The 136,846-nt window shown below is 35.3% G+C and overlaps 2 protein-coding genes and 1 pseudogene across 2 annotated transcripts in view; 2 read left to right on the forward strand and 1 right to left on the reverse strand.

The window, feature by feature from the left end:
- The window catches only part of SLC2A13 (solute carrier family 2 member 13), a 426,062-nt gene extending 424,649 nt beyond the window's left edge, over positions 1-1,413 (forward strand). The window contains exon 10 of the mRNA XM_065887651.1: positions 1,001-1,413. Coding sequence (XP_065743723.1) covers positions 1,001-1,227 — 227 coding nt within the window. The 3' untranslated portion in view covers positions 1,228-1,413. The remainder of the gene's footprint in view (positions 1-1,000) is intronic.
- Positions 1,414-50,271: 48,858 nt separating this feature from the next.
- REDIC1 (regulator of DNA class I crossover intermediates 1) lies at positions 50,272-121,678 on the reverse strand. The gene is given in 14 exon segments (XM_065888107.1): positions 50,272-50,505; positions 50,507-50,679; positions 50,682-50,727; positions 53,862-53,944; positions 59,827-59,890; positions 87,878-87,938; positions 89,359-89,428; positions 89,710-90,218; positions 105,239-105,349; positions 107,573-107,778; positions 111,990-112,038; positions 112,447-112,579; positions 116,870-117,008; positions 121,646-121,678. Coding segments are annotated over 13 exon segments (1,845 nt in total). The 5' UTR covers positions 116,976-117,008; positions 121,646-121,678.
- On the forward strand, positions 80,215-80,724 carry LOC136131170 (large ribosomal subunit protein eL20 pseudogene; annotated as a pseudogene).
- Positions 121,679-136,846: the final 15,168 nt, after the last annotated feature.

The raw sequence follows: 136,846 nt of genomic DNA on the forward strand, positions 1-136,846 counted from the left end.
TGACGTCTAGTATAGCCCTTTATTTCAGATCTGCTACCCAGTGAGTTCCATCTGGCAGTCAACAAGAGAACATTCATTCTCTAAACACTCCAATGTGTCTGCACTGTACTAGGAACCCAAAGACAAGCCATAGACTCTGTCATTGAGGAGACCACTTTTGCTGGTCTCCTCCTCAAGCGTCTCATAACCATCTTTCCTATACCAGTCCTGATTTGGGTTGTAAAACTTAACAGAATTATAATTTAAACCATAAATTTAAATAGGAGCTGAGAAATGATTTTACTTAATGAGGAAACTGAGGTCCAGGGAGGAGGTTAAATGACTGTCTAGAAGCCACATAGCAAGACTTAAGCCAGATCTTCCAACTCCCAATCTGATATCCTTTCTCCTGCCATTTGTCTTTTAAGACCAGAGATATCCAGGAATGGTGAGAGGTGGTCATCTTTGGATTGTGATTGAAGGTAGATCCAACAGGGTTTTCTAACAGAGTGGGTATTGGGTGGGAGAGTAGGAGAAAACTCAAAGTTGACTTCCAGACTTTGGGCATTGACCCATGAATTCAGCAATATCGTCATTGAATGTGGTTCTGGAAATACAAGACAAATGAGAAGGAAATTTCTCCCTCAAAGTACCTCAAGTCTAGCAGACAAGACAGACAAATATATTTACCTAATTATAATACTTCTTGGTTGTTATATACCACTTTGCCTCAGCAGAGTTTTGTGAAAACACAATTAACTCTAACCAGGGAAGTGAGGAAAGACTTCAAAGCAGAAGTTATATCTGAGCCTGGTCTGTCATTCTTCTTGAGTGTGATTACACGACTTGAGTTTAGAAAGATAAATTGCATTATATTCACAGCATTAGAACAATTAGAATAAACGAGGCTGGAAGCAATTTTTTGGTTCCAGCTCAGACCACAGTCATGCATGATTGACCCGTTAAAATCAAGTACCCTTTCCAATGTAAACCTATACATATATATTATTTCCCATTGCAGGAGCCTTCTTCCTCTATGCTGGATTCGCTGCTGTGGGTCTCCTTTTCATCTACGGCTGTCTTCCTGAGACCAAAGGGAAAAAATTAGAGGAAATTGAATCACTCTTTGACAACAGGCTATGTACATGTGGTGCTTCAGATTCTGATGAAGGGAGATATATTGAATATATTCGGGTGAAGGGAAGTAACTATCATCTTTCTGACAATGATGCTTCTGATGTGGAATAATTGTCAGCTGCTGATATATTTAGTAATTTAAACAAACTTGGGAGAGAAGAAGAGCAATTGGTGACCTCACTGCCCTGCTTTTAATCTGGTTCTTTCCACAGTCTAGTTTTGAATGACTTCATATTCTAGAATATTTGATTCCAAGGAAGATACAATCACAATGACATTTTTTTTCACAAGCAGAGATGTAAAAAAAAAATCTACAGAGATTTTAAACTAATAGTTTTTGAGCAAATGTGTATAATTCCTTCCTGAGATAGTTTAAAATGAATATTATACCCAGTGACTTCCGTGATAATCCTTTTTTCCTAAGACTATATATAATTATTAGTGGCAATTGAGTCAGTGCTAATCTAGCCAAATCATATATGTGTGATATACTTACAGCAGAGGATTCTAAAGTATGGTCCAAGGGTATTTTCTGTCAAAGCATGGCCTGTTGGCCCTAAATTCTCTTAAGGACACGGAGCTTACCTGTGATCAGCTATTAGAAAGTAAACTCCATTTAAGCTTTCATCAACAAATTCAGAAGTGCATCCTACAGGGGCATAGCTGTCCTTATATCCTTTGGATCCCACATTTTGGTTTGTCTCTCCAATTCATATCTGGAAAGTTCTTCAGAAGCTGACTCTGTATAGGATCATTTGAACATTATGAAAAGCAGGGCTTTTAGGGTTTATTTTCCTACATATTTTTTGCATCAGTGAGAAGTATACATTTGCACAGATTAGCTAGCAAGTTTTGATAAGTATATTTTATTGCTAGAAAGTAAGAAAGAAAAGATTTTTATGGACCTTAAAGATTTTTAACCCTGAGTTAGTCACTTAGGTCTGCAACTGTAAACACAAAATAGCACTAGATCTTCAACTGTGTTTCAGGGTCAGTTTTTGTTCATGCCAAAATCACCAGATATTCACCATGCCTTCACTCATCCACTCTGGAGTTCTAGTATTTGTGCCTTCATTTGTGTGATATAAATAACTTCTAGCAGACTAATTTTCCCCTTCTTTTAAATAGTTTCTGAAACAAGAAAGGAAGGAAGAAAATCAGTGGCAGAAATAATCCTGCTGTTACTGATGTTTGTTTAATTAAGTAGTGGGACTTCTATTTTTCTTAACTTTTTATTAACTCTTCCTAAGGGAATTGTCACATTTTGTTACTTACGGTACTCGTCTTTTTTTTTCCTTTTAATTCTGAGAGCATAAACTAATTTTTATTTTGCACACCCTTTCTCATTTTACCTGACATTCTATATTAAAAGATACATAGATTTGTCTGTGGGTTTTTCCTTTGTCTCATGCTTGGCTTGGATTTTTTTCCTCCTTGTCTAAAAATTGGGATTTTCTACTGGAACAGATTAATGGTTCTCATGTAATATGCCTTTAAGAGATGTTGACTTACTACATTTCTACAATATCTTTTCAAAGTGTTCATTGGTTTTTATGCTCATTCATCAGTGAACTCCAATTTTCACTCGTATGTTAAGAACTATATAGTATGTACAAACTCACAAGATTACTTGCTAGTTCCAGTGGAAATACGAATGACTCTTCTGTGGTCAGTTAAGAGTGCGTACATTTGATGCATTTTAAAATAGCCCTAAGTATCTAATAAGGTACTTTTTGGAGTGAAAAAGTGGCTCTCTAAATTCAGTATGTTTCTGCCAGTCTCCAAGATGGTTTGGTCTCTCTTGCTTGTTCTTATCACAATGATCACAGCTGAGAATGTAGCCAAGGAGGTTCATTCTCTAAACCTAAAAATCCTTCAGTCAAAAAACAGTTTTCTCCCTTTGATAATTTCATGTAACTAAAAAAAATTAGAGAGCTTCTTTCCTTGAATTAGGCACTTTGGCAATTGATTTCTAAGGGGATATTAATTTTGATTTTCCCCAGAAAAGCAGATGTGCTTTGATAGAGAAAGTTATTATTCTATCAATATTTCTTATCCCATAAGAAATTTATATTTCACACAGGTAGAGTGAAGCAGAAAATGAACTATTGTGTGGTAAAATATATCAGAATATAATGTGGAGAAAAAGTATTTAGACCCATAAAATGATCTATTTAGAAGTTTGTTTTCCTGATTTATCCAAATAATTGCCTCAATTCTTCTCTTTATTGTATACATAGCCTTAACTATATGTTTATACTCAGCTGAGCTGAATGCACAGTAACTTTATTAAAGGAGCACCTGGGCTCATTATTTCCTAAAGTAGAACATAGCCTGTTCTCCTTGACATAAGCAAATGGTGTTTTCAACTTTATATCCATAAATGCACATAATAACAGGGAAAAATAGCCACAGTTCTTTTCCTCTATTCTCCTCAATTCCTTCTATAAGGGACTACTTGTTATTTATATAGTGATAAAGATAACATTCCGTATCTTTGAAGTATAAGAGAGGCACAGTATAAGAATTATTTATAATTTTTTAATAACTACTTGAAAAGGAACCTTATACAATTAGGGTATTATTTTTAGATTCAGTGAACATTTATAGTATATTAAAAATTAAATGTTTGAATTTTGCAGGTTTTTTAGTATTATGCACCTTTTAAGTTATCAAGCATCTTTGGCTACCGCTATCAACTTGAAAACATTCCATTTGAAATATCATCAAATATATATTTTGTAGGACAATTTATATATGGTATGATTTGACCTACCATATTAAAACACATTAAGCATCATGATTTTAGCTGAAATTATATGTTTCCTTCTAAACATGCTGCAAATTTAATAGAGGTATATTGTGATTTAGGAAAATATAGGGAAGACAGTCATAACCCCTACTGAGGCTTAGCTGGATGGCTGGTGAGATCTGCACTAGACTTAAGAGAATGTAACGTTTCATCTGCATCTGAACACATAGGGCTAAATGTGATGTCAAATTTTAAAGATTTGGTATTAATATTTTTCTTAAATATAAAAGTTCTTATAATTTTGATTGTTTCACCTTAGTCAATAATTGCCCAAAACATGATTTTTAATGTATATGTAAAAGATCTAAATTAAAACTAGATTTAAAGGGTAATATTTCCATTTGAAATTTTGTTCCCAGTCATATGCAGTAGTTAGTTCCCAGATGGAAAATGCTATGAGAGTAATGCTATCAAGTGCTTTTCATATTTTTATTTTACCACTGAACCATTTTAATATAAAAGAGTCTAAATATTATTTCTTAAGTTATTCACTCTAAAATAGGAAATCTGTTAAAGCAGAGAATTTAGAAATTGTTTACTATAATTTCAAAATCAGTTATATAGAGGAAGAATTAATAGGAAAAATATAAGTTGACAACTTATCCTTTTCCTTTTATATCAGAAAGTAAAACTGAAATGTACTATAATAATCCATAGATCTTGGGGGGAGAATATTCTAGAAAATACTCTTCACATGTTATCTAAGAAAGTCTCACTAGTCTCATTAGTTTAATGACACTAATATATTTTATAAATACTGTAATACAGTAAGGGGAGTGGGAAAATTGTTTTGACTTTATTTTATCAGCACAGTAATTAAGAACAATAAAATAAGATGTTTTGTTATAATCAGAATTTTCTACTATTCTCTTAGTTATAATATTTCAAATTATACTAAGTACCTAACAACTGACATTTATACAGTTGTTGTATCATGTTTTAAGTTGCCAAATTCCGACATTTTCAGTAACTACGAATAAAAGAATGACATACCATGCTGGAAGCAGAGAATTCGTAATATGTGCTTTATACCAAAATGTATCGAATTGTGGGTAAAATTTACAGCTCATGTGTAGCTTCTGCCTGTTAAGAGACTCAGAACTGTTCTCTGCATTAGTTTTAACATCCTATTTTCTGTCACTTTCTATCTATTTTCTTAGCCTCATGTACAGTAATGTTAAGCTAATTTGATGAAGTGATTCAGGTTGTAGCAATGTATCAGTTTTCAGTTCTTCTGGGTGAGCAATATTGCTGCTATTTTCTAGAAATAGCAATCATTTTAAAATGCCAAACAGCTTACTGCTACCAACTTTCTTAAACATCATCTCTTAGAGAAGGAGATTTTCATGTGCCAATAATCATCAGAGAGGTATTTTGTAAGTGTTAATGATGTTCAGAAGTACATGAAAGAATTTTATCTCATAATTTGCTTGTGAGTGTAAAACAATGTAATTCTTATAAATTTTTACTTTGTATGTATAAAACACAGTCTGTTGCACTTGAGTGATTTGGTCTATGGAATGTTAAATATCTACCTTCATTTAGCAGTAATATTCATGTTTTGATTTTAGACAGTTAAGTTCATGCATTTAATTTTATCATATCTATATAAATGGGAAAAAGAAATATAGCTTACAAGTACTAAAAATTAAAAACCACCAATATTTTGTCAAGTTTTAAAATTTTAGCAAATTTAACATTATTCCGTCTCATTTGAAGGTTAAAAAAATGATACTTATCTCTAGCCAAAGTTGAAATTTATATTCTACATGTCCAAACTGGTTCCTAGCTGCTTTTGGACTATATCTCACTTGATGTTATAGTATCTTTTATTTGTAATAAATGTTCAAATTTCTATTTAAAAGCTCTATTGTACATCTAGATTAAATGAAAACACAGGTTTATGCTTTTAAAATATGTTTTCAAAAGTATATTTTAATTTCTGAGAATGCATGTTATATAGTGTTTAATACTCCACATGTCTTAGCAAATCCAATATATTTATTCCTACATATGACACATGGAATATCTCTTAAAAATTATGAATACGTATCATTTCCTTCAAAGTCATTGTAGCCTATAGTTGTATCAAAAGTATTGTATATTTTATGGAGATTTAGTGATGTATATGTAAATGTTTTTTAAGTTATTTTATTGAAGTTCAATCTTTACATAAAATTTAAATCTTTTTTTAAAAAAGTGTCAGTGCCAGAACTGTAAATGAAAATAGTCAAATAAAAGTTAAGACAATTCACTACTCATTTGTCTCCCTTGTAGTTTTGTATTTTATCCAATTCTTTTCCTTGGATTTTAGGATCTAGGTTACAAAGTAAAAGCATCTACAAAGATTACCTACCTCTATATATTTATGCAATGCTACTCATTTTAATGATATTTTACCTCTTTTTGACCATGGTTAAACTTAACTACCTTTAAAACTATTTTATAATACCTAAAAATTATTGCAAGGAGTTATTCTAAATAGTAAATATAAAACTTTGAAATGAAGTACTCAGAAATCCTTGAAATATTGTTTCTTATTGTTGTCAGAACTAGATGTTGACATGAACCATTGTGTCAGATTGACAAAAATTGTTTATTGTTGTTGCTTTGTAAATGAAAACAAAATACCTGCTGGATGACCAGTTGACAGTTCTTTTGGAATTCTGCTGCTCTTCATTGCCATTCTGCCCCAACTGTAGCTTTTATTAGTAAGCATTATATTATTGTTTGATCTGGGCAGCCATCAGACTTATCTCCATAGTTAGGGTGTGCCATCCTGAGCCCAACTATAGAACTAGTCTGAGGAGATCCTCTGAAGACCCTAGATCCACTTTCACTCAAAGGCTTACAATGGAGTTGCATCTTAAGCAAGGATTCTGATGTCAGCAGGTAAGGCAAAAATCCTACAGTCAAAATGACCCTTGAAAATCCCATAAGTTATGTATAAAGTGTCCACTCGTCCGAATACCTGAATAGTGCAGTTCATATCTGTATCAGTGGTCAGAAAAGTCTTCATTTAATTGTCTAATCTTGTGGGGTAAATGTTGTCATCCTTTTGTGGATACTAAAACTTAAATTCAGAACATTTTGGTGATTTGCCCAAGATCACACACTAGGAAGTGTTTACAAAATTTTTCTCTGCAGTGACTACACCACACTTTCTCTCTTGGTCCTCATTTGGAATGTCTTCTTGTCAGATCCAGGCAGAAAGATTAAAAAATAGACATCATGTTATTGCTGTATTATAACTTAAAGGGTGTGAAGAAAAAGAATCAGATACCTCATTTTAACCTGGACTATAGACACAAATCTTGAAAACCTTTAATTTGGGGATTCTTTTCCAAATATGAAGCAGTATACAAATGGTTTCCAACTTAAAGTGGTACAACTTAATTTTTCAACTATAAGATAATGTGAAAGTGATTCATATTTAGTAGAAGCTGTACTTCGAATTTTTAATTTTTATCTTTTCCTAGGCTAGCCACATGTGGTATGATAGTCTCTCTTGTGATGCTGGGCAGGGCAGCAGCCACAGCTCCCAGTCAGGCACGCTGTCACCAGGGTAAACAACTGATAAGCTTATAACAATCCCATACCCACACAACCATTCTGTTTTCACTTTCAAAACAGTATTCAATAAATTACATGAAATACTCAACATTTTATTGTAATACAGGCTTTGCGTTAAATGATTTTGCCCAACTGCAGGTTAATGTAAGTATTCTGAGCACATTTGAGGTAAGCTGGGCTAAGGTATGATTTCAGTAGGTTAGTATTAAGTGTATTTTCAATTTAGGATTGGTTTGTCAGGATGTAACCCCATCAGAATGAGGAAGATCTGTATAGTACATTATTTAAGAGGTCAGACTGATACAAATTATCTAGGTTTGGATCCCAGCGTTTCCACTTACTGCTTGGTAACCTAAATCACTGAGTTACTCTTTGCCTCACCTTCTTATATATGAAATGGAGATATTACTATCTACCTCATATAAGTGTTGCGGCAGGGAGGGGTAACATTGGTTAGTCGTGTAAAGCACTTAGAGGAATGGCAAATAGTAAGTGCTGGATAACTGTTGGCTGTTCTTAGTATCATCGTCCATATGCTATCCCTGATGCTAAGGTCATGATGTGCATAGGGACAGGAGCACATGGGTTTCTTTGACACGTCAGGCGGGCTGTGTGAGTGCGACAGCCAGGCTCTCTGCTGACCAGAATGGTTTGAGCTGATCTCGCTGACTATCCTGATACTCCTCTTCCTTTCTCCACCTCTTTTCCATTAGTATCCTCCTGAATGGCACAGCAGATAAGAACACAACCTTCTCATTTTCTCCTGATTAACAGGATGTAATATATAATTTCTATGATCTCCCAGCCATGAAAAAAATAATTTTAAAAAACCCCTCAGTTAATTATCATTTAAATTCTTTTCAGCATTTAAAAAATAATTTTGAAATCCTCTCTGAATGACAACTGACATTAACCCTTTTACCAATAGGCTATATTGAAATTAAGCTCATATTATTATAGATGCTATGAATTCAACATGAAACATTGAAGGTATTTTTTACCTCCAGTATTTCATGCACTTTTCCACTACACTTACAAAACTTAATTTCAGATGACCACCATGCATGGTAAGTAAATTTTTTACATGAAAGAAAATATTGGCATGCTTTACTTTTATCAAATAGATATTAAACTCACAAGACAGATCTGATAGAGCAGTGTTTCTCAAAGTGTTGTCCCCAGACTAGTAGCGCTAGCATCACCTGTGAGTTTATTACAAATGCAAATCTGTGGACTTTACCCGACCTACTGAATCAGAATCTCTGGAATTGTAGCCCAGGAAGCTTTTTTTTAAATATAATTGACATATATAACACTGTGTAAGTTTAAGGTATACCAAGTATTGATTTGATACATTTATATATTGCAATAGAAGCACCACCATAGAGTTAGCTAATACTTCTATCATATCACATAACATTTCTTTTTTGTGGTGAGAACAATTAAGATCTAGTCTCTTAGCAGCTTTGAAGTTTATAAATACAATATTGTCTATAAAGCTCATCAGGCCTTATTTGTCCACTAATTCCAAGTTTGTACCCTTAATCATCTCCCCAATTCCTCTAACCCCCAGCCTCTAGTAACCACTATTCTACTCTCTGTTTTTACAAGTTCAGCTCTTTTAGATCAGGAAACTGTAATTTAACAAACTCTCCAGGTGATTCTTAAGCACATGATTGTGTGAGAACCATTGCATTAGAATTTTGAAATCATCACTTTCTTTCAAATGGTAATAAGCTCATCTACTGAATATTGAACTAATTGAGCGGATTTATCTTCAAGTTACTTAGGAATTCATAAAGCTAAGTCACTGACACTTCAGGGGTGTTGCACATGGTTTTACCTTTGCCTGGTATGCTCATCACCCTATTTGTGCGTCTAATTCTTTTTTGTTATTCAAATATCAGCTCAAAATCATCTCTGAGGCCTACCTTGATTATACAACTTAATTACTCCCTTCCTCTCCATGACATTATCAGGTAACCTTGTTTTATTTTCTTCCGAGTGTTTATCACTATTTGAGAATTATTTTTCTTATTTCTTGTCTGTTTCTCCCACTAGAATATATACTGCATGACAGCAGGGAACTTGTATTATTTAACCACTGACTCTCCAGCACCTCATACAATGCCTAGCATATAATATGTGCTCAATAAATATTTGAAGAATAAATGGATGCATGCATCACAGGAGCTCCTGTGGTCCACAAAGGAACAGTGGAAGCTTTTTCTGGGCTAAAAAATGATGAAAATGACACCATGGCACCAGGCCAATATCAACAAGCATGGTTTGAAAATGAACCTCTGTATAGGAAAGCTGTTTTAATCAAACAGCAAATTCCATGTGGTATATGAATGCATGTGTTTTCACATAAACACATTTGGATGATAAATTTTGTTTTTTATGATTCCTGTTAAAAGAAAGGGAAATCTGTTTATAATAACAAAATTATTAAGTATTAGGATAGCAAGCTTGGGGTGGAATTTGCATGTTTTATAATAAATTAATCTGCTTCTATGTTTTCTTTATAGACAACAACTCATATGACAGATATTTTGTATACATCATTTTATTCTATCCTAACAAAAACCCTATACAAAAAAGACTGTTATTACCACAATTTTATGAATGAGGAAATAATTGAGTCACAGGAAGTAACATAATATGTTCAGTAGCATAACTTGTAGAGTCTGAATTTAGACCCAGGTCAGTTTCTGTCACTTTTAACCACTTCCCTTTATTGTTGTTGTTGTTTTTTACAATGAGTTTTATCATGGAAAAATTGATACCTGCCTCTACCTGAAAATTTTTGTACTATTTTCTTCGCAGGGTCTCTGGTTATGGATTTAGGAACTAAAACATAACTACTGAATAAAACTGACAGTATAATTTAGAGTCAAATGTGAAAGGATTAGCATTTAGTTAAAGTCAAAAATGATCAGTAATTTCTGAAAACATGCCCAAATTTACATTTATGAATTAACCCTGAGAATCCTAATAAGTTTCCTTGCTCTAAACTGTTCTCTGTCTGAAATGAATATAGCTACTCCAGCTTCTTTTAATTAGTGTTAGCTTGGTATTTCTTTCTCCATCCCTTTACTTTTTTTTTTCTTTTTTTTTTTTTTGCGGTACGCGGGCCTCTCACTGTTGTGGCCTCTCCCGTTGTGGAGCACAGGCTCCAGACGCGCAGGCCCAGTGGCCATGGCTCACAGGCCCAGCCGCTCTGCGGCATGTGGGATCTTCCCGGACCGGGGCATGAACCCATGTCCCCTGCATCAGCAGGCGGACTCTCAACCACTGCGCCACCAGGGAAGCCCCATCCCTTTACTTTTAATCTATACGTGTCTTTATATTTAGAGTGGGTTTCTTGAAGGCAACATATTGTTGGGTCCTGTTTTCTGATCCACTGTGACAATCCACTTTTGTGTGTGTGTGTGTGTGGTACGCAGGCCTCTCACTGTTGTGGCCTCTCCCGTTGTGGAGCACAGGCTCTGGACGCACAGGCTCAGTGGCCATGGCTCACAGGCCTACCCACTCTGCAGCATGTGGGATCTTCCCAGACCGGGGCATGAACCTGTGTCCCCTGCATCGGCAGGCGGACTCTCAACCACTGCGCCACCAAGGAAGCCCAGCAATCCACTTTTTAATTGGAGTATTTAGACCATTGACATTTAAAGTGATGTAATATCTATCATATTTGTAACTCTTTTCTATTTGTTGCCTTTGTTCTGTGTTCCTATTTTTTCTACTTTTTCTGCCCTTTGTGGTTTTAATTAAACATATTATATGATCCCATTCCTCTTTGTTCTTAGCGTATCAATTATAATTTTTTCCTCACTTTTTTAAAGTGGTTGCCCTAGAGTTTGTAATATGCATGTGCAACTAATATAAGTCCATTTCAAATAACACTATACTCCTTCACGGGTAGAATAAGTACCATATAATAACAAAATATTCCTAATTTCTCATTTCTTTTCCTTTTATTTCTGCTCTCATTCATTTCACTTGTACATAAGTTATACATTGAATGCTGTGTTGTTATTATTTTGAATAAACTATTTGTTCAATCAATTATGAATAAGAAATAAAAGTTTTTAATTTACCTTCACTCATTCTTTTTGTTGTTGCCAGGTTTCTGACCTACATAATTTTCTTTTTTTTTTCTTTTTTTTTTTTGTGGTACGTGGGCCTCTCACTGCTGTGGCCTCTCCTGTTGCAGAGCACAGGCTCCGGATGCACAGGCCCAGCAGCCACAGCTCATGGGCCCGCCACTCCGAGGCACATGGGATCCTCCCAGCCCGGGGCACAAACCCGCATCCCCTGTGTCGGCAGGCGGACTCTCAACCACTGTGCCACCAGGGAAGCCCATTTTCTTTCTCTCTGAAGAACTTTTTTTAACATTTCTTGCAAGTCAGGTTTTATGGCAACAAATTCTCTCAATTTTCATCTGAGAAGATCTATTTCTTCTTCACTTTTGTAGGATAATTTTACAGGATCCAGAATTAAAGGTTGATGTTTTGTTTTGTTTTTTTTCTCCCAACACTTTAAATATTTCACTCCACTCTCTTCCTACTTACCTGGTTTCTGAGAAATCAGGTGTAATTTTAATGTTTCTCCTCCGTAAGTAAGGTGTTTTTTTCCTCTGGCTTCCTTCAAGATTTTTTTCTTTATTTTTGATTTTCTGCAGTATGAATATGACATGCCTAAGTGTAGGTTTTTTGACATTTATCTGAGCTTCCTAGATCATTGATCTGTTATCCGACATAAATTTGAGGAAATTCTCAGTCATTATTGCTTCAAATATTTCTTCTCTTTCTTCTCCTTCTGATATTTCCATTACATGTATGTTACACCTTTTGGAATTGTCCCACAATTCTTGGATATTCTGTTCAATTTTTTAAGTCATTTTTTCTCTTTAATTTTAGTTTTGAAAGTTCCTGTTGACATATTCTCAAGTTCAGGGATTCTTTTCTGAGCTGTTTCCAGTCTATTAATGAACCCATCAAAGTCAGTCTTCATTTCTGTCAAAATGTTTTTGATCTTTAGTGTTTCTTTTATTGAAAGAATAGATTCTTTCTTAGAACTCTCACCTCTCTGCTTACATTACCCCTCTGCTCTTGCATATTGTCTACTTTTTCCATTAGAGTCTTTAGCAAATTAATCATAGTTACAACAAATTCTCAGTTTGATAATTTCAACATCATTGGCATATCTGAATCTGATTCTGATGCTGTTCTGTCTCTTCAAACTGTGTTTTTTGCCTTTTAGTATGCCTTGTAATTTTTTCTTGAAAGCTGGACTTGACATACTGGATAAAAGGAACTCCAATAAATAGGCCTTTAGTGATACAGATATAGGGTGTGGGTGGAGGAGAAGTGTTCTATAGTCCTGTGATTAAGTCTCAGTATTTTAGTGAGCCTGTGTCCCTGGGCTATGAACTTCACAAGTTCTCATTTGTTTTTTGTTTTTTTTCCTAAGGTGGAACAAGATGACTATAGGGAACTAGAGATGGGTATTTCCCTTCCTCCAGGTCAATTAGATTCTGATAAAGCTCCAGTAGGTTAGGCTGTAGTAACTGAGTTTCTCTTGACCTTGTTAAGAACAGAATGCTCTGGCCTATTTCAAAATGCTTCCTTTTTCTTCCTCCTGCCAGAAGCCTGAGAGATTTTCCCCAATCTCCACTGTCAGAACCTGGTAGAGCTCTTAGAAGTAAAGCTCAAAAAAGTGTATGGAAGCCTCAGTATGACTGTGACATCCTGGAATTTTTAACTCTCACACTTCCACACTGAGCTTCCATCAATTACAATTTAGTTTTCTCACCTTGACACTGCTTCCCATAGAGGTTTCTGCTCTTGACTTTTTGCTTAAGTAAGTTGTGATTCTCTGTGTCCTCCTGTCTCCAGTTTAGGAGGCAGCAATTTGCCCTGTGACCTCACTTCTCATATGGAAGAGTTGTTGATTTTCAGTTTGTTCAGCTTTTTATTTATTAGGGTGGTATAACTCCCAAGCTCCTTACATGCCAGACCAGAAACTAATAAGCTTCCTCGGCTCTATAATATACAATTAGGATTACTCCAGCTGAGGTAGACACAATACCTTTTTATACACTTTAAGAGACCTTTTTCATACCAGGAGGAACTACTGGGCAAGTGACCAGAAGACACTGAAGCCTTTTCAGAGGTTGTCACAAGCAGGGAAGTCCCTGAGCTCCAAGACAGCTGTAACTTCAGAAAACAAAAATAATATATTACCTTATTTTTGAAGTTTAATCAGGAATCTCAGGTAACCTGAAGGTGTCAACAGGGAAGCCCTCAAATTGCTAGATGTTGGAGCTCATATATCAACACACTTAATAAACGTAGCGTAGGTATAACTGGCAGTTACATGACCTCTTCCTCTCTCTCAAAAAAAAAAGATGTCTAACTGTGGAAAGGAACCTGAGAGAGTGGCCTTTTATAAAAGAGCATCCAGCTAAGCACAGATCAGAAAACATTGTCAGTCTACAATCACTCTGTACCCCAAGCACTATGAAATGAATCATGTGATAAAATTCCTCTGTCCCCAGTAATACTGATTCTCCTCAGCAAAATGGAGATATAACATTCTAATCATTTTCCACAATAAGGTGATGATCAGGCCGATTGAATTCTATTGAAATGCTTGTATGTCCCCAGGATTATAGTAGGTCCTATGTAAGGTATTCTTATAAAGGGAAGGATGTGACCCATGAGAAGCTCAAAGTCCAGTTGGAATGACAGAATAAGAGAGATGTAAATCTAATGAAAATTCTAAATGCATAAGACAAATAACTTTCCAGGGAGAACTATAGAAATGAATTTTGAAAGAACTTGAAATGCTTTCTATAAATTAAAGATGTTTAAGAATGTAAAGGAGCACTTTTTTCATGAAACAACTACTCATGTTACATTAAATTTTTTAGTTCATTCAGACAACACAAATCAGATTTCCTTTTACATGGCTTTAATTTTATTATAAAAAATATCATTGAATAGCCGGATTTTAAATATTATCCCTTAGTTTGGGGGAAGCAAAAAAACAAAATTTTGAAAAGAGAAAAAATAACCTTCTTAAAAAAACAAGAAAATTGTATTTTATTAGCAGATATAGTTGTTTCAACTCCAAATCTCACTTTCTTTCTTTTTCACTATATTACTTCTACAGCAAAATAAGGATCTCACTGATTCCACCTTGCAATTCATATTTCTAACCACAAGTTATCCTTGCAAGTGAACCCAAGATGCAAACTAAATAAAACCTTAATATTTTCACTTTTGCTTGGTGAAGTGCCCCCCACAAATCAAAACAAAACTAACATGCAAACAAAAAAGGACATTAAAAATTACAACAAATTACAACATTGTTTTAGTGAAAATGAATACCTATCTCCTATTAATTTGATACAAACATTTTGGAAGGCAATATAATTCACACATATTCTAATTCCTAATTCCACTTTCACCATAGGAAATCTGCCATAGGAATTCACCATAAGAAATAAAATTGGCAGAAAACATTTGAAGAAATTATGGCTGAAAACTTCCCTAACCTGGGAAAGAAAAAAGAGATCCAGGTCCAGGAAGCAAAGAGAGCTTTAAACAAAATGAACCCAATAAGATCCACACCAAGAAATATAATTAAAATATTGAAAATTAAAGATAAAGGAAAAATCTAAAAGCATAAAGAGAAAAACAACCAGTTATGTACAAGGGAACCACCATAAAACTATTAGCTGATTTGTCAGCAGAAACTTTGCAGGACAAAAGACAGAAAGGAAAAGAACTCCAATCAAGAACACTCTACACATCTAGGTTGTCATACTGAGTTGAAGAAGAGATTAGAGTTTCCCAGACAAGCAAAACCTAAAAGAGTTCATCGCCACTAAACCAACCTTACAAGAAATGTTAAAGGGACTTCTCTAAGCTAAAACAAAAGGTTATAACTAGAAATAAAAAAATATATGCAAGAAAAAATCCTCAATAGTAAAGGCAAACAAACTAAAGGTAGTGGATCAACAAGTTATAAAGCTAGTATGAAGGTCAAAAAACAAAATTAGTTAAATCAACTTTAACTACAATAATTAGTTAAGAAATGCACAAAATTAAAGTTGTAAAATAAGACAACGGAAACAAAATGTGGAGGAGAAGAGTAAAAATATAGCGCTTTTGAAATGTGTTCTAACTTGACTGTCAAAATAGACTGCTCTCTCTCTCTCTCATATATATATACACACCTCATATACACATATATATATACACATCTCATGGTAACTACAAACACACATATATATATATATATACACATCTCATGGTAACTATAAACCAAAAACCTATAACAGATACACACAAAAAAATAATAGGTAAGAAATCTAAACAAAGCACTAAAGTAAGTCATCAAACCACAAGGGAAGAGAACAAGAGAAGAAAGAAACACAGAAGAGCTACAAAAATAATCAGAAAACAAGGAATAAAATGGCAATAAGTACATACCTAACAACAGTTATTTTCAATGTAAATTGACTAAATGCTCCAATCAAAAGACAAAGCGTAGCTAAATGGATAAAAAAAACAAGACCCATATATATGCTGCCTATAAGAGACTCACTACAGATAAAGACACACAGAGACTGAAACGGAAAGGATGGAAAAAGATATTCCATGAAAATGGAAACCAAAAAAAAGCTGGGGTAACAGTACTAGGCAAAATGCTAGGCTTATTGGGCAAAATAGGCCTTAAAACAAAAACTCTAACAATGACAGAGAACAGCATAACGTAATGATAAAGAATCAGTCCAACAAGAAGAAATAACATTTGTACATATTTATGCACCCAACATAGGAGCGCCTAAATATATATAAAGCAGATATTAACACACATAAAGGGAGAAATTCACAGCAATAATAGGGGACTTTAATACTCCATTTACATCAATGGATAGGTCTTCCAGACAAAAAATCAATAAGAAAACACTAGTCTTAAACAACACATTAAGAGCAGATGAATTTAATAGATATATAGAGAACATTCCATATGAAAGCATAAAAATACACATTTTTTTTCCATGTGCACATGGAACATTATCCAGGATAGATCACATGTTAGGTCATAAAACAAGTCTCAATAAATTTAAGAACATTGAAATCATAGCAAGCATCTTTCCAACCTTAGTAATATGAAAGTACAAATCAATTACAAGAAGAAAACTTGTAAAACACAAGGAAAAACACAAACACAAAGAGACTAAACAACATGTTACTGAACAACAAATCAGTAACTGAAGAAATCAAATTGAGAATCAAAAATTACCTGGAGACAAATGAAAATGGAAACACAACATTCCAAAGTCTATGGAATGCACCAAAATCAGTTCTAAGAAGGGAGATTATAGCATTACAAGCCCACCTCAAAAGACAATAAAAAATTCAAACAATCTAATCTTATACTTAAAGGAACTAGAAAAAGAAGAAGAAACAAAACCCAAAATTAGTAGAAGGAAGGAAATAATAAAGATCTGAGTGGAAATAAATGAAATAGAGACTAAAAACTTAGAAAATATCAATGAAACTAAGAGCTGTTTTTTAAAACAATAAACAAAACTGACAAACATTTAGCCAGACTCAGCAAGAAAAAAGGGAGATGGGCCAAATAAATAAAATTGGAAATAAAAGAGGAGACATTATAACATACCACAGAAATATAAATGATTATAAGAGACTACTATGAACAATTATACACCAACAAATTGGACAACCAGGAAGAAATGGATAAGTTCCTAGAAATATACAATCTTCCAATTCCATGAATCATGATGAAATAGAAAATCTGAATAGACAAATTACTAGTAATGAGAGTGAATCAGTAATCAAAAGATTCTCAACAAACAAATATCTAGGATTAGACAGCTTCACTGGTGAATTCTACCAAATATTCAAAGGAGATTTAATTCCTATCCTTCTCAAACTATTCAAAAAAACAGTAAGAGAGAAAGCTTTCAAATTCATTTTACTAAGCCAGCATCACCCTGATACCAAAACCGAAGACACCACACACATTAAAAAAAATTATAGACCAATATGCCTGATAAGTACAGATGCAAAAATCCTCAACAAAACATTAGCAAACTGAATTCAACAATGCATTAAAAGGATCATACACCATGAACAAGTAGGATTTATTCCAGGGCTGCAAGGATGGTTCAACATCTGCAAACCAACCAATGTATACACCACATTAACAAGATAAAGGACAAAAATCATATAATCCTTTCAATAGGTGCATAGAAAGCATTTGAAAAAGTTTCATATCCATTTATGATAAAAATTCTCAACATAGTGGTATATGCATCAACATAATAAATGTCATTTATGACAAACACACAGCTATCACACTCAATGGTGAAAAGCTGAAAGCTTTTCCTCTAAAATCAGGAAAAAGACAAGATGCCCACTCTCACCACTTTCATTCAACACAGGATTTGAAATTCTAACCACATAATCAGAACCATGGTCTTAAAACAAAGGCCTCCACTCCATCTCCTCCCTCAGTCAGAGGACTGCTCACTTCCCCCTCCTACCCCAACCCCAACCCTAGGCACCAAGAGGATAAAGAAGGATCAGATCTGGAAGAACAAGAAAACTCCAAACCAAACAACTATAACAAGCCTGAGTGCTATCTCCCTGTCTGCACACCCTGGGATCAATGATCTCCATGTAACATTGGATTCTCCCACTCCTCCTATGGAATAATGACAACAGATTTTAAGAAAACGTGGATTGTAGTTTTTAAAAATTAACATTTCCATCTTAATCCTATGCAAAGAAACTTGATTAGTGAGTCTGTGCTTTGATGGAGTTCCCAGGACAACACCATGTAATGACGGGTAGAAAGAATATTTTTTACCCTAAAAGAAAAGAGATAGTAAATTTGCTCAAAATGTCACCCAGATTTTTTGAGCCCAGAGGAAATTGCTCTGGTCAGTGACTGTGCCAGACAATTAAAATCTGTATTGCTGGATTCCCTGGCAAGGCTAAAAATAAGGACAAACAGCACCCCAAAAAACCAAACAAACAAACAAAAAGACATATGCTTGCAGCAAAAACAAAAAAGAAGAAAGAAAGAAAAAAAGATTCTAGCCACAGCAATTAGGCAAGAAAAAAATAATAGATGGCACCAACTGGAAAGGAAGAAGTAAAATTGTCACTATTTGCAGATGACATGATACTATACATAAGAAACTCTAAAGACTCCATCAAAAAGCTATTAGAACTAATAAATAAATTCAGTAAAGGTAAAAGACAAAATTAACATGTTATTACTTTTCTATACACTAATAATACACTTTCAGAAAGAAAATCTAAGAAAACAATTCCATTTGCAATCACATCAAAAAGAATAAAATACCTAGGAATAAATTTAACTAAGGAGGTGAAAAATTTGTACAATGAAAACTATAAGACATTGATGAAGAAAATTGAAGAAGACACAAATAAATAAAAACATAAATCATGTTCTTGGATTGGAAAAATTAATATTTTCAAATGCCTCTACTACCCAAAGAAATCTATGGATTCAATATAACCCTTATCAAAATACCAATGATATTTTTCACAGAACTAAAGAAAATCCTAAAATATATATAGAAACACCAAAGACCCCAAGTAGCCAAAGCAAATTGAGAAATAAGAACAAATCCAGAGGAATAATGTTCCCTGATTTCAAAATATACCACAAATATAGTGATCAAAACAGTATGGTACTGGCACAAAAATAGAGATCAATAGAGCAGAATAGAGAGCTCAGAAATAAACCAATTCTTACATGGTCAACTAATCTATGACAAAGGAAGCAAGAATATACAACAGGGAAAAGAGATTTGTTGTCTCTTCAACAATGATGTTGAGAAAAGTGGACAGCTACATGCAAAAGAATAAAGCTGGACAATTATTTTACACCATATAAAAAATTAACTCAAAATGGATTAAAGACTTGAATGTAAGACCTGAGACCATAAATTTCCTCAAAAACATAGGCAGCAACCTCCTTGACATTGATTTGAGTGATATTTTTTTGAATCTGATTCCACAGGCAAAGGCAAAAGTGAAAATTAAAAATGGGATTGTATCAAACTAACAAGCTTTTACACAGTGAAGAATAAACATCAACAAAATGAAAAGGCTGCCTACTGAATGGGAGAAGATATTTGCAAATCATATATCTGATAAGGGGTAAACATTCAAAGTATATAAGGAACTTATGCAACTCAACATAAAAAAAAATCTAATTAAAAATGGGCAGAGCACTTGAAGAGAACTTTGTCAGAAGAAGACATATAAATAGCCAACAGGCACATGAAAAGATGATCAGCTTCACTAGTCATCAGGGAAATGAAACCAAAACCATGATGAAATATCTCCTCACACCTGTCAAAGTGGCTATTATCAAAAAGATAGTAAGTGTTGGCAAGGATGTGGAGAAAAGGAAACACTTGCAAACTGTTGGTGGGAATGTAAATTCATGCAGCCACTAAGGAAAACAGTATAAAAATTCCTCAAAAAAATTAAAAATAGGGCTTCTCTGGTGGCACAGTGGTTGAGAGTCCACCTACCAATGCAGGGAACACAGGTTCGTGCCCTGGTCCAGGAAGATCCCACATGCCACGGAGTGGCTAGGCCCATGAGCCATGGCTGCTGAGCCTGCGCTTCCGGAGCCTGTGCTCTGCAACAGGAGAGGCTACAACAGTGAGAGGCCTGCATACCACAAAAAAAAAAAAAAAAAAAAAAAAAAAATCCCAGCAAACAAAAGTCAAGGACCTGATGGCTTCACAGGTGAATTCTATCAAACATTTAGAGAAGAGGTAACACTTAACCTGCTGAAAGTGTTCCAAAAAATTTCAGAGGAAGGAAAACTTCCAAACTCATTCTATGGGGCCACTGTCATCCTGATAAAGAACCAGAAAAAGATACCACTAAAAGAGAAAATTACAGGTCAATATCACTGATGAACATAGATACAAAAATCCTCAACAAAATAGTAGCAATTCGAATCCAACAATACATTAAAAGGATCATACAACATGATCAAGTGGGATTTATCCCAGGGATGCAAGGATTTTTCAATATCGGTAAATCAATCAGAGTGATACACCACATCAACAAATTGAAGAATAAAAACCATATGAACATCTCAATAGATGCAGAAAAAAACTTTTGACAAATTCGACACCCATTTATGATAAAAACTTTCCAGAAAGTGGGCATAGAGTGAACCTACCGCAACATAATAAACGTCATGTTCAACAAACCAACAGCTAACATTATACTCAACAGTGAAAAGATGAAAGCATCTCCTCTAAGATCAGGAACAAGACAAGGATGCCCATGCGCACCACATTTATTCAACAAAGTTTTGGAAGTCCTAGCCATGGCAATCAGAGAAGAAAAATAAAAGGAACCCAAATTGGAAAACAAGAAGTAAAACTGTCACTTTTGCAGGTGACACGATACTATACATAGAAGATCCTAAAGACGCTACCAAGAAAACTACTAGAACTCATCAATGAATTTGGTAAAATTGAAGGATACAAAATTAATACACAGAAATCTGTTGCATTGCTATACACTGACAATGAAAGATCAGAAAGAGAAGTTCAAGAAACAATCCCATTTACCATGACATCAAAAAGAATAAAATACCTAGGAATAAACCTGCCTAAGGAGACAAAATACCTGTAGTCCAAAAAATACAAGGCACTGATGAAAGAAATTGAAGACACAAACAGATGGAAATATATACATGCTCTTGGATTGGAAGAATAAATATTGTCAAAATGACTATACTACCCAAGGCAATCTATAGATTCAATCCAATCCATATCAAATTACCAATGGCATTTTTCATAGAACTAGAAGAAAAAATCTTAAAATTTGTATGGGAACACCAAAGACCCTGAGTAGCCAAAGCAATCTTGAGAAAGAAAAATGGAGCTGGAGGAATCAGGCTCCCTGACTGTAGACTATACTACAAAGCTATATTCATCAAAACAGTATGGTACTGGCACAAAAATAGAACTATAGATCAATGGAACAGGATAGAAAGCCCAGAAATAAATCCACACACCTATGGTCAGTTAATCTACGACAAAGGAGACAAGACTATACAATGGTGAAAACACAGTCTCTTCAAAAAATGATGCTGGGGAAACTGGACAGCTACATGCAAAAAATGAAATTAGATCATTCTCTAACACCATACACAAAAGCAAGCTAAAAATGGGTTAAAGACCTAAATGTGAGACCAGACACTATAAAACTCCTAGAGGAAAACATAGACAGAACACTCTCTGACATAAATTGCAGCAATATCTTTTCTGATCTGTCTCCCAGAATAATGGAAATAAAAACAAAAATAAACAAATGGGACCTAATTAAACTCAAAAGCTTTCTCACAGTAAAGAAAGCCATAAATAGAATGACAAGACCACCTACAGACTGGGAGAAAATATCTGCAAATGATGTGACTGACAAGGGATTAGACTCAAAAATTTACAAACAGCTCATGTGGCTTAATATCATCAAAATAAACAACCCAATCAAAAACTGGGCAGAAGACCTAAACAGACATTTTTCCAAGGAAGACATATGGATGGCCAATGAAAATGTGTTCAATATCACTAACGATTAGAGAAATGCAGATCAAGACTGCAATGAGATATCACCTCACACCAGTCAAAATGGCTAACAGCAAAAAATCCACAAAGAATAAATCCTGGAGAGGGTGTGGAGGGAAGGGAACCCTCCTACACTGTTGGTGGGAATGGAAATTGGTACAGCCACTATGGAGAACAGAGGTTCCTTAAAAAACTAAAAATAGAGCTAACATATGACCCTGCAATCCCACTCCTGGGCATATATCTGGAGAAAAACATGGTCCAAAAGGGTAAATGCACCGCATTTTTCATTACATTCATTGTTTACAATAGCCAAGACATGGAAGCAACCTAAATGTCCATCAACAGAGAAATGGATAAAGATGTGGTACATATATACAATGGAATATTACTCAGCCATTAAAAAGAATGAAATCCTGCCACTTGCAGCAACATGGACGGACCTAGAGATTGTCACTGAATGAAGTAAGTCAGACAGATAAAGAGAAATATTGTATGATATCCCATATATGCAGAATCTAAAAAGAAATGATACAAATGAACATATGTTTACAAAACAGAATAAATAAATAGGAAAAAAATAAAAACTAAGAACATTTATTGAAATTCCAGGTCTGGCTATCATATTCTGTCTTTGAAAGGTTTTCTTATTTACAGTGATACATCATCTTCAGTGTATGGGCTATAGAAATATAATTGCCATAACTCATTATTAATAATTAATATTTAGTTACTTTTAAGGCTCAGTGGAATCTGGTCAACACTAATATAAATAATATGGGCACCTAACTGGCAATAAATAATTAAAATATCAAAAAAGACATATTAAAATATATCACCTTCATGGGTATTGAACAAATAAATCATTACTCAGAGATCTTATGAAATAATTTAGGATATGTCACTTATTTTTTTTGTGGGGGTCACTTTCTGTAAAGTCAGATGAACTTATTTTCAAGTAAAAGCAGCTCAGGAAAATAATAACACTTGGATCTGATCTTATGTAAGATGAAGTATTTCCCTACTATCAATTATTAAAGATAGATTAGAATTGACTAATATGAAATGTAATAAAGTTTCAGTATAATTATGTTATGATAGGAAAAGAATATTTTTGGACTCATTGTACTTTGTTTTTTCAAACGTCACTTCTTTTTTTTTTTTTTTTTTGCGGTACGCGGGCCTCTCACTGTTGTGGCCTCTACCGTTGCAGAGCACAGGCTCCAGATGCGCAGGCTCAGCGGCCATGGCTCACGGGCCCAGCCGCTCCGCGGCATGTGGGATCTTCCCGGACCGGGGCACAAACACATGTCCCCTGCATTGGCAGGTGGACTCTCAACCACTGCGCCACCAGGGAAGCCCGTCACTTCTTTTTTGATCTACCTCCTTAAATACTCTCAAATTTTATACATTTACCTTCTCTCTAACTCATAATTAACATATCAATAAAAGTCCTTAAAACAACTGAGGAGTGGAAAGTACTGTTCACATACATGTTCAGTGACACCAGAAGTATTATTGAGAACCAAATAATTTGTCTGAGAACCAAATGGCCAATAGCAGGTCAAAGAATTAACTATTGTGGCAACATGCAAGAGAAAAGAATAGAGTTTTGATATGAGCAAGTGCTTTCACCTTAATAAAAAAAATTTTAAATAAAAATCATTTACTGGCATATCAACAAGACTTAAAATGTCTTAACTCTAAAACTGTAAAATTTAACATCAGAAAGAATTGCTATAACTCTTCTCTATTCATTCTTTTTTTAAAATTAATTTTATTGGAGTATAGTTGAGTAAAATGTTGTATTAGTTTCTGCTGTACATCAAAGTGAATCAGTTATACATATACATATATCCACTCTTTTTTAGATTCTTTTCCCATATAGATCATTATAGAGTATTGAGTAGAGTTCCCTGTGCTATACAGTAGGTTCTTATTAGTTATCAATTTAATACATAGTAGTGTGTATATGTCAATTACAATCTCCCAATTTATCCCTTCTCCATTTCCCCCTTGGTAACCATAAGTTTGTTTTCTACATCTCTGACTGTATTTCTGTTTTGTAAATAAATCCATTTGTACCATTTTTTTACATTCCACATTTAAGCAATATCATGTGATATTTGTCTTTCTCTGTCTGACTTACTTCACTCAGTATGACAATCTCTAGATCTATCCATGTCACTGCAAATGGCATTATTTCATTCTTTTTTAATGATTGAGTAATAGTCCATTGAACATGACTGAGTAATATTCCGTTGAATATATGTAACATATCTTCTTTATCTATTCCTCTGTCGATGGACATTAGGTTGCTATTGGCTATTGTAAATAGTGTGGCAATAAATATTGGGGTGCATGCACTCTGACATCAGACTATACTACAAAGCTACAGTCATCAGAACAGTATGGTACTGGCACAAAAACAGATACATAGATCAAAGGAAAAGGATAGAATGTCCAGAGATAAACCCACCCACTGATGTTCACCTAATCTATGACAAATGAGGAAAGAATACACAATGGAGAAAAGACGGTCTCTGCAAAAAGTGCTGCTGAGAAAATTGGATAGCTACATGTAAAATAATCAAATTATAGGGAACCCTCTTGCACTGTTGGTGGGACTGTAAATTGATACAGCCACTATGGAGAACAGTATGGAGGTTCCTTAAAAAACTAAAAATAGAATTTCCATATGACCCAGCAATCCCACTACTGGGCATATACCCTGAGAAAACCATAATTCAAAAAGAGTCATATACCACAATGTTCATTGCAGCACTATTTGCAATAGCCAGGACGTGGAAGCAACCTAAGTGTCCATCAACAGATGAATGGATAAAGCAGATGTGGCAAACATATACAATGGAATATTACTCTGCTATAAAAAGAAATAACATTGAGTTATTTGTAGTGAGGTGGGTGGACCTAGAGTCTGTCATAGAGCAAAGTAAGTCAGAAGAGAAAAACAAGTACTGAATGCTAACAAATATATATGGAATCTAAAAAAATATATAGTTTTGATGAACCTAGGGGCAGGACAGGAATAAAGATGCAGATGTAGAGAATGGACTTGAGGATACGGGGAAGGGGAAGGGGAAGCTGGAGTGAAGTGAGAGAGTAGCATTGACATACATACACTACCAAATGTAAAATAGATAGCTAGTGGGAAGAAGCTGCACAGCACAGGGAGATCAGCTCGGTGCTTTGTGACCACCTAGAGGGTTGGGATAGGGAGGGTGGGAGGAAGATGCAAGAGGTAGGGGATATGGGGATATATGTGTACATATAACTGACTCACTTTGTTATAAAGGAGAAACTAATACAATATTGTAAATCAACTATACTCAAAGATGTTTATTTTTGTTTGTTTTTTGTTTTTTTTGCGGTACTCGGGCCTCTCACTGTGTGGCCACTCCCGTTGCGGAGCACAGGCTCCGGACGCGCAGGCTCCGCGGCCATGACCCACGGGCCCAGCAGCTCCGCGGCATGTGCGATCTTCCCGGACTGGGGCACAAACCCGTGTCCCCTGCATCGGCAGACAGACTCTCAACCACTGCACCACCAGGGAAGCCCTCAAAGTTGTTTTTTAAAAAAGAATAAAATTTGAATATTGTGTAACACCATACAAAAAAATAAACTCAAAATTGCTTAAAGTCCATCCATCCTTGTAGGTGTTAATTTTTTCAAGCATGGAAAATGCTCAATAGCTCCAGTGTATGTTAGATACATTTTACTTGAAGACAACACACCGTTATTCTCTGTATTACTGAAGCAAATCTTTTAAATTCTGAATTGTATGTGTATAGTTACATTTTAAAAGTAGAGTCTTTCCATGGACCCCCCCTAACAAGTCACAGGATATAATGTAGCAACATAAAAATCAAGGGCAAATAAGACATCAGTTCTGGAAAGTGGTGGCTAAATAGCAAATCAAACAAATGTCATGGGTGAAGTTAATAAATAATGCCAAGGTCAACTACAAGAAACCTATGTAAACAACAAAACAAGGTAAAGCACAGTCGTAAAGAACAAAGGCTTTCAAGTCAGATAGATCTTTGATTTGAATTCTGTCTCCACTCTTGACTATAGTACCTTGGAAAAATCACCAATTTTAACTTAAACTTCCTTACTTATATAGAATGAAGACAATAATCCTCATAATGCTGTTGCAAGGATTAAAAAAGGTAGTGTATATATTATTCTTCAGTATCTTTCACACAGTTAAGATCAATCAACACATGATTACTGCTTGCTTCTATGTGCTAGGCACTTTTCTAAGGGATACAGTGGCTCTTCACCTGTAAAACTTACATATAGCTCAATATATTTTAAGAGTTATTGTCAACATCAGGCCATGAGGCAAAAGTTAGGTTAAGGAGTCAAAGTAAGGATGAAGTAACATAGATATTAGAGTTATGAACTAGAGCCAAAATCAGAAAGTAACTAAGGTAAACAAATAAACAAGAACAAAGACTCAAAAGGGAAACATGAAGTGATACAACTATACTGTTAGAATGAAGCTGCTTTAAAGGAGCCAAGTGCATGATATCTGGGTTGTGCTCCAATCCATTTAAGAACACCAACTGGATTTACTGAGTGGCCATTGTATGAAGAGAACTATTTTGGGTTATATACACTAACCCTGCCGATGCAGGGGACACAGTTTCGTGTCCCGGTCCGGGAAGAGCCCACATGCTGCAGAGCGGCTGGGCCCATGAGCCATGGCCGCTGAGCCTGTGCGTCCGGAGCCTATGCTCTGCAACAGGAGAGGCCACGACAGTGAGAGGCCCACGTACTGCAAAAAAAAAAAAAAAAATAGTGCAAAACATTGTTCTCCCTCTCAACAGTAAATGTAACGAGTGAGAATAACATGACGTAAACATGAACTGCTCCAGTAATCTAATGTTGTGTAACAAATCACCTCAAAACTTTTACTGGCTTAAAACAACACATTTGGATCATAAATATCATAAATATTCAATCTGAACAGGGCTAGCAAGGACAGCTTATTTCTACACATCTTTGTCTGTGGCTTCTTGAAAGCAGGGGTCTAGCTCATTTACTCACAAAATCTGGTGCCTGGGCTGAGAAGACTGGAAAGGCTGGGGCTGGGAAAACTGGGCTCCTCGTGCATTTTACTGTATCTCCATATGGTCATTCCATGTGGTCTCTCCAGCATGGAGGTTTCATGGTAGCCAGACTTCTTAAATGGCAGCTCAGGGCAACTAAGGCATGTATCCTGAAAGATGGAAAGAGAGCACTAGCTGGAAATATCACTTTTTATGACATAGTCTTGGGAGTCCTGCAACATTACTTATGCCTCATTCTTGCTGGACTTGCTGGATGCAAGTCACTAAGGCTCACACATATCAAGGGAAGGGCAATTAGACTCCACTTTTTGTGAAAGGAGAGTCAGAGAAATTGCAAGCATACCTTTGCCTCAAATTATATTCCTTCTGCGTGCAAAATACACTCTCTACTTCCCAAGACAGCACCACCTGTGCAAAAGTTTCATCTATTATGGCATCATGCATAGGTTCAAAGTCCAGAATCTCATCCAAGTGTGTATCAAACTGTTCAGATGTTATTTATCAAGTGCAGCTCCTCAGCTATAGCTATTCTCAATCTGTAGACCTGGTGAACTAAAAGGACGAGTTATAGGTGTTCTGCACACCAACATACCACAGTGAAAGAGGCATGAGATAATCATTGTAGACTATTCCATTGAAAGGGGGGTAAAAAACGGCAGGAAGCAGTCACTAGTTCATACACAATTCTGAATACCAGCCAGGGACATACTGATTCCATGCAACAGGCCTGGGAATGCAGCATAACATCTCTATATGTCTAAGTTCTACTCTCTGAGCTTATGGTTCCACCCTCTTAGTCATCCTTTTCCATAAATAAAAAAAAATTCTGATGTTTGCAGATTACGTAGTTTTATCAACTTGCTTCCTGCCAGTGGAAACTTCAAAAGTCCAAAGGCTTCTTTTCATATTGTACTCTCTCTGTCCCTTTTAGTCAAACCTGATAGTGTTTCTGCAAGTACACTTCTCTTAAAACTTTGTGGATTTCTTTTAAATAGCAGTGTGGTTCATCCCATCAGACAAGAGTCAAACGCACAAAATTCACCATGATAAGACTTTCTATATCCTTGGCTGCTTTAAGGAAAAGACCTTGGTATTCTTAAAAGCCCTATTGTTGAACAGAAACAATTTGCAATACATGCCTTTTAAACTCCTTAGAGATATTCATCTGTTTTAGATACCACCTCAAATTTTTCTGAGGTCTTTGCAAAGAGTTGTAGTGTAACAACACCCTTGATATCATATTTGTTCCTTATTTTTCTGACTGTGTCTTGGAATGATTTTTGTATAAAAGTCTTTTCATAATTTCAGCATCATTTGCCATCTGAAGAAACTGAAACGAAAAACAGCTTTATTTTTGATTCCAGGAAGTCCTGGATCCATTATATATAAAGATCTTTCTTTCACTTAACACTCTCATCTTGCATTTTATTTATAGGCAGCTAGAAGAAGCTGGATGGCATCTTCAACACTCTCCTTTGAAATCTCAATTTTCCACTTCTACTTCATTCTGTTTCCCACATTACTTCAGGTCATAGGGCCACATAATGTACCCATTCTTCCAATTTTCAGTAACATTATCCTCAATTTCCTTTCAGCTCTCACTGACAAGCCACCAGAAGTTTCTTCAAGGGCCATTAGACTTTAATAATATTCTCAAGGTCCTTCCATCTTCAGACTGCCACTCACTACCAAAGCCACATTTTCAGTTTCTATTATGGCAGTACCTCACTTCGAGGTACTAAAATGTGTTTCATTGATCAATTATTCAAAAACAAACACCCCCAAAATAGTGGCTAAAAACATTTATTTTGTTCATGAAGCTGTGGTCTATGCAAAAGCTTGGTATAAGAAATTAAAGAAAACCTAACTAAATGGAGAGCTATAATATATTCACTGATTGTAAAAATCAATATTATGAAGATATCAATTCCCCCAAATTACCATATTGATTCAACACTATCTGTATCAAAATCCACCTACAATTTTTTTCATGAAAATTGACAAGCTCAGGTCAAAATTTATATGGAAATACATATAAAGCCAAATTCATTGTTTAAAAAACAAGTAGTAACACTATCTGAGTTTTTCAAAACTTGCTAGAACACTACATTAATCAAGACAATGTATTATTTATATAAGAAAATATACATAGATCAATGGAATTAAATAAAGAGTTCAAACCCACACTTCATGGTCAATTTTTTTTAACATCGTTATTGGAGTATAATTGTTTAACAATGGTGTGTTAGTTTCTGCTGTATAACAAAGTGAATCAGCTATACATATACTTACATCCCCATATCTCCTCCCTCTTGCGTCTCCCTCCAACCCTCCATATCTCACCCCTCTAGGTGGAAACAAAGCACCAAGCTGACCTCCCTGTGCTATGCAGCTGCTTCCCACGAGCTATCTATTTTACATTTGGTAAAGTATATATGTCCATGCCACTCTCTCACTTCGTCCAAGCTGACCCTTCCCCTCCCCGTGTCCTCAAGTCCATTCTCAATGTCTGCATCTTTATTCCTGTCCTGCCCCTAGGTTTTTCAGAACCTTTTTTTTTTTTTAGATTCTATATACATGTGTTAGCGTATGGTATTTGTCTTTCTCATTCTGACTTACTTCACTCTGTATGACAGTCTCTAGGTCCATCCACCTCGCTACAAAAAACTCAATTTCCTTTCTTTTTATGGCTGAGTAATATTCCATTGTATATATGTACCACATCTTCTTATCCATTCATCCGTCGATGGACACTTAGGTTGCTTCCATGTCCTGGCTATTGTAAACAGAGCTGCAATGAACATTGTGGTACATGACTCTTTTTGAATGATGGTTTTCTAAGGGTATATGCCCAGTAGTGGGATAGCTGGGTCATATGGTAGTTCTATTTGTAGTTTTTTAAGGAAATTCCATACTGTTCTCCAGAGTGACTGTGTCAATTTACATTCCCACCAACAGTGCAAGAGGGTTCCCTTTTCTCCACACCCTGTCTAGCATTTATTGTTTGTAGATTTTTTGATGATGGCCATTCTGACTGATGTGAGGTGATATCTCATTGTAGTTTTGATTTGCAATTCTCTAATGATTAGTGATGTTGAGCATTCTTTCATGTGTTTGTTGGCAATCTGTATATCTTCTTTGAAGAAATGTCTATTTAGGGCTCTGCCCAATTTTGGAATGGGTTGTTTTTTTGATATTGAGCTGCATGAGCTGCTTGTATATTTTGGAGATTAATCCTTTGTCAGTTGCTTCATTTGCAAATATTTTCTCCCATTCTGTGGGTTGTCTTTTCATCTTGTATATGGTTTCCTTTGCTATGCAAAAGCTTATAAGTTTCATTAGGTCCCATTTGTTTATTTTTGTTTTTATTTCCATTTCTTTAGGAGGTGGATCAAAAAGGATCTTGCTGTAATTTATGTCATGGAGTGTTCTGCCTATGTTTTCCTCTATAAGTTTTATAGTGTCTGGTCTTACATTTAGGTCTTTAGTCTATTTTGAGTTTATTTTTGTGTATGGTGTTAGGGAGTGTTCTAATTTCATTCTTTTACATGTAGCTGTCCAGTTTTCCCAGCACCACTTATTGAAGAGGCTGTCTTTTCTCTATTCTTGCCTCCTTTATCAAAGATAATGTGACCATATGTGCGTGGGTTTATCTCTGGGCTTTATATCCTGTTCCATTGATCTATATTTCTGTTTCTCTGCCAGAAGCATACTGTCTTGATTACTGTAGCTTTATAGTATAATCTGAAGTCAGGGAGCCTGATTCCTCTGGCTCCATTTTTCTTTGTCAAGATTGCTTTGGCTATTCGGGGTTTTTTGGGTTTCCATACAAGTTGTGAATTTTTTTGTTTTAGTTCTGTGAAAAATGCCATTAGTAGTTTCATAGGGATTGTATTGAATCTGTAGTTTGCTTTGGGTAGCATAGTCATTTTCACAATGTTGCTTATTCCAATCCAAGAACATGGTATATCTCTCCATCTGTGTGTATCATCTTTAATTTCTTTCTTCAGTGTCTTATAGTTTTCTGTATACAGGTCTTTTTTCTCCTTAGGTAGGTTTATTCCTTGTTATGTTATTCTTTTTGTTGCAATGGTAAATTGGAGTGTTTCCTTAATTTCTCTTTCAGATTTTTCATCATTATTGCATAGGAATGCAAGAGATTTCTGTGCATTAATTTTGTGTCTTGCTACTTTACCAAATTCATTGATTAGCTCTAGTATTTTTCTGGTATCATCTATAGGATTCTCTATGTATAGTATCATGTCATCTGCAAACAGTGACAACTTTACTCTTCTTCATTTCCTATTTGGATTCCTTTTGTTTTTTCAGTATGCAGGCCTCTCACTGTTGTGGCCTCTCCAGTTTTGGAGCACAGGCTCCGGATGCGCAGGCTCAGCGGGCACGGATCACAGGCCCAGCCACTCCGCAGCATGTGGGATCTTCCCAGACCAGGGCACAAACCTGTGTCCCCTGCATCGGCAGGCAGACTCTCAACCACTGTCCCACCAGGGAAGCCCTGGATTACTTTTATTTCTTTTTCATCTTTGATTTCTGTGGCTAAAACTTCCTAAACAATGTTGAGTAATAGTGGTGAGAGTGGGCAAACTTTTCTTGTTCCTGATGTTAGTGGAAATGGTTTCAGTTTTTCACCATTGAGGATGATGTGGGCTGTGGCTTTGTCATATATGTTCTTTATTATGTTGAGGTAAGTTCCCTCTATGCGCTTTCTGGAGGTTGTTATCATAAATGGGTGTTGAACTTTGTCAAAAGCTTTTTCTGCATCTATTGAGAGGATCATATGGTTTTTATTCTTCAGTTTGTTAATGTGGTGTATCACATTGATTGATTTGCGTATACTGAAGAATCCTTGTATTCCTGGGATAAACCCCACTTGATTATGTTGTATGATCCTTTTAATGTGCTGTTGGATTCTGTTTGCTAGTATTTTGTTGAGGATTTTTGCATGTATGTTCATCAGTGATATTGTCCTGTAGTTTTCTTTCTTTCTGACATCTTTGCCTGGTTTTGGTATCAGGGTGATGGTGGTCTCGTAGAATGAGTTTGGGAGTGTTCCTCCCTCTGCTATATTTTGGAAGAGTTTGAGAAGGATAGGTGTTAGCTCTTCTCTAAATGTTTGATAGAATTCACCTCTGAAGCCATCTGGTCCTGGGCTTTTGTTTGTTGGAAGATTTTTAATCACAGTTTCAATTTCAGTGCTTGTGATTGGTCTGTTCATATTTTCTGTTTCTTCATGGTTCAGTCTTGGAAGGTTGTGCTTTTCTAAGAATTTGTCCATTTTTTCCAGGTTGTCCATTTTATTGGCATGTAGTTGCTTGCAGTAATCTCTCATTATCCTTTTTATTTCTTCATGGTCAGTTGTTACTTCTCTGTTTCATTTCCAATTCTGTTGATTTGAGTCTTATCCCTCTTTTTCTTGATGAGTCTGGCTAATGGTTTATCAATTTTGTTTATCTTCTCAAAGAACCAGGTTTTAGTTTTATTGATCCTTGCTATCATTTCCTTCATTTCCTCTTCATTTAGTTCTGATCTGATTTTTATGATTTCTTTCTTTCTGCTAACTTCGGAGTTTTTTTTGTTCTTTCTGTAATTGCTTTAGGTGTAATGTTAGGTTGTTTAGTTGAGATGTTTCTTGTGTCTTGAGGTAGGATTGTATTGCTATAAACTTCTGTCTTAGAACTGCTTTTGTTGTATCCCATAGGTTTTGGGTCACTGTTTTCATTGTCATTTGTTTCTAGGTATTTTTTTTATTTCCTCTTTGATTTCTTCAGTGATCTCTTGGTTATTAAGTATTGTATTGTGTAGCCTCCATGTGTTTATATTTTTTACAGATATTTTCCTGTAATTATTATCTAGCTTCATAGAGTTGTGGTCGGAAAATATACTTGATATGATTTCAATATTCTTAAATTTACCAAAGCTTGGTTTGTGACCAAGATATGTTCTACCCTGGAGAGTGTTCCATGAGCACTTGAGAAGAAAGGGTGATCTGCTGGTTTTGGATGGAATGTCCTATAAATATCAATTAAGTCCATCTTATTTACTGTATCATGTAAAGCTTGTGTTTCCTTATTTATTTTATTTTGGGTGATCTGTCCATTGGTGAAAGTGGGGTGTTAAAGTCCCCTACTATGATTGTGTTACTGTCGATCTCCCTTTTATGGCTGTTAGCATTTGCCTTATGTATTGAGGTGCTCCTATGTTGGGTGCATAAATATTTACAATTGTTATAACTTCTTCTGGGCTTGATCCCTTGATCATTAGGTAATGTCCTTCTTTGTCTCTTATAATACTCTTTATTTTAAAGTCTATTTTGTCTGATATGAGAATTGCTACTCCAGCTTTCTTTTGCTTTCCATTTGCATGGAATATCTTTTTCCATCCCCTCACTTTCAATCTGTATGCGTCCCTAGGTCTGAAGTGGGTCTCTTGTAGACAGCATATATACAGGTCTTGTTTTTGTATCCATTCAGGCAGTTTATGTCTTTTCTTGGAGCATTTAATCCATTTACATTTAAGGTAGTTACTGATATGTATGTTCCTATTACCATTTTCTGAATTGTTTTGAGTTTGTTATTGTAAGTCTTTTCCTTCTCCTGTGTTTCCTGCCTAGAGAAGTTCCTTTAGGAGTTGTTGTAGAGCTGGTGGTGGTGCAGAATTCTCTTAGCTTTTGCTTCTCTGTAAATGTTTTAATTTCTCCATCGAATCTGAATGAGATCCTTGCTGGTTACAGTAATCTTGGCTGTAGGTTTTTCCCTTTCATTACTTTAAATATGTCCTGCCACTCCTTTCTTGCTTGCAGAATTTCTGCTGAAAGATCACCTGTTAACCTTATGGGGACTCCTTTGTATGTTATTTGTTGCTTTTCCCTTGCTGCTTCTTAATTTTTTTTCTTTGTATTTAATTTTTGATAGTTTGATTAATATGTTTCTTGGAGTGTTTCTCCTTGGATTTCTCCTGTATAGGACTCATTGCTTTCCTGGACTTGATTATTTCCCTACCCATATTAGGGAAGTTTTCAAGTATAATCTCTTCAAGTATTTTCTCAGTTCTGTTTTTTTTCCTCTTCTTCTCTGGGACCCCTATAATTTAAATGTTGGTGTGTTTAATGTGGTCCCAGAGGTCTCTGAAATTGTCCTCAATTCTTTTCATTCTTTTTTCTTTATTCTGCTCTGTGGTAGTTATTTCCACTATTTTATCTTCCAGGTCACTTATCTGTTCTTCCATCTCAGTTATTCTGCTATTGATTCCATCTAGAGAATTTTTATTTCATTTATTGTGTTGTTCGTCATTGTTTGCTTGCTCTTTAGTTCTTCTAGGTGCTTGTTAAACGTTTCTTGTATTTTCTTCATTGTATTTCCAAAATTTGTAGCACCTTTTCTATCATTACTCTAAATTCTTTTTCAGGTAGACTGCCTATTTCCTCTTCATTTGTTTGGTCTGGTGGGTTTTTACCTTGCTCCTTCATCTGCTGCATATTTCTTTGTCTTCTCATGTTGCTTAACTTGGTGTGTTTGGGGTCTCCATTTTCCTGGCTGCAGGTTTGTAATTCCCATTGTTTTTCATGTCTGCTCCAGTGGGTAAGGTTGGTTGCGTGGCTTGTGTAGGCTTCCTGGTGGAAGGGACTAGTGCCTGTGTTCTGGTAGATGAGGCTGGATCTTGTCTTTCTGGTGGGCCTGACCACATCCAGTGGTGAGTTTTGGGGTGTCTGTGAACTTACTATGATTTTAGGCAGCCTCTCTGCTAATGGGTGGGTTTGTGTTCCTGTCTTGCTAGTTGTTTGCCATAGGGTATCCAGCACTGTAGCTTGTGGTCATTGAGTGGAGCTGGGTCTTAGTGTTGAGATGGAGATCGCTGGGATAGCTTTTGCTGTTTGATATTACATGGGGCCGGGAGGTCTCCAGTGGACCAATGTACTGAACTCTGCTCTCCTACCTCAGCTGCTCAGGCCTGACACCTGGCCAGAGCACCAAGACCCTGTCAGCCAAGCAGCTCAGAAGAAAAGGGAGAAAAAGAAAGAAAAAAAATATATAAAATAAAGTTATTAAAATTGAAAAAAATTACTAAAAAGTAATAAAGAAACAGAAGAACGAAAGAAGAGAGCAACCAAACCAAGAAACAATTCCTCCAATGATAACAAGCACTAAAAACTATAATAAAAAACAACAAAAAAAAAACACAGATAGAACCGTAGGACAAATGGGAAAGGAAAAGCTATATAGACAAAATCACACAAAGAAGCATACACATAAACACTCACAAAAAGAGAAAAAGGAGAAAATAGAAAAAATATATACATATAAAATAAAAAAAGGAAGAGAGCAACCAGATCAATAAACAAATCTACCAATGATAATAAGCTCTAAATACTAAAGTATGATAAACATAAAACCAGAAACAAATTAGATGCAGAAAGCAAACCCCAAGTCTACAGTTGCTCTCAAAGTCCACTGCCTCAATTTTGGGAGGATTCATTGTCTATTCAGGTATTTCAGAGATGCAGCATACATCAAGTTGATTGTGGAGATTTAATCCACTGCTCCTGAGGCTGCTGGGAGAAATTTCCCTTTCTCTTCTTTGTTCACACAGCTCCTGGGGTTCAGCTTTGGATTTGGCCCTTCCTCTGTGTGTATGTCGCCTGAGGGTGTCTGTTCCACCCCAGACAGGATGGGGTTAATGTAACAGCTTATTAAGTGTCTCTGGGTCACTCAAGCTGGGGGGAGGGCGGGGTACGGAATGCAGGGTGAGGCTACAGGCAGCAAAGGCCGGTGTGATGTTGAAACAGCCTTAGGTGCGCTGTGTGTTCTCCTGGGGAAGTTGTCCCTGGATCACGGGATCCTGGCAGTGGCGGGCTGCACAGGCTCCTGGTAGAGGTGGTGTGGATAATGACCTGTGCTTGTACACAGGCTTCTTCGTGGCTGCAACAGCAGCCTTAGTGTTTCATGCCCGTCTCTGGTGTCTGCGCTGATAGCCGCGGCTCGCGCCTGTCTCTGGAGCTCGTTTAGGCAGTGCTCTGAATCCCCTCTCATTGCACACCCCGAATATGGTCTGTTGCCTCTTAGGCAGGTCCAGACTTTTTCCCGGACTCCCTCCCAGCTAGCTGTGGTGCACTAGCCCCCTTCAGGCTGTGTTCATGCAGCCAACCGCAGTCCTCGCCCTGAGATCTGAACTCCGAAGCCTGAGCCTCAGTTCGCAGCCCCAACCCACACTGGCAGGTGAGCAGATAAGCGTCTCAGGCTGGTGAGTGCTGGTTGGCACTGATCCTCTGTGCAGGATTCTCTCCTCTTTGCCCTCTGCACCCCTGTTGATGTGCTCTCCAACGTGGGTCCAAAGCTTTCCCCCAGCCCACCCCTCATTTCCACCAGTGAAGGGGCTTCCTAGTGTGTGGAAAATTTTCCTCCTTCACAGCTCCCTCCCCGAGGTGCAGTCCCATCCCTATTCTTTTGTCCCTGTTTTTCTTTTTTTCTTATGCCCTACCCAGGTACATGGGGAGTTTCTTGCCTTTTGAGAAGTCTGAGGTCTTCTGCCAGCATTCAGTAGGTGTTTTGTAGAGTTGTTCCACATGTAGATGTATTTTTGATGTATTTGTGGGGAGGAATGTGATCTCCACGTCTCACTCTTCCACCATATTGAAGGTGCCCCCTCAAGGTGATTTCGGTCAATTAATTTTTGTTTAATTTATTTTAATTTTATTTTAATTTTTGGCTGCATTGGGTCTTTGTTGCTGTATGCGGGCTTTCTCTGGTTGCGGCAAGCTGTGCCTACTCTTTGTTGCAGTGCACAGGCTTCTCATTGCAGTGGCTTCTCTTGTTGTGGAGCACAGGCTGTAGGCACGCAGGTTTACTAGTTGTGGCACACGTGCTCTAGAGCGCAGGCTCAATAGTTGTGGCACACATGCTCTGTTGCTCCGTGTCATGTGGGATCTTTCCAGGCCAGGGCTCGAACCCACGTCCCCTGCATTTGTAGGCAGATTCTTACACACTGTGCCACCAGGGAAGCCTCTTGGTCAAGTAATTTTTGACAAGGTTGTAAAGTCAATTCAACAGGGGAAAATTGTCTTTTGAAAAAATGCTACTGGAGCAATTGAATGTCTATATACAAACAACAACAAAACTCTTACAACATTACCTTATACCAAAAAATTTAGCTGGCAATGAATTATAAACGTAAATGTAAGAAATTAAAATATAAAACTTCTAGAAATAAACACAGAAGAGAATTTGTGACCATGATTTTTCGAAAAAGATAAATTAGATTTTATCAAAACTTAAAACGTTTGTTTTTCAAAAGACACCATTAAGAAAATAAAAAGACCCTTCTGTCTGGGGGGAAAATAGAGTCGGTTTTACTACAACAATTGTTTTGAGAAGGCAAATTTGTTCCCATATGATATATTAGGGGACAATTTGAGAATGACATGAATTTCTTTTTTTTTTCTTCCGGCTTTATGGAGATATAACTGACATACAGCACTACATACGTTTAAGGAGTACAGCATATGATATGATTTACAGACCTCATGAAATGATTAACACAATAAGTTTAGTGAACATCCATCATCTCATACAGATACAAAATTAAAGAAATAGAAAAAAATTTCCATGTGATGAAAGCTCTTTGGATTTACTCTCTTAACTTCCATATGTAACATACAACAGTGTTAATTATATCTATCATGTTGTATGTTACATCTCTGGTACTTTTTTTATCTTATAATTGGAGGTTTGTACCTTTTAACTGCCTTCATCCAAGTCCGCCTCCCCACAACCCCAGTCTCTGGTAGCCATAAAGCTGATCTCTTTTCTATGAGTTTGTTTCCTGTTACATAACATAAAGATTTAATATTTCTATATATTTCAAGATGATCATCATGATAAGTCAAATTACAATAGGTCACCATACAAAGATATTACATACTTATTGAATCTTCCCCATCTGTATATTTCATACATGTGACTCATATTTTGCACCTGGAATTTTCTACCTATTAATCTCCATCACTTGTTTCTCTCTTCCCTGCACCCACTTCCCTTCTGGCAATCATGTGTTTCTTCTCTGTTGTTTTGTTACATTTGTTTTTTAGATTCCACATACAAATGAAATCATACATTATTTGTCTTTCTCTGTCTGACTTACTTCACTTAGCATAATATGCTCCAGGTCCATCTATGTTGTCACAAATGGTGAGATTTCATTCTTTTTTATGGCTGGTAATATTCCATTGTATGTATATATCACGTCTTCTATATAGATCCATCTATAGATGGGCGCTAAGTTTGCTTTCATATCTTGGCTATTGTAAGTAATGCTGCAAAGAACATAGGTGTACATACATCTTTTCTAATTAGTGTTCTCATTTTCTTCAGCTAAATACCCAGGAGTGAAATGACTAGATTGTATGGTAGCTTTATTTTTAATTTTTTTGAGGAATCTCAATACTATTTTCCAGAGTGGCTGCACAATTTACAGTCCCATTTACAGTGTGCAAGTGTTCCATTTTTTTCCCACATTTTCCCAATGCTTGCTGTTTGTTATCTACTTTATAATAGCCATTATGGCATGTTTGAGGAGATAACACGTGGTTTTGATTTGCATTTCCAGGATGATTAGTGATGTCAATCATCTTTTAAAAATTTTTATTTTATTGAAGTATAGTTGATTTACAATGTGTTAATTTCTACTGTGCATCAACGTGATTCAGTTATACATACATATATGTATATATATATTCTTTTCCATATTCTTTTCCATTATAATTTATCACAGGATACTGAATTCCCTGTGCTATACAGTAGCATCTTGTTGTTCATCCATTCTTTATATAGTAGCTTGCATCTGTTAATCCCAAACTCCCAATCCACCCCTTCTTCACCCTCCCACCACTTTGGCAACCAGAAATCTGTTCTCTATGTCTGTGAGCCTGTTTCCTTTTCATAGATAAGTTTATTTGTGTCATATTTTAGGTGCTACATATAAGTGATATCATATGGCATTTGTCTTTCTCTTGACTTACTTCACTTAGTATGATAATCTCTAGGTCCATTTATGTTGCTGCAAATGGCATTATTTCATTCTTTTTTATGACTGAGTAGTATTCCATTGTATATATGTATCACATCATCTTTATCCATTCAACTCTCTATGGATATTTAGGTTGTTTCCATGTCTTGGCTGTTGTAAATAGTGCTGCAATGAACATTGGGAGGCATGTATATTTTTGAATTATAGTTTTATAGTTTTCTTGGGATATATGCTGAGGAGTGGGATTGCTGGATCATATGGCAACTATATTTTTAGTTTTTTGAGGAACCTCCATAATGTTTCCCATAGTGGCTACACCAATTTACACTCCCAGCATCTGTGTAGGAGGGTTCCCTTTTCTCCACACCCTCTCCAGCATTTATTGTTTGCAGATTTTTTGATGACAGCCATTCTGGGTGTCAAGGATCTTTTAATGTGTTTGTTGGCCATCTGTATGTTTCCCTTGAAAAAAATGTCTTCAGGTGCTTTGCCCATTTTTAAATTATTTTTTTCAAATAACTGTTAGGCAAATGACAGTTTACATTTTATTTTCTTTATTGAGGTATAGGTGATTTATAATATTTTGTTAGTTTCAAGAGTATAACATAGTGATTCAAAATTTTTATAGATTACACTCCATTCATAGTTTATATATTATAAAATATTGGCTACATTCCCTGTACTATACAATGTATCCTTGTAGTTTATTTATTAAACTACATGGTAGTTTATACCTCTTAATCCCCTATCCCATCTTGCCCTTCCCTCTCCCTACTAGCAACCACTAGTTTGCTCTCTATATCTGAGAGTCTGTTTCTTTTTTGTTATATTCATTAGTTTTATTTTTTAGATTCCACATATAAAATATATACAGTATTTGTCTTTTTCTGACTTATTTCACTAAGCCTAATACCCTCCAGTTCCATCCATGTTGTTGCAAATGGCAAATTTTCATTCTTTCTTATGGCTGAGTAGTATTCCATTGTATTGGGGTGTATATCTATATCTATCTATCTATCTATATCTATCTATCTCTATCTATCTATCTATCTATCTATCTATCTATCTATCTATCTATCTCACATCTTCTTTACCCATTCACCTGTTGATGGATACTTAGGTTGCATCCATTTCTTGGCTGTTGTAAATAATGCTTCTATGAACACTGGGGTGCATATATCTTTTCAAATTAGTGTTTTCATTTTCTTCAGATATATACCCAGGAGTGAAATTGCTGGATCATACGGTAGTTCTAAGTTTTTTGAGGAACCCCCCTACTATTTTTCCACAGTGGCTGCACCAAATTTACATTCCCACCGACAGTGTATAAGGGTTCCCTTTTCTCCACATCCTCTCCAACATTTGTTATTTGTAGACTTTCTGATGATAGGCATTCTGACAGATGTGAGGTGACATCTCATTATGATTTTGATTTACAATGTTGAGCATCTCTTCACATGCCTGTTGGATATCTGTATGTCTTCTTTGCAGAAATGTCTATTCAGGTCTCCTTCCCATTTTTTTGATAGTGTTGTTTGTTTTTTCGATATTGAGTTGTTAAAGTTATTTTTATATTTTGGATATAATGCCTTGTCTGTCACAACATCTGCAAATATTTACTCCCACTCCATAGGTTGTCTTTTTGTTTTGTTGATAGTTTCCTTTGCTGTTCAAAAGCTTTTAAGTTTGATTAGGTCCCATTTGTTTGTTTTTGCTTTTATTTCTTTTGCCGTGGGAGCCCAATCTAAGAAAATACTGCTACGATTTATGCCAGAGAATATTTTGCCTACATTCCCTTCTAGAAATTTTATGGTGTCATGTCTCATATTTAGGTCTTGAAGCCACATTTAGTTTTTTTATGCATATTGTGTGAAGTTTTCTAATTTCATTGATTGACATGTAGCTTTCCAGCTTTCTGAGAACAACTTGTTAAAGAGACTGTCTTATCCATTGTATATTCTTGCCTACTTTGTTGTAGATTAATTGACCATAGGTGCGTGGATTTAACTCTGGGCTCTGTATTCTGCTTCATTGATCCATATGTCTGTCTTTGTGCCAATACCATGCTGCTTTGATTACTGAAGCTTTATAGTATTGTCTGAAGTCTGAGAGGGTTATGCCTCCAGCTTTGTTCTTTTTCTCAGGATTGCTTTGGCAATTCTGGGTCTTTTGTGGTTCCATATAAATTTTAGGATTATTTGTCCTAGTTCTGTGAAAAATGTCATAGGGATGACATTAAATCTGTAGATTGCTTTGGGTAGTATGGCCATTTTAACAATATTCATTCTTCCAATCCAAGAGAACATGATATCTATTTCTTTTAATTATCTTCAGTTTCCTTTAACAATGTTATATAGTGCTTAGTGTATAGGACTTTCACCTCTGTGGTTAAGTTACTCCTAGGTATTTTATTTTTATTTTTTTGACGGGATTTTAAATGGAATTATTCTTTACTTTCTCTTTTTGACATTTTATTGTTAGTGAAAATAAATGGAACAGATTTATTTATATTAATCTTGTATCCTGCTACCTTGATGAATTGATTTATTCGTTTTTGTGTGGAGACTTTAGGGTTCTCTATATAGAGTACCATGTCAACTGCAAAGAGTTACAGTTTTACCCCTTCCCTTCCAATTTAGGATACCTTTTATTTATTTTTCTTGTTAGGCTGCTGTGGATAGGACTTCCAATACTATGTTGAATAGAAATGGTGGATATCTTAGTCTTGCTACTGAATTTAGTAGGAAGGCTATCAGCTTTTCACCATTAAGTATTGTGTTCACTGTGGTTTGCTGTAGATGGCTTTTATTATGCTGAGATATGTCCCCTCTATACCCACTTTGGTGAGAATTTTTTATCATAAATGGATGTTGAATTTTATCAATTTTTTTCTGAGTCTATTGAGATGATTATGTTTTTGTTAATGTGGTGTACCACATTGATTTTTTTTTTATGTCAAACCATTCTTGTGACCCTGGAATGAATCCAACTTAGTCATGATGTATGATCTTTTTTTAAGTATTCTTGAATTTGGTTTGCTAATATTTTGTTAAGAAGTTTTCATCTATATTCATCAAAGATATTGGCCTATAATTTTTTTTGGCAGTGTCTTTTTCTGGTTTTAGTATCAGGGTGATGGTGGCTTCATAAAATGAATTTGGGATTGTTCTCTCCTCTTCGATTTTTTTGGAATTGTTTGAGCAAAATAGGCATAATTTATTTGTATGCTTGGTATTCCCCAGCTCTTAGCTCCATTTATCTTTTCTATTTTTTAGTCTCTATTTTATTTATTTCTGCTCTGATATTTATGATTTCTTTCCTTCTACTAACTTTAGGTTTCACTTGTCTTCTTTTCCTAGTTTCTTTTGGTATAAAGTTAAGTTTTCTATTTGAGATTTTTTTGTTTCTTGAGGTAGGCTTTTATCACTATTTATAAATTTCCCCCTTAGAACCACCTTTGCTGTGTCCCATAGATTTTGGACCATTGTGTTTTCATTTTCATATGTCTCCCATATTCTTTTATTTCTTCTTTCATTTCTTCAGTGATCCATTGGTTTAGTAGCTTATTGTTTAGCCTCCACATGTTTGTATTTTTTGCAGATTTTTTTCTTGTAGTTGATTTCTAGTCTCGTAGTATTGTGGTTAGAAAAGTTGCTTGATATTGTCTCAGTTTTCTTAAATTTACTGAGACTGATTTTGTGGTCTAGCATGTGATATATCCTGGAGAATTTTCAACGTGGACATGAAAAGAATGTGTAATCTGCTGCTTTTGGATGGAATGTTCTATCTATATCTATAATCTACCTATCTCTCATCTATTAAATTCATCTGGTCTTAATGGGTCATTTAAGGCCAGTGTTTCCTTGTTGATTTTCTGTCTAGATGATCTGTCCGTTGATGTAAGTGGGCTGTTAAAAGTCCCTTACTATTATTGTGTTGCTGTCAATTTCTCTCTTTATGTCTGTTAATATTTGCTTTATGTATTTAGGTGGTCCTGTGTTGGGTGCATATATATTTGCAATTGTTATATCTTCTTCTTGGATCGATCCCTTTATCGTTATGCAATGTCCTTCTTTCTCTTGTTACAGTCTTTGTTTTAAAGTCTATTTTGTCGATATAAATACTGATGCACCAGCTCTCTTTTGATTTCCATTTTCCTGGAATATCTTTTTCCATCCTTTCAACTTTTAGTCTGTGTGCAACTTTAGATCTAAAGTCAGTCTCTTATAAGCAGCATATATATGGGTCTTGTTTTTGTATCCATTTGGCCAGTCTATATCTTGGGGTTTGAGCATATTGTTCATATAAATTTATAGTAATTATTGATATGTATGTACTGATTGCCATTTTGTTGTTTTGGGGTTGCTTTTGTAGTTATTTTTTGTTCTTTTGTTCTTTTGCTCTCTTCTTTCATGATTAGATGACAATCTTTAGTGTTATGTTTGGATTCCTTTCTATTTTGTGTGTATTTATCATTATAGATTTTTGGTTTGTAATTGTCATGAGGTATACATTATTATTTTAAGTTGCTGACCTCTCAAGTTCAAATGAATTTTAACAACACTGTATTTTTATCCTCTCACAACATTTGTTTTGACCTATTTTACATATTTTTCTTTTGTGTATACCTTAACTAGTTATTGTGGATATATATTTGATTTGACTACATTTGTCTTTTAACCTTCTTACTAGCTTGTATGTGGTTGATTTACTGCCTTTACTATACATTGCCTTTACCAATGAGATTTTTTCTTTTGTAATTTTCCTGTTTCTAGTTGTGGCCTTTTCTTTTTCACTTAGAGAAGTCCCTTTAACATTTGTTGTAAAACTGGTTTGGTGGTGCCGAACTCTTTTAGCTTTTGCTTGTCCATGAAACTCTTTATCTATCAAATCTGAATGAAAGACTTGCTGTGTGTGTATTCTTGGTTGTAGCTTTTTGCCTTTCATCTCATTAAATATATTGTATCAGTCCCCTCTCACCTGAAGAATTTCTGCTTAAAAGTCAGCAGATAGATTTATGAGAGTTTCCTTTTATGTAACTTGCTGCTTTAATACTACCTCTTTAATTTCTAACACTTTAACTGCAATGTGTCTTGGTCTGGTACTCTTTTGCTTGATCCTGTATGGGACACTCTGTGCTTTCTTAACCTGGATGTTTGTTTTCTCTTCCAGCTTAGGGACATTTTCATCTTTTATGTCTTCAAATATGACCTCTGCCCCTACTCTCTCCTCCTTCTGAGACTGCCCTATAATGTGAATGGTAGTAAACTGTCCTCATTTCTTTTTGTTCTCTTTTCAGTTCAACTTCAGTCATTTCCACTATTCTGTCTTCCAGCTCATTGATCTATTCCTCTGTATCATCTAATCTACTATTCCTTCCAGTGTATTTTGAAATTTCAGTTATTATTTTCTTCACATCTGTTTGGTTCTTCTTTGTATTTTCTCTCTGTTGAAGATTTCTAACTTCTTATTCTGTTCATCCAATGTTCTCCTGAGTTTTTGCGCATCTTTAGAGTCATTCCCTTGAACCCTTTATTGGGTAGATTGCTTATCTCCACTTCACTTAGTTTCTCTTCTGAGTTTTACCTTGTTCTTTTTTTTCTTGGAACTTATTCCTGTCACCTCATTTTGCCTAATTTGCTGTTTTTTTTTTTTTTTTTTTTTTTTTTTTTTTTTTGCGGTACGCGGGCTTCTCACTGCCGTGGCCTCTCCCGCTGCGGAGCACAGGCTCCGGACGCGCAGGCTCAGCGGCCATGGCCCACCGGCCCAGCCACTCCGTGGCATGCGGGATCCTCCCGGACCGGGGCACGAACCCGTGTCCCCTGCATCGGCAGGCGGACTCCCAACCACTGCGCCACCAGGGAAGCCCTAATTTGCTGTTTTTATGTCAATGTATTTGGTAGGTTGGTTACACTTTCCAATCTTGGAGAAGGGACCTTTTGTAGATGTTCTATGCTTCCCAGCAGTGCACTCCCATCTGGTTACCAGCGCTATATGCTCTGGGGTGCCCCCTATGTAGGCTGCATGTGTCCTTCTGTGGTGGTGGACTGACTACTATGGACTATCTAGCAGTTGTGGTCGGCTCCTGGTCCATTTGGGGGCCAGAACCTGTCTTGTGAAGAGGCTTCTGGTCACTGGTGAGTGGGGCCAGGTCATGAGATGGCTGGCTGTGGAGCCTCAGGGGGTTCCAGGGCTAGTGTTGGCCTATTGGTAGGTAGAGTCAAGTTATGGGGTGGGTGGTTGTGAAGCTGGGGTTCCTGGATTTAGTATCAAACTGCTGGTAGGGGGGACTGGTTCCTGACATGGCTGGCTTCACAGTCCAGGGTATCCTAAAGCTGGTGTCAGCTTACTTGTGATTGGGGCTGGATCCTGGTGTGCAATGCTGAGGGTTCCAAGGTGTCTTGGAGCTGGTGTCAACCTACTGGTAGGCAGGCCAGGGCCCAGGATGTCCTGGGAGTAGTGCTGGCCCATGGGTGGGTGGACCCAGGACACTAGGTGAATGCACAAAACTGCACCCATTTGAACTGAACCATATAGATATATACAAAATATATACAAAATGAACACACATCCATTAAAAACTTAGCAGTTACCTGTTATCTTTTAAGTTTTCATATTTGTGGATATCTATATAAACAGACAGATATAGATATCAACATTCAAAACAGATCTAAATATCTTGATTCAAAAAGGCCAAGCAGTGCATGTAAAAGTAAAGCTTTAATTATTAAAGAGAAGTTTGAAATAATAAAGTAATTTTAAAGGAATGAGAGAACATGTGGTAGCTCCTCAGCAACAGGCATAAAGGAATATATATTGCAGACCATCAGAGAAAACACTGAAAAGATAAATAAAGTCCATCGCTGGAACAACTTCAAGTGTTGCAAAGTCAATAAGAAGAGGGCCTAAAAAAATAGAAGCAGTGGAAAAATTGTGCATATGGGTTAAAAACCAAACAGTAAAAAATTAGAAACTTTTTCCACAAAGAGAAATCAGTACCTGTATTCAAAAAGCTTAAATATAAATTGCTGTAGCCTACAAAATTGGGTCCTTCATGCTAGTATTGGCTAGTATGGTGGTGTCAAATAGTGCTAGACCTGTAGGGCTGGAAACACAATTCTAGAGTGACTTGTTATTTTTCTATCAGGATTTGGATGGTATTTTTACAGTCTTTTGGCATTCATTATTGCTTTTAAAAATAACCTAACAGTGTTGTTGTCCTTCTAGGAAGGTCATTTTCTCTCCAGTTCCTTTCAACACCTTGTCTTTGAGGTTTGCCATTTCACTATGCTGGGTTTAGACATGGATGTCACATTATTTATACTACTTGGAATCTGTTGGCCTCCTTGAATTGTGGATTAATATGACTGATGAATTCTGGAAAATTCTCAGCCATTATCTCTTCAAAATCCTATTTCTCTCCTGTGCTATTGATACTTCAATTAAACATATGTTGGAGTTTCTCATTATATCCTTGTCACTGTTTAATTCACTCTCTTTCATATTTTCTATTTCTTTTTCTCTCCTGCATCTGGATAATTTATTATGATGAATATTTCATTTCACTAATTCTCTCTGCACTTGTATCTATATGCTTCTAGTCCCATTTACTGAGTTTTCAGCAGGTGGCAGAAATAGAAAACTGGTACAAGAGAATTGTAAAACCAGAAAATTATTTATGTTAACATTTGAGTGACACCAATAAAGACAATTCATTCAGCTATTTGTCATGGTCCCTAACTTGTCAGTATGGATTACCTCAGAAGCAAATCATAAGCCAAGAATTTAAGTGCATGTAGTATGTTTGGGGTGTGATCTCAAGAAACACTGGTATGGAATTGAAGAAGTGAGATAGGAAAAGAAGGAAGCTAACAAAGGGCTTACTATCAAGCAAGTTACCATTGAAAGCAACTGAAGCATAATACTTCTGAGGAACTCTGGAAGAACAGTGTTTCTCCAACTTTAGAATGTATAAGCATCACCTATTTAAGCACAGATTCTTTGGCTCCACTCCAAGAGATTTTGATACAGTAATTTTGGAGTGGATTCTAAGAATTTGCATTTCTAACCAACTCTCAAGCAATGGTGATGTTGATGTTACAAGTCAGTGGATCACACTTTAAGCAGTGGTGTAGAACACACTTCTGAGGACACTATCCTGCTCAAGAGGCAAGGGAACTGGGGTGTTTATTCACCATCTACCATCAGTCATTGCTCTAAAAAGACCACTTTCAGACAGTATTAATACCCTGGTACTACCTTCCTGCCTGCACATAGGCCAAACAGGTATCTGCAGCAAGGAGAAACCCCTCAGGGAATGAGTCAAATGTGCTGGCAGTTGGAAATCAGGTTGGCATGTATTGAAATGGAAAGTGCCAAGGTAATGTGAACAGAGTACTGACATTTGCCATACTGCCATATATGGTGTCATGGGGAAAATAAATATGAAACAAGAAATTACACAATAACTTACAATTACGATGTGCTGTAAAAGTAAATTACATGAGACTACCCCTAAATATAGCTTCATATTATTTCAGGTGGCAACTTTTCACAAACTGTTAAACACAAACTCCAGATCGATATTATATACAATAGCCATTATTGGATGTACAGTACTTTATTTGAAGTCACTGTGATTGACAGTTTATATTACAAATGTGTGCAGAATCATTAAGTTTTCCATTTTGTTTCATTTGGATAAAACTTAGCTAGGGCTTTGTTCTATAAACCTTAAATTGCAAATATGGAAGAAGGCTATGTTTACCTCAATTTTTTTCATTAAATTGTTTCACCAAGAGAAACTCTAAACTAGTATTTTGAGAAGTATGTTATAATCTATTCTGTTATATATGTCCTCTTTATTTTGTAAATCTGTACTCACTTTCCTATCCAGATATATTTATTTCCCTAAAGAGTTAGCAACTACAATGTTAGGGAACAGTCCATAAAAATTCAGGGGTTCCAAGAGCACCTTCAGATTTGATAATTTGTTGGAAGGACTCAGAACTCACTGAAAGCTGTTATATTCACAGTTACAGTTTAATACAAGGAAAGGAGACATTAAAATCAGCCCAGGTAAGAGGCACTTAGTACAGAGTCTAAGAAAGTAATACAAAGCTTCCAGTCTTCTACAAGTAACGGACAGTGTTATTTTCCTGGTGTCAATGTGTAACAACACACATTACTGCCAACCAGGGAAGCTCACCTGAGCCTTGGTGTCCAGAGCCTTTACTCTGGCTCTATCACAGTGGCATGACTGACAGCCCATATGGCTGATTTCAGTTTCTAGCCCCTTAGGAAGTTGAGCTGATATTGCTTGACTCAGAGTCCCATCCTAAATCACACTGTTAACTATCTGGCTTGGCCCAAGGTCCCAAGGCAAACAAAGACACTTCTATCAGCCATGACACTCCAAGAGCTTAGAGATTACCTCACAAAAGCCAAGGGTAAAAAACCAGATCTCTTTTGGGGCACATTTAAATTCTTTACTACACTGAACCTTACCCTGCTATCATTGTGTGCAGTCATTACACTAAATAGCCCCTATATTTTTCCTTACCTTACTAATCTTAACTGCCACATTATGATATTGATAAAAATGTAACTAGGTGTGAACTTTTGTAATGAATGTGCTTTTAATAGCTGCTAGACTTTGATTTGTATTTGGGGAAAAAATCAGTTTACATGATATTTGAAACAACCCAAGATTCAAAGCTCAATCTTATTCTAGTATCACCAGTATCGTCTTCTTTTCCATATATAGGTCTTCATTACTACAATATGTCATATTTTACAAAACAATGCTCAGGATAATCAATCCACTATGAAATACTTTTTATTGAATACCAGGATGAAAATCGGGCCTTTTGAAAAACTACCAGTGTACATCAGATAATTATATTACCCTTTCATGAGATTATTACCCTACTTTAAGAAAATTATTTTAGAGTTCATTGTGCTCTCTCTGAGGCAGCAAAGAGAGCTTCCTAAAACTAGCTAAAAACCTAAAGATTGCTACTGTTTAAATATTAGCTATTAGTGTTTCTAAATTGTTAGGTTTCAGATCACCTCTGTAAAACAAACTATTGAGTGATATGTGTACATGTAAAAATGCAGCATCTAATCATCCTTTAACAGAAAGTCCTAACAATTTTATTTTTGTTACAGTTAGATATCAGAATGCCCCCTGCTGGTCACTTTGTAATATACCCATACAAATGTCCATTTTCTAAAATGACTAGTGTGAACATTTAAAATCTTGACCCAAAACAATAATTGTTATGTTGGAAACAAAGCCCATATTTTACAAATGAGAAATTCTGATGCATTATTTATGAAAATCTTATGTAATATTAAAATTAGTAAACATAAATTATTTTCCAATGTTGATCAATTCTTTTACAAAAGCATTAAAACATTTTTTTAATCTTGAAGAGAAAAACCATTCCTCTGAATTAATATAAGCAAAAACAAAAAATGTTCTCCAAATTAGAAAAAAATACTTTATCTAAAAATTAATGCCAGAATTTTTAATGATGGTATAGTAGTTAAGAGAAGTAGCTAAGAAAATTCTTATAATTAAGTTATAAAACATATTTGGTATTATTTAGTATTATTTTCTGTCTTAAGCTCTTGGGAGAGAACATTTTTGCCAAAAGATGCAACAGCACTAAATTTTAACATAAATGCAACAAAGAAGTAATTAAACATATTTTTAATCCATAAACAACAGCATGTCATAATGTAATTAATAATTACCATAAGAAAGATAGTAAATTTACATATATATTATTTTCTAAAAAACTTTGACATACTAAAGCTATTAAAAATACCTATGGGAATACTTCCACCTAGTTGCTTAGCTACAAAAATATTCTCATTCTTTATTATGTTAATAAAACTCTAAACGTTAAACCAAATGCAAAATCTCAGGCTGAGGTTTTAGAATATTAGTTGTTTTTAAGGATTTCCTGCCCTCCAGTGGTATCTGCCTTAATATTTTCATTGCACCTTTCAACGTTACAAAAAGAAGACACATCTTTTCTACATTTACATTTTGAAATTATATCACATTGTATGGCAGCATCTAATTTTTCTTCAATTACAGGTTCACTCTCCGTTTGTATCCATGCATCACACCTTGCAACCTGTAGAATGCAGTTATTATTGGTTACTTTTTGGAAATATATGTGCTGAATTACACTGAGACTGTGGAAACTGATCTATATTACTATTCATTGAGAACTGGTTAAAATCCTCATTTTGTTTATGAAATTTGGCATTGTTTTTAATAATCCTATCACATGGAAGTTTCTCCATGCTTTCTAAATAAAAATTATTAGTTGTTTCTTTGGTTTGATGGATCTCCTATTTGAACCTTCAATTTGATCTTCATCTTCAGATGGCTAAAAGAAATTTAGTAATTTTGCTCTTAATGATGCTGAAATTAAAAAAAAATCAATCAATTCAAAGTAGACATTCTTTTTTTTTTCGGTACGCGGGCCTCTCACTGTTGTGGCCTCTCCCATTGCGGAGCACAGGCTCCGGATGCACAGGCTCAGCGGCCATGGCTCACGGGCCCAGCCGCTCGGTGGCATGTGGGATCTTCCCGGACCGGGGCACAAACCTGTGTCTCCTGTATCGGCCACTGCGCCACCAGGGAAGCCCAAAAGTAAACATTCTTAAAATTCACATTATAGAAAATTTCAAAAAAAGAAGAGACTTTGGCAGGTGGCAAATCAACCTAGATTTAGAATTTTTTTTTAATCAAGGTTATGGATTTTAAAATAGCATGAAACAATAATAATCCTTATATTAAAGATGCAAAAGCACAAAAAAGAGAAAATTTTTGTCCATTATTAGTCTTCATACTCATAGGTGACATCACCCTACTACCTTTTCACAGAGAGGAAATGAAATACAACATATACTCTTTAACTACTTAAGAAGAGTGAAGTAGAAGTATAACTTTGAAAGAAAAAGCTAACACATACAATTTGTTTTAATATTCACTCATTGAGTCATTAAGTCAAAAAATATCTATATTGTATCTTTCACAAGCTCAGTCTCAAAAAAGACTCATTAAGAATGGTATCAGCGGGCTCCCCTGGTGGCGCAGTGGTTGAGAGTCCGCCTGCCGATGCAGGGGACACGGGTTCGTGCCCCGGTCCGGGAAGACCCCACATGCCGCGGAGCGGCTGGGCCCGTGAGCCGTGGCCACTGAGCCTGCGCATCCGGAGCCTGTGCTCCGCAACGGGAGAGGCCACAGCAGTGAGAGGCCCACGTACCGCAAAAAAAAAAAAAGAATGGTATCAGCTAACAGGAAATCAAATAGACAAAAGAAAGGTTAAACAGCAATAAATATCAAAACTGTTATATAAAAAAATCAAATTTTAAGAACTTTTAATAGGTCTAGATTTCAATTTAGTAGCTTGAATTTTTCAACTTCAAGAAAAGTTTATCTTTTAATTACTGAACTAACCAAAATACTGTTTTGATAAAAATCTTATATAAAAGTATTGATTATTCTAGCTAAAAATAAAAAGCAAAGTTAACATAAAAAAACCTAAAATGAGATATAGACCTCAGCTGATTGGCACTAAAATAGGAAAAGTAAGCCCAAGAAACAGCATTAAAACTGGCTGGGCATAAATTAGAGAAAATAGGATCAGTACATTTATTTATTCAAGAAATAAATACTCAGCACCTGCAATGTGAGTGAAGCAGACATATTTGCTGCTCTCTACAGCACACACTCTTATGTGTGGAAATGACGTTAATCAAATAATTACACACAAGTATATGTAATTACAAATTGAAAAAACATTATGAAGAGCAAGCATGAAGCACTTCAAGAGCATAACTAAGGAGCCTAATTTAGATTGAAAAGCCAAGGAGGGGCTTTCAAAAGAAGTGACATATTTAAGCTGCGACCTAAAGGATGAATAACAGTAATGTAAGAAACAGAATACATAAATGTGCTGAAGCAGAAAAGTGACTTAATAAGCTAAGGAAGTGGAATGTCAGTATGCGTAAAGTGTGGTGAGAGAGGAATACTAGAAGTTGGAGATGTAGCCAGGGGCTAGATCACACATGGCCTGTCACTAATGAAAGCAGTTTAGATTCTAAAGTAAAACAGGAATCCATTGAATAAACACAGAAGTAACATCATTCAGTTTAAGTTTTCAAAAGACCATGATGACTGTTAACTAGAGGAAAAGTGGGGCAAGAGTGGAAGTAGAGAGATCTCTTGGGCAACAACCATAACAGTTCAAGAACAAGATGATGGTACCTTAGATTAGATTAGGGATTAGTACCCTAGGTGAGAAGTAGATAAATATGCAATTTATTTTGGAGGTAGAATTGATTGGATCAAGTGATGAAATGAATATGGTTAAGGAAGGCAGATGAGATAGAAAGAAATGCCAAACTAAAGTTTCTGGCATGAACAACTGAGTGGATAGAAAAGGGATCCACTAATATGGGAACTATCAGAAAAACTGATATGGGGAGATCAGAAGTGTTCAGTTTTTTGTGAAATATCCAAGAAGATATCCAATAAGAAATTGGACACCTAATTAAGGATCTAAGCTAAAGTCATAAAGTTGAGAATTGTCATCAACCAGGTAATAGTATAAAAAATCAGTGGAGTATGTAACATCATCTAGAGTTTGGAGTGTAGGTTAAGAGAAGAATAGGCTCCTGAAGCAAACCCTAAACATTACAACATTTATATACAGGGAAAGGTGGAAGAGAAGTGGGCAAAGGCATAAAGTAGCATTCAGAGAGGTATGCAGGGAACTAAGATAGTGTGTATCACAAAAGCAAAGAGAAAAAAATGTTTCAAGAAAAGAAAATAATAATTTCTATTAATATTGTTAGAAATTCTTATAAAATAACTGAAAATTGTCCAATGAATTTGGCATCGTTAGAGGTCATTGGTGTCCTCCCTCAGCAAGAGCAGTTTGGACAGCAAGCTAGAGACAAAAGGTAGGTGAAACGAAGATGGAAGAATTAATGGAGAATTCCATTTAAACATGTGATTTGTGAAAAACTCACTCAGAATATAATGCCATTCCAATTATTCAGATTACAGTTCCCACTCAGCATTAAACATGTCGCTCCAATTATTCAGATTATAGTATTTTATAGTTTTCTTCACATAAGTCTTGAGACTTTCTTTTTGTGTGTATTATTGGTTGTTTTACGTTTTCAATTATTGTGAATGGGTTCTTTTAAAAACCCTTTTAAAAGAAGAATGCATTTACCATATACACACACATACATCTCAGTAAGAGTGGGTTTTGTAAATAACAATGAACACATTCATCATCTCATAAGCATGAATGAATGATGCTCAATTACATTTTAATTTACATTCTTCTTACATTTTTAATATTTTCATTTTTGTTTACATTTATTTTCACTATTATCTCAACTGTTTTTTTAGAATGAAAAAGTAAATGATGAGAAATACAAATCACTCTAAATTAGTATAGCATATATTAACAAGCAAAAAAAAAAAAAGAGCATAACTTACCATCTCTGAACTAGAACTGAAACAACTATCTGCTGGCCTTGGGGAGCAACTGGTAGACTGACTACTCTGTGAAGAATCAAGATCTGAAAATAAAAATTTAATTTGTGAAGAATGGTACCTATTAATATGTACATAGGCAGAAGATAGCTGCTGGTAAATAAGTTTAGCTAACATACTATAGAGCATTTTAAAAGTTAAAATTTTGGATATGTGGCAGGTTGCATTTTTGACAGGGTATTATGGATTTATTCTACATGTAAAAGATGTGTATCTACAAGTAAAATGAGGGTACCTAATGTAAGGGAAGAAAGAAGAACAGAGGAAATTGAATTGATTTTTTCCAATACAATGAACCATTTTTTATGAGCAAATAATTTAAAGTGTCAATCTGTAGGAAGGAGAAATAAGCCAAGTTAAGGTACCAGATATTTGCTAATTGAGTAAATGAAGTTTTATCACACAATCAAAACTGTATTTAACCTTTAATATGATTTCATAACTATAGAATTTTAAAGCCATTTATGAATTCAAAATAATATAAAAAGATATATAATCTATTGAAATTTGATGGTGACTGTGACACTGTTAAATTTATTTTTTCAAAAGCTGTATGTAAAAAAACTCAAAGCATCCAGTATGTTATTCTTTCATTATCTGTCTAATGTGTTCTCTTATGATTACAAGTAAAGTTTAAAAATGGGCTTGAAAAGTAGGTCATGACTCCCTAGCATGCATAAATACTATAGATCAACAGTAGCTTCAACCATTCTTCTTCTTGTTTGTGAAAATGAATTTGCTATCCAAAAAGAAAAAGGTAATGGAATGTGGTGCAACACATGTTAAATCACATGTCCTCCCATACACAACAGACCATGACTACTATTCATACCCAGATCAGATCTGTACCTTCTGTAACAGAATCTAACCATCAGTCAGCTGAGAGGTAGAGAGAATTTAGGTAAATTCAGTTACCCTTAGTTCATCATACTAGAAGGAATTTATACCCTCCCAAAGCAGGTTCTCCTCAACAGTGGAAAGCAGAGAAAAGAAAAGTAGGATTTTACTAACAACAACAATGATCTAAGGGCATTCCCCCACAACAAGGTTCATTCAGTTCATAAGTATAGTAAACCCATAGTTATTAGTAGAGAAGACAAATGTCCATTAAATGAATGTCTTACCTCTAACAGTGTAAGAAAGGATATGTAGATTAAAATGTAAATTATACACTTATTGAGTAATTACCTTAAGTAAGTCATTTAGTAGTTTTTAGGAATATGTGGCCATAATGCTCAAAGTATTCAGACTCTTGAGATGGAGAAAAAGACATACATTTATTTTTTTTTAAATAGTCACAAAATTAGACCCAACAATAGAAGTCATAGAAGGTACAAAAGTGGTAGAGACCTAAGTGTGATGAGCTCTAGGGAAAAAAGGTTTAGTGAAGAGTAATAGAGAAAGTACAAGATAAAGAATGGGCTTTGGAAGATGAATAAACAATTTCCCAAAAGACAAGATGAAAAATAGCATATGGGATGGGGGAAAAGAAAGTATAGAGGTGCACTTTAATACAAAATTAATTTTAGACTGCCTACCAAGGCATCTAATTGGGGATTATTTAAAGAAGGGTTAAACTATATGAAAGCAGATTGTTAGGAGATTAACTCAATAATCAAGTTATGAAGTGATGAGGATCTGCAATAAAACAGTGGGACTGCATTGAAGAGGCAAGTGATTCAAATTTCAAGAAAGCTTTCAAATAGCCTCAATTTAAAAAAAAATTTTTGTCAATCTGACATAACACTAATTCCAAAATCTTAGAAAGATTACCCATGCACATACACACACACATACATATTATACATAGGCCAATCTCACTTATAGGATCAATGCAAAAATTGTATATAAATATTAAAACTTTTAAACTTAAAGAAAAAAATTTAAAAATTAAATAGAATAGCAAACTTAATCATAATTCATCATGATTTGGTGGGATTTATTTTAGGAATGCTAGAATGGTCCATATCACAAAATCCATTAGCAAAATTCAGCACTTTAAAAGATCTACACCACAGTGAGATATCACCTCACACCCATTAAGATGGTTACTTATTGAGAAAAAAAAACAGAAAATAATGTGTTGGCACTGATTTGGAGGAGTTGGAACCCTGGTACACTATTCGTGGGAATGTAGAATGGTGTAGCTGATATGGAAAACAGTATGAATTGTTCTTCTAAAATTTAAAAACAGAACTTCCATATGATCCAGTAATCCCATTTCTAGGGATATATCCAAAAGAATTGAAAACAGAATCTTGAAGAGATATTTGCACACCCATGTTCATTGTAGAATTATAATAGCCAAGAGGTGGAAGCAACCTAAATGTCTATTGACAAAAGAATGGATACAGAAAATGTGGTTTACACATACTATGGAATATTATTCAGCATTATAAAAGAAGGAAATCCTGTTGTATGCTACAACATGGATGAACCTTGAAGACATTATGCTAAGTGAAATGTCACAAAAAGATAAATATTGTATGATTACATATAATATTTGTATATTGTATGATTATACTTATATTCAAACTCATAGAAACAGAATAGTGGTTGTCAGAGGCTGGGGGGAAGGAGAGGTATACTGTACACTTTGAAATTGTTGGAAGGGTGAATTTTATGTGTTTTGGGGTACAAAAAAAGATATATGAGGGAAAGATAATAATCATTTCTACAGATGCCAATAATCACTCTTCCCCAAATTACTGATAGCCTCAAAATCACCTCTAAAAAAACTCTCAATAAAACAGTCAACACACATGTGCCTAAGTCCAAAATCCAGACTCTTACTTAATGTAGAAACATGGGGTGTACATTCACACTAAAGTAGTAACAAAAACAATGAAAAGTACCTACAGCTAAATCTAATAAAGGACATGCAGAATCTGCTTGAGGAAAACGTTCAAGTGCATAAAGGCATTTTAAACAACTATTAAAGATATAAAATTAGACTGAATTAATTAAAAGGCATCCTTATTCTTATATAGGGCTACTCAACATCATTAGGATGACAATTCACACTTAATTAATGTATACATTTAGTACTTTCCCAATAAAAATTGAAACATTTCCTTGGCGGGACTTCCCCAGTGGTCCAGTGGTTAAGACTCTGTGTTTCCACTGTAGCGGGCACAGGTTTGATCCCTGGTCAGGGAACTAAGATCCCACATACCAAGCAGTGTGCGCCCCCCCACCAAAAGAAACATTTCCTTGAAGTTACACAAGTTGATTTTAAAGTTTACATGTAAAATTAATCAAAAATAGCCAGAAAAATTCTTTAAAAAGTGCAAAGGGAGGTGTAACTCTTAGAAATTAAACATAGTATAAAGTAATCATAATAAAAATAATGTGATATTAGCACATGAAGATTAGGAAAGATCAATGGAATGGTAAAGAAAGCCCCAGAACAGATTGAAGTATATATGGAAAGTTGATACATAAAAAGGTAGTATTACAAATACCTAGGGAAAAGATGCATTTTTAAAAACTTGAATCAGGATAAACTTCTAAAACAGGATAAACTCTAAGTGCAAAAATATAAAATCATACTAATACTAGAAGAAAATATAAGTGAATTCATTTGCAACCAGGGAGTGTAAACAGTCTTCCTAATTAAATCCAAAGGTATAAAAGAAAAGATTGATAATATTAGCTACATAAAAAATGTTAAGCCTTTTGCAAAGCAGCAGACACCATAAACAAAGTAAAAACAGATAAAACAAATCAAAAATTAATAAACTAGCAGAAAATATTTGTGACGCATTACAAAGACCTAAACCTCTTTAATATTAATATATAAAGAGCTCTTAAATATCAAGAAAAAGATGTAAAACCTCAATGGGCCTAAGGACATGAATGGAGAGTTCACAGAAAAAAAATCACAGATAGCCATTACACGTTTTTAAACGATGCTCGACTGCACTCATATAAAAAGAAGTGCAAACTGAAACTTCTATCTATATATCTTTATAAGATTCACAAAAATTCCTAAGTTTGACCACAATCCCTGTTGGTGAGGCTGTGGAATCAAAAGCACATTTCTGGTAGGATTACAAAATGACGCAATGGGGAATTTGGAAATTTCTATCAAAATCAAATTTTGGCAATAACTATCAAAAAAAACACCCCACAGTGTATCTCCTCTTTGATTCAGCAATCCCACTTCTAGAAATTACCCTGAAAATGTACCTCCACAATTAAGAAATATGTGCTCAAAGTTGTTCGCTGCACATTGTTTGTAAGAAAGATACTTGAAACAACCTAAATATCCACCAACAGGGCACTGACTAAGTAAACTATAGATCATCCACATAATGGATTACTAAATGGGCATAAATAAAGGATGAATAAATGTCCAGTACTACTACGAGGAAATCTACAGAAAATTTATTAAATAAATCCATTTAATTCATCTATAAAATACATTGTATTAAATAAAATATCCTATTTAGAATGCAAAGAACAGGGAACTAAGACACACATATATGTGCATTTATACACATCAGGCTTTATTTAGAAAAAAGTCCACTGGAATGATAAACAGTAAGCCAACAAAAAAATAGCTACTCATATGAGGCAGAAGGAAATAGGGCAGACAGGAGAGGGATAGAAACCAAATTAATGTTTTACATATTAAAAAAATTAAATTAAGTAAAAAAGGAAAAAGTCCATAAAGATTTCTAGGTATCCCAACAGACTAGATATGCTGAAGAATCATTCAACCGCAAAATATCTAAAAAGTGCCAGAAAGTGTTGTCAACAAAAAGACAATATAGAATAAAAAGACCACTCAAATATGAAATATCTGCTACTCAAATATGAAATATCTGCCACACAGGGGTCTACAAGCAATCTGAATCTAGGATATATAAAAGGTATAAAGGACATAGATATACAAAAGACACATCCCATAAAGAAAGCCAAACTTCCTAAAAGAAACATGGACAATAGACATGAAAGACATTTCACAGATGAAATAGGGGTGGCCAATGAGCCTAATCAACAATGGGTAATAAAAATTGAAATTGCAGTGAGATATCACATTGCCAACAATGATAAAAAGCTGATCCAGTGTTAGTGAGAATAAGTAACAGCTAAGATTCTTTACCTATTGCTAGTGTTTAAACCAGGAGTTTAAACAGGCACATCTACTTTGGAAAACAATTTTGCATTACCTAGAAGAGTGCATATCATATGAACTAGCCAATTCTACTTCTAGAATTATATCCTAGAAGAAACATTTATACATGTGTGCCAGGAGAAATGTCAAAATTTGTCAAAGTAGCATTGTTTATCATAGCAAAATATTAAAAACAACTCAAATAATCTTTGTCAGAAGATGCATACATAGATTGTGCTACATTCACACAATAGAAGGCTATATAGGAGAAAACAAATGATGAACTGTATTAGAGTCACAAGTGTCAGGGTGATTGAACCTCAAAACATATTACTGGGTGAACAAAAAGTAAGTTTCAGAAAAATGTATAGAGTTTGCCTCAATTTGCTGCAGAAAGCTCAAAAGCAAGCAATTGGAAAAGTCTATATGTGCTATCACAAAAAACAAATTCAGGAAAAGAGTTACCACTAGGGGGCAAGATAGGAAATGCAATTGAAAAAAATATTCAAAAGTACTGATTATGTATTATTTCTTAAACTACTATACAAACTAAGTACAAAGGTATCTGTTTATTATTAAGTAAGTTGTACATATATATCCTCATCATGTATAACATTTTATAGAAGACAAAATTAATTTTAAAGACCCAATTGCACTATTAATATATTCTAAGATACTTATAAAATATATTTGCTGGCAAAATTCTAAAAGAACCTTAAAATTTAACTAATTTCTGTTAAAATGTTGTTTTTTTAAAGAATAAAATTCATTTATAGTTATACTGACAGGTTTTCTTAGTAGATGTTATCCCGCCTTTTAAAGAACACATTCCTCCTTCTTCCATCAGAATCTAGAAGAAAAACAAAATTTTAACAACTCCAAAGAATATAAAATAATAACTACTTATAGTTCCTTTTAACCACACCAACTCATCTTATAGCATTCTTCTTTCATATTACTTTAATTCAACTCAGATGATTTTAAAATCACAAAGAAAAATGTGCCTGTGATGAACAATAAAATGAAATAAAATATAAATTGGTTTAGAAACAGCAAGCAACAGAATAGACATTTACCAAGAAATAAATTATTGACAAAAAAGAAAGGCTTCAGGTAACCTTAGCAAATGTAGTTGAAAAAAGACAAAGATATTAAAGCAATTTGAAGATCTATTCTGTTATTCTCTTTCTAATTTCTTAAGTTGGATATCAGTTCATTTACTTTCAGATTTTCTAAATAATAAAAGCTCTTAGAGGTAAAAATTTTCTGTATAACACACCACTGGCTTTGATTTTCATCAATTTCTATGTAATTTGCATTTTCTTTTGATTTTTTTCTTTTTCATTGTTAAACCCACAGTGTTTCTTAATTTCCAAGAAGGTAAGGGAGGTTAAACACCTTTTGTTGTTGCTGGTGATTACTACTTTAATGATTTTTTACTAGAGAATGTGGCTATGAATCTCTCCATAGATAAATATCTTAGAGTTTCTTTATGGCTTACTATTATATATGAATTATGTTTAAAAATGTACCATGGATTCATAGAAACTAAATATTCTCTGTTGGTGGGATACAGTTTTTTAGATACATAGGTAGTATAAAAGAGAAACTGTCTGGCTGCTCAGTCAAACCTGTTTCCCCTTCCTCTTAGGCATACAGCTAAACTACATTTCCTAGCCTCCCTTGCAGTTGGTTTGAACAAGTGATTTAAGTTCTGATCATTGGCAAATATGGTGCAGAACACTACCAGTCTTGGTCTATAAAAATTTTCTCCATAATCTTCCACTTCCTTTTCCCTCTGATATCAACATACAGTGCAAACATGGAAAGCTACCAGTTAAAAGACAGCAGAGTCCCTAGCAGCCAGGGGTCCTGAATAACTTTATAGAGCAGAACCTCTTCTCTAACCCCGTTATTCAACCATTTAAAAAGTATTGTATGTTCAGAGGGCAGACAGCAGAAGCAAGAAGAACTACAATCCTGCAGCCTGTGGAACAAAAACCACATTCACAGAAAGATAGACAAGATGAAAAGGCAGAGGGCTATATACCAGATGAAAGAACAAGATAAAACCCCAGAAAAACAACTAAATGAAGTGGAGATAGGCAACCTTACAGAAAAAGAATTCAGAATAATGATAGTGAAGATGATCCATGAGCTCGGAAAAAGAATGAAGGCAAAGATCGAGAAGATGCAAGAAATGTTTAACAAAGATCTAGAAGAATTAAAGAACAAACAGAGATGAACAATACAATAACTGAAATGAAAAATACAGTAGAAGGAATCAATAGCAGAATAACTGAGGCAGAAGAAAGGATAAGTGACTTGGAAGATAGAATGGTGGAATTCACTGCTGAGGAACAGAATAAAGAAAAAAGAATGAAAAGAAATGAAGACAGCCTAAGAGAACTCTGGGACAACATTAAACTCAACAACATTCACATTATAGGGGTCCCAGAAGGAGAAGAGAGAGAGAAAGGACCCGAGAAAATATTTGAAGAGATTATAGTCAAAAACTTCCCTAACATGGGAAAGGAAATAGCCAGCCAAGTCCAGGAAGTGCAGAGAGTCCCATACAGGAAAAACCCAAGGAGAAACACACCAAGACACATAGTAATGAAATTGGCAAAAATTAAAGACAATGAAAAAGTACTGAAAGCAGCAAGGGAAAAAGGACAAATAATATACAAGGGAGCTCCCATAAGGTTAACAGCTGATTTCTCAGCAGAAACTCTACAAGCCAGAAGGGAGTGGCATCATATACTTAAAGTGATGAAAGGAAAGAACCTACAACCAAGATTACTCTAACCGGCAAGGACCTCATTCAGATTCGATGGAGAAATCAAAAGCTTTACAGACAAGCAAAAGCTAAGAGAATTCAGCAACACCAAACCAGCTCTACAACAAATGCTAAAGGAACTTCTCTAAGTGGAAAACACAAGAGAAGAAAAGGACCTACAAAAAGAAACCCAAAACAATTAAGAAAATGGTCATAGGAACATACATATTGATAATTACCTTAAACGTGAATGGATTAAATGCTCCAACCAAAAAACACAGGCTCACTGAATGGATACAAATACAAGAACCTCAAAACAGGTTTTGAGGTTTATATATGCTGTCTAAAAGAGACCCACTTCAGACCTAGGGACACATTCAGACTGAAACTGAGAGGATGGAAAAAGATATTCCCTGCAAATGGAAATCAAAAGAAAGCGGGAGTAGCAATACTCATATCAGACAAAATAGACTTTAAAGAATGTTACAAGAGACAAGGAAGTCACTACATAAAGATCAAGGGATCCATCCAAGAAGAAGATATAACAATTATAAATATATAGGCACCCATCATGGGACCACCTCAATACATAAGGCAACTGCTAACAACTATGAAAGATGAAATTGACAGTAACAGTAATAGTGGGGGACTTTAACACCACACTTACACCAATGGACAGATCATCCAAAGAGAAAATTAAAAAGGAAACACAAGCTTTACATGAACAATAGACCAGATGGATTTAATTGATATTTCTAGGACATTCCATCCCCAAACAGCAGATTACACTTTCTTCTCAAGTGTGCACAGAACATTCTCCAGGATAGATCACATCTTGGGTCACAAATCAAGCCTCAGTAATTTAAGAAAATTGAAAGCATATCAAGTATCTTTTCTGACCACAATGCTATGAGATCAGAAATCAATTACAGGGAAAAAAACCATAAAAACCACAAACACATGGAGGCTAAACAACACATTACTAAATAACCAAGAGATCACTGAAGAAGTCAAAGAAGAAATCAAAAAATACCTAGAGACAAATGACAATGAAAACACAACGACCCAAAACCCATGGGATGCAGTAAAAGCAGTTCTAAGGGGGAAGTTTATAGCTATACAAGCCTACCTCAAGAAACAACTCAAATAAACAATCTAACCTTACACCTAAAGGAACTAGAGAAAGAAGAACAATCAAAACCCAAAGTTAGCAGAAGGAAAGAAGTCATAAAGATCAGAGCAGAAATAAATAAAATAGAAACAAAACAATAGCAAAGATCAATAAAACTAAAATGTGGTTCTTTGAGAAGATAAATTTGATAAACCATTAGCCAGACTCATCAAGAAAAAGGGGGAGAGGACTCAAATCAATAAAATTAGAAATGAAAAAGGAGAAGTTAGAACAGACACTGCAGAAATACAAAACATCCTAAGAGACTACTACAAGCAACCCTATGCCAATAAAATGGACAACCTGGAAGAAATGGACAAATTCTTAGAAAGGTATAACCTTCCAAGACTGAACCAAGAAATAGAAAATATGAACAGACCAATCACAAGTAATGAAATTGAAATGGTGATTAAAAATCTTCCAATAAACCAAAGCCCAGGAGTAGATGGCTTCACAGGTGAATTCTATCAAACATTTAGAGAAGAGCTAACACACATCCATCTCAAACTCTTCCAAAAAATTGCAGAGGAAGGAACAGTCCCGAACTCATTCTATGAGGCCACCATCACCCTGATACCAAAACCAGAGAAAGATGCTACAAAAAAAGAAAATTACAGACCAATATCATTGGTGAATATAGACGCAAAAATCTTCAAAAAATACTAGCAAACAGAATCCAACAACACATTAAAAGGATCATGCACCATGATCAAGTGGGATTTATCCCAGGGCTGCAAGAATTCTTCAATATATGCAAATCAATCAATGTGATATACCATATTAACAAATTGAAGAATAAAAACCATATGATCATCTCAGTAGATGCAGAAAAAGCTTTTGACAAAATTCAATACCCATTTATGATAAAAACTCTCCAGAAAGTGGGCCTAGAGGGAACCTACCTCAACATAATAAAGGCCATATATGACAAACTCACAGCCAACATTGTTCTCAATGGTGAAAAACTGAAACCATTTCTTCTAAGATCAGGAAAAAGACAAGGTTGCCCAGTCTCACCACTATTATTCAACGTAGTTTTGGAAGTTTTAGCCACAGCAATCAGAGAAGAAAAGGAATCCAAATCAGAAAACAAACCCACAGAAAACATCATTCCCAACTGTGAAAAACTGAAAGCCTTTCCTCTAAGATCAGGAACAAGACAAGGATGTCCACTCTCACCACTATTCAATATAGTTTTGGAAGTCCTAGGCACGGCAATCAGAGAAGAAAAAGAAATTAAAAGGAATACAAATTGGAAAAGAAGTAAAGCTGCCACTGTTTGCAGATGACATGATACTATACATAAAGAATCCAAAAGATGCCACCAGAAAACTCCTAAAGCTAATCAATGAATTTGGTAAAGTTGCAGGATACAAAATTAATGCACAGAAATTTCTTGCATTCCTATACACTAATGATGAAAAATCTGAAAGAGAAATTAAGGAAGCACTCCCATTTACCATTGCAACAAAAAGAATAAAATACCTAGGAATAAACCTACCTAAGGAGACAAAAGACCTGTATGCAGAATACTATAAGACACTGTTGAAAGAAATTAAAGAAATTAAAGATAATACCAATAGATGGAGAGATATACCATGTTCTTGGATTGGAAGAATCAATACCCAAAGCAATCTATAGATTCAATGCAATCCTTATCAAATTACCAATGGCATTTTTTACAGAACTAGAGCAAAAAATCTTAAAATTTGTATGGAGACATAAAAGACCCCGAAGAGCCAAAGAGGTCTTGAGGGGAAAAAAAGGAGCTGGAAGAATCAGACTCCCTGACTTCAGACTATACTACAAACCTACAGTAATCAAGACAACATGGTACTGACACAAAAATAGAAATACAGATCAATGGAACAGGATAGAAAGCCCAGAGATAAACCCACCCACTTATGGTCAATTAATCTATGACAAAGGAGGCAAGGATATACAATGAAGAAAAGACAGTCTCTTCAATAAGTGGTGCTGGGAAAACTGGACAGCTACATGTAAAAGAATGAAATTAGAACACTCCCTAACACCATACACAAAAATAAACTCAAAATGGATGAGACCTAAATGTAAGACCCGACAGTATAAAACTCTTAGAGGAAAACATAGGAAGAACACTCTGACATAAATCACAGCAAGATCTTGATCCACCTCCTAGAGTAATAGAAATAAAAACAAAAATAAACAAATGGGACCTAATGAAACTTCAAAGCTTTTGCAATGCAAAGGAAACTAAAAACAAGACGAAAAGACAACCATCAGAATGGGAGAAAATATTTGCAAATGAATCAACGGACAAAGGATTAATCTCCAAAATATACAAACAGCTCATGCAGCTCAATATTAAAAAAACAAACAACCCAATCCAAAAATGGGCAGAAGACATAAATAGACATTTCTCCAAAGAAGACATACAGATGGCCAAGAAGCACATGAAAAGCTGCTCAACATCACTAATTATTAGAGAAATGCAAATCAAAGCTACAGTGAGGTATCACCTCACACCAGTTAGAATGGGCATCATCAGAAAATCTACAAACAACAAATTCTGGAGAGGGTGTGGAGAAAAGGGAACCATCTTGCACTGTTGTTGGGAATGCAAATTGATATAGCCACTATGAAGAACAGTATGGAGGTTCCTTATGAAACTAAAAAGAGAACTACCATATCACCCAGCAATCTTACTACTGGGCATATACCCTGAGAAAACCATCACTCAAAAAGACACATGCACCCCAGTGTTCACTGCAGCACTATTTACAATAGCCAGGTCATGGAAGCAACCTAAATGCCCATCAACAGACGAATGGATAAAGAAGTAGTGGTACATATATACAATGGAATATTACTCAGCCATAAAAAGTAACGAAATTGGGTCATTTGTAGAGATGTGGATGAATCTAGAGACTGTCATACAGAGTGAAGTAAGTCAGAAAGAGAAAAACAAATATTGTATATTAACGCATATATGTGGAACCTAGAAAAATGGTACAGATGAACCGGTTTGCAGGACAGAAATTTAGACACAGACGTAGAGAACAAACGTATGGACACCAAGAGGGGAAAGTGGCGGGGGGTGGTGGTGGTGGTGTGATGAATTGGGAGATTGGAATTGACATGTATACACTGATGTGTATAAAACAGATGACTAATAAGAACCTGCTGTACAAAAAAAAAGTATTGTAGGCTCAATCCTTAAAACATTCAAGTCTCAAACTTGTACCAGGAACCCACAAGCTGAGAAAGCTACATAGACCCCAAGGTAGACATATACTGCAATGCCAACTTCATATCTTTTGACAGAGAAAAACAGAAAAAGAGCAGCCCAAATAGAAAAAAATAAAACTGAATTATTCAAGGAATTTCCCCCATTCTCTAGGTTCAGCAAGCCTTCACAATGCCTGCTCAGCAGGATTTCATAATTGGTATGGATCAATAACTTTTATATCCTCTTCTTCTCTTCTCTAATGGGCATTTATTGCATTTATACTGTCCCTAATACTATATATTTTCTTTATATACATATCTTTTGCTATCTTTTTATTTTCAACCTTTATTATTATGTTCTACATTTTTCTTGAAAAATATGTAGAGATATTAGTCTCCTCAATTTGATATTCCTCTAATCTTGATAAGAAACACCAGCCCTCTAATAAAATTTAATATATTGCTAAGCAGGATTCATTCCTTACATTTTACATTTATTGTTTACATAGCAGTGTTCTCATTTTTTCCCACCTTGATCAGGTTTCCTAGTGTGACATCCCCACCGTTTTGCATTCTGAAGTTCTTCCATGTGCCTCCATTTTTCTAGTGATTTTCCTCCCATTTTAAACAATCATATTTAAACTGTATTCCTCTACTATTTTAAAATTAAATAAGTTGCAGTTAAAGATGGCAATGTAGAGGGATCCTAAATTCACCTTCTCCCATGGACACACTGAATCTACAGCTACACACAGAACAATTTCTTCTAAAAGAACCTCCCCTCCCCCCAAAAAACCCCAACTAGCCAAGAGCCTCCCACACATTGGCCAAATTAGAAAAAACCTACATTGAAGCAGGTAGGACAGGCTGAGACTCAATCTCAGATTACACTGAGACACCATAAACCCCACTCCAGATGCAGCAACCCACAATCAGGAAGGAACTTACTACAAGTTTCTCCATGAAGAACTAATGGTTGGAACCTTATATTTGGTTCCTGAACTTCTAAGACCTGCAACTGAGAGATGAGCCTCCCAAACATCAAGATTTGAAAGCCAGTGAAGCCTTTGTCTATGAGATCTGCAAGCCTATAGCAAACTGAGAAACAGTTCTCAAACTGTTTGCACAAGCTCCACAAGACTACTACCCAGGGCCTAGAGCAGAGGTAGCCCACTGACATACCCAATCTTTCTGTGAAAGAAGCCTATTAGTTTATCTTCATAGATGTGACCTGAACAGAAGGCTTCTAATTAAACTCATATCTAAGAGCAGACTGTAATCCTCTCCAGAGACCTCAGAGTCTAGGCACTATCTTCATGTGCTCCCTCTGCCTTGCTCCCAGAGATGAGCCTGTACACACATCTGTGCCCCAGTTTTTGCGGTTTCCACCCCTTGTCTGCCTTGCTCTGGCAGCCAATGGGTCTTAATTCGTAGGTCCTATAGCACTATAACAAATGGAGAAAGAATTCTTAACCAGTTATTCCCCCAGGGCACAGCACACATCCAGATCCAAGAAGACAATAAAGTTCCAAATAAGATGAATCCAAATAGACTCTCACCAGGACACATTATAATTAACTTATCAAAAGTTAAAAACAAGGAGACAGTCTTAAAAGCAACAAGAGAAAAACAACTTGTTAAGTATAAGGGAACCCTCATAAGACTATCAGCAGGTTTTTCAGCATAAACTTTGCAATCCAGAAAGGAGTGGCACAATATATTCAAATTGCAGGAAGAAAAAAAAAAACTACCAACCAACAATACTCTACCTGGCAAATTTGTTCTTTAGATTAGAAGAAGAGATAAAGAGTTTTCCAGAAAGGCAAAAACTAAAGGAGTTTTTCACCACTAGACTGGCCTTAAAAGAAATGTTAAAATAACTTCTTTAAGACAAAACAAAATAACAGTAATTAGCAACAGGAAAATATGTGAAGGTATAAATCTCACTGGTAAAGTTAAATATGTAAAATTTAGAATAATCTAATGTTGTAAGGGTGGTTAATCACTTATAAAACTAGTATGAAAGTTAAAGGATAAAAGTAGTAAAAATAACAACTACAGTAACTTGTTGATAGATAAACAAGATAAGAAGAAGTAAGATGTGACATCAAAAACAAAATGGGGGAGGGAAATAAAAATGTAGAGCTTTTATCTTGGGCTCAAGATGGTGAAGTAGAAGAATGTGGACTCATCCTTTCTTACGGAAACACCAAAATCACAACTAATTGCTGAACAACCATGGACAGAAAAATGCTAGAACCTACCAAAAAAGATACCCTACAACCTAAGACAAAGAAGAAGCCACAATGAGATGTTAGGAGGGGCACAATCACGATAAGATCAAACACCATACCAGCCAGGTGGGTGACCCATGGACTGGAGAGCAATTGTGCCACAGAGGCCCTCTTGCAGGAGTGAAAGTCCTGAGCTCCATGTCCATCTTTCCAGCCTGGGGGTCCAGCAATGGGAGGAGGAGCCCCCAGGGAATCTGGCTTTGAAAGCCTATGGGGTTTGATCACAGAAAACATGGGACTGGAGGAAACAGAGACTCCACTCTTGAAGGGGGAACAGAAGGTTCTGTGTGGAACAGAACCCAGGGGAAAAAAAGCAGTGACCTCATAAAAGACACAGCCAGACCTACCTGCTAATATTGGAGGGTATCCTGCAGAGGTGGGGAGTGGCTGTGGCTCACTGTGGGGACAAAGACACTGGCAGTGGCAGTTCTAGGGAGTATTCATTTAGTGTAAGCCCTCCCAGAGGCTGCCATTAGCCCCACCCAAAAGTTTTGGGTGCCCCAGGCCAAACAACAAACAGGGCAGGAACACAGCCCCACCCATCAGCAGACAGGCTGCTTAAAGTTTTCTTGAGCATGGCCCTGCCCACCAGATGGGCAAGACCAAGCTCCACTCACCAGTGGAGTCCCTTTATCAGGAAACCTGCACAACCTCTTACACACCCTTAACCACCAGAGGACAGACAGAAGCAAGAACTACAATCCTGCAGCCTGTGGAACAGAAACCACAATCACAGAAAGTTAGACAAAATGAGAAGGCAGAGGAATACCTCCCAGATGAAGGAACAAGATAAAACCCCAGAAGAACAACTAAGAGAAGTGGAGATAGGCAATCTGCTGGAAAAAGAATTCAGAATACTGATAGTGAAGATGATCCAAGATGCTGGAAAAAGAATGGAGGCAAGGATTGAGAAGGTTCAAGAAATGTTTAACAAAGACTTGGAAGAATTAAGAACAAACAAACAGAGATGAACAATACAATAACTGAAGTGAAAAATGGACTAGAAGGAATCAGTAGCAGAATAACTGAGGCAGAAGAATGTATAAGTGACTTGGAAGACAGAATGGTGGAAATCACTGCTGCAGAACAGAATAAAAAATGAGAAGAAATGAAGACTGCCAAAGAGATCTCTGGGACAACATTAAATGCACCAACATTTGCATTACAGGGGTCCCAGAAGGAGAAGAGAGAGAGAAAGGACCCAAGAAAATATTTGAAGAGATTATAGTCGAAAACTTCTATAACATGGGAAAGGAAATAGCCACCCAAGTCCAGGAAGCACAGAGAGTCCTGGGCAGGATAAACCCAAGGAGAAACACGCCGAGACACACAGTAATCAAATTGACAAAAATTAAAGATAAAGAAAAAATACTAAAGGCAACAAGGGAAAAGCAACACATAGAAGGGAACTCCCATAAGGTTAACAGCTGATTTCTCAGCAGAAATTCTGCAGGCGAGAAGGGAGTGGCACAATATATTAAAGTGATGAAAGGGAAAAACCTACAACCAAGAATACTCTACTGAGCAAGGCTTTAATTGAGATTCAATGGAGAAATCAAAAGCTTTACAGAGAAGCAAAAGCTAAGAGAATTCAGCACCACCAGATGAGCTTTGCAACAAATGCTAAAGGAACTTCTCTAAGCAGAAAAGAAAAAGCCACAACTAAAAATGGGAAAATTACTAATGGAAAAGCTCACTGGTAAAGGCAAACAAACAGTAAATGTAGGAAATCATCCGTACAAAATATGGTATCAAAACCAGCAATTGTGAGAAGAGGAGAGCACAAATGCAGGATATTGGAAAGGCATTTGAAATGAAAAGACAAGGAACTTAAAACAATCTTGCTTATATATAGACTGCTATATCAAAACCCCATGGTAACTGCAAACTGAAAATCTACAATAGATACACACATAAAGCAGAATAAGCAATGCAAACACAACACTAAAGTTAGTCATCAAATCACAAGAGAAGAGAATGAAAGAGGAAGGGAAGAAAAAAGACCAATAAAAACAAACACAAAACAATTAACAAAATGGCAATAAATACATATATATCAATAATTACTTTAAATGTAAACAGATTAATTGCTCCATCCAAAAGACAGAGACTGGCTGAACGGATACGAAAACAAGACCCATATATCTTCTGTCTACAAGAGACCCACTTCAGATCTAGGGACACATACAGACTGAAAATTAGGGGATGGAAAAAGTGTTCCATGCAAATGAAAATCGAAAGAAAGCTGGAGTCACAATACTCATATCAGACAAAATACACTTTAAAATAAAGACTTTACAAGAGACAAAGAAAGACATTACATAATGATCAAGGGAACAATCCAAGAAGAAGATATAACAATTATAAATATATATGCACCCAAATAAAAGCACCTCAATATATAAAACAAATATTAACAGCCATAAAGGGAGAAATCAACAGGAACACAATATTAGTGGGAGACTTTAACACCCCAATTTCATCAGTGGACAGATCATTCAGACAGAAAATCAATAAGGAAACACAGGCCTTAAATGACACATTAGACCAGGTGGACTTAAGTGATATTTACAGAGCATCCCATCCAAAAGCAGAAGAATACACATTCCTCTCAAGTGCACATGAAACATTCTCCAGAACTGATCACTGGGCCACAAAGTGAGTCTCGGGAAATTTAAGAAAATTGAAATCATATCAAGCATCTTTTCTGACCACAGCACTATGAGATTAGAAATCAACTAAAAGAAAAAAACTGTAAAAAAACACAAACACATAGAGGCTAAACAATATCCTACTAAACAACCAATGGAAAGAGGAAATCAGAAAAATACCTAGAGGCAGTTTAAAGGGTCTGGAGGAAAAAGAAGTTTGGTGGTCACAGAGAGGGGGTCTGGGAAGCGCCTGGCAAGTGGTTCTCCAGATTAAAGAACTTGACTGAAGTTAAGGAACTTCTGGACAGAGAGGCTTAAAATTTGGATGCATATCATTCCTCTAAAAGGATCTTGGTTCACTAGTCAGGGGTTGGGCTGAAGCTCCTGTGATGGGAGCTCTGAGTCCAAACCACTGGACTAACAGAGAACCTCAGACCCCAGGGAATATTCATTGGAGTGAGGTCTTCCAGAGGTCCTCATCTCTGCACCAAGACTTAGCTCTACTCAACAGCCTACACACTCCACTGTTGGAAGCCTCAGGCCAAACAACCACTAAGATAGGAACACAATCCCACCCATAAAGAAAAAAAAACTGAGATGGCAAAAAAATATGTCACAGATGAAGGAGCAAGGTAAAAACTTACAGGACCAATAAATGAAGAGAAAATAGGGAATCTACCTGAAAAATAATTCAAAGTAATGATAGTAAAGATGATCCAGAATCTCAGAAATAGAATGGAGGCATGGATTGAGAAAACACAAAAAATGTTTAACAAAAATCTAGAAAAACAAACAAAAAGAGATGAGCAAACACAATAATTGAAATGAAAAATACACTGGAAGAAATGAATAACCAAGGCAGAAGAAGAAATAAGTGAGCTGGAAGACAAAATGGTGGAAATAACTGCCAAGGAGCAGAATAACGAAAAAAGAATGAAAAGAATTGAAGACAATCTCAGAGACCTCTGGGGCAACACTAAACACACCAACATTTGAATTATAGGGGTCCAAGAAGAAGAAGAGAAAAACAAAGGGTCTGAGAAAATATTTGAAGAGCTTATGGTGGAAAACTTCCCTAATATGGGAAAGGAAATAGTCACCCAAGTCCAGGAAGCACAGAGAGTTCCATAAAGGATACACCCTAGGGCAAACACACTAAGACACATATTAATCAATCTAACAAAAATTAAATTCAAGGAAAAAAATATTAAAAGCAGCAAAGGAAAGACAAAAAATAACATACAAAGGAGTCCCCATAAGGTTATCAGCTGATTTTTTAGCAGAAACTCTGCAGCCCAGAGGGAGTGGCAGGATATACTTAAAGTGATGAAAAAGAATAACCTACAACCAATATTAATCTACCCAGCAAGGATCTCATTCAGATTCAATGGAGAAGTCAAAAGCTTTTAGGACAAGAAAAAGCTAATAGAATTCAGCACCACCAAACCATTTAACAACAAATGTTAAAGAAACTTCTCTAGGTGGGAAACACAAGAGAAGAAAAAGACCCACAAAAACAAACCCAAAACAATTAAGAAAATGGTAATAGGAACATACATATCGATAATAACCTTGAATGTAAATGGATTAAATGTCCCAACCAAAAGATACAGACTGGCTGAATGGATACAAAAACAAGACCCATACTGTCTGCACTTCAGAACGAGGGACACATACTGACTGAAAATGAAGGGATGGAAATAGATATTCCATGCAAATGGAAATCAAAAGAAAACTGGAGTAGCAATACTCATATCAGATAAAATAGACTTTAAAATAAAGAATGTTACAAGAGATAAGGAAGGACATTACCTAATGATCAAGAGATCAATCCAAGAAAAAGATATAACAATTATAAATGTTTATGTACCCAACAAAGGAGCACCACAATACAGAAGGCAAACACTAACGACCATGAAAGGGGAAATCGACAGTAATACAATAATAGTAGGGGACTTTAACACCCCACTTACACCAATAGACAGATCATCCAAAGAGAAAATAAATACGGAAACACAGGTTTAAATGACACAATAAACCAGATAGGTTTAATTATTATTTATAGAACATTCCACCCAAAAGTGGTAGAATACACTTTCTTCCCAAGTGAAAACGGAACATTCTCCAGAATAGATCACATCTTGGGTCACAAATCAAGCCTCAGAAAATTTAAGAAAATTGAAATTGTATCAAGCATCTTTTCTGACCACAATGCTATGAGACTGGAAATCAATTACAGGAAAAAGACTATAAAAAACACAAATACATGGAGGCTAAACAGTGCAGTATGAAATAACCAAGATATCACTGAAAAATCAAAGAAGAAATTTAAAAATACACAGAAACAAATGAAAATACATACCCCCTAAAACCTCTGAAATGCAGCAAAAGAAGTTCTGAGAGGGAAGTTTATAGCAATTCAATTTCACCTCAAGAAACAAGAAAAATCTCAAATAAACAATCTACCCTACACCTAAAGCAACTAGAGAAAGAAGAACAAAAAAAACCCAAGACAGTATAAGGAAAGAAATCATAAAGATCAGAGCAGAAATAAATGAAATAGAAACGAAGAAAACATCAGCAAAGATCAATAAAACTAAAGCTGGTTCTTTGAGAAGATAAACAAAATTGAACCCTTGGCCAGACTCATCAAGAGAAAAAGGGAGAGGTCGCAAATCAATAAAATTAGAAATGAAAAAGAGAAATCACAACCAACACCACAAAACTACAAAGGATTATAAGAGACTACTACAAACAACTATATGCCAATAAAATGGACAGTCACAAAGAAATGGACAAATTCTTGGAAAGCTATAATTTTCCAAGACTGAACATGGAAGAATTAGAAAGTATAAACAGAAAGTATCACAAGTAATGAAATTTAAACTGTAATTAAAAATCTTCCAACAAACAGAAGTCCAGGACCAGATGGCTTCACAGGCGAATTCTATCAAACATTTAGAGAAAACGTAACACCTATCTTTCTCAAACTCTTCCAAAATATTGCAGAGGGAGAACACCCCCAAATTCATTCTACAAAGCCACCATCACCCTGATACCAAAATCAGAAAAAGATATCACAGGGCTTCCCTGGTGGCACAGTGGTTGAGAGTCTGCCTGCTAATGCAGGGGACACAGGTTTGTGCCCCAGTCCGGGAAGATCCCACATGCCACAGAGCAGCTAGGCCCGTGAGCCATGGCCACTGAGCCTGCGTGTCTGGAGCCTGTGTTCCATAATGGGAGAGGCCACAACAGTGAGAGGCCCATGTACCGCAAAAAAAAAAAAAAAAAAAAAGATATCACACACAAAATATTATAGACCAATATGACTGATGAACATAGATGCAAAAATCCTGAACAAAATACTAGCAAACAGAATCCAACAACATATTAAAAGGATCATACACCACATCAAGTGGGATTTATCCCAGGGATTCTTCAATATATGCAAATCAACAAATTTGATACACCATATTAACAAATTAAAAAAAAACATATGATCATCTCAATAGATGCATAAAAATCTTTTGACAAAATTCAGCACCAAGTTATGATAAAAACTCTCCAAAAAGCGGGCATAGACAGAACCTATCTCAACATAATACAGGCCATACATGACAAACCCACAGCAAACATCATACTCAATGGTAAACAACTGTAAGTGTTTCCACTAAGATCAGGAACAAGACAAGGATGTCCAATATCACCATTCTTATTCAACATAGTTTTGGAAGTCCTAGCCACGGCAATCAGAGAAGAAAAAGAAATTAAAGGAATACAAATTGGAAAAGAAGAAGTAAAATTTTCACTGTTTGCAGATGATAAGATACTATACATAGAAAATCCTAAAGATGCCACCGGAAAACTACTAGAACTAATCAATGAATTTGGTAAGGTTGCAGGATATAAAATAAATGCACAGAAATCTCTTGCTTTCCTATACACTAGCAATGAAAAATCAGAAAGAGAAATTAAGGGAACAATCCCACTTAACATTGCAACAAAAAGAATCAAATACCTAGGAATAAACCTACCTAAGGGAGACTTCCCTGGTGGTACAGTGGTTAAGAATCCACCTGCCAATGCAGGGGACATAGGTTCGAGCCCCGCTCCAGGAAGATCCTACATGCTGCAGAGCAACAAAGCCTGTGAGCCACAACTACTGAGCCCATGTGCCACAACTACTGAAGCCTGTATACCTATAGCCCATGCTCCACAACAAGAGAATCCACCATAATGAGAAGCCTGTGCACCTCAACGAAGAGTAGCCCCCACTCTCTGCAACTAGAGAAAGCTCACGCACAGCAACAAAGACCCAATGCATCCAAAAATCAATCAATCAATTTATTAAAAAAAGAAAAACATAAAACCCTACATCAGGAGGTGAAAGGCTTAGAAAACTATAAAAACTACACTCAGAAAACTATAAAACACTGATGAAAGAAATCAAAGATGACATAAACAGATGGAGAAATATACCATGTTCTTGGATTGGAAGACTCAATACTGTGAAAATGACTATACTACCCAAAGCAACCTACAGATTCAATGCAATCCCTATCAAATTATCATTGGCATTCTTCACAGAATTAGACCAAAAAATTTTACAATTCATGTGGAAACACAAAAGACCCTGAATATCCAAAGCAATCTTGAGAAAGAAAAACAAAGTTGGAGGAATTTGGCTCCCTGACTTCAAACTATATTACAAAGCTACAGTAATCAAGACAATATGGTACTAGCACAAAAACAGAAATACAGATCAATGGCAAAGGATAGAAAGACCAGAGATAAACCCATGCACATATAGTCACCTAATTTATGACAAAGCAGGCAAGAACACACAATGGAGAAAAGACAGCCTCTTCAGTTAGTTGTGTTGGGAAAACTGGACAGCTACATGTAAAAGAATGAAATTAGAACATTCCCTAACACCATACACAAAAATAAACTCAAAACAGATTAAAGACCTAAATGTAAGATCAGACACTATAAAACTCTTAGAGGAAAGCGTAGGAAAAACGCTCTTTGACATAAATCACAGCAAGATCTTTTTTGAACCACCTCCTAGGGCAATGAAAATAAAAATAAACAAATGGGACCTAATTAAACATAAAAGCTTTTGCACGGCAAAGGAAACCATAAACAAGACAAAATGACAACCCTCAGAATGGGAGTAAATATTTGCAAATGAAACAACAGACAAATGATTAATCTCCAAAATATACAAACAGCTCATGGAGCTCAATATCAAAAAACAAACAAGTCTCAAATTCTTTTTAAAGACTGAAATAATATCAAGCATGTTTTCCAACTACAATGGTATTAAACTACAAATCAATTACAAGAGGAAAACTGGAAAATTCAAACATGTGGAGATTAAACAAAATGCTCCTGAACAACCATGGGTTAAAGAAGAAATCAAAAGAGAAAAAAATATCTTGAGACAAATGAAAATGGAAATAACAACATAACAAGACTTAAGGGATGTAGCAAAAACAGTTCTAAAAGGGAAATTCATGGTGATAAATGCCTACATCAATAAACAAAAGATCTCAAATAAACAATAACTTTACACCTCAAGGAACTAGAATTAGAATGAACTGAGCCTACACATAGTAGATGAAATAAAATAACAAATTTCAGAGCAGAAATAAATAAAATAGAAAATAAAAAGATAATAGAAAAGATAAATAAAACTAAGAACTGCTTTCTTGAAAAGATAAAACAAAATTAACAAACTTATTTAGACACAACAACAAAAAAAGAGAGGACTCAAATAATAAAATCATAAACGAAAGAGGAGACACTACAACTGATACCACAGAAATACAAGTGATCATAAGACAGTACTCTGAACACCAACAAAGTGGACAACCTAGAATTTATGGAAAATTCCTAGAAACTACAACCTACAAGACTAATCCATGAAGAAATAGAAAATATGAACAGACTGATAATTAGTAAGAAGAACAAATCAGTAATCAAATACTTCCCAACAAACAAGTCTAGGACCACTGATGAATTCTACCAAATATTTAAAGAAAGTTAATATAAATCCTTCTCAAACTCTTCCAAAAAACAGAAGATGAGGAAACACTTCAAAGCTCCTTTTATAAAACCAGCATTACCTTGATACAAAAACCAGACAAGAACACGAGAAAAGAAAATTACAGGCCAATAACCCTGATGAACATAGATTCAAAAATCCTCAACAAAATATTAAACTGAATTCAACAATACATTAAAAGAATCATACAGCATGATCAAGTAGGATTTATTCCAAGGATAAGGATGGTTCAACATAACACAAATCAGTCAATGAGATATACCATATTAACAAAATGAAGGGTAAAAATCATACAATCATTGATATGAATGCAGAAAAAGCACTTGCAAAAATTCACATCCATCTATGTCTAAAAATTTGTAACAAAAGGGTATAAAGAGAATGTACCTCAACATAATGAAGGCCATGTATGACAAGCTTACAGCTAATATCACATTCAATGATGAAAAGCTGAAAGCTTTTTCTCCAAGATCAGGAACAAGAGAAAGATGCCCACTCTCACCACTTTTATTCAACATAATATTGGTAATATTTGCTAGAGTCAATGGACAAGAAAAAGAAAGAAAAAGTATTCTAAACTGAAAGGAACAATTAAAATTGTCTGTACCTGCTTATAACACAATATTATATATAGAAAACGCTAAAGATTCCACTGTTGCCAAAAAAACTGTACAATAAATAAATTCGAGTAAAGGATACATAACCATACACAAAATAAGTTGCATTTCTATACACTAATAATGAACTATCAGAATAAGAAATTAAGGAGACAATCTTATTTACAATTGTATCAAAAAGAATAAAATACCTAGAAATAAGTTTAACCAAAGAGGTGAAATACCTGTATGCTGAAAACTATAGGACATTAATAAAAGAAATTGAAGACACAAATAAATGGAAAGATAGTCCATGATAATGAATTGGAATAATTAATATTGTTAAAATGCCCATTCTAGTCAGAGTCACCTGCATATTCAATGCAATCCCTGTGAAAATTCCAATGATATTTTTCACAGAAATAGAAAAAAAAATCATAAAATTGGTAAGGAACCACAACAAAACCCAAATGGTGAAGACAATGTTGAGAAAAAAGAACAGAGCTAGAGGCATCATATTTCATAATCTCAAACAATATTAAAGATATAGTAATCAAAACAGTATGATATTGACATAAAAACAGTATGATATTGACATAAAAACAGACACACAGACCAATGGAACAGAAAAGAAAGCCCAGAAATAAACCCATATATATTTGGTCAATCAGTTTATGACAAAGGAGCCAGGAATATACAATGGAGAAAGGACAGTCCTTTCAATAAACGGTGCTGGGAAAACTGAACAGCTACACACAAAAGAATGAAAAATGGACCACTATCTTATATCATACATAAAAGTTAACTCAAAATGGATTAAAGACTTGAATATAAGACCTGAAACCAAAAAACTACTAGAAAAATACACAAGTGGCAAAATCTTTGACAACCATCTTGGCAATGATTTTCTGAATTTGACACCAAAAGCAAAGGCAACTAAAGCAAATATAAACAAGTGGGACTACATCAAACTGAAAAGCTTTTCACAGAAGAGGAAGCCATCAAAAAATTGAAAAGCTAACCTACTGAATGGAAGAAAATACTTGTAAATCATATATCTGATATATCCTATATCTGAAAATATTTGTAAATCATATATCTGATAAGCCAAAATATATAAATAACTCATATAACTCAAAGTGAAAAAACAACAATCCCACTAAAAAATGGGCAGACAACCTGAACAGACATTTTTCCAAAGAAGATCTACAGGCAGCCAACAGGTACAGAAAAAGATGCTTAACAAAATGAATCATCAAGGAAATTCAAATCAAAACCACATCTGTGAGAATAGCTAGCATCAAAAATATAAGCAAAAACAAGCCTTGGCAAGGATGTGGAGAAAAGGGAACCCAGGTGCACTATTGGCGGCAATGTAAATTGTTCAGCTGCTACCGAAAAACAGAATGGGGTTACCGAAAAACAGAATGGGGTTTCCTCAAAAAAATTAAAAATAGGGTAAATCCTGAGTTCTCATCACAAGGAATTTTTTTTTATTTCTTTAATTTTGTATCTGTATGAGATGATGGATGTTCACTGTACTTATTGTGCTAATAATTTCATGGTGCATGTAAGTCAAATCATTATGATGTACACCTTAAACTCATACATGCTGTATGTCAATTATATATCAATAAAACTGGAAGAAAAAGTTAAAAATAGAACTACCATATGATCCAGCAATTCCACTTCTGGTATTTTTCTGAGGAAAAGAAGACACTAACTCAAAAATATTGTCCTCACCACCATGTCCACTGAAACATTATTTACAATAGCCAAGACATGGAAACAACCTATGTGTCCATCAATGGATGAATAAAGAAGATGTGGTATATATATATCTATATATACACACACAATGGAATACTATTCAGCCATAAAAAGTAAGGAAATCCTGCCAACTGCAACAACATGGATGGACCTTGAGGGCACCATGCTAAATGAAATGTCAGGCAGAGAAAGAAAAATACCATATGACCTCACTTATACATGTAATCTGAAAAAAAATCATAAATAGAATAGATTAGTGGTTGCTAGAGTCGGGGGGTGGGGTATGGGCAAAATTAGTGAAGGTGGTAAAAATGTAGAAACTTACAATTATAAAATAAATAAGTCCTGGTGATGTAACGTACAGGATGGCGACTATAGTTAATAATACTGTATTTTATATTTGAAAGTTTCTAGAGAGTATATCTTAAAATTTCTCATCCAAAGAAAAAGAATTTGTAATTGTGTGGTGATCCATGTTAACTAGACTTATTGTGGCGATCTTTTCACAGTGGGTACACATATCAAATCACTATGTTGTACACTTTAAATAACTGTTATATGTCAGTTATACCTCCATAAAAATAATAAAGTAGTTTCCTTTTCGAGGGTGGCAGCAAGCACGTATAGAACACCATGAAGGCCTCGGGCACACTTCCGGAGTACAAGGTGGTGGGGCACTGCCTGCTGACCTCCAAATGCGGCATGTCTCCCCTCTACTGCATGTGCATCTTTGCACCTAATCATGTTGCCAAGTCCTGTTTCTGGTACTTTGTGTCTCAGCTGAAGAAGATGAGAGTATTCAAGGGAAATTGTCTACTGCAGACAGGTGTTGGAGAAATCTCCCCTGCGGGTGAAGAACTTTGGCTTCTGGCTGCGTTATGACTTCCGCAGCACTGAGAGTACCGGGACCTGACCACAGCCAGTGCGGTCACCCAGTGCTACCAAGACATGGGCACCTGGCACCGCGCCTGGGCCCACTCGATCCAGATCACAAAAACAGAAGAGATTGTAGCCAGCAAGTGCTGTCGACCAGCAGTCAAGCAGTTCCATGACTCCAAGATCAAGTTCCCACTGCCCTACAGGGTTCTCTGTTGCCAGCACAAGCCACACCTCACCACTAAGAGGCCCAACACCTTCTTTTAGACGCAGGCCCTCCCTGTCCCCAGGTCTGCCCAAATAAAACTCGTTGGGAAAACTGGAAAAAAAAAATTATTATATCCTCCAAGATGTTCTTCTTTCCTATTCCATTCCACATCCAACAAAAGGATCTTGGAACACCCCTAATTACCCATACCCTACTATCTGCCATCCAAGAGGAGTTTTTGTTTGGTTTGATTTTTGGGTTTGGTTTGCTTGTTTGCTATCTCTTCATTAATTCTGCCTCAGTAGGAATTACCTGTCCCAAAGTTTCCCAACCAGTAGGCAGGTATAGCTCAGTTCCTCTACTGCTCCAATCCTTTTCTTCCTCTCTTATTGTGACTCCTGCCTTGGTCTCTCTTGTAAAATTTAAGATTTTAGCCAGGGTTCCACTATGCCTTTAGCTCTGTCTAGGCATCACAAATTAAAAGCTGATGCCTGCTCTACCTAAAGAACTCATAGCACCTGATACCCTTCAGGTTCTACCAGTGAGCTTATTTTCTTTTCTGACTTGCTCTAGACACATTCAAGCTGCCATAGATGTAGAGATTGTTTTTTAAGGATTCTAACCTGCTCATGATTCGTTCTTTAAGAGGATATATCTATATTATTCTTATTTAGGAAATATGAGTTATTTAAAGGAGTAACAGGATAGCATCTAATATTACTGACCACATTCCCTTCCTTAAAAATCTCTCCCATTTTTCTTTCCTATGACACCTTTCTTTGAGTACTCCCAAATCTCTCTAGCAGCTCATTCTCTCTTTTTTGATGGTAAACAATATTTTCACTGATTATCAAACAAAAGGAAAATTAATACATAATTCAGTTTTGTTTATTCCGATTTTATTTACTGTATTACTTACTGAACTCTAACAGAATCTTGGAAAGCAATTTTTAATGGAAATATAGTTGATTTACAATATTATTTAGATTAGGTGTACAGCATAGTAATTCAGTATTTTTGCAGATTATACTCCATTATAAGTTATTACAAGATAATTGTGCTAATTACCTGTGCTATACAATACATCCTTGTTGCTTATCTATTTTATACTTAGTCATTTGTATCTCTTAACCCCACACCCCTAATTTGTTCCTCCCTGCTTTCCTATCCCCACTGGTAACCACAAGTTTGTTTGCTATATCTGTGAGTCTATTTCTGTTTTGCATATGCATTCATATGTATTATGTTTTAGATTCTACACATAAATGATATCATACACTATTTTTCTTTCTCTGCCTGACTTATTTCAGTAAGCATAATATCTTCTAGGGCCATAGGGTCATCAACGTTGCTGCAAATGGCTAGGTAATATTCCATTTTGTGTGTGTGTGTGTGTCTGTGTGTGTATCTCCCACATCTTCTTTATTCATTACTTTGTTGATGGGCACTAGGGTTGCTTCAATGTCTTGGCTAGTATAAATAGTGCTGCTATAAATTTTGGGGCACATGTAACTGCAAATTAGTGTTTTCTTTTTCTCCTGATATATATACTAAAGTGGGATTGCTGGATCATATGTTAACTCTATTCTTAGTTTTTTAAAGAACTTCCATACTGTTTTCCATAGTGGCTGCACCAATTTACATTCTCACCAACTGTGTACAAGTGTCCCCTTTTCTCCACATCCTCTCCAACACTTGTTATTTGTAGACTTTTTGATGATGGCCCTTCTGACAGTTGTGAGTTGATATCTCATTGCTGTTTTGATTTGCATTTCTCTAATAATTAGTGATGTTGAGCATCTTTTCATGGGCCTGTTGGCCATCTGTATGTCTTCTTTGAAGAAAAAGTCTGTTCAGGTCTTTGATCATTTTTTGATTGGTTATTTGGTTTTTTTGATATTGAGCTGTATGAGCTGTTTATGTATTTTTTGATATTAATCCCTTGTTGACTGCATCATTTCTAAATATTTTTTCCCATTCTGCTGGTTGGCTTTTCACTTTGCCTATGGTTTTATTTGCTGTGGAAAAGCTTTTAAATTTAATTAGGTCCCATTTATTTATTGTTGATTTTATTTCTTTTGCCTTAGGAGACAAACCCCCCAAAATATTGCTACAATTTATGTCAAAGGGTATTCTGCCTATGTTCTCTTCTAGGAGTTTTATTGTTTCATGTCTTATATTTAGGTCTTAAACCATTTTGAGTTTATTTTTGAATATGGTGTGAGGAAATGTTCTAATCTCATTATTTTACGTGTAGCTGTCTAGTTTGGCCAGCACCACTTGTTGAAGAGACTTTCATTTCTCCATTGTATATTCTTGCCTCTTCTGTCATAGATTAATTTACCACAGTTCTGTGGGTTTCTTTCTGGGCTCTCTATTCTGTTCCATTTATCTATGTGTCTGTTTTTGTGCCAGTACCATGCTGTTTTGAATACTTCAGTTTTGTTTTATTCTCTGAAGTCTGAGAGGGTAATTCCTCTGGCTTTGTTCTTTTTCTCAAGAGTGCTTTGGCAACTCAGGGTCTTCTCTGGTTCCATATAAATTTTAGGATTATTTGGTCTAGTCCTGTGAAAAATGTCATGAGTGTTTGATAGAGATTACATGAAATCTATAGATTGCTTTGGGTGGTATGGCCATTTTAACAATATTAATTCTTCAAAGCCACAAATGTGATACCTTTCCATTTCTTTGTATCATGTTCAATTTCCTTCATCAATGTTTTATAGCTTTCAGAGTATAGGTTTCTCATCTTCTTAAGTTTATTCCTAGGTATTTTATTCTTTTTGGTGTGATTTTTAAATGGGATTTTAAAAAACTTTCTCTTGTATCCTGCTACCTTGCTGCATTCATTTATTAGTTCTGGTAGTTTTTGTGTGAGACTTTAGGGTTCTCTATATAAAGTATCATGTCATCTGCAACTAATGACCATTTTACCTCTTTCCTTCCAATTTGGATAACTTTCATTTATTTTTCTCATCTGATTTCTGTGGCTAGGGCTTCCAGTACTATGGTAAATCAAAGGAGCAAGAGTGAACATCCTTAACTTGTTCCTGAATTTAGTGAGATGGCTTTCAATTTTTCACCATTGAGTATTACATTGGCCATAGGTTTGTCACAAATAGACTTTATTATGTTGAAATATTTTCCCTCTATACCCACTTTGATGAGAGTTTTTACCATGAATGGATGTTGAATTTTATCAAATGCTTTTTCTGCATATATTGAGATCATGTGATTTTTATCTTTCCTTTTGCTAATGTGATATACCACACTGGTTGATTTGCAAATGTTGAACCATCCTTTTGACCCTGGAATGAATCCAACTTGATTATGGTGTATGATCCTGTTTATATATTGTTGGATTTGGCTTGCTAATATTGTGTTGAGGATTCTGCTGTCTATATTCATCAAAAATATTTGGCCTGGGCTTCCCTGGTGGCACAGTGGTTGAGAGTCCACCTGCCGATGCAGGGGACACGGGTTTGTGCCCTGGTCCAGGAAGATCCCACATGCTGAGGAGTGGCTAGGCCCATGATCCATGGCCGCTGAGCCTGTGCGTCCAGAGCCTGTGCTCCGCAATGGGAGAGGCCACAACAGTGAGAGGCCTGCGTACCGCAAAAAAAAAAAAAAAAAAAAAAAAAAATATATATATATATATGTATATATTTGGCCTGTAATTTTCTTTTTCGTACTGTCTTTGTCTGGTTTTGGCATCAGTGTAATGGTGGCCTTGTAGAATGAATTGGGGAGTGTTACCTACTCTTCCATTTTTTGGAATAGTTTGAGAAGGATAAGTATTAGTTCTTCTTCATATGTTTGGTAAAATTCCTCTGTGAAGCCATCTTGCCCTGGACTTTTATTTGTAGGGAGTTTTTCAAGTTAAAGATTTTATTTCACTACTAGTGATTGGTCTGTTAAAGTTGTTTCTTCTGGACTCAGTCTTGGCAGGCTGTATGTTTCTAGAAATTTGTCCTTTCTTCAAGGTTGTCCAATTTGTTGGCATATAACTGTTCAGAGAATTCTATTATTTCTTTATATCTCTGTGGTATCAGTTTTTATTTCTCCTATTTCATTTCTTATTTTGTTTATTTCAGTCTTCTCTCTTTTCTTCTTGGTGAACCCAGCTAAATGTTTATCAATTTTGTTTATCTTTTCAGAAAAATAGCTCTTAGTTTAATTGATCTTTTCCATTGTTTTTGTTTTTGTTTTTGTTCTTGCGGTATGCGGGCCTCTCACTGTTGTGGCCTCTCCCGTTGCGGAGCACAGGCTCCAGACACGCAGGCTCAGCGGCCATGGCTCACGGGCCCAGCTGCTCTGCGGCATGTGGGATCTTCCCAGACTGGGGCACGAACCCGCGTCCCCTGCATCGGCAAGCGGACTCTCAACCACTGCGCCATCAGGGAAGCCCTCCATTGTTTTTTATCTCTATTTCCTCTCTGATCTTTATTATTTCCTTCTTTCTGCTGACTTTGATCTCTGTTTTTCTTTTTCTAATTCTTTTAGGTGGTAGGCTGTTTGAGATTTTTCTTGTTTCCTGAGGAAGTCCTATATCACTATAAACTTCCTTCTTAGAACTGACTTTGCAATATCCCATGTATTTTGAAAAGTTTTGTTTCCATTTTTATTTGTCTCAAGGTACTTTCTGATTTCCTTTTTGATTTCATTGTTGATCCATTTGCTTTTCAGTAGCATGTCATTTAGCCTTCATGTGTTTGTTCTTTTCCCATTTTTCTTTCTGTAGTTGATTTCTAGTTTCATACAGTTGTGTTCTGAAAAAAATGCTTGATGCAATTTCTATCCTCTTAAATTTGCTGAGGCTTGTTTTGTGGTCTAGTATGTGATCTATCCTGGAGAATGTTCTGTGTTCAATTGAAAGGAATGTGTATTCTGTTGTTTTTGGATGTACTGTCCCATAGATATCTACTAAGTTTAACTGGTCTAGTGTGTCCTTAAGACCACTCTTCCTTTATTGATTTTCTGTATGGATAATCTGTCCATTGATGTCAGTTAGGTGTTAAAGTCCCCTACTATTATTATATTATTGTTCCTTTCTTTCTTTAAGTGTTAGTATTTGATTTATATATTTAGGTGCTCCTGTTTTGGGTACAAATATGTTAACAAGTATAATATCCTCTTCTTGTTTGATCCCTTTATCATTATATAATACCCTTCTTTGTCTTTTGTCATATCCTTTGTTGTGAAGTCTCTTTTGTCTGATATGAGTATTGCTACTCCCACTTTCTCGTTGTTTCCATTTGCATGAAATATCATTTTCCATCCCCTCACTTTTATTCTGTATGTGTCTTTTGCCCTAAAGCCTCCTGTAAGCAGCATATTGAGGGTCTTGGTTTTTACCCAATCAGCCACCCCATGTCTTTTGATCAAACACTGACATTTAAAGTAATTATTGATAGATATGTACTTATGGCCACTTTATCACTTGTTTTCCAGTTGTTTCTGTAGTTATTCTCTGTTCATTTTTTCTTTTTGTTTCTACCATTGTGGTTTCATGAGTTTCTTTAGTAATTCCTTGGTTTCCTTGCTATTTGCTTTTTGTGTAGCTATTATAGGCTTTTGACTTGTGGTTTCCACGAGGATCACATATGTTGACCCATAATTATATCTACAGTAAGTCCCCTACAGACGAATGAGTTCTGTTCTGAGAGCACGTTCATAAGTCCAATTTGTAAGTTCAACAAAGTTAGCCTGGGTACCCAACTAACACAATCAGCTATATAGTACTGTACTGTAATAGGTTTATGAAACTTTTCATACAAATAATACATAAAAAGCAAACAAACACAAAAGTAAATATTTTTAATCTTACAGTACAGTACCTTGAAAAGTACAGTAGTACAGTGAAACAGCTGGCATACAGGGGCTGGTATCGAGTGAACAGGCAAGAATAATTACTGACTGGAGGAGGGAGAGGAGGTGGGAGATGGTACAGCTGAAGGATCATCAGCAATGAGAGATGGAGGGCAAGCTGCAATTTTATACACGCCTGACATTGATGACAAAAGTTCTGGTTCCTTGCTGGATTCAATTCTATCTACCCTCTTAAACAAAAGACCCAGTGATTTCTGGGGGGTAGTAGCTCTTTTTTTCTCATCATAGATGACACAGTAGCACTGGATTGCATTCTGAACGGCTGCTGCAACTTTCATGTACTAAGTTTGGGTCCTGTGCCTCAAAAACTAACAGTGCCTCCTCAAATGAAGAAAACCCCCTTACCAAATTTCCTGCATTGTGAATCTCTTTGGTTCTTCAGTTACTTCTTCCTCTTTTCTCTCTTCATCCTTTCTCTGGGCTTTCAATTCTATTGTTATCAATTGGTGCCTCTTAGCAGTACCTGCTACATCACCACTGCTTTTATGCTTGCTTCCAGACAGCCTGGGCTTGAAATAAAGATACTGTACTACTATACTCTATACCATACTGTAAAGTACACAAAAGCACAACCACTTTTAGAAGACGCATACATGTAACAATGTATGCCAGACACATGAATTAATTTATGTGATTGGACATGTGAATGCATATTTCCATCTTTGAATGTTCTCAACTTGAAGGTTCATATGTAGGGGACTTACTGTACTTGTTTTAAACTGATAGTCATTTAATTTCAAACACATTTTAAAATATCTACATTTTTTACTCCCTTCTCTTACATTTTGTGGGTTTTTTATGCTATATTTTACATCTTTGTGCTTGTTCCTTAACTGTTTATTGTTTCGTGTCCTAGTATGTGACCTATCCTAGAGAATGTCCCATGCGCTTTTGAAAAGAACGTGTATTGTTTTTTGAATGACTGAATCATACACCCTTATTATGAGCAGGAATTACAACTTAGGTAACCAGTGTTTATATATGTTTTAGTATTCTTAAATATATAACTATTTTCACCTGTAATGCAATTAAACCTAAAGAAATTTCATCTTGGAATAAATTTTATAGGACTTAGAGAAAGAACGTTAAATGCATCTATATTGGTTTGACTAAAATAAGGCACATTACAGTTTCTGAAATGTTGTTAATTTCTCAATCTAAGCTATAATTTCCCCAGAGTAAAAAAATATATTAAAAAAAGTTACCCTAAAAAGAAAATTTTCAGAAAGAGCTAACCTTAAAACAAAGTAAATTTTAAATACTAAAATAAGACATGATAATACAACTTGCTTAATTGGAAAGATAATGTAAGATGTACTTTACCTCACCAATTCCGAAGTCCCATGATTGCTTAGAACACAATTCTTCCAAAGGGATATTACCCCTAAGGGTTTTAAATAAGACAGTATTAGAGTGTGTTTTATTCCCTCTGAAAATTATTGTTCTAAATTATGATTCCCAAAGTTGGTTAAAGATCAGAATTATAAGAGAAGTTTTTTAAAAGATAAGGATTCATAAGCTCTATCTTAAGGAGCCTATTTATTTTGTGTAGGTCAAACTTGATATTTTGTATTTTAAAATCACCCCTTGGGCTTCCCTGGTGGCGCAGTGGTTAAGAATCCACCTGCCAATGCAGGGGACATGGGTTCGATCCCTGGTCTGGGAAGATCCCACATGCCACAGAGCAGCTAAACCCATGCGCCACAACTACTAAGCTTGCGCTTTAGAGCCCACAAGCCACAACTACTGAAGCCCTCATGCCTAGAGCCCATGCTCTGCAACAAGAGAAGCCACCACAGTGAGAAGCCTGCGCACTGCTACGAAGAGAAGCCCCTGCTCACCGCAACTAGAGAAAGCCCACGTGCAGCAATGAAGACCCAATGCAGCCAAAAATAAATAATAAATAAATTTATTAGGAAAAAAAAACCCCTCAAGTGATGAGGATCTTCACACAGGTTTGGAAGCCATGTTCTAAATCACTTTCATAAAATATGTTTTAAAATTCAAATTTTAACATCCTGTTTTTCATTCATAAGTTTCTGAATATTTGGAGGTTTGACAACAAAGAACCTAAGTTGTTGATTTTATTAAATAAGTGGTGAATCTATTTTTTAATTAATTTGTTGTGCCAATGCCATAAAAATGGCATCTAATAATTCTTTGTATTATAGATATTTTACATATTTCCATAAGAAAGTACTTCCAAAATAAAAATCTATTCTAATTCATGATTTTCAATTACAAAGATGTGATTAAATCATAATTATTACTGAGAAAGTTAGGTATATTCTGAAACGACAAGTTTTCTTTAATTTCCTATAATGTCAGTCCCATACATTGTTGATATGCTTGTTTATGCCATTAACATTTGAATTCTATTACTCCCTTGTTCTGATTCTATATTAACCAAGCAACCTTCCCATGGCAAGCTGTCAAAAGGTAGAAAATATTCAGTAAGAAAATTATGCCAGTAAGCATTCCTATATATGTCACCTTTCTATTTCTTATTGTAAATTAATAAATTGACATTCTGGTGGGTAAATAAATTTCCTGAACACATAAGTCAGTTTTCTCATATCTAATTAACACTATGATTCAGATAAGAAGATATTTTTGCATTGGTGAATATGAGGACCAAACTCTCAACTAGGGTGATATTACCAAGGTCTGACAATTGATTTTTGAGGCCAGTCTGCCCACCCTCAGACAGCATTATGCCTACCTCACTTTGTATCAGTTTAATCCTTAAACATGCATTATATTAGATCCCAATTTGCATTCCCCAAATTTACCTAAAAACTTACATATGGTTCACTGAATATTTCTGATTTTTTTTCTGGGATGTCTTCTCTTGGTAATCACTTTCAAATTTTCCTTTAAAAATAAAAGTATGCATTGAAATAAAACTTTAGCATAGACGATTTCTATTTTTTAATTTGAAGCTTATTAGCATGACCCATATAGAGGGATGCCACTGGTCCACAATGTCATATAATAGAATGTCATTCTATTTTTAATTTCATGTTCCTCCAAACACACACACACACACACACACACACACACACACACACACACACACGGATATTCATTAAAGCTGAAAACAAACAAATAAAAAGCCCCAATAGATTATTACACTTTCCATCTATAACACCAACCTTTTTTATCAGAGTTGGCTGGGTAACAATCCTTCTCAAAAGATGTACTAAAATTATTTCTTTCATTATTGTTGTACTCTTTCTGACAATTCTTGTTTGGTCGACACTTTTCTGGAAAACTTGATTTATTAAAAGTAGAATTACTAGAAGTCAACTCTGGATCTGTAAAAATACTTCTAATGCATCTATCAGTGAAATGGTTTTTATCAGAACTAATGACTGCACTGTCATAACAACACTTGTCAAAGGTTTTCTTTATCTTCTGTTGATCTATGTTTAATAAGTTGATCATATTTTCACTAATAAAAGAGTCACAGTTATCTGATAGAAGGCTTGGGGTTGGCTGGTTCACATCTTCATTAGAAAACTTTTTTCTATTTTCTCCCCAAATATGTTGTAATGAATTTTTTTCAGTAATGAAATCTGACTGTCTTCTTTCATCCATGCTTCCACAATATTCACCTACAACTATAGCAGGTCTCCTAGTAAGGAAATTTCTATTTTCTGGACTTTAGGATAAATAAAAACATATTTAGCAAGAAAAGCATAGAGCACTCTCATTTAGAAACACGTGAAGTTAAATCTTACAGAACATATTGAGTAGCTGCTAACATTTAAGTGGACCATGTTTACATTTTTTAAATTTAAATAAATAATACTGCTTTGGGTGGAAATGTGTTTAATATCCTCTTCTAATATCTTAGTGAGTATAAAAATAATCTACACTTAGTTTAGTACTGCAACATGAAAAACCAGTATGTGGTTCAATTTACTGTTTTATTAACAAAACAAAATATGACCAATCTATACTGTCTTCCATAATAACGTCTAGAGAATTACCTAGGCAAACACTGTACATAAATGCCACTCCATTTAACCAGAGAAAGACACCTTGAAGACTGTTCAGAGAAAATAATTACCCTTAGTGTTAAAATGTCAAATAAAATTGTTATGAGAACATTAAATCAGATATTTCTCAACCTAACAAGGAACTCAAACTATCTCTGAAGTTCCCAAGGAAGAGCAATATAACTACAACTGCATACGTAAGTAATAAAGCCAAGAGATAAGATGGATTAGATGAAAATGCTAGACCAGATAGCTTGCAAATTCCCTTCTAATGCATAATTATTATAAATTATTATAAATCATAATTCTAAGTTATGTCCAATTTGTATTAAAGAATCAAAGTTATCATGGAAAGTAATTAGAAATCAAGGTATTATGAATTTTGTTGCCTTTGACTATCTACAAATTTACTTGGGGTTGGTTTTGTTCCAGAGATTGGAGGTACCAAAGAAATTTAGAAAAAACATAGACTGCTGAAACTCTGATTGAGTTCCAATTTTATTTATAATTAATTTATTAAATATTTAATGAGCAAGTGCACCTACTCTGTTCTAGGCAGTGCGCCATGTGTTGGGGACAGAGAGATAAAATATTTCAGTTTGGTATTAAGGAGAGAGAGATGTTTTGTCCATGAATGCACACAGATCATGATCCTACATTATTTCTCAATATGGGTCTTATTGGTATTTGGGGCAGAAAAATGCTACTCTGTTATTACCAAAAGGCATAACCTATAGTATGCAATAATATACACCATTAACACCAGAGAAATTTCTATTACTCTAAATGAGAAAATAAATTTAAAAGCACTTAGTAAGTTAGAAAGCATACTACAAAAGGTAAATCATCATTTTAAAAGGGTATCTTAAGCATTCAGACTCAGGATAATCACTAACTCAAAAGATGTGGGCAATACAGAAGTGTAGAGTGCACAGTCATTGCTCACAGGAAATAGCCTAGAAGAGGCAAGAAAAAATTAGAAAGTGAAAAGTGCTATCCTACAGTAAATTTTCACTATAGTACATAGAAATTCTTTTGATTGAGAAAAATCAGGCAGGTGGCATTTGAGTTGGGGACCAAATGTTGGGAAGAATTGTTACTTGTACAAATGAGAGACATGATGCTAAAAATTTTTAAGTCTTATTAAGATAAATCCATCCAGTTTCTTTAACAATTTAATTTTTCCTATAGCTAAATATAAAATTCATGAAAATTATGTACAAAAGTAGTGATAAATTTATTATCTAAATAAAGAGTATTCAACAGAAATTTAATGTATGCCTACTATGTGGTAAGGAGACAATACAGCTTATATTCTAGTGAACAAATATATTAAACAAATAAGATAATTAGCCATTAATAAGTACAATGAATAAAAGAAATAAATAGTTAAACAAATAAAGATAATTATAGTGCCTTTACAAGTGCTACAAAATCACGTGATGGAATAACATGTTGGAGGTCATGTTTCAGATAGTTTGGTCAGGAAAGCCCCTAATAAGGAAGTGATAAATAAGCTAAAAGTACAGAATGATTAGACATGTGAAGAAAGGAGTAAGCACACCCTGGGGAATGGAATAATAACAAATGCAAGGTCTGCAGCATGTTTGGGAAATGAAAAGAGGAGGAATAAAGCTAGATTAGAATCAGTAAAAGAAAACTTATGACTTAAGGCTTAAAAGGTACAAAAGGGCCAAAAATCATGCAGAGCTTTATTTCTGAAAAGACCAATAAAAAACATTGAAAGGTTCCAAGTACAAAAGTAAAATCGACTGCCTTCTGCCTTGGAAAATATCAGTCTGATTGCTGGGTGCTTATGAATTTCAGGTCTTCTGACTACCCAAATGAAGTAAAAAGAACCAGATTTATCCTGCCAACTGACCAAATTAAAAAACTAGACAAAATACATGAGACAATAATTTTCAGACATGGGCCATCAGGTAGAACAGGATAATGATCCCTGAAAGAGAGAAAACAAATCAAATGACTCCTATAACTGCTCCTAGCTTACTACCTTGAGAGTGTATCCAAGCCACAGAATACTTGAATACTTGGAGGGGAAACCTAGTCAGAGCCCACAGATTACCCTTCTTGAGGAAATAGGGCTGGGGGTTCAGGGAGACTATAGAAAATAGAGTTCACAGGGCAGAGTACCATGAAGGAGTGTGTTTCAAAAAAAGGAAGCTCCAGAGATCTACAGAGAGTTCTCAAATCTTTAACCAAGTACTGACCAGCACATACATATGAAGCAATTAGTCAAGGCTGGGAAAAGAACCACCCAACATGAGAAGATGGAACAATTCCAGGAACTCACACAAAGATGGGAAATTTTGTGTTCTCATCAACCAGAGTGGAAAACCTTGTAATTCAAAGGAAATTGGAGAGGACTCAGAAGAGTATAGCCTCAGCAGAGGGCAAATTAACCACAGACTGAAGGTGTATCTGGTCCTGCTTAACAAAGTTTAAAGCAACCCTCAATAAAATCATACTACTTCCAAGTAACTGAACTGTATCCCAGAACTAAGCTTAAGATGATCTATAGGATTACAAGATTTCCAGAAACCAAAAAGATAATTCACAATGTATAGAATCTAAACAAAATTTGCAAGAATGCAAAGAAGCAGAAAGTTACAATCTGTAATGAGGAGGAAAATCAGTTAGTAGAAATAGACTAAGAAATGACACAAAATGATATAATTTATAGACAAAGACATTAAGAGAGTTATCCTGTGTTCCCTATATTCAAGAAGCTAAAGGAAAGACTGAGCATATTGAATAGATACAAGGAAAATAAAGAGTTAAATCATATTTCTAGAGATGAAAAATACACTGAATAAATTTACCAGTATTAGATACCAAAGAAGATACAATTAGTGAATTTGAAAATCTAACAATATATATAAAATGAAAGGAGAGGGAAAAAATGGAAAATGAATAGAGCATCAGCAAACTGTTACAAAACTTCAGTTGGACTACTTTACATATTATTTGGGATCCCAAAGAAGAGAGGAGATGAATCAGAAAAAATATTTGAAAAATTAATGACTGAATTTTTTCCAAATTTTGTAAAAACAGTAAGTCCACAGATCCAAGAAGCTCAATACAGCCCAGACACAAGAAATAGGAAACAAACATCCGAATCCTAATGGAGAGAAATCCATAGTAGAAAATCTGTGGTAGAGAATCTACCATGAAAAATCTTAAAAACAGAGAAAATTGTATATTATATATACACAGATATTAAGATAAGAATGACAGCAAACTTCTAGTTGGAAACAATGGTACTCAAAGACATTTTTCAAAAAGAAGAGAACAATAAAGACTTAAAAATATACGAGATGAATTAATCACCAGCAGACCCACACTATAAAAAATGTTAAAGAAAGTCTTTTAAACAGAAGGAAGATGTCACCAGATATAAATCTAGAGCTGCACAAAATAATGAAGACCACCAAAAATGATAAATTTGAACTGAATATAAAAAATTGTTTTCTTATTTTTTAACTCTCTAAAACAAAAAGAATAATGGATTTATAACATATATATAAGTAAAATGTATGAATACAACAACACAAAGGCTAAAGGAAAGAAACAGAAGCATACCATTATAAGTCTCATATTATATTTGAATTGGCATAATATAACTTGAAGACAGTCCATGATAAATTAAATATATACTATAAAATCTAAAGCAATCACTGAAAAACAAAAAACAAGTTATATCTAATAAGCCAACAAAAGGGATAAATTAAGTCATAGAAAATACTCAAAAGGCAGAAAAAGAGGGAAGGGGAACAAAATTATATGGGACAAATAAAAAACAGCTAGCAAGAGAACAGACTTAAACCCAACCATATAAATTGTCACATTAAATGTAAATGATATTCTTAACAGTAATACATCTCAATAAATTTGAAAGGATTCAAATCACATAAAGCATCTGCCTTGTCCACAATATAATTAATTTAGAAAGATAACAGAAAAGCCTTGAGGTTTCTAGGAACCAAACAACAAACTTCTAAATAATTAATTGATTGTAAATGAAATCAAAAGGAAAATTATAATTTTTTTAACTGAATGAAAATTAAAACAAAACATTTCAAACTTGTAGGATATAGCAAAAGCAGTGGTTAATGGGAAACTGATAGCACTAAACACACACACACACACACACACACACACACACAAACACACACACAGAAAAGAAAAAATGGTCTCAATTCAATGACCTCAGCTTTCACCTTAAGAAACCAGAAAAAAAAAGAGCAAATTAAATCCAAATTAAATAGACAAATGGAAATAAAAGCAGAATTCAATGAAATGAATACTAGAAAAATAAGAAATATGTGAAATTGAAAGTTAATTCGTTTAGAAGATAAGTAAACTTGGCCAGTCCCTAATCAGAATAATCAGGAGAAAAAAAGAAGATGTTATCAATGAGAGAAAAGACATCACTACAGATGTTAAAGATGTTAAATGCATTGTAAGGGGATATTATGAATAACTTGAAGTCAATAAATTCTACAACAGATTAAATGAATACTTTTTTTATTCAATACAAATTATCAAATCTCACTAAAAATAATCTGACTAGCCTGTATCTAGTAAGAAATGAAATTTAGAGTAAAAAATAAACATTCCCACAAAAAGAACTCCTCAGTGATGAACTGTGCCAGACATTTAAAGAGTAAATTATACCAAAGCTACACAAACTTTCAGAAAATTACATTGGAGGGGTTACTTCCCAACTCATTCTATGACATTGGCATTAGGCTGATATCAAAATCAGACCAAGATATTAAAATAAAAAGAAACCTAGAAAACAATATCTTTCAAAATTTTCTAACAAAATTTTAGCAAATCAAATCCAAGAATGCATAACCAGGATAGCATGCTGTGACCAAGTGGGGTTTATCTCAGGAACACAAGACTGATTTAACATTAAAAAATTAATCGATGAGGAGCAGAACCTCTGGAATTGATAGAGAAACTTGGCAAATTCTTCCCCACTCTAAGCAACAACAGAACCAAATAACATTTGCAAAAAAAACTATTTCAGAATCTGGGGAGTGACCAAAGGTATACAATAAACTGAGAAGGAGGTAAAACTACTAAACCTTAGTAGGAAAAGTGGGAGTCTGTGGAGTTTTAGCCTTGGGCTGTTTCCCTCCATCCCCAGCTCCACGGCTGGTAGCACTACCAAGGCTAGGCAGTTTGGAGGTGGGTATGGGGGAGCCCCATGACCAGGGAATTTGTCAAAATCGATCATTATCTTGGTGGCAGACCATCAGAATAGGCTAACATTGCAGCTGCCTAAGGCTATAATACTTGGAGAAAGCAAAAAACGATCAAGAAATTTCATGGAGAGATCTAGAAAACAAATACGCTTTCATAAACTCTCAGCCATCACTGGTGGTCTGGAAAGCTGCAAATATGTATAAGGCTGTGAGCATACACAGGAGAGAGCAATCAGAAAAAATATGTAAAAAATATTTGAAAAATTAATGACTGAATTTTTTCCAAATTTTGTAAAAACAATAAGAAGTCCACAGATCCAAGACGCTCAACACAGTCCAAATACAAGAAATAGAAAACAAACATCCTAATCCTAATGGAGAGAAATCCACTGTAAAAAATCTTGGTAGAGAATCCACGATAAAAGAATCTTAAAAACAGAGAAAATTATATATTATATATACACAGATATTAAGATAAGAATGACAGCAAACTTCTAGTTGGAAACAATGTCACTCAAAGACATTTTTCAAAATGTCTTTGAAAAATAACACTCATCCTGGCTGAATGTGAGGTATCCACTCATACCTGGCTGAATATAAGGTCTTATGCCCAGGAGGAAGTCTTATTAGCTCAAGGTGTTTAAACACAACCTTCAACTAATCATTGGTTGACCTCTAAGCACTGCTTTACAGATTTAAATGTCTATATTAGAAGAGAAGAAAAATATCAAATCAATAAGTTAAGCTTACACCCTAAGAAACTAGAAAAAAAAGGAGGCCAAACTAAATCCAAAGTAAGTAGAAAAAGAAAATGATAAACATTAGGGCAGAAATGGAATAGAAAAAAAAATAGAGAAAACTGATGAAACTCAAAACTTAGCAAATAAAATTAGCAAATCTTTAGTTATACTGACCAAGAAAAAAAGTAGAAAAGACACAGATCTGGAATTAAACAGGTTAAACAAGGATATCAACACTTACATTATAGAAATTAAAAGGACTTCAAGGGACTACTATGAACAACTTTATGCAAACAAATTATACAACTTAGATGAAATGGATGAATTCCTATAAAAACACACATTAACACAAAGTACTCAAGAAGAAATTTTAAAATCTGATTAGACCTATAACAACTAAAAATAAAAGAATTATTAGTTAAATGTCTTCCCACTAAGAAAAGGCCAGGTGCAAAAATACGTAAAGAAGAAATAACCAGTCCTCCACAAATTCTTCCATTAAATAGAGGAGGAAAGGCTTTCCAACTTGTTCTATGAAGCCAGAAGTATTACTCTGTTACCAAAGCCAGACAAAGACATCAAAAGAAAATAAAAATTCAGACCAATATTTCTCATGAATATAGATGTAAAAATCATTAAAAAATTAGCAAAATAAATCCAGCATTTTACGAAATGGGTTCTGTAACATAATTAAGCAGCCTTTATCACAGGAAGGCAAGGTGGTTTAACATTTGAAAATAAGGTAATATATATATTAATAGAATAAAGGAAAAAAAACTACATGATAATCTCAAGGGACACAGAATGAGCATTTGGCAAAAATCCATGATAAAAACTTTCAATAAACTAGGAATAGAGGGCAACCTGACAAAGGGCACCTACAAAAACCTAAAGCTAATATCATTCTTAATAGTGAAAGGCTAAATGCTTTCCCCTAAGACTTGAAACAATGTAAACATGCTCACTCTTGCCACTGCTATTCAGCACTGTATTAGAGGTTCAAGTCACTGCATTCAGGCAACAAAAAGAAGCAAAAGGCATTCAGATTGAAAGGGGAAAGGTAAAAATATCTATATTTATAGACAGCATAATCCAATATGGTGAAAATCCTAAAGAACTCATAAAACTACTAGTAGAACTAATAATACAGCAAGGCCAAAGGATACAATTTCAATATACAAAATTGTATAACTATATACTAGCAATGAATAATCCAAAAATAATATTAACAAAATAATTGCAAAGATATTGGCCTGTAATTTTCTTTTCTGGTAGTGTCTTTGTCTGGTTTTGGTATCAGAGTGATGGTGATGGCTTCATAGAATGTCTTTGGGAGTGTTCCTTCCTCTTCAATCTTTTGGAAGAGTTTGAGAAGGATCAGTACAAGTTCTTCTTTGTATGTTTGGTAGAATTCACCTGTGAAGCCATCTGGCCCTGGACTTATGTTTGTAGGGAGTTGTTTCTTGTTTTTGTATTTTTAATTACAGATTTTATTTCATTTCTAGTGATTGGTCTGTTCAAGTTATCATTTTCTTCTTGACTCAGTCTTGACAAGCTGTATGTTCCTAGAAAGTTGTCCATTTCTTCTAGGTTGTCAAATTTGTTGGCATATAATTGTTCATAGTAATCTCTTATGGATTTTTGTATTTCTGTGGTATCAGTTATGATTTCGCCTTTCATTTCTTATTTTCATTATTTGGGTTTTCTCTCTTTTCTTCGTGAGCCTGGCCAGAGGTTTGTCAATTTTGTTTACCCTTTCAAAGAAGCAATTCTTGGTTATACTGATTTTTTTCTATTGTTTTTAATCTCTATTTTATTTATTTCCTCTCTGATTTTTATTATCTGCTTTCTTCTGCTAACTTTAGGTTTTGTTGGTTCTTCTTTTTCTAATTTTTTTAGGTGTTGGGTTAGGTTGTTTATTTGACATTTGTCTTGTTTCTTAAAGAAGACCTGTACTGCTATGAACTTTCCTTTAAGAACTGCTTTTACTGCATCCCATAGATTTTTGTTTGGTTGTGTTTTCATTGTCATTTGCCTCAAGGCATTTTTAAATTTCTTCCTTGATTTCATCATTGATCCATTGGTTTTTTAGTAAAAAGAAAATTACAGGCCAATATCTTTGATGACTATAGATGCAAAAATTTTCAACAAATTATTAGCAAACCAAATCCAACAACACATAAAAAAGATCATACACCATGACCTAGTTGGATTCATCCCAGGGTCACAAGGATGGTTCAACATATGCAAATTAATCAATGTGATACACCACATCAACCAAAGAAAAGATAAAAACCACATGATCATCTCAATAGATTCAGAAAATGCATCTGATAAAATTCAACATCCATTAATGATAAAAACCCTTATGAAAGTGGGTATAGAGGGAACATATCTCAACATAATAAAAGCTTTTTATGACAAACCCACAGCCAATATAATACTCAATGGTGAAAAGCTGAAAGCCTTCCTGCTAAAATGTGGACAAAGACAAGGATGCCCACACTCATCACTTCTCTTCAACATAGTACTGGAAGTCCTAGCCACAGCAATCAGAAAAGAAAAAGAAATAAAAGGTATTCACATTGGTAGGGAAGAGGTAAAATTGTCATTATATGCAGATGGCCATGATATTATATATAGAAAACCCTAAAGACTCCATACAAAAACTACTAGAATTGATAAATTCAGCAAGGTAGCAGGATACAAGATTAACACACAGAAATCAGTTGAATTTCTTTATACTAACAATGAAATATCAGAAAGGGAATGTAAAAAAATCAATACCTTTTAAAATCACATTAAAAAAAAACACAAAACTTAGGAATCAACCTCACCAAGGAGGTGAAAGACATATGTTGAGAACTACAAAACATTAATAAAGGAAATCTTAAAAATAATGCAAAGAAATGGAAAGATATCCCATGTTCTTGGAATGGAAGAATTAATACTGTTAAAATGGCCACACTACTCAAAGCAATCTACAGATTTAAGGTTATCTCTATCAAATTACCCATGACACTTCTCACAGAACTAGAACAAATAATCCTAAAATTTATATGGAACCATGGGAGACCCAGAATTGCCAAAACAATCCTGAGGAAAAAGAACAGAGCAGGAGACATGACCCTCCCAGACTTCAGACAATACTACAAAGCTACAGTAATCAAAACAGTGTGGTATTGGCACAGAAACAGACATATGGATCAATGGAACAGAATAGAGAGCCCAGAAATAAACCCACATGCTTATGGACAATTAATCTTTGACAAAGGAGGCAAGAATACACAATAAAAGACAAGTCTCTTCAGCAAGTAGTATTGGGAAATTTGGACAGCCACATGTAAATAAAGTTAGAACACACGCTCACACCATACACAAAAATAAACTCAAAATGGCTTAAAGACTTAAATATAAGACAAGATACCATAAAACTCCTAGCAGAGAACATAGTTATAACATTCTCTGACATAAATTGTACCAGTGTTTTCTTAGGTCAGTCTCCCAAGGCAATAGAAATAAAAGCAAAAATAAACAAATGGGACCTAATCAAACTTGTAAGCTTTTGCACAGCAAAGGAAACCATAAGCAAAATGAAAAGACAAACTATGGATTAGGAGAAAATATTTGCAAATAATACAACTGACAAGGGCTTAATTTCCAAAATATACAAGCAGCTCCTACAATTCAGTAACAACAAAAAAAAACCCAATCAAAAAATGGGCAGAAGACCTAAATAGACAATTCTCCAAAGAAGACATACATATGGCCAATAGGCACACGAAAATATGCTCAACGTTGCTAATTCTTAGTGAAATGCAAATCAAAACTACAATGAAGTATAACCTCACACCATTCAGAATGGCCATCATTAAAAAGGCTACAAATAAATGCTGGAGAGGTTGTGGAGAAAAGGGAACCCTCCTACGCTATTGGTAGGAATGTAATTTGGTACAGCCACTCTGGAAAACAGTATGGAGGTTCCTCAAAAAACCTAAAAATAGAGTTTCCATATGATCTAGCAATCCCACTTCCTGGCATATACCCAGAAAAAATTATAATTCAAAAAGATACCTGCACCCCTATATTCATAGCAGCACTATTTACAATAGCCAAGACATGGAAACAACCTAAATGTCCACTGATGGATGAATGGATTAAGATATATATGTAATGGAATATCAGTCAGCCATAAAAAAGAATAAAATAATGCCACTTGCAACAACATGGATGGACCTAGAGATCATCACACTAAGTGAAGTAAGTCAGAAAGAGAGAGACATACCATATGATATCACTTATATGTGGAATCTAAAATATGACACAAATTGACATATATATGAAACGGAAACAGACTCACAGACATAGAGAACAGACTTGTGGTTGCCAAGGGGCTGCTGGGGGGAGGGAAGGATTGGGAGTTTGGGATTAGTAGATGCAAACTATTATATATAGGATGGATAAACAACAAGGTCCTACTGTACAGAACAGGGAACTATATTCAATATCCTGTGATAAACCATAATGGAAAAGAATATGGAAAAGAATATATATATATATATGTGTGTGTTTGTATATATATATACATATATATGTATGTGTGTATAACTGAGTCACTTTGCTGTACAGTAGAAATTAACACAGTATAAACCAACTATACTTCAATAAAACTTAAAAAAAAGAAAATAATTCCAATCACAACAACATAAAGTGAATTAAATATGTAGGAATAAATTTAACAATATAACCATGAGGCTTATACACTGAAAACTACTGTAAATTACTGAGAAAAATTAAAGAAGATTAAATAAAATAGAATATTATTTAGCCATAAAAAGAAAATCCTGGGCCTCCCTGGTGGCGCAGTGGTGGAGACTGCACCTACTGATGCAGGGGACACAGGTTTGTGCCCCGGTCCAGGAAGATCCCATATGCCATGGAGCGGCTGGGCCTGTGAGCCATGGCCACTGAGCCTGCGCATCCGGAGCCTGTGCTACGCAACAGGAGAGGCCACAACGGTGAGAGGCCCGCGTACCGCAAAATAAAAAAAAAAAAAGAAAATCCTTCTATTTTGACAACATGAAAGAACATGGAGGATATTTTGCTAAGTGAAAAGTCAGACACAGAAAGACAAATATTGTATATCTTACTTATATGTAGAATCTAAAAAGCCAAACTCAAAAACGCAGAGAGTAGAATGGTGGTTGCCAGGGGCTGGGAAGTGGGAGAAATGGGAAATATTGGTCAAAGGGTACAAATTTCTAGTTATAAGATGAATAAGTTCTGGGGATCTAGTGTACAGCATGGTGACTATAGTTCTTAATACTATATTTACACTGGAAATTTGTTAACAGAGTAGATCTTAAGTGGTCTTACCACACATACAACAATGATAACTATGTGAGGTGATGGATGTGTTAATTAGCTTGATTGTGGTAATCATTTCAAAATGTGTATGTATATTAAATCATCACAGTGAACACTTTAAATATATATAATTTTTATTTGTCAGTTATGTTATTAAAGCTGGAGAGAAAGAAAATCACACTTCAAACACACTGGAAGGCTCTCTCATGTCCCTCGAAGTCCATAACTCTCAAAAGTAACCACCATTCTGATTACTGTTGCTATACATTATTTTAGCCTGTCTTTGAGCTTCATTTAAATTGAATTATACAATGGTTCTCTTTTTGTGTTGAGATTTATTCATGTTCTTGCTTGCTATTACATATATTAGCAGTCCATTCTTTTTCTTTTCCATGTACTATTCCATTACATGAATATTATATAATATTCTATTATTAATGGACTTCTGGGTTAGTTGAAGTTTGGGGCTATTAAGAATAAAGCTCCTATGACATACAGAAAAATCAATTAGGAGGAAAATTTCATGCTCATGGATTGGAAGAATCACTTTGTTAAAATTGTTTAATTTGATTGTTAAAATGTTAAAATTTCTCCCAAATTGATCTATAGATTCAACATAATCCCTATAAAAATCCAATTAAACTTTTTTTTTCCCCAGAAACTGACCGGGTGATCCTAAAACTTATATGAAAATGCAAAGGGCTAAGACAACCTAAAACACTTTTGAAAAAACAAATTGGAGGACTAATACAAGTCCCAATTTCAAAACTTATACTAAAGCTTTAGTATACAGTGTGACAAACAAAGATAGACATGATTGATAAATAAAACAGAATTGAGATTACAGGGAAAACAAAACACATTTTTGGTCAATTAATTTTCAATAAAAGTCCCAAAGCACTCAGTGGGGAAAAGTTATTCTTCTCTTTCCACAAATGCAAATGGTGAAATTAAATCCTTACCTCACACCATACATAAAAATTAACTCAAAAATATTAGATTGAGGGGCTTCCCTGGTGGCACACTGGTTGAGAGTCTGCCTGCCGATGCAGGGGACATGGGTTCATGTCCCAGTCCGGGAGGATTCCACATGCCGCGGAGCGGCTGGGCCCGTGAGCCATGGCCGCTGAGCCTGCGTGTCCAGAGCCTGTGCTCTGCAACGGGAGAGGCCTGCGTACCGCAAAAAAAAAAAAAAAAAAAAAAAAAAAAATTAGATTGAGGGCTTACCTGGTGGCGCAGGGGTTAAGAATCCGCCTGCCAATGCAGGGGACATGGGTTCAAGCCCTGGTCCAGGAAGATCCCCATATGCCATGGAGCAACTAAGCCCATGCGCCACAACTACTAAGCCTGTGCTCTAGAGCTCACAAGCCACAACTACTGAACCCATGTGCCACAGCTACTGAAGCCTGTGCACCTAGAGCCTGTGCTCCACAACAAGAGAAGCCACCACAATGAGAAGCCTGTGCACCTCAACAAAGAGTAGCCCCCGCTCGCCACAACTAGAGAAAGCCTGCACACAGCAATGAAGACCCAACACAGCCAAAAATAAATAAATAAAATAAATTTAAAAATAAAATAAAATAAAAAATATTAGATTGAAAACTACAAGACAGAAGAAAACATAAGAGACAATCTTCCTGGCCTTGTCTTAGGCAAAGATTTGTTAACTTTGACACCATATGCATGATTCATAAATTAAAAAATTAATAAATGTGATTTCATCAAAATTAAAACCTTTGTAAAAAAGTTTGGTGTCAAAAAGACACCATTAAGAAAACGAAAAGGGTAAGCATTTCACCAAAGATACATAAATGGCTAGGAAGCACATGAAAAGATGCTAACATCATTAGTCACTAGGGAAATGCAAAATTAAAACCCCAATGAGACACCATTACATGTTGACTAGAATGGTGTAAATTTAAAAAAACTGATTGTACCAAGTGTTGTCAAATATGTGTTGCAAATGGAACTCTCAATCATTGCTCATGGGAATGTAAAAATGACACAAATCACTTGGGAGAACAGTCTGTCAGTTTCTTGAAAAGTTAAACATACACATACTATATGACCCAGCTATTCCACTTGTAGATATTTACCCAAAATAAATGAAAGCGTATGTCCAAACGAAGATTTCAGCAACAATGTTCATAGTAGCTTTACTTGGAATAGCCAAAACTGGGAGAAAAACATCCAAATGTCCATCAACAGATGAATAAATTGTGCTATGTCCATACAATGGAATACTACTCAGCAATAAAAAGAAACAGACATTGATATATATAATAAACAATATAGATGAATCTCAATTATGCTGAATGAAAAAAGCTAAACAAAAAAAAGGGAGAACATACTGTATGATGCCACTTAAAGACTAATCAATAGTGGCAGAAAGCAGATCAGCAGTTGTCTTGGGACGGGAGTAAGGGATGTGAAGTGACCAGAAGAAGCGATTAAAAAGGTGCCCAAGAAACTACTGGAGATGATAAATAAGTTCATTATTTTTAACACAGGTCAAAACTTATTGAAGTGCACATTTCAGATAAGTTCACTTTGTTGTACGTTGATTATACATTAATAAAGTTGTAAAAAAAATTTATCTCAGGACAAAGAGAAAATAAAAAGAACTGTTTTGTGGCTATTACAATTCTCCAGGCAAGAAGCAGTGGTTGCTTAGACTGGGATGGAACCCTTTGAGATGAAAATGTAAGTAAATAATTTTAAAGTTTATCAGAATACAGAAATGACAATACTTTGTTGGTGAAATGTATATTGGAAGATGAAGAAAAGGAAGGAATAGAGGACAACTTTTATTTTGGCTTAAGCAGCTGAGTAAATAGTGTTGCCTTTTACTAACATGAAGAAGACTGGGGTAGGATTACAGAGTCAAGGTTTCTCACCACAATTACCAAGAGTAATTCAAACTGGTTTGACAAGTTCAATGGATTTAAAACAAATAACTAGGGTTTATATATAGACATCTAGAAAATAAAAATAAGACACTGACCAACTATCATAAATATGAAAAAGAAATTAATATGATACAACACAGCAAAAGAAACAAGTAATTCATGGAGATTATAAAACAGGTACAAAACACCTTGGTCACAAATATGTTTTAAAATAAATAAATGAAAGGTAAATGTGCACATTAGAAAATAATTACTTATAAGTGTTTTAGTGAAATGCTACATTTTACTGATAGTGTTTTTTTCTAGAAGTAATATTTAGGTCTGCTTACATTTCTAACAAAAAATATTTGTATCTATTAAAAGTCAAATTAATAATTCAAGGAAAGAATGCTACAGGTTCTTTATTATGTTCAACATCTTTGCTTACCTGTTTAATCTTTCAAGTAATGGTCCAAATTGTGCTGTTTCATACGATGGACTGAAAGTATCTTGACTTTCATTTAATTTAGAAACCAAGGAATTAGAATAATTAACACTACTGAGCTGCAAAAAGAAAGGAAGAGCCTGACAAAGTGGTAAATGTACATATATACAAGTTAAATTATTTATCACAAATGTCATTTAAGTGAACATATATATACAAAAATGTATTATTTTAGTCTAAAATAAAGTAATTGTGTCCTAATTGAAAACAAAATAAATACTGTTATAACAATGAAAGCAATATCAGTATTTGAGTAATTATTGAAATAACAGGGTTGATACTATGGTCAGCTAAACATTTTCTCAGAGATTAAAAAAAAAAATTTAAAAAATACCCAGTACACCAGGATCTTGAGTAAATAAAAGTTAAATTTCTCTGACAAAAAATACATTATCTCTCCCAAGAAAACAGCTATACTTATCTCAGTTTTTCCATTTACTGAGTAATTTTATACTGCTACTTTAATATTTCCAAATATCAATATCATTGAGTACAAAATGGAGAAAGTGTTGGAAGACTATTGTGAAAAGCAGTTGAGATAATCCATTTATTAATGTGGAAAGTACCATATAAATATATTATATTGGCTCAGCACTAACCTATCCAGCAACAATAGTTTATATCTGTAGTATATATTTATCTACAAGTCATCAAACATAGAAATGACAAGTCCAAAGACAATCAGTGACAGAAATAGGAAAAAAAGAGGGGGAGACAAAAAGAGATACTGAAAGTCTTAAAAAAAAAAAAGGTCTGAAGTGAGGGAGAGCTGAAAATAAAGTATGATAATACATCTTACATCTCAGCCTCAGAGAGACAGTGACAGAGGTGCAGAGACAAAGGTGCATCCCTTGAAGTGAGAAACAAACAAACAAATCAAAAGAGAAGGGAATATTATATATGAGCTCAAATACTACTTTTCTAGGGAAGTGAGAAGTGAGCCCCAGACCAGTTTTTCTTCTAAAATGTTTTTTCAACTCAATTTCTTTTTTATCATATAATTTCATTTTAATTCTTCTCACTTTTCTTGAAATCCCTCCAAGTGAACTATTAAATACTTCATTAAAAGGTCACAATGTGACAATATGCCTTGGACAGGGACATTAAACTCTCTTTTTCTCTTCTGTCATATTAAGAATAACATTATTTACCCCTCTGGAGATAATCACTAACCTGCAGTCTGTAAGTAGGAGATTACAGAGCATTTCATTCTCTAGCCTATAAACTATTTAACAGAATAAGGATGAGTTATAAGCTGATCTAGGATGCAAGTTTTAGTCTTATAAAATACAAACTGAATGGGTACTTGGATGTTTTTCACTGCATCTTTCAAAAATTATTGGGTGCTCAAATTAATAAGGCTAACACATATCACTGAAACATAATACTTCATTTTCTCTCTTCTGAAAAACAGAAAACATACTTTAATAAAATTGAATCATGTTACATATTATATATAACTATAATATAGCATGATATATAACTATAATTTATAAATTTATAATTATAAATTAATTTTAAAATAATAACTACATAAATATGGCATAAAACTACTACATGCTAAAAATGGGAGAAATTCAAACTAAATATTCCTATTAATAAGACTGTTTATACAACCATTTTCCTATCATTATACATTAGTAATCTTTAATAATTTTATTTTTAAACTCTATATAAATTTAATAAAAAATCATTTCTTGATGTTCTATGGCAGATATATTTCAGAATTTTAAATTTTGGACATTTTCATATTTTTACTTTAGAGCACACAATGATTGAACAATATTTTAGCACTACACATCTCTATATAAATATATTTGTATAATTATAATTGAAGTGCATATAACGTTGTTATCTGACAAATCATAAAAAGAATCAAGCCATCACAACTCATACTTTAACAGGCTACTATGATATCACTGAGATTATGTACTCCTATTCACAAGAGCCTTTCCATAACATGTCTACCGGGCCACCATTACATCACCAACTAGATATTTACTGTGATTACAATCATACTACTATATAACACACTGAACGATTTTCAATTTCACTATCAATTTTATAAAAAATGATTCTTTTCAAAGATTTTTAAAGAACACTCCAGTTTTTGGATTCATAATCTTCTACAGTGCAGAGAATTAAGTTTTTGACCTTTGAGGAACTATTACACTTATTTTAGCTATATCTATAGCAATTCGCAACTAATATTTTTAAATCTATAAAAAGAGAAAGGAATATATCATAAAAATATAATAATATCAAAATGCTAAGAACTCGTGATCCAAAGATATCTGTTCATTCTGCTTCTCTTCATATGCAACTTTCTGAAGACTAGGTGCTATTCTGGGAATGAAATTTAGTTTTGTAATATTTCTATTGGAAGATAATTCAGCTGAAAAAGATGGTGGAGTGAAACTGCAGTTTTCTGTTCTGTTGAATTGAGGTCCAAACATTCTATATGAGTCCATGACTTGTGATGACTATATGAAAGAAGATACAATAATTTGGTTTGCCAAAATGTAAAAACCAGAGAAGATGAAAGTGAAAATAGAAGTGCAAAAAGATCATGGGTTGCAGAAAAAGTCCCAAGGAAAGGCAAGCCCATCAGTAATGGACAAGACTTATTAAGAAAAGAGAGGTTGTCAACTAAGATTATACTTAAGAGCTCCTTTTCATTTGCCTTTATCACACTTGGTCCCCTCCATCCTCAAGCCCCATTCTCCTACATGCCGTCTCCTAAAGATGGGAAACCTGAGTTTCATTAACCCACATTACAGGTGAAAAGATTTCCAAGAGATTTTAGTATCACAGTTATCTTTCTCTAGTATAACTTTAGCAATTCGAAGGAAAGAAAGGGTAATGAATAATATAGCCTTAGACCTTAATATTTCAAGCTTTAATCACAATCTGTGCATTTTCTAATTGATTAAAATTTTATTTGCTAAAAGTAGTTCTAAGAGGGAAGTTTATAGTGATACAAGTTTACCTCAGAAAACAAGAAAAACCTCAAACAACCTAACCTTACACCTGAAGCAACTAAAGAGAGAAGAACAAACAAAACCCAAAGTTAGTAGAAGGGAAAAAAATCATAAAGATCAGAGCAGAAATAAATGGGATAGAGACCAAGGAAACAATAGAAAAGATCAATGAAATTAAAAGCTGGTCCTTTGAAAAGATAAACAAAATTGATAAACCTTTAGCCAGACTCATAAAGAAAAAGGGGAGGGCACCCAAAGCAATAAAATTAGCAATGAAAAAGAAGTTACAAACAACACCACAGAAATACAAAGGACCATAAGAGACTGCTACAAACAACTATATGCCAAGAAAATGGACAACCTAGAAGGAATGTACAAATTCTTAGACAGGTACAATCTTCCAAGACTGAACCAAGAAGAAATAGAAAATATGACAGACCAATCATAAGTACTGAAATTGAATCTGTGATTTAAAAACTCCCAACAAACAAAAGTCCAGGACCAGATGACTTAACAGGAGAATTCTGCCAAATATTTAGAGAAGAGTTAACATCTACCCTTCCGAAACTATTCCAAAAAATTGCAGAGAAAGGAACACTTCGAAATCATTCTATGAGGCCACCATCACCCTGATACAGAAACCAGACAAAGACACCTTCAAAAAAGAAAATTACAGGCCAATATCACTGATGAACTTAGATACAAAAATCCTCAACAAAATATTGGCAAATCGAAACCAACAATACATTAAAAGGATCATACACCATGATCAAGCGGGATTTATACCAGGGATGCAAGGATTTTTCAATATCCACAAATTAATCAGCGTGATACACCACATTAACAAACTGAAGAATAAAAACCATATGATCATCTCAATAAATACAGAAAAAGCTTTTGATAAAATTCAACATCCCTTGATGATAAAAACTCTCCAGAAAGTGGTCATAGAGGGAACATACCTCAACATAATAATGGCCATATATGACAAACCCACAGATAACATCATACTCAACAGTGAAAAGCTGAAAGCATTTCCTCTAAGATCAGGAACAAGACAAGAATGTCCACTCTTGTGGACACAGTTTCTGTCTTTTTTTAAAAGTTCCAAACATAAGCTATATCATATGATATTTATTCAACACAGTTTTAGAAGTCCTAGCCATGGCAATCAGAGAAGAAAAAGAAATAAAAGGAATCCAAACTGGAAAACAGAAAGTAAAACTGTCACTGCACATGACATGATACTATACATAGAAAATCCTAAAGATGCTACCCAAAAACTACTAGAGATCATCAGTGAATTCGGTAAAGTTGCAGGATACAAAATTAATATATAGAAATCTGTTCCATTTCTATATGCTAACAATGAAAGATCAGAAAGAGAAATTAAGGAAACAATCCCATGTACCATTGCATCACAAAGATTAAAATATCTAGGAATAAACCTACCTAAGAAGGCAAAAGACCTGTACTCTGAAAACTATAAGACACTGATGAAAGAAACTGAAGGTGACACAAACAGTTGGAAAGATTACACTGTGTTCCTGGATTGGAAGAATTAATGTTGTTAAAATGACTGCACTGTCCAAGGCAATCTACAGATTCAATGGCAGCCCTACCAAATTACCAATGGAATTTTTCACAGAATTAGAACAAAATTTTTAAAAATTTGTATGGAAACACAAAAGACCCCAAATAGCCAAAGCAATCTTGAGAAAGAAAAACAGAGCTGGAGTAATCAGTCTCCCTGACTTCAGACTACAAAGCTACAGTATTCAAAACGTATGGTACTGGTACAAAAACAGACATATAGATCAATGGAACAGGATAGAAAGCCCAGGAACCTATGGCTAATTAATCTATGATAAAGGAGGCAAGAATATACAATGGAGAAAAGACAGTTTCTTCAGTAAGTGGTGCTGGGGAACCTGGACAGCTACATGTAAAAGAATGAAATTACAACATTCTCTAATACAATGTAAAAAATAAACTCAAAATGGATTAAAGACCTAAATGTAAGATTGGATACTATAAAACTCCTAGAGGAAAACATAGGCAGAACACTCTTTGACATAAATCACAGCGATATCTTTTTGGATCCATCTCTTGGAATAATGGAAATAAAAACAAAAATAAACAAATGGGATCTAATTAAACTTAAACGCTTTTGCAGCAAAGGAAACCATACAAAAATCAAAAGACAACCTACAGAATGGGAGAAAATATTTGCAAGTGATGAGACTGATAAGGGATTAATTTCCAAAATATACAAACAGCTTATACAGCTCAACAGCAAAAAAACAAATAACCTATCAAAAACTGGGTAGTAGATCTAAATAGACATTTCTCCAAAGAAGACATACAGGTAGACAAAAGACACATGAAAAGATGCTCAACATTGCTAATTATTTGAGAAATGAAAATCAAAACTACAATGAGGCATCACCCCAACACCAGTCAGAATGGCCATTAAAAAGTCTACAAACAATAAATGCTGGAGAGGGTGTGGAGAAAAGGGAACCCTCCTACACACTGTTGGTTGGAATGTAAACTGATACAGCCACTTTGGAGAACAGTATGAAGGTTCCTTAAAAACTAAAAATAGAGCTACCAGATGATCCTGCAATCCTACTCCTGGGCATATATCTGGGGAAAACCATAATCCGAAAAGATAAATACACCCAAATGTTCTTTGCAGCACTATTTATAATAGCTGAGATGTGGAAGCAGACCTAAATGTCTACGAATAGATAAATGGATAAAGAAGATGTGGTTTATAGTTACAATGGAGTATTACTCATCCATAAAAAAGAATGAAATAATGTCTTTTGCAGCAACATGGATAGACCTAGAGACTACCAGACTAAGTGAAGTCAGGCAGAGAGAGACAAATATCATATGATATAGCTTATATGTGGAATAAAAAAAAAGATACAAATGAACTTATCTACAAAACAGAAATAGACCCACAGACATAGAAAACAAACTTACAGTTACCAAAGTGGAAAGGGAGGGGGGAATAAATTAAGAAGTTGGAATTAATGTATACACACTAGTATATACAGAATGGATAATCAACAAGTCCTACTGTATAGCACAGAAAAATACACTCAATATTTTGTAATAACCTATAAAGGAAAAGAATCTGAAAGAGAATATATATATATATATATACACATACATACATACATATATATATATATATATATAACTGAATCACTGTGTTGTACACCTGAAACTAACATGACATGCAAATCAACTATACTTCAATTTAAAAAAAAATGTTTAAATTAAAAATTATTTGCTAAAAAAAATCATTTGCAATACTTTAAAAAATAATCTTAGAAACAATGTGAATATTGAAAATCACAATTTGATGTAAAATAAAATAATCTGATCACTATGTTTGAAGAGATGAATTGCTCAATGATCACATGAACCCAAAGTAGGAATCTCCTAATGAATTATCCTTTGCAGTTTGTCAGTAACAAGCAGAATCAAATGTTATGCACGCGTAGGCCTAGTCTACTTTACCAAAACTCCAAATTGTTTCTCATAAGCAATCAGTTAAAATATTTTAATGTATAGGTTCCTTACATTAAAAACTTTTAAAAGAATAATTTTAAGGACTATAATTTTCTCCAGTATTTGAAAAATTTATATCATTTGGTGGCATGTCACAATTGTCAAAAAAAAAAAAAACAACTCACCTGAACTGGATCAAATTCTTCCTTGCTGCTTAGTCTTTGATAGTATATACTAACGAAAATAAAATTTTAAGGTTAAAAATAGAGCTGGCAATAAAATTGACCATCTTTTTATATCTATTTAAAATTCACACTGTTCTACACAAATACTCGAAAACATATGGAACTCTAAGTAACTCTCTTCATTCCAGGGTTATAATATTACTGAGTTTTCTAAAAATTATATTATTACAAGAGAGACATTTTTATGATAAAGAAAGTGAAACTGTGTACAAAAACTTAGTGTGGACATTTGGTCATTTGATAAAGGTCTTAATAGTTTAATAATATTATAACAGCCGAACAAATAAAAACTGAAGCTTAGAAGGATAAATCCTTTGTACATTTTACAATGAATAAATGAGTGTTAATAATGACCCATTTTAAATACCTAATAATATACAACTTAGCTAAAACCTACTTGTTTTCTACATCATCAATGCAGAGGTTAGATGGTACACAGGGAGGCGACATTGGAAGCTCTATATCATGCTTTCTTAGGGGCATTTTTATGTCTCTATTCATATTCATGTGGATTGGTTTTCTCACAGTTTCTATAATGAAAAAAATTACAATTTATAAAAATCTATAAGAATAATAAAATCTTTTAAAAGCGTTGTTTGATATACTATGTTCATTAAATAAATGTACATTTTAGAAATTTACCGAAAACCACCTATATTCTATTGATATATATGCTAGAAGTCATTACAATACTATCACAGTAAGTCAAATCATCTCTTTTTCTTCATCATCTTATATATTCCTTGTGAAAGGGGCTCTACTCACTTCTACTTTTTACTTCCTCCAAGACTTCCCTGATGCCCAGACTATATCAGATGTTGTCTGATACATTCCCATAAAGCTATATAAGTTCTCTATTATAGCACTTACCATAGTTTGCAGTACTTGATTAACTCTATTTCCCTCACTAGATTTTTAAACTTTATAGAGCAGAATCCTTGTCTCTCTTTATAGAAGTCTCTATTTTGTCTGTTCAGTACTTTTGACAACTCTTCTGTGAAATGCTTTTACACATGCACCAACTATGTAGTTCTAGTGGAGACTTTCTGTGTTATAAAACCCTGCCTTTCTGGAAAAATTAATGGGTACCCATCTGACCCAAGAAGAATTAATAATTGTTCCCTCTGGTTATAAGTAATTGTTCCATGGCAGCGTGGATGGGACGGGAGCCTGGGAGAGAATGGATACATATATATGTAGGTTTGAATCGCTTTGCTGTGCACCTGAAACTGTCACATCATTGTTAATCAGCTATACTCCAGTATAAAATAAAAAGTTAAAAAAATAAGTAATTGTTCCAGTGCTGGGCCCTGGCACCAGTAGGGCAAGGCAACATCCCTCCAGTGGAATTTTTTAAAGTTCAGAACCAGAGAAACAGATCTCAGTATTTCCCTGGTAGCAAAACTAGGAGAGATGAGCAATATTAGTTTTTTAAGGTAATGTGTTTTTTTTGTTTGTTTGTTTTTGCGGTACACGGGCCTCTCACTGCTGTGGCCTCTCCTGTTGCGGAGCACAGGCTCTGGACGCACAGGCTCAGCAGCCATGGCTCATGGGCCCAGCCGCTCTGCAGCATGTGGGATCCTCTCAGACCGGGGCACGAACCCGGGTCCCCTGCATCAGCAGGCGGACTCTCAACCACTGCGCCACCAGGGAAGCCCCTAAGATAATGTTTTAAGCCTCAATGATGAAGACAGTCTGAGAGAATGAAGCTAATATCTGAAGTGAGAAAGAATCTTGGCTGTATTCAAGTCCCTGATTCAAGCAGTCTCTGAGGCCCGGCTGCACCACAGCCCTTCCTTTTAGTTAAGTGCCTTGGTCCCTTCAAGGCTGCTGTAACAGAATACCATAGTCTGGGTGGATTATAAACAACAGAAATTTAGTTCTCAGTCTGGAGGCTGCGAAGTCCAAGATCAGGGTGCTGGCAGATGTGGTGTCTGGTGAGGGCCTGCTTCCTGTTTCACAGACAGCCATCTTCTCACTGTGCCTTCAGATGGTAGAAAGGGAAAGAGAGCTCTCTGGGTCTCTTTAATAAGGGTACAAGGCTATCCATGAGGGCTCCACCCTCATGACATTATCACTTCCTAAATGTCCCTCCTGAACATTAGGGATTAAGATTTCAACATATGAGTTTGGGAGGGGGGGGGGACACAAACATTCAGTTCACAACATTAAGTAAGTATATATTTTTAAATGTCTGTTGTTTGCAGCCATGAGTCCTCACTAATAAAGTCTTGCTTTCGTAGGAGAGTAGAAATATCTCTATCTTCTACCTTTCTAAACTCCCAGCTGGGGCCCCTGTAACAAAACAGGGATTAACAAGAGGAAAACATTCAAATTTACTTAATATAGGTTTTACATAGAAAACTTCAAAAAGAAAATGAAGACCCAAAGAAGTGTTTAAACCTGAGCATTTTAATGCTAGGTTTGACGAACAATGGAAAGTCATAAAGAATGTGACAGGACAAAAACAGGGTATGAGCAAAGTGTAGTAAACTGGGGGAAACAGCAGTCCCGTTCATTTAGATTCCTCTCAGTGCCCCTCTGTCTTGGAGATAAAGATGTTCCTTTCCTCCAGGTATAGGGTACCTCTCACATGAGAATCCTTCCTGCACATGCTGCTTCTCAAATTCCTTCAGTTTAAAATATTCAAAATGCCAAGGTGCCATATTTTGGGGTATCATGTCCCAAACTTGTCACTTCCTATTCTATTCCCAGCATCCAACACAATACTTATGGTAGGTATTCAGTAAACATATGTTGAATGCATAAGTGAAAAGAAAGTAAGGGAGAAAGGAAATACATAAAGATAAATTCATCATCAGACAGCACATGCAAGAGAACAAAACTGGAACCTTATCTTACACCATACACAAAAATCAACTCAAAATGGATTAAAGCCTTAATTATAAGACCCGAGGGACTTCCCTGGCGTTCCAGTGGTTAAGACTCCACACTCCCAGTGCAGGGGGCAAGGGTTTGATCCCTGGTCTGGGAACTAAGATCCCGCATGCCACATAGCGTGGCCAAAAAAAAAAAAAGTGAAAAGTATAAGACTCGAAACCATAAAACTCCTAGAAGAAAACATAAAGGTTAAGCTCCTTGACATCCATCTTGGCAATGATTTTTTGGATTTGACAGCAAAACAAAGGCAACTAAAGCAAATATAAACAAGTGAGACTATATTAAACTAAAAAGCTACTGCACAGCAAAAGAAACCATCAACAAAATGAAAAGGCAACCTATGGAATGGGAGAAAATATTTGCAAATCATGTATCTAATAAGGGGTTAATATCCACCATATATAAAGAACTCACATAAGTCATTAGCAAAAAAATAAACAATCTAACTTAAAAATGGGCAGAGGACCTGAATAGACATTTTTCCAAAGACATACAAATGGCCAACAGGTGCTCAACATCACTAATCATCAGGGAAATGCAAATCAAAACCACAATAAGACATCTTCTCATACATGTCAGAAGGACTATTATCAAAAAGAGAAGAGATAACAAGTGTTGACAAGAATGTGGAGAAAAGGGAACCCTTGTGCACTGTAGAATCTTAAAAAAAAATGTAGAATCACTTACATGTAGAGTATTAAAAAAAAAATGTCAAATTCATAGAAACACGGAGTAGAAAAGTGGTTTCCAGGGGCTGGGGATTGGAGAGTAGGGGAAATAGGGAGAGGCTGGTAAAAGGGTACAAACTTTGAACTGTATGATGATTAAGGTCTGAAGATCTAGTGTAAAATGTGGTGACTATAGTTGATAACACTGTATTATATAAGTGAAGAAAATAAAAGGTAAATTCAACAGACAGATTTACAACAAAAGCTTTTATTCCCAAAGTCCATGAATAATGTATTTACTTTTACTACAGTAAAAGTTTTTTACTTGTGTAAACTGCCATCTGTGGAGGGAGAAACAAAAATGGCAGAGAAAGGAAAAGAGGGGATACTAAGAACAATATGATCAATTTCTATCCATCATTTATGAACTCTCTTACTTCTTTAAGCTCTCATTTTAGCATTTATTTTAAAAATTAAATATCAGACACAAGTTCCCTTTAGAGAGAAAAAAATACTCTGATTAAACTTTTTATTTACGTAAAGAATCAAAGTGCATGCCAAAAGGAATGCACTTTTGAAGTATTAGACTACCATAGTTAATACCCCAGGAATGCCTATGAAATTATTCAGATTGCGAGATAGGAAACTGACAAAAATCCTTTCAGCTCTTCCTTTCAAACAAATTCTCTAAATAGTATAAGATAGTAAATACATTTATTTCCTTCTCTTTAGCTAAACTTTTTTTTTTTTTTTTTTTTGCGGTACGCGGGCCTCTCACTCTTGTGGCCTCTCCCGTTGCGGAGCACAGGCTCCAGACGCGCAGGCTCAGCGGCCACAGCTCACGGGCCCAGCCGCTCCGCGACATGTGGGATCTTCCCGGACCGGGGCACGAACCCGTGTCCCCTGCATTGGCAGGCGGACTCTCAACCACTGTGCCACCACGGAAGCCCTCTTTAGCTAAACTTTGATAACTATCTGCCTAGACAGAATAATGTAATAACTGAAACAGCTGCACTGTAATAAGTCTAACCATACCTTATAAAATTAATTTTATATAACACTTAACCTAAAAATAAATGGATTAAACATATTTTAAGCAAAAATTAACAAACCTTATTTAACCAGGCAACCAAGTTTTAAAATTAGTTTAGTTTCCACATCCTTTGAGTTCTAAAATTACACTTATTAGAGAACTAAGTCTTATAATCACATCAGAATCAAAACAAAATGGTATTAGAAAAACTTACTTACCAGGTGTTTTCTTCTGGCAAGATATCTGATTTACCATATACAGGTTAAGGAGGTCTAAACTGACAGCAGAATTTTTGACAGGGGATGAAACTCCCAGTAATTCCATTTTTGATTTTAACCTTTTCTTTTCAAAATATTCCTAAAGTAATTATAAATAAAAAGTTATTGCAGCAACTATATGGTTTCAGGCAGAATCATAAATAATAAAAAGCAATAATACAATCAAATAATTGACTTGATTTTTTTTTTTTTTTTTTTTTTCAGTATGCGGGCCTCTCACTGTTGTGGCCTCTCCCATTTTGGAGCACAGGCTCCAGACTTGCAGGCTCAGTGGCCATGGCTCATGGGCCCAGCCGCTCCATGGCATGTAGGATCTTCCCAGACCAGGGCACGAACCCGTGTCCCCTGCATCGGCAGGCGGACTCTCAACCACTGCACCACCAGGGAAGCCCTTGACTTGATATTTTTATATTTTTGTGACACGCTTTATATGTTTACAAATTAAAATCAATCATGATAACTTGAAGTTTGCCTAAAGAGTCTAAATTTCACAGCCTCTTATAATCTTTCTTTTGTTAAATGTAATACTTTTAAAACAGAACTTTATAAAGACATTCACAGGTATCAAAAATTATCTGAATGTAGAAAGTTTTTAAAAATCTGATAAAACAAATCTGACAGGCTACAAATTTGTTTTTCTACAAAGTGTTCTATTCTATAGATATAAAAATCCTTAAAGATATTCTCAGCTGCGTGCCATTAAAAGTCAACTGAGATGAGAAGAGGGGGGAAAAAAAGCAGCTATGTGAGAAATAATCTGCAGTCAAAGCCAATTTAATTCCCTTTGTTATACCTCCATGACTACAATTTTTTTTTAAACCAGACTTGTACATAATTATCTTTTATCATCCAGCATTTGTTCTCTTCTTGGTTGTTTGAACTTAATTATTCTTCCTTATCTTCATTCTTCTCTTTTAGATTATACCCTTAATTTACCAAGTTCAAAGGCATTTATTTGTTTAAAACTTATTTATTGAGCAACTACTATGTACTAACACTATAACAAATTGTGAAAACATCTTCTCTTCCATTAATAATTCATAATACACTGCCATAAATGTGATTATAAATGTGAGATATCAAAAATGAGGAAGGTCCAAGATGGCAAAAAAACTAAAGAGGAAGTATTGCTTTTCCAAGAAATTAAAGTTCTTTCACATTAACCTTTCAGAATATCATTAATTATAATAGACATTTATACTGTAGACTTAGACTTAAGATTGTAAAAAACTTGTAAGAATTGTAAGAAACGTACCAGTTCTCAAGCAATAAAGTAACTGTCATGTTGTTATGCAAAATTAACCGTAGATAAACATATCTGTTTATAATTTGTTTCAGTGATTTGCAATCCCAAATTGGACTTAAATGTCTTAGAAAAGATCACACTATGGTTCAGCAATGAAATTACAGTACCTTCAGGATGCAATTTTTTTTTTCCCTTGAAAAAACTGACTATGGATCTTACAATTGATGATATCTTAGAATTAAGATGCTATTTCTTAAGGCAGTATACTTTGTGATGAATAAGACTATTGTGAGAGAGACAGTGACACAAATAATCACAATACCATGTGATAGGAGATGTTATAGGATCTACCCCAAAAGGGTAGTCAACCTATGGGTAGGTGGTGGGAGGTCAGGCAGAGGAGGAGAGGGAAGGTTTCTTATGAAATTATTTCTAAGGTAGATGGATGAGTCAAGAGTAAGCCAGAGGATAGAAATATAAGGTTCTAGGAATAAGGAAGAACAGTACAGCGACTATCTACAAAGCAAGTAAGTCTTTATTTCAGGTGACACTGTGCTGAAGAGAATGGATCCTCATACTCTAGATATCATGATAGCCTCTAATCTTTGTGTTCCCAGAAAGAACAAAGGTATGTGACTGATTTACCTGACAAGGTTAGGCTCAATTTTTCTATCAAGTTTCATTTGGTAGAGCCAAAGAGAAAATAATTAGAAAAACCTCAGGAAATAATCAATTTTTAACTTGATAATAGCTATTTAAAAGAAGCAGCTAGAGAGACAGGAATAGACTCTGGAGAATGTGTTAAAGAAAGCAAGGTAAGAGCTTGTTTCGAGATAAAGGGAGTGTACAGTTCTCCAAATGGAGACTGCCCACTTTATGAAGTGTTGAATGGTTTGTTTATATCTCACACACCTACAAAAAGAAAAGATGGAGGTAATGGTAAACTGCAGGAGATAATGACATATTAAAGTAAGTTGGACTGAAAAATATCTTGGAATTGAACAACATGAAGTTCAATTTCAGCATTAGCAAGAGCTGTATAGTGGAGTGTACTGAGAAGTGAACGGGAGGTAAGTGGGAAGGGGCATAGCAGAAAAGAGAAAGGATCCAGAGAGAGCTTTTACTTGTTTCAACAGGAGAGAATTGAGTATGTATGACATCGATGCAAAACCTCCAGTTGACCCAGAATAGTTGAAGATACAAGAAAGGGGTGAAGTAATTGATGCAGTGAGGTCCCTGAGAAAGCAGAAGTAAATGGAATCCAGATCACAGATAGAGAGACCTTGACAAAAGGAAACTACTTCCTTAGTTACAGGAAGGAAAGAGAAGATGGGTGAAGATATAAGATGGTTTATAGAACTGGTGATAGAAATTTCAGATAATTCTCATCTGATAGCTTCTATCTCCTTTGAAATATGAGACATGGTCATCTAATGAGTATGAAGGGATAAAGAACAGGGTTGGGGAAGAGAGGCTTGAGGAGACAAAGGAAGGTATGAAATTTTCAAAGAATAAGAAAGTGACATGACTAGAGATCAGCACTTTGGGAAAGGGCCATGAGTCTTTTTCTTTCTTATAAATATTCAAAAGAATGATCCAAATAGAGTTAGATTACTTTTTGAAAAATAATCTGGGGACAGATGACATTCATAGATTATTTAGTTACTGAGTGCCTATGTTACACACAATTCTAGGCACAGGAGATACAGAATGAATAAAAGTGATAAGATCCCTTTTTTATGAATATATGTTAATAGGGGGTGGGGGAAGAGAACAGAATCAACAAATTTATAAGAAAATACCAGACTTTGAAAAGAGTGATGAATAAGAGCGAGTACTGAAGAGAGAGTAACTGGAGGGTGGGGAGCTATTTGATGTAGTGATCAGAGAAAGCCAGTCTAAGATACTTTAGCTGAGACCCAAGATTGATAAGCCAGACATAAAACTATCTCAAGGGAGAATTTTCCAGAGAAAGGGAAGAAGAGTGGCAGAAGGAGGCTCAGTGTGGTTGAAATACAATGAACAATAGGGTGAGTAGTAAAAAATAAGGCCAGAGAAGCAGGCAGCATGCAGAATCTTTAGGTCCTTTTAGATATGTTTAAATCAGATTTATTCTAAAAGCAATGAAAAGTAATTGAGGCTTTTAAGCAGGGAAATGATAAATTCTGGCGTGTGTTTTTAAAAAAACATACTAACTGCTGTGTGAAGAATAGAATACAAAAGAGAAAAAGCAAAAAAATTTTTTGATAAATTCAATGACATTAAAAGTAAGAACTTTCCTTCAAAGATATCATTAAGGAAGTAAAAATAAAGCTATGGAGTACACATAAAATTGACAAAGAATTCCTAAATGTATAAAGACACAATAAGAAAAAGACAAAGAACCCAAAGAAAAAAAATTCTAAATACTTGGAAAAGCACTTCATGAAACAGAAAACCTGGAGACCCAAGAGGGAAGAGATATGGGGATATATGTGTATGTATAGCTGATTCACTTTGTTATAAAACAGAAACTAATACACCATTGTAAAGCAATTATACTCCAATAAAGATGTTAAAAAAAAAACCCAAAACAGAAAACCTGAATGAAAAGATAGTCAGCTTCATTAGTAGTCAAGAAAATACAAGTTAAACTTACAATAAGGTATAATTTCACTGAGTTAACAAATACCCTGCTTACATCATAATCACTCCCTTGCTTTTCTTTAAATTTTACTACCTTTGAACATATTTTTACTGTTTTGGAACTTTTTGTAAATGGAATCTCACTGCTTGTATTCTTCTGTGAGTTGCTTCCCTTGCTCAACGTTGTTTTTGAGATTCATCTACATTAATTACATTCAGATGATACATTTCATGGCTATACCATTACTTGGGTAGGCCACAATTTGCTTAACCATTCTACTGCTCCTGAATGTTTGGGTGCTCCCTTTTCTCTCCCTGTACCCTGTCCTTCTTCTTCCTCTCTTTCTCCTTCTTTCTTTTTTTTTTTGTTTGCTACTTAACAACAACGATTCAAACAAGCATGTACATAAAGTGCACTTGTGGAAGTTTCTCTGAGATATATACTGCTCAGTTGCAAGGCATATACATGCTCAACATTACTATGTAATACAATCAATGTAATAATTTTAAAAAACACTAAAAAAAGTAGGAAATAGGTTATAAGGTCATTATAGTACTCTGGGCAATAAATGATAATGATGTGGATCAGGGGGCTAACAGTACAGTTAGTGAGAATTGATCAGACTTGGGATATATTGGAACTAGATGACAAGAATCAACATGATCCTTAACTCTCTGCCTGAGCAAAATGGGTAGCTAATTAAGCTATCTACAAGAAGGAAGAAGACTAAAGAAAGATGGTCTTCCAGTTTCACTCAGGTGAATTTATCAACCTTGGAAAAGTGCTCCAAAAGATCACTGTTCTCATAAGGCTATAAGACACAATAAAAATATTTTTTCTTTACCTTTTGCTTTCTCCTTTCCTGCTTGATCAGAACTCTGGTCCTGAAAAGGGAAGCATGATAAAACATATAATAATTAAAGAAATAGTCTCTGAAACAACTGCCATTTTAGCTGAAGACTTGGAATTAAAATCTAAAAGTGTAGTGACAACTGTGAAAATGTTCTTAAATTATCTGTAAAGTATATATACTGCTTCACAAAATTTTCCCAGATAGAAAATCCAAGAACTAATAAAAAAGACTCTAGACCTATGATGAATAATTAAGCATAAAATAAACCTGTTATAAAAAAACAAGATAAGTAGAGAAATAAATGCACTGGAAAGAATGTATCACTGAAACATTCTCATCTGATAGCAATATTCTTGGTCAACACTGCTATTTTCTTTGCCTTTCCTTGTATTTCAATATTCTACTGAAATCAACATGGAATAGAGAGAAGATCAAAATCTATATAGGATCTAAGGAAATGTTAAGTTTATTATTAGAGCAACTTCAGTTACATTAATATATCAGCTATGTGTACCTGAAACCTCACAACTTCTTTAAAAAACAGCTATTCATTATGGATGTGCTTCAAACCACATAATCTTTGTGCCAAAAACTGCACTGAATCCCAATGGTAATGCAGTATTTAACAGTTATAAAATATTTGCTCTATTAATAATAGCAGAACACTATAAAACATTGATAATAGAGTCAGATCTACACAATATATCTTTTGGATATACATGAAACTATACTCTCAAATTCAAGATTTGTGCAAGAATTATAAGTAAAATAACAAAATGTATTTTAGCTATGTGAGATTATGTAATAATAACATGAAAATGAAATTGTCAGAAATGAATACCATAAATCTTGTACCATTCTAGATACTCCAGAATCTTTACATGTATAAACTCATTTAATCTTCATAGCAAATCTATAAGGTAAGTTCTATTTTTATCCCCATTTTACTGATGAAGAAACTAAGACACAGAGAAGTTAAGTAATTTGCCCAAGGTCATACTGCTAATAAGTGGTAGAACCAGGATTCAAATCCAAGAAATCTAGCTTTAAAATTTTTAACCAGTGCCTTTTACTGCCTGCCAAGTATGCCAACTGTTAATATACAAAGCTGTTCATTTTTCCAAATGATTTTCATAAACTACATGAATGACAGTTACTGAATATCCCCAGACTCTGCCACTTTATTTTTTTTAATAAATTTATTTATTTTTGGCTGTGTTGGGTCTTCGTTGCTATGTGCAGGCTTTTCTCTATTTGCAGTGAGCAGGGGCTACTCCGCGTTGTGGTACGCAGGCTTCTCATTGCGGTGGCTTTCCTTGCATGGGCTAGAGCATGGCCTAGAGCATGGGCTCTACGGCGGGTGGGCTTCAGTAGTTGTGGCACATGGGCTCAGTAGTTGTTGCTCACGGGCTCTAGAGCACAGGCTCAGTAGTTGTGGTGTATGGGCTTAAGTTGCTCTTGCATGTCATATTTTCCTGCACCAGGGATCATACCCGTGTCCCCTGCATTGGCAGGTGGATTCTTAACCACTGCACCACCAGGGAAGTCCTCTGCCACTTACTGAACTTGTTCTTTAACGTATTTCCCAATAGTTGTCTTAAATTGACCATTTTGAGGTCACTGAACAATAAATCCAAACTATTCTGCTCCATGCAGCATAAGTGTACTGTTGGCATTCAAACTTTAGAAAAGAAAACGGAAACAAATTACACTTCATCAACTCATTAAATGCTAAGGCTAGAGAGGACCTTTGGGATTAGTTTATTCTCCATCATTTCAAAACTTAAAAAACTTTGGCACAGAGAGAAAAGTGACTTTTCAAAGTCAGAAATATAAGAAGTATGATAGAGGCTGCAATAACACTAAACAATCCAGATTATAAAGAGAAAAAAGAAATATCAATTGTATAAGCAGTTCCCACATTATAAAGATCAATAGAATTAGGGATAAGTCAAAGTCTAAATACAGTCTTAATATATGCATAAACCAACTGAATTTATTGCAGGCTGATTTTCCATTATCCAGGACATCATCTTATGACTTTCACCAAATTCTATGTACTACATAATCCCTGTTCCTATTTGCCTAAGAAAAAATTAATTAGGAATTCAAGACCAATTGCTAGATCAGCTTACTAATCACTAAACTACAGTGAAAGTAAAAAAGGATCCTGATGTATAAGTCAAAGGTAATTTCTTAAACAGAACTTTTTAAACTATTATTAAGGTACCCAATGCTAGTAAACAGTAAGTACTCTATGTCTAAATGTTTTACTGGATATAGTCACTTTCAATTACCTATATTAAAGAAGAATATTGCATCAGTTTGGATTCTTAGTTAAAAGAAATGAAAGCATCTTTGGTTAATTTAAACAGAAAATAAATTGAAAGGAAATTGGATAAAACTACAATGAGATATTATCTCACACTGGTCAGAATGGCCATCATCAAAAAATCTACAAACAATAAATGCTGGAGAGGGTGTGGAGAAAAGGGAACCCTGTTGCACTGTTGGTGGGAATGTAAGCTGTAAGCTGGAATGTAAGCCACTATGGAGAACAGTATGGAGGTTCCTTAAAAACTAAAAATAGAACTACCATATGACTCAGCAATCCTGCTACTGGGCATATACCCTGAGAAAACAATTATTCAAAAAGTCATATACCATAATGTTCACTGCAGCTCTATTTACAATAACCAGGACAGGGAAGCAACCTAAGTGTCCATCAACAGATGAATGGATAAAGAAGATGTGGCACATATATAAAATGGAATATTACTCAACCATAAAAAGAAACTAAATTGAGTTATTTGTAGTGAGGTGGATAGATCTAGAAACTGTCATACATAGTGAAGTAAGTCAGAAAGAGAAAAACAAATACCTTATGCTAACACTATATATGGAAACTAAAAAAATGTCATGAAGAACCTAGGGGCAAGATGGGAATAAAGACACAGACCTACTAGAGAATGGACTTGAGGACACGGGGAGGGGTAAGGGTAAGCTGGGACAAAGTGAGAGAGTGGCATGGACATATATACACTACCAAATGTAAAATAGCTAGCTAGTGGGAAGCAGCTGCATAGCACAGGGAGATCAGCTCGGTGCTTTATGACCACCTAGAGGGCTGGGATAGGGAGGGTGGGAGGGAGGGAGACACAAGAGGGAAGAGATATGGGGATATATGCATATGTATAACTGATTCACTTGGTTATAAAGCAGAAACTAACACACCATTGTAAAGCAATTATACTCCAATAAAGATGTTTAAAAAATAAAAATAAAAAATAAATGAATTCTCTTTGAGTACTGATATATGAAAAAAAAAAGGGAAATTGGATAGCTAATAGACCTGCCAAGAGGGCTGAGGAAGCAGATTTGGCAACTGGCAAGAACAAGGAAGTTGAGACAGCTGTGGGGTCACAGTCAAAATTATGCCATGATTAGTCTCATAAAGACACCACTGCTGGCACTGGCAAACACTGGACACCACTGACTGCACAATTTCTACACCTGGACAATGAACAACAACCTCTTCTGGCATCACTAACCCTGAAAACTCAATGCTGTTGCAGATCCTACAACTGCCTGCAACTACAATAGGTGCCCTGTAGGTCTTATTTCTTTGGGTCACTAACCTCTGATTCAAGGTACAGGACAAGTACATCAAAGTCTGAGCTTAGATCACATGCCCATTCACTAGCAGCAAAACAGGCTGAAACAGGTATCTGGGTTTTTTTTTTTTCCGGATTCTATAGAGGTAGGTGGGCTGTGCCTATCATCAAAATTCATAAAGTGAGAAATACCTAAGGCATAGACAAGGTGCTCAGATTCAGATGTTGGGCTGCCAAAGGGTACAAAGTCCACTGAAGATATGTTGTACAATAAAGTTAAAATAGTTGACAATCAAAAAGTGATTTTTTATTTGGCTATGTCAGGTATGGATTTGTATGTATATATTTATGTGTGTGCATGTTGGAGGTATATATATATATTCCTAATAGTTGCTTCTAATGGTTTTGCTTAGATTAACATTAAAATAAGAGAGCAAAGTTGGTTTTTGCCCCCAAGGGTTAACCAAGATTGTGTCAGAGAAGAAGAAATTTTCCTCTGCCCTTCTAGGGTCTTATAACTGGTCTAAGAATTAAATTGACATGAGATACGTTAACAGGAGAAGTTTAATAACAGAAGTTTAATAACATGTATACATGAGAGAGATCCAGGAAAACTGAGTAACTCACCAAAATGGCTGAAGTCCTCACCTTTTTTTTTTGTTTTTTTTTCCCCGGTACGTGGGCCTCTCACTGTTGTGGCCTCTCCAGTTGCGGAGCACAGGCTCCAGACTTGCAGGCTTAGTGGCCATGGCTCATGGGCCCAGCCACTCCGCGGCATGTAGGATCTTCCCGGACCAGGGCACGAACCCATGTCCCCTGCATCAGCAGGCGGACTCTCAACCACTGCGCCACCAGGGCGCAGTCCTCACCTTTAATACCATCTTCAGCTAAAGACAAAAGAGGATGTTGGGAGTAGTGGTTTGGGACTTCAAAGGGAAGAAAGGCAATTCATATGGAGATGGAAAAGCAAATGTTTGGTACATAAATGTTTGCTGGGCCATGTAGACAATGGGACACAGAGTGGACTCTGATCTGTAGGCCCTGCCAATTTTCCCACACCACACCTAGGCGATATTTGCTGATATCTCTGATGATAGCTCTGTTCTGGGAACAGGCTGTCTATCTGAATTCTTTTAGGCAATTAGGAGAAAGGTCAATGTTTCTTCCTGAGTCTTTTGGGCCTAGAATGTTTTCAGCTTGAAATAATCCACATGCCAAAGAGACATTTTGGCGTAGAAGATTTTGCTCCCTTACAGTGGCAATATAAGAGGTTCTTAAGCTTCCCTCTTCACACAGATACACCCAGTGTACAGCTACACTTGGAGCATTGCCTATGAAAGAGATACAGAAACTAGGTGAGTGACTCCTGCACATTGGACAAATGATAAAATTTCCGCATTAAAATGAATAGGAAAGGCTGAGACACACTGTTACCATAAACCCTACCCTAGCACAATGCCATACAGTTGGGAGAGAACCCCAAATCCTAGCTTCTCCCTGAGGAGCAAAGGGTTTGGACTCCATATCTACCACTCCAACCCACAGCTAATATTCAATGGTGAAACACTAAAACCTTTTCCTCTAAGATCAGGAACAAGGATGCCCAATCTCACCACTTTCATTCAACACAGTAAGGAAATCCTAGCCAGAGCAGTTGGGCAAGAAAAAGAAATAAAAGGCATCCAAACTAGAAAGGAACAAGTAAAATTGTCTTTATTTGCAGATAACATGATATTATAGATAGAAAACCCTAAAGATTCCACCAGAAACTGTTACAACTAAAAAATTCAGTAATGTTTCAGGATACAATATCAATGTACAAAAATCACTTGTATTTCTATGCATTAACAACACTCTATCAGAAAGAGAAATTAAGAAAACAATCCCATTAACAATGGCAGCAAAATAAATTTAACCAAGGAGATGTAACATCTGTATACTAAAAACTATTAGACACTGATGACAGAAATTGCAGAAAACACAGCTAAATAGGAAGATATTCAGTGCTCATGGATTAAAATAATTAATATCATTTAAATGTCCATACTACTCAAAGTGATCTTCAGATTCAATTCAATCCCCATCAAAATTCCAGTGAAAGATTTTACAGAAATGGAACTAATAATCCTAAAATTTGTATGGAACCACAAAAGACCCCAAATAGCCAAGGCAATCTTGAGAAAGAACAAAGCTGGAGGCATTACACTGCTTGATTTCAAACAACATTACAAAGCTATGGTAATCAAACAGTATGGTACTGGCATAAAAACAGGCACATAGACCAATGGAACAGAAAAGACAGCCCAGAGATAAACGTACATACATATGGTCAATTAATTTATGACAATCAAGAATATACAATAAGGAAAGGATGGTCTCTTCAATAAATGGTGTTGGGAAAACTGCACAGCCATGTGCAAAAGAATAAAATTAAACTACTATCTTACACCATACACAAAAATTAACTCAATATGAATTAAACACTGGAATGTGAGACCTGAAATCATAGGATTCCTAGAAGAAATCAGAGAAAAAACTCCTTGATATTGGTGTTGGTAGTGATTTTTTGGATATGGCACCAAAAAGATAAGGAAAAAAAGCAAAAATCAGTAAGTAAGACTACATCAAACTAGAAAGCTTCTGCACAGTAAAGGAAAGCATCAACAAGATGAAAAGGCAGCCTATGGAATGGGAAGATATATTTACAAATCTTATATCTGATAAGGGGTCAATATCTAAAATATGTAAGGAGCTCATACTATTCAATAGCAAAAAACCAAATAACCCAACTTAAAAATTGGCAAAGGACCTAAATAGACATTTTTCCAAAGAAGACATACAAATGGCCAACAGGTACATGAAAGAGTGCTCAATATCACCAATTATCAAGAAAATGCAAATCAAAACCACAATGATTTATCACCACACAACACTTAGGATTACTTTTATCAAAAATAAAAAAGATAAATGCTGGGGAGGATGTGGAGAAAAAGGAACTCCTGCAAACTGTTGGTAGGAATGTAAATTGATGCAGCCACTATGGAAAACAGTATGGAGTTTCCTCAAGAAATTAAAAATAGAACTACCACATGATCCAGCAATACCACTTCTGGGTATGTATCCAAAGATATGTATCCATATCTCAAAGTGAAAGCTCTAGTCACATGTTCATAGCAGCATTATTAACTATAGCCAAGATACAAAAACAACCTAAGTGTTCATCAATGAAAGAATGGATCAAGAAAATGTGGTATATATATACACAATGGAAAGTCATTCAGCCTTTAAAAAGAATGAAATCATGTCATTTGCAATAATATGGATGAACTTGGAGAGCATTAGCATAAGTAAAATAATCCAGAGAAAGACAAATACCACATGGTAACACTTATATGTGGAATCTAAACAAAAAAGTCAAACTCAGAAACAGAATAGAAAAGTGGTTGTTGAAGGGTGGTGGAAATAGGGAAAGCTCTGTAAAAATGGTACAGATTTTCAGTTACAAGATGACTACAGTCTGAGGATCTAATGTATACCATGGTAACTATAGTTGATAACATTGTAATGTATAACTGAAATTTGCTAAGAGAGGAGAACTTAAATGCTTTCACCAAAAAAAAAAAAAAAAAGATTGGTTCAAGATGGCGGATTAGAAGGACATGTGCTCACTCCTTCTTGCGAGAACACCAGAAGAACAACTAACTGCTGAACAATCATTGACAGGAAGACACTGGAACTCACCGAAAAAGATACCCCACATCCAAAGACAAAGAAGAAGCTGCAATGAGATGGTAGGAGGGGCGCAATCACAATAAAATTGAATCCCATAACTGCTGTGTGGGCGACTCACAAACTGGAGAACACTTATACCACAGAAGTTCACCAACTGGAGTGAAGGTTCTGAGCCGCGTGTCAGGCTTCCCAACCTGGGGTTGGAATTCCTAGAGAATCAGACTTTGAAGGCTAGCAGGGTTTGACTGTATGACTTTGACAGGACTGGGGGAAATAGAGATTCCACTCTTGGAGGGCACACACAAAGTAGTGTGTGCATTGGGACCCAGGAGAAGGAACAGTGGCCCCATGGGAGACTGAACCAGACCTACCTGCTAGTGTAGGAGGGTCTTCTGAAGAGGCGGGGGGTGACTGTGGCTCACCGTGGGGACAAGGACACTGGCAGCAGAAGTTCTGGGAAGTACTCCTCAGCATGAGCCCCCCCAGAGTCTGCAATTAACCCCACCAAAGAGCAGGTAGGCTCCATTGCTGGGTTGCCTCAGGCCAAACAACCAACAGGGAAGGAACCCAACCCCACCCATCAGCAGACAAACAGATTGAAGTTTTACTGAGCTCTGCTCACCAGAGCAACACCCAGCTCTACCCACCACCAGTCCCTCCCATCAGGAAGCTTGCACAAGCCTCTTACATAGCCTCATCCACCAGAGGGCAGATAGCAGAAGCAAGAAGAATTACAATTCTGCAGGCTGTGGAAGGAAAACCACATTCACAGAAAGAGAGAAAAAATGAAAATGTGGAGGACTATGTACGAAATAAAGGAACAAGATAAAACCCCAGAAAAACAACTAAAAGAAGTGGAGATAGGCATCCTTCCAGAAAAAGAATTCAGAATAATGATCATGAAGATGATCCAGGACCTCGGAAAAAGAATGCAGGCAGGGCTTCCCTGGTGGTGCAGTGGTTGAGAGTCTGCCTGCTGATGCAGGGGACATGGGTTCGTGCCCCGGTCCAGGAAGATCCCACAAGCCGCAGAGCGGCTGGGCCCATGAGCCATGGCTGCTGAGCCTGTGCATCCGGAGCCTGTGCTCCACAACGGGAGAGGCCACAACAGTGAGAGCCCCACGTACCGCAAAAAAAAAAAAAAAAAAAAAAAAAAAAAAAAGTATGGAGGCAAAGATTGAGAAGATGCAATAAATGTTTAACAAAGACCTAGAAGAATTAAAGAACAAACACATAGAAGAATTAAAGAATTAACAAACAGAAATGAATACAATAATTGAAATGAAAAATACAGTAGAAGGAATCAATAGCAGAATAACTGAGGCAGAAGAACAGATAAGTGACATGGAAGACAGAATGGTGGAATTCACTGCTGAGGAACAGAATAAAAAAAAAAAAGAATGAAAAGAAATGAAGACAGCCTAGGAGACCTCTGGGACAACATTAAACATAACAACATTCACATTATAGAGGTCCCAGAAAGAGAAGAGAGAGAGAAAGGACCCGAGAAAATATTTGAAAAGATTATAGTCGAAAACTTTCCGAACACGGGAAAGGAAATAGCCAACCAAGTCCAGGAAGTGCAGAGAGTCCCAGGCAGGATAAACCCAGGAAAAACATGCTGAGACACATAGTAATCAAATTGACAAAAATTAAAGACAAAGAAAAATTATTGAAAGGAGCAAGGGAAAAAGGACAAATAACATACAAGGGAACTCCCATAAGGTTAACAGCTGATTTCTCAGCAGAAACTCTACAAGTCAGAAGGGAGTGGCATGATACATTTAAAGTGATGAAAGGGAAAAAACTACAACCAACATTATTCTACCCAGCAAGGATCTCATTCAGATTCAAAGGAGAAATTAAAAGTTTTACAGACAAGCAAAAGCTAAGAGAATTTAGCAACATCAAACCAGCTCTAAAACAAATGCAAAAGGAACTTCTATAAGCGGGAAACACAAGAGAAGAAAAGGACCTACAAAAACAAACCCCCCAAAATTAAGAAAATGGTCATAGGAACATACATATCAATAATTACCTTAAACATGAATGGATTAAATACTCCAACCAAAAGACACAGGCTCACTGAACGGATACAAAAACAAGACCCATATATATGCTGTATACAAGAGATCCACTTCAGACCTAGGGACACATACAGACTGAAAGTGAGGGGATGGAAAAAGATATTCCATGCAAACGGAAATCAAAAGAAATCTGGAGTAGCAATACTCATATCAGATAAAATAGACTTTAAAATAAAGAATGTTACAAGAGACAAGGAAGGACACTACATAATGATCAAGGGATCAATCCAAGAAGAAGATAAAACAATTATAAACATATATGTACCCAACATAGGAGCACCTCAATACATAAGGCAAATGCTAAGAGCTATAAAAGAGGAAATCGACAGTAACACAATAATAGTAGGGGACTTTAACACCTTCCTTACACCAATGGACAGATCATCCAAAATGAAAACAAATAAGGAAACAGAAGCTTTAAATGACACAATACACTAGATAGATTTAATTGATATTTATAGGACATTCCATCCAAAAACAGCTGATTACACTTTCTTCTCAAGTGCGCACAGAACATTCTCCAGAATAGATCACATCTTGGGTCACAAATCAAGCCTCAGTAAATTTAAGAAAATTGAAATCATATCAAGCATCTTTTCTGACCACAACGCTATGAGATTAGAAATCAATTACAGGGAAAAAACCGTAAAAAACACAAACACATGGAGGCTAAACAACACATTACTAAATAACCAAGAGATCACTGAAGAAATCAAAGAGGACATCAGAAAATACCTAGAGACAAATTACAACAGAAATATGACGATCCAAAACCTATGGGATGCAGCAAAAGCAGTCCTAAGAGGGAAGTTTATAGTAATAGAAGATTACCTCAAGAAACAAGAAAAATCTCAAGTAAACAATCTAACCTTACACCTAAAGGAACTAGAGAAAGAACAAACAAAACCCAAAGTTAGTAGAAGGAAAGAAATAGTAAATATCAGATCAGAAATAAATGAAATAGAAAGAAAGTAAACAAAAGCAAACATCAATAAAACTAAAAGTTGGTTCTTTGAGAAGATAAACTTGATAAACCTTTAGCCAGACTCATCAAGAAAAAGACTGAGAGGACTCAAATCAATAAAATTAGAAATGAAAAAGAAGTTACAATGGACATCACAGAAATACAAAGCATCATAAGAGACTGCTACAAGCAACTCTATGCCAATAAAATGGACAACCTGGAAGAAATGGACAAGTTCTTAGAAAGGTATAACCTTCCAAGACTGAATGAGGAAGAAATAGAAAATGTGAACAGACCAATCACAAGTAATGAAATTGAAACTGTGATTACAAATCTTCCAACAAACAAAAGTCCAGGACCAGGTGGCTTCAAATGTGAATTCTATCAAACTTTTAGAGAATAGCTAGCACCCATGCTTCTCAAACGCTTCCAAAAATTGCAGAGGAAGGAATACTCCCAAACTCATTCTATGAGGTCACCATCACCCTGACACCAAAACCAGACAGAGATACTACAAAAAAAGAAAATTACAGACCAATATCACTGATGTATATAGATGCAAAAACCTGCAACAAAATACTAGCAAACAATACAACAGCTCATTAAAAGGATCATACACCATGATCAAGTGGGATTTATCACAGGGATGCAAGGACTCTTAAATATATGCAAATCAATCAATGTGATACACCATATTAACAAATTGAAGAATAAAACCAGTATGATCATCTCAATAGATGCAGAAAAAGCTTCTGACATAATTCAACACCCATTTATGATAAAAACTCTACAGAAAGTGGGCAGAGAGGGAACCTACCTCAACATAATAAGGGTCATATACCACAAACCAACAGCAAACATCATTCTCAAAGGTGAAAAACTGGGGGTTCCCTGGTGGCGCAGTGGTTGAGAGTCTGCCTGCCGATGCAGGGGACATGGGTTCGTACCCCGGTCTGGGAAGATCCCACATGCCACGGAACAGCTAGGCCCATGAGCCATGGCTGCTGAGCCTGCGCATCAGGAGCCTGTGCTCCACAATGGGAGAGACCACAACAGTGAGAGGCACGCATACTGCAAAAAAAAAAAAAAAAGGTGAAAACCTGAAAGCATTTCCACTAAGATCTGGAACAAGACAAGGATGTTCAGTATTGTGTGTGTGTGTGTGTGTGTGTGTGTGTGTGTGTGTGTGTGTCGTACGTGGGCCTCTTACTGTTGTGGCCTCTCCCGTTGGCGAGCACAGGCTCCGGACGCGCAGGCTCAGCGGCCATGGCTCATGGGCCCAGCCGCTCCGCGGCATGTGGGATCTTCCCGGACCGGGGCACGAACCCGTGCCCCCTGCATTGGCAGGCGGACTCTCAACCACTGCGCCACCAGGGAAGCCCAAGGATGTCCACTATTATTCAACATAGTTTTGGAAGTCTTAGCCATGGCAATCAGAGAAGAAAAGAAATAAAAGGAATACAAATTGGAAAAGAAGTAAAACTGTCACTGTTTGTACATGACATGACTCTATACATAGAGAATCCCAAAGATGTCACCAGAAAACTTCTAGAGCTAATCAATGAATTTGGTAAATTTGCAGGGTACAAAATTAATGCAGAGAAAACATTTGAATTCCTATACACTAACAATGAAAGATCAGAAAGAAAAATTAAGGAAACAATCCCATTTACCATTGCAACAAAAAGATTAAAATACCTAGGAATAAACCTACCTAAGGAGGTAAAAGACCTGTATTCAGAAAACTATAAGACACTAATGAAAGAAACCAAAGATGACACAAACAGATGGAGAGATATACCATGTTCTTGGATTGGAAGAATCAATATTGTGAAAATGACTATACTACCCAAAGCAATCTACAAATTCAATGCAATCCCTATCAAATTACCAGTGGCATTTTTTACAGAACTGGAACAAAAAATCTTAAAATCTGTATGGAGACACAAAAGACCCAAATAGCCAATGAAGTCTTGAGGTAAAAAAAACAGAGCTGGAGGAATCAGACTCCCTGATCAGACTATTCTACAAAGCTACAGTAATCAGGCCAATATTGTACTGGCACAAAAGAAGAAATATAGATCAATGGAACAGGATAGAAAGCCCAGAGATAAACCCACACACCTATGGTCAACTAATCTATGACAAAGGAGGCAAGGATATGCAATGGAGAAAAGACAGCCTCTTAAGTAAGTGGTGCTGGGAAAACTGGACAGCTACATGTAAGAGAATGAAATTAGAACACTCCCTAACACCATACACAAAAATAAACTCAAAATGGATTAAAGACCTAAATGAAAGACCCGCCAGTATAAAACTCTTAGAGGAAAACATAGGAAGAACACTCTTTAACAAAAATTACAGCAATATCTTTTTTGATCCACCTCCTAGAGTAATGGAAATAAAAACAAAAATAAACAAATGGGACCTAATAAAACTTAAAAGCTTTTGCACAGCAAAGGAAACCATAAACATGACGATAAGACAACCCTCAGAATGGGAGAAAATATTTGCAAATGAAGCAACGGACAAAGAATTAATCTCCAAAATATATAAATAGCTCATGTAGCTCAATATTAAAAAAAGAAACAACCCAATCAAAAAATGGGAAGAAGACCTAAACAGATATTTTTCCAAAGAAGACATACAGATGGCCAACTGGCACATGAAAAGCTGCTCAACATCACTAATTATTAAAGAAATGCAAATCAAAACTACAATGAGGAATCACATCACACCAGTTAGAATGGGCATCATCAGAAAATCTATAAACAACAAATGCTGGAGAGGGTGTGGAGAAAAGGGAACCCTCTTGCACTGTTGGTGGGAATATAAGTTGATACAGCCACTATTGAGAACAGTATGGAGTTTCCTTAGAAAACTAAAAATAGAACTACCATATGACCCAGCAATACCACTACTGGGCATATACCCAATAAAAACCATAATTCAGAAAGACACATGCACTGAACGTTCACTGCAGCACTATTTACAATAGCCAGGTCATGGAAATAACCTAAATGCCCACTGACAGATGAATGGATAAAGAAGATGTGGTACATATATACAATGGAATATTATTCAACCATAATAAGGAATCAAATGTGGTCATTTGTAGAGGCGTGGATGGATCTAGAGACTGTCATAAAGAGTGAATTAAGGCAAAAATATAAAAAACAAATATCGTATATTAATGCATATATGTGGAACATAGAAAAATGGTACAGATGAACCAGTGTGCAGGGCAGAAATAGATACACAGATGTAGAGAACAAACATATGGATACCAAGGGGGGAAGGTGGGGGGGGGGTTGGTGGTAGTGGGATGAATTGGGCGATTGGGATTGACAATTGACATATACACACTAACATGTACAAAATAGATAACTAATAACCTGCTGTATAAAAAATAAATATAATAAAATTCAAAAATAAATTCTGTGAGGTGATGGATATAGTTATTAACTTGATGAGGGGATTACTTTCACAATGTACACATATATGAAATCATCATGTTATACACTTTAAATATCTTATATTTTTTATTTGTCAATTATTAACTCAATAAAGCTAGAGAAAAATAAAGATAGTAACAATGGGAGAACAATACCCCTATATAATGTAGGAAACTATGTGGAATTTCATGTCTAACAAAAAAGGAAAAGTCCACATAATTAAAACACCTTGCCATATATAAAATATGAATCCCCAGAAGTCATTAGCTACTTTGTCTACTGCAATATTAAATATATACCTAACTACCAGATTTATATTTTGAAGTCTCCTGGATTTTATGCAAATATTCTCCAATATATTTTACTATAATGGTAAGCACAATAAAATGCAGCACTGATTATTACTTAGGGACAGGACTTCCATAGCCTGTCCATCACTTAGATTTCAACCTTGTTTTCCATTCTTCCACTTCATGTATTCCAACACCCAACCAAATTAAGATATATGCTTCTCTAAGTCAGAAAGGGAAAAACAAATGCCATATGCTAACACATATATATGGAATCTAAAAAAAAAATGGCTCTGAAGAACCTAGGGACAAGATAGAATAAAGACACAGATGCATAGAATGGACTTGAGGACTCGGTGGGGAAGGGTAAGCTGGGACGAAGTGAGAGAGTAGCACTGACATATATACACTACCAAATGTAAAACAGATAGCTAGTGGGAAGCAGCTGCATAGCACAGGGAGATCAGCTTGGTGCTTTGTGACCACCTAGAGGGGTGGGATAGAGAGGGTAGGAGGGAGAAGCAAGAGGGAGGGGATATGGGGATATATGTATACATATAGCTGATTCACTTTGTTATACGGCAGAAATTAACACACTGTAAAGTAATTATACTCCAGTAAAGATGTTTAAAAAAATAAAATATATGCTACTCTTCTTCATATATAGATACTTCTTCCACCACATTTTTTTATTCAGAACTTTCAGTACCTTCAAGACCCCGTTCAAAAGCCAGTTTCTTCATGAAATTTATATGTACTTTATAAAAAATAACTTTAAGAGTTTTTCTAATATTGCCTTGAAATTTTAACTACCAGAGAATTGGGAGTGGGGAAATGGGAATGAGGCTCATCCTTTTAACAATTATTATTTCATTCTAGAAAATGGATTTTTAAAGTCACATACCACAACCATCTCTTTCAATAAAAGTCTGAATGAACACTATTAGTTGCCATTATAGCTACGTACTAAAAAGAAAATCAGTAGGTCATAACCTCTTCATAAAACACTACAAGTTATCAATTATATGAAGAAAGAATATAGATATTTGT

The sequence above is a fragment of the Phocoena phocoena genome, chromosome 11, assembly GCF_963924675.1.
Source record: "Phocoena phocoena chromosome 11, mPhoPho1.1, whole genome shotgun sequence".
Lineage (NCBI taxonomy): Eukaryota > Metazoa > Chordata > Mammalia > Artiodactyla > Phocoenidae > Phocoena > Phocoena phocoena.